At 37.8% G+C, this 123,446-nt stretch overlaps 2 protein-coding genes across 7 annotated transcripts; both read right to left on the reverse strand.

The window, feature by feature from the left end:
- Positions 1-4,392: 4,392 nt before the first annotated feature.
- On the reverse strand, positions 4,393-46,754 carry Cd46 (CD46 molecule). The gene is made up of 12 exons (XM_052738105.1): positions 44,244-46,754; positions 39,509-39,697; positions 38,721-38,823; positions 36,833-36,918; positions 35,844-36,041; positions 31,307-31,489; positions 28,159-28,206; positions 18,490-18,531; positions 15,907-15,942; positions 15,404-15,464; positions 6,221-6,337; positions 4,393-4,508 (listed from the first exon to the last, which is right to left on the reverse strand). Exons 1-12 carry the CDS (start codon positions 44,368-44,370, stop codon positions 4,487-4,489), a joined length of 1,212 nt encoding a protein of 403 aa, XP_052594065.1. The 5' UTR covers positions 44,371-46,754; the 3' UTR covers positions 4,393-4,486.
- Cr1l (complement C3b/C4b receptor 1 like) lies at positions 39,580-107,018 on the reverse strand. Of its 6 annotated transcripts, none has more exons than XM_052738101.1 (12): positions 106,601-107,018; positions 97,602-97,781; positions 96,480-96,579; positions 84,485-84,570; positions 78,925-79,320; positions 76,136-76,238; positions 74,810-74,895; positions 69,487-69,669; positions 66,821-66,844; positions 65,469-65,541; positions 55,609-55,713; positions 39,580-39,697 (listed from the first exon to the last, which is right to left on the reverse strand). In XM_052738101.1, exons 1-12 carry the CDS (start codon positions 106,713-106,715, stop codon positions 39,688-39,690), a joined length of 1,461 nt encoding a protein of 486 aa, XP_052594061.1. In that variant the 5' UTR covers positions 106,716-107,018; the 3' UTR covers positions 39,580-39,687. The 6 variants fall into 6 exon arrangements, with proteins under 6 accessions (XP_052594061.1, XP_052594064.1, XP_052594059.1 ...); XM_052738099.1 differs by lacking the exon at positions 39,580-39,697 and adding an exon at positions 50,726-53,097; XM_052738100.1 differs by lacking the exon at positions 39,580-39,697 and adding an exon at positions 50,726-54,701 and having other exon boundaries at positions 106,601-107,017.
- Between the last annotated feature and the right edge of the window lie 16,428 nt (positions 107,019-123,446).

The following is a 123,446-nucleotide window of genomic DNA, read 5'->3' on the forward strand; positions in this document are numbered from 1 at the left end:
TGCAGGGAACTTACTTAACCAAACTGTCATGTGGCCCTTAAAGGGGAACAGGCTAATTTCAGTTCCATTTGTAGCAGATGGAGTTCTACTTTCAGCTGGTAGTTTATTTCAACCCTTGAATAGGCAGTGAGACAATTTTGTAAAACTGTTCAGAGATTTGACAGCATTGGGGTGGTGGGCAGGGTTCATACTTGGAGAACCTTCAGGAAGAAAGCAGGTGGCCCCTTCCATAGAAGTTGCATAGCTAACTATGAACTATCTGCAGTATAATCATTTCAAGCCAGTGGGTTTCAATAACTGATGGCAAATCAGCTGCCCAGGAAGCTTTTTCTGAGCCCACATCCCAGTAGTCTTACCCCAGATGGCTGCCTTGCCTATTGTGCTGGAAGTGGGAGGTGAATGGAGCATTTGCTGGAAAGACTTCTCAGTGACTATGATACATCCTGCAGCTGCAGAGCTATTTCAAGCTTTTGATTGAAGAATACATGTTCTAAGTCTCAGGATATGGTGGTGGGAATGGCAAAGTCCCTCAGCTGTATTGTTTAATTTGCCCCACTAAAGTAGGAGACTGCAGCTCCTCTAAGTATGACAGTTGAGTCTGTGGTATTAACTATACATTAAGCCTTTTTTTTCTTTTAAACTTAGCTACCCTGTCCAATGCTCCCAGTTAATTTATATTGGAAAATATAATTAAAATACCCCAGGTCGTGATTCTAGTTTTTAAACGAGTTAAGTGCTAGAAGTTTAATATCAAAGCACAAAAACAATGATATAAGATTTCTTTCCATAACAGAAAATTATAACATCCTTATTGAATGCTTAAACAGTTCCATATCCTGAAGTTCTGAGAAGCAAAATGGAACCAGAACACCTCTCAAACAGTTATTTTTTTTAATCTGGATGCTTAGAGCACTTTACATAAAATTGCCACATAAAATTACCAGTCATAATTGACTGGTAATGTAGAATTTTTTTTTTTTTTGGCAATACCCTCCTGAGTCAGGCTTATGAAACCATGCTGTCAACCCATGGTAGAAAGTCTTTTGTTGAAGCATTATTAACTTAAGCCTTATCAGACTTTTTAGAAGTGAATATAATGCACTTTTGTTAACTGGAGGAAGAAAGATCTACAGTCAGTTTAGTAGATCAAATGAATTAAGTCTGGACCCCAGCATCTCTAAGAAGTTGGTCCAGACCTTCTATTTGGAAGCTGGCATATAGTCTCAGGAATAGCTAGCACACTGATATGTCCATATGTTTTAGGGAAGCCTAAGGTAGTCCCTTTAATATGTTATATCTGGGGCACATTCTAACCCAGTAGTACCTTGCCACAGCTTTGGTCATCAATAAGGAAGTACTATTTTAACTGGTCTCAGAATGGGGCTCAGATGAGTCTAGTGTACGGTCAGGGCTGAGAGCCATTTCCCTATTTCTGAAAAGCCCATACTATTTTGGTCATAGTTCTTTGCTTCCTTCTAGTTATTATGTTGGTGCATAAATTTCCTATAACTGCTGTAACAAATTAGCACAAATGTGATGCCTTAACACACACATTCTTAACAGTTCTGGATAGCAGGAATCTGACTGCTGTGGGATGTTCTGTATGGCAAATGTGTTGCTCTGATTGGTCAATAAATAAAACACTGATTGGCCATTGGCTAGGCAGGAAGTATAGGCGGGACAAGGAGGAGAATAAAGCTGGGAAGTGGAAAGCTGAGTCAAAGAGACACTGCCAGCCGCCATGATGACAAACAGCATGTGAAGATGCCAGTAAGCCATGAGCCACGTGGCAAGGTATAGATTAATGGAAATGGATTAATTTAAGCTGTAAGAACAGTTAGCAAGAAGCCTGCCACGGCCATACAGTTTGTAACCAATATAAGTCTCTGTGTTTACTTGGTTGGGTCTGACAGCTGTGGGACTGGGAGGTGAGAGAGATTTGTCCTGACTGTGGGCCAGGCAGGAAAACTCTAGCTACATCTGACATTTTTATTGGACTGAAATCAAGGTGCTGTCAGACACAAACCCTTCAGAAATATGAAGGAAAAAGAGGTTTATGCCTTTCTTTGTCTATAAACAGGCTGTATTCTTTGGCTTGTCTTCCTCAAGCTTCACTGGTCACACTGTCTTCTCTGATTAGTGTTCACCTTTTAATAAGATCACGATTAACCTGTACATCAGAATTTGAGAAGCATATTGCTGTGGGAACCTACAGAAGGAACTCTTCATGTTTGAAGCTCACCTCAAGTATAGATTTAATATTTTTTGAGGAGATGTTGCAAGTGGAGGTAGGTAATCAGATGACTTGATTTTTCCAAGCACCATACTTATTGTGTTCACCTAAGCATTCGATGTTCCTTGAATTCCCAGTGAAGCCACAAACGCCAAACACCAGGACACCAGAGCTCCTGTTTCTAGTGGTTCAACACAGGGTTTAGCATTGCATTGTACAACAGTATTCATAGCTAAAATTTTGTCTGCTTATTCCTCACATCACTCTTACTACCTGTGTCAAGTTTTACTGGATTTTGTCCAGTCATGTCAGGAATACAGGTGGGTAGTTTTCCAGCATTGTGTGGCAGTGTATTCACTTGCTGTATGTAAGCAAGCAAGAAGGGAAATTGTGCACTCACCTGTTCCCCCAGTATTATATTTTCTCCATATTAAGAAGTAAGGAACAAAGAAATTGTTACTTTCCCAAAAGCAGAAGAGAGCTAGTGTTCTACCTGACCTAAAGTAAAATTAATGGCTCTGGAGTTCCAGCAAGGACAACCTCACAGTGAAGGGGCAGAGGACTGTCAAATACTCAAACAGTCTATAGGATGGCGGCAGTGCTATGTCTCAAAGGTTGGCAGCTCATCTAGGGTAACCCCTGGATGAGCCTAGAGATCCAAAACATAGGGGAAAACACTCGTGTATCAGATTCACTCAATTCTGAATCAGTTCTAAAAGTTAATAGGCTGTTAAATTCTGCTCTTAAGTAGGCAAATTGTTAAAATATGCCAAATCTAGTCTTGGTTAAAATGTTAGCTATCTGGTATCACAAGCTTTAGAACACTGTAGAACTGCTCATTTCCCTAAAACCTTAAAATTACTTTAAAGTGCAAATTCAATTTTGCCCCCAAGTCTTTCTAGCATAATTTAGACAATTTATTGTTGGTTACTGTAAAAGTTCTCTGTATTTTATGCCAATTAAAAATATGCTAGTCTCATACTAATTGTCTAAAATGCTTTAGTCAATGTAATTTTCATTCTGTGTTGATATTCATTAATATTACTATTATATTTTAAAACTTTATCATTGCTTATTTTGACAGACATTAAGACTTCTAGGCAAACAAGGTTATGTTAATAATCTGTTAATGACTTTTTTTTCCCCCAGTGCCAGGAATTGAATCTAGGGTCTTGTGCATGCTGAGCAACCTTTCTGCTAAGCTACATCCCCAACCCATGAACAACATTAAATTCAAGTCTTTGAAAATTTTTTTAATGAGCAGAATTAAACTGATTTTCTTTAAGTTTTTACCCTCTTTATAAGTTTATATGGAGAGTTGACTGTCAGGCCTAAGAATCACTAATGCAGGTTCTCAGCCTCAGCTGGCAGATTAAAATCACTGGAGAAATCAAAACCTCCTGTGTTCAGGTCACACCTCAAATTAATAATATGAGTGCCCACTAGGGTGGTTCTTGGTGTCAATAAAAACTTCCTGGGGAAGGCTAATTGACAGCCTCAGGTAAGAAACATTGGCTTGGCTTTACTTAGTCTGGCTTACTTCACATCTGCAAAGGCAGCAAGAACTCTTTTTGCATAAAGAAAACCAAATCCTATTAGTTACACAGGTCAAGTTTTTACTTTAATTGGTAGACTTTATTTTTTGAGTTCTATGAATGCATTAAAGTGATATGAAAGTTACATCTCCTATTAGACACATATATAGAGTCTTAAATGCGGCTAACCTAAGGCTAGGCAATAAAAGATTAAGAGCCTGAGGAGTCAGAGCTTCACAGGACAGGTAGGACATGCATTGGCCTTGGAGATACATGGATCTGGAGAGGATGTTCAGCATTTTAGGTAACAAGAGATTGAGAGTGTGGAAGACACAGATGTGTGCTTACTGCACAACCATTAAGTGCAGTGAAAATGTGAGGTATAGGGAGAAGAGTTGGAATTGTAGAAGGTCTGATGTCATGCTTGGAAATATGGCCTTCTTCCTGCAGGTAACATGTCACTGAACATTTTGCTCAGGACACAGGCACTCAGGGCTCAGAGTTGAAACCTTGGTAAGCTGGAGGGTCTGAGATATGAGGAGATGGCAAAAAGGTTAGACACAGATCGCAGTTAGAAACAATATTTACACTAGAAACACACACACACACATATATTACCACAAATGAAGCTCCTGCAAATATATAATTTTACTTTTGCCAGACTTGAAGAGCCAGTTTTCAAAAATGGAACAGTAATGACTTCCACACATGGGACTTCTCAGTTTGCTTCAGATACAGCTCTGTAGTTAAAAGAACATTTTAAGTTCAAATATGCCTCTTTCTCTATCATTTAGACAATCTTAAAAACAAAAAACACTTTTCCTCATACATTTATATAACTGACAAATTATTTGGTAAAAATAAAAATATAGATTTATACATCTCAAATATAAGTACTAATTTGAAGGTTAAATTTGAAGCAGAACATGCTATTAAAAATATTTTAAATTAAGTTTAAAAACAGTAAAGCCATTTCTTGTTTTTAAACAATTAGTAAATTATTTTTTTAACCTATCTTTTTGTCTGTTTTTTAAATGCTGAGATTATAAGTATACCATGAGGCCTAGGTACAATTGCTACATTTTTTAAAAGTTTGTGAAAATGAGTACAGACTTCAATTTTTCTTAATTCAGAGTTTCTGGGCGGTTTGTTTTTCTGTTCAAACATTATCTTTCCAAAGTATCCACTGGGGGCACAAAGGGAGAGGGGTCACTCAGAGTGACTGCAGGTGTTTATACTCAAAACAGGATTCACCTTCACCCAGTCTTCCCAACGCGATGCTTCTTTGACCATTCTATGCTACTGAATGTAAAAGTTTAAAACACACCTTAGAAAGGACAGCTAATCAGGAGTGGCAGTTTCCTCTTTCAGCACTAGTTCCTCAGCCAATGGGTTGGGACCTGGTGGAGGCTAAGCTCTGTTCTACTACTTGAGTATGACCTGCTAACAGAGCTCCTTCAGTACAGCTGACAGCAGGAGTGCCTTCAGGAGAGTGGTTAAGAAAAAGGCTTCCCCTGGCAAAGGCGATGTGCAGTGCCTGTTTTCCGCACTCTTGAAGTTATCTGATGAATGTATTCTTTACAAACAGCTTAGGTGGCTTGTTTAAAGACGTGTTTAATGAAAGAAAGTCGTAAATAGCCAGAACTTCAGAGTGAGTGACTCAACAAAAAGGCTACAGTGTTCACTTTGTAGATTCTTGTTATGGGTATCACAGCCATATAGCCTTTTACAGAAGCATGCAACTAGCTGTGAAATCTTAGTAGTGTTTCTTTGGCTGGTTTATTGATGTTCAAAAAAGTTAAATGCCAGACATCAAACTTCTAATTTATTTAAATCATTGAAGTTGTCAGAAAAGTAGGATTTTACTCTACTAACATTTACATAGTTTTGCTATTAATATTCTTAGTTAAGGATTTCTAAATTGTTTATATTCCCAATTTTTAGTGTTCTGGTTTTAATGGATCAGAGCTGAAGGGGTATGTGCATTTATGAAGGCTTTTTATAATGAACCATATAGAAAATATATTTTTAGAATTGTCAAAAAGAGAAATCTTAAGAATTAACATTAAAAAGACTTCAAAATCACCCTCTTTTTAAAACAAATAAAATGTAATTTTTAAAGACAAGATTTTGCTTTAAAATGTAGCCAGGCTAACTTCAAACTCTCCTACCTCTGGACTATAGGCGTGTACCACCATGTTAGCTGAAATGTAATTTCATTATAAATTATATTTCTCTGAGTTACACATTATTATGAAATTAATAATTTCCCAGTCTCAAGTGGGTCAGGATATGGTATTGGCATGCTTTTAAATACAAATGATAGTTAAAGGAAACCAAACACATTTTCTATACAAAATTCATACACATTTTAAAGTGTATGAATTACACATTAAATTGTGAGAACTGTGACCCAATAATTGCATGCATGACAGTGGAAATAGTGACTTACAGATTAGAGGCAACAGATACGTTGCTTTTTGAGATTTGTGGCAATGATGCAGTTTTCTCTGTTTGTGAGGTTGACCTTTTCAGGGAAGTGGTAGACTTAGCTTTAACCCCGGTTTTCCTACAAGACAAGGTATAAGGGCAGCATCAAAACAAATATAACTACATGCAGAAATTAAGTTCCAGAAACCTACTTTGAAAATAAGCATTTTTTTTCTTGTGGTGATGGGAATGGAATCCAGTTCCTAATACATACTAGGTAAGTACTCTACAACTGAGCTATATTTTCCCAACCCCAAGGTAGACAATTAAAAAAAATACTTTTTATTGTATTGAGTCTGTTCATGTCTCACCCTAAAAACAAAACAAACAAACAAAAACTCTTCTATCCTTGTGTTTTTGATCCCCTCTAAAACAAGAAGTAAAGCTGCTATGTACATAGTACTTAGTAAACGTTTCCTTTGTTTTGATTTAGGACCAAATTTAGATGAGGGAGGCATGCAGGCTTGTCTAGTCTCAGAGTTTTGCACCTGATGAAGTCTGGGAGAAACAGTGATTCTAAAAGTCCATATTGTGGCCATTCACTTTTGAGTAGAGAAAGCTGCACTCTAGGCCCTGCCTTAGGAAACTGACTGCAAAATTTAACCCAAAACTTAGAGCAACCAGTTATTTACCAGTGTGCATGCATTCTTTAGGGATGACCACACAGTGCAAAAGCCAGCAATGATTACCTGTTCCTGTCTGTGAGCTAGGCTGTCATTATGATCCTGTCACTATACTCATAACAGCAGTTTCTTAAGACTGCTATAGTAAGTGACTTAGTTTAGCTTATCACTAAATTTTCTTAAGAGTGCTATATTTTATTTAGTGGAATCTTTTTCCTTAATATTTAAAAAGAAATCCAACACTCAGAAAAGGTTAAAAAAAAAAAGCAATGATCTTGCATAAGTCTAGAGTTTGGGTCCTAGCCCCTATATCGGGTAGCTCATAACCACCTGTAACTTCAGCTCCAGGGAATCCAAGGCCTCTGGCTTCCATAGGCACCAGTATTCACATGCACATAATCCTCAGACACATAAAAATAAATCTTTCTTTAAAAGCAATGATAAAATAGAAAAAAAAAAAACCAAATAAATAAATAAATAAATGGATAAATTAAGAAAGCAATGATAAGTTTGGAATTGCATTTTAAAAGCTATTTTAATGAGGAAAAATTGAAACTGAATTTCTAATTGGTTTTTGAAATTAACTTTAGCAGTCACTGAATTATCTCTAAATGTTTGCCCACACTCCCAAGCTCAGTTCTAAACACTGCTTTCCGAGTTAGCTTTCCTCAGCTGTCCCAGGAGACTAGAAAGTATAACTGTCATGACTGGACAGACCAGAGGCCTCTCCTAGTTGGCCCATTTTGTCTTTCCTCTACCCTGTTATCAGAGACACCAACTTTGTTCATGAAACAAGCCTTCCCATGAGCCTCTGTGGGTCTTGTTCCCAAGATTTCATGGACTAGGGAAAGGTCTCATAGGCTCTGCCCTAACTCCTAGCCATGTAGATATACATTGTAGCACAAATAGAGGAACACTTTTTTTTTCTTTAGTTTTTAGGCAGCCTTACTAGGTGGTTCTGGCTGCCCTCCATCTCTGGATTCTCCTGCCTCAGCTTCCTGTATCCTGGTATTATGGGTGTGTACCACCATAACACTTAATTTACTTTAATCCAAAGATAAACTGGTGGATGGAGTCAGAAAGCTTAAGGTAAAACAACTAATTTTTGGGGGGGAGGGGTTCGAGATATTTCGAGATGGTTTCTCCATGTGTCCCTGGCTGTTCTGGAACTTGCTCTATAGACCAGGCTGGCCTCGAATTCAGAGATCCACTGTCTCTGCCTCCCCAGTGCTAGAATTAAAGGTGTGCACCACCACTGCCTGACACAAGTATATTTTTCAAAAGCTGAGGCTATATTGTTTTTCTATAATATGCCAAATATATTTTGGTTCAGAGAAACAGGTAAATACCTTTATGGAATTAGTTTTAAGTTGGAGTTGTGTACATTTGTAAAATGTAAACTGTACATTGGTTTCTATAAAGGACATTTTCTTCCCCTGCTTGCCCTTGAAATGAACTGGTTCTGTTGACTGTTTCCCTTCAGGCTCAAAAAACACTTTTATGTCTAGGTTTATAGCTGTTTCAGAAGTAGAGACAATTGGACTACTAGGAGGGTACTGGGTCATAACTGTTTAAGACAACTTCACAACAGAGTCCTGTCTGTGTTAAACTTGGAAAAAGAATATAAGAAAACATCAATAATTTGGTGAAGAGAACAGGAATCTAAGCTTCCTCTTTTATCTTTCCTGCCAATATAGTTGAACTCATGAGACTGGTGTCTTAATATCCACCAGCTGCTTTTCAAAACAACATTTTACATTGAAGATAAAACTAAAACTCTCAGAGAGTTGTAAATTTTACTTCTCTGTAGCTCTCATCAGTTAGGTATGTGTTAAACAAAGGAAGGGAAAGGGGCTAAATAAAGTCACTACAAAGGAAGAGTTGCCTAGTATGGGGTTACTGAATGAAGATGATCTCCAGGCTTATGAACTGAGATTTTAGGATTCTCACTCAAGTACATAACATTAACTCTGAAATCACATACCGCTCATCAGATGAGCACATATGACAGTGCTGTTCTGTGTTTACCTTTGAACCACTCTGTAATACTGTAAAAGCTCAAGTTCAGGTTTATATAATTTTAATCTTGGAGGAAAACAATATATATTAAATCTCTTATGAATCATCTTTATGACAAGTCAAGTGTTTTCTGATGCATCTTGATTTTGCATTGGGTATAATTTCTTTCTATGGTATGAATTTTTTCTTTTCCATGCAATTTTTTTCTTTATTTCTTTCCTTTTTCCTTCTTTCTTTTTTTAGGCAGGGTCTCACTATGTAGCCTCGGCTAGAATTCACTTAGGCTAGCCTCAAACTCAGAGAGATCTGTCTGCCTCTTCCTCTTGAGTGCTGGAGTTTAAGACATGTACAGGATGATCCTCAAGTAATTTACAACATGACCTCTAAATTTAGGGGTTGTGATTTTGTTATACACTTTCTAAACAATTACACAATATTTTCCTATGTATTCTTTTGTACATAAAATTGTAGAGGCCAGGAAGTGGTAATGCATACCTTTAATCCCAGTACCCAGGAGGCAGAGACAGGTGGATCTCTGAGTTTGAGGCCAGCCTGGTCTACATAGTGAGTTCCAGGACAGCCAGGGGTATACAGAGAAACCCTGTCTCAAAAAAAAAAAAAAATGTAGAAAAGTCTGTTGAATGCTCAGAAGTTTGAGAGTCAAGTAGAAAAAAATGCTGAAATTAATTGGATCCTTGACTCTCTGCACCTTATTGTACTCCTCAGCTGTCTGTACTGGTCACAGCTTTTAAGCTGTTTCATTTAAGCCCAATTTACAGATGATAACATGACTGAACCAGTAAATATTAATTTAAGTTATTCCAGGTAGTAAATATCACTAATGGAAAACAATGAAAATTACTGTCATGTATAATAAAACATGAATTATGCAAATAATTTTCATTAATGGGATAACTCTTACCTCTCTAGGGATGTAAGTAAGGAAAATCATGCATATATGCGGGGGGGGGGGGAGTCACAAGTGAAAACATTTAAACAAAAAGCATTTGTGGTTCAGAAGCACACAGACTTGTAAGATGTGAGTCAAACAGTATGTTGCTTCCAAGAGGAAAGAATTAATGAGGAAAGGAGGCTAGGGAGGAAAATGGAGAGAAGCCTGTGGGCTAGACTTGAGACCCCTATCAATGATCCTAACCCATTTTGTATATGTATGTATGACAGGCTAGGCTAACCCCGAATTTGTCTATGTCTGCATCCCCAGTGCTGGGATTGCAAGTATGTGCCACCACACCTAGCTTTTTATGTAGGTCCTGGGAATTAAATTCAGGTCTTTATGTTTGTATGGCAAATAGTTTACTGGCAAGCTACCACCCTAGTCCAAATTCTATCCTTTTCTTATACCTGAGAGTCAGTAAGCAAAACTATAGAATAATTTTAACCTTTTGGCTATTTTCCGCAAACTTAAATGATGCTAATGCTCTTTGTATTATTTGTACAATGTTTACACTCTGTGATGAGGGCTAGAGAAGGATCACTATGCTCTCAAGTCATCACAAATATTTATTTACATCAAAGCCGATTTTTAAAACATACTTTAACAAAAATTTGAGAACATCTATGCCTTTTTCCAATTATCCCCTAAAAATAGAAAAGTAAGTACACATTACACATTTTATAGTCTTATATAAGAAGTTACAATGGCAATGTGATACTGTGAAACACACATTTAGTCTTTACCATCGTTCTGTAGCCAACAACTTTTTGTTTGTTTGGTTGGTTGGTTTTTGTTTTGTGAGACAGGGTTTCTCTTGTGTAGTTTTGGTGCCTGTTCGGGATCTCACTCTGTAGACCAGGCTGGCCTCCAACTCAGAGATCTGCCTGGCTCTGCCTCTCAAGTGCTGGAGCTAAAGGCTTGCGCCACCACTGCCCGGCGTGCCAGCAACTCTTAATATTCTTGGACTCTTCAAAATGATGACTTTTTGTGTGCTAATGAACTAACTCATGGCTAGAACCTCTCAGAAGCTTCAGAAAAGAGCTAGACAATACTAGAGGGTTGAAACTCAGCCCTACTGCCCAGCCTCCCAAGAAGGGATGTAGCACGAATCTTAAAAGGTCATATTAAAGCCGGGCATTGGTGGTGCACGCCTTTAATCCCAGCACTAGGGAGGCAGAGGCAGGCGGATCTCTGTGAGTTCGAGGCCAGCCTGGACTACAGAGTGAGTTCCAGGAAAGGCGCAAAGCTACACAGAGAAACCCTGTCTCGAAAAAAAAAAAAAAAAAAGAAGTCATATTAATAAAAACAAACCTGAAGTCGGGTATTGGGGTGAATGCTGGAAGATCAGAGAAGCAGAACAAGTCACAGCCACCTCACCTTGCCAGTTCCTCATCTGATCCTGTTTCCTCAGACTGGAAGCTTCTAAGTCCTCATCCAGATGGATCTCAGCTGAACTGCTGCTCAAAAGCCTAAAAGCCTAACCAGGCTCTAGTTCCTCATCCTCATGCCTTAAATACCTTTCTGCTTCCTGCCATCATTTCCTGGGATTAAAGGCATGTGTCACCATGCCTGGTGGTTTCCAGCGTGGCTTTGAACTCACAGAGATCCAGACGGATCTCTGCCTCTCTAATGCTAGGATTAAAGGTGTGTGTGCCACCATTTTCTGGCCTCTATATCTAGTGGCTGTTCTGTTCTCTGACCCCAAATAAATTTATTAGGGTGCACAATATTTTGGGGAACACAATATCACCACAAAAGGATGAAGGCTAAATGATCTAATTAATCATGATTTAAAAAAAGAGGAAGAAAGAATTGGGTTTGGAGATTCCAAACAGGGGAACAAAAAAGTTTCTAGGGGTAGTTACCCTAGAAGTCATGGAGCCTTCTTGCCCTTCTCTGACACATCTTTTCCTCTGCAATTCAAATTCATGATTTATAGTTGGTGGGTCAAAAGCACAGGTAAAATAGCTGAGCTTAGGACTGACATCTAAAAGGGAAAGTTGTGGAGATCTACCTAGCTGTGGAGATTTGAATTGAACTAAATAGCAGACACCAACTGGTGTCTGCTGCAGATCTGACAGATTTCTGTGTGGGGGAAATTGACATTTTTCTCACAGAAGTCTTCTGTGTTGATTGTCAAGTGAGATTAGAGGATAACAGGAGTTTATTTATTCCTGTTAACTCAGGGACAATGAAAGCCACTTTGAGGGGAAAGGTTATGGACATTAAGCACTATTAAGAAAATAGCACAAAAGATTTAAATAAAACAAAGACCCACTCTTGTGAACCAGGCACATACATTTATATACATGTAGACAAAATACTCCTACACATAAAATAAAAATAAATCTTTAAAAATATATAGTGGCTGGGCACAATTGTGCATACACCTTTAATCCCAGCACTTGGGAGGCAGATGCAGGTGAATCTCTGTAAGTTCGAGGCCAGTCTGTTCTACATAGTTTCATGAGAGAAACTCACTATGAGAGAGAGACAGAGACAGAGACAGAGAGACAGAGACTTTAATGACCTTAAATATCAGAAAAGAAAATAAACTAAAAGACAATGAGTTTGACAGTGTGTTTTTTTTTTTTAGATTTCAACAACATTGGCCCATGGATAATTGTATACAGTGGACCATACAGCACCTTTGGGACTGCATTAGACAGTAGGTCTCAGACTTATCTCATACCAAAGGATCAGAAGATCTCCAAGTGATTCATGGGCCTACAAAGATGTATTGCTTGCTATGTTAAAGAAGAAATGCATCTGACCCCTTAGGAGAGTAAATTTAGGGATAAAATATTACCACTAGGGAGGCAAGGCAGGAGGATCATCACAAGCTTGAGACTAGCCAGGGATACATAGTGAGATATTCCCTGAAAAAAAGAAAGAAAGAAAACCCCACATGCATCTGTATATGAACTTCAGTGTTCTGAAGTCAAGCATTCTGAAAATTAAATTACTTTTTTGTTTGCTGGAGATTAACTCAATGCCTTTGCATGATAAGCATGGGAAGAACCTAATTTTTAATTTAACCATCATATGTTATATTGGCTTCTTGTCATTAAAAAGGCAAAGTGTATCCTGAAAAGGGCAAAGTATATCCTGAAAGACTATCAATGCAATTTATGTTTTAGCTCAGAGACAATTAAGAGTTATTCTTCCAATACCATTGGAAACTTTTTCTAAAAGTGTACTACTCTATACATTGCACTGTTAGAAGACAAATAATTTTCCCAAAGTATTTTTAAATTGAATATTCTGATAGACCACTGTAGTGTTACATATGAACAAGAAAAATGACAAAACAAATTATTTTTAGATTTTCAAGTCACTATTGAATATTTGTGAGGACAATGACCAGGTAATTGCTTAGCTTTAAAAGACCCATTAACCGATAGCTATACAGTCTGTATAGTATATTAATATTTCTAGAAATCCATTATGAATTTTTATGGAGTGATGTTATAAACAATAACAAAAAAGGCAATGAAAATCTACTTTGTTTTACTTTCTTTGGAAGTTATTTCTACACAAACCTTTTACAGTAATAAAACCACTGATAGTATTCCTTAGTAATATTGTTTATCAATGTAATTTAAAGAAATACAATCAATAGATAAATCAAGTGTTATTACTAGATGTCCTATAAATACAAGATTTGAGATTCAAATAAAGGAATTACAGGCACTTAAAACAGATAATAAGGTAATATTTAAAAGTTTCAAAATTTATTTGCTTTTTCTACTTTTAACTCTGACATAGTCCCCTCCCCCCTTTTTTTGCTGATGGGTAAGTAAATAAAAATATGATTGACAGAGAGAATGTAAAACCCTAAGCAACGCTCTATTACTTCAGAATGGCTATACTAATGATATAGAAGATCATCAAAATGTATAGGATTTGGGACTGGGCAAGTATTTGAGTGACTTCCTCAATCTAGCTGTGTGATTTTTTATTTGAGTTAATTAGAATAAAATGATTTTATTTAAAAAATATAAATAAAAAGACTGAGCTTTTTACAAGTGAAGAATATATTTCTACTTAAGAGCCCAAACCTGATGATTAATTTAAAATTAAACATGAAATACGGGTCTTGCATTTATTAGGGATGATGTCAGAGCTCTTTTATTTTTTATTAAACTTTTTTTATTTGTTCTTTGTGGCTTTCGCATCATGCATATCGATCCCATTCATTTCCCATCCCTTTGCAACCTCCCCCCTCCACAAATAAAATAAAATAAAATTTAAGAGAAAGAAAAAGGAAAAAAATCTCATTGTGGAAACTGTAGTGTGACATAATGAATCATGCAGCAAACACTTTTATCCATATATCTTTTTTTTTTTTTTTTTTTAAATCTTCTTTTTTTTTTTTTTTTTTTTTTTTTTTTTTTTTTTTTTTTTTTTTTTTTGGTTTTTCGAGACAGGGTTTCTCTGTGTAGCTTTGCGCCTTTCCTGGAACTCGCTTTGGAGACCAGGCTGGCCTCGAACTCACAGAGATCCGCCTGGCTCTGCCTCCCGAGTGCTGGGATTAAAGGCGTGCGCCACCACCGCCCGGCTATCCATATATCTTTATGTATATAAAAGACCATGGTCCTGGGTGGCAATGAAGCCACCCACCTCAGCCTGCTTCTCACCACATTTGCCTATTCAGATATACCTTGGAACTGTTTTAAAGTGACAAGAAAAAAAATGAAATTGCCTAATTCCTATCAGAAATGTCAAAGAACTAATCTGATCCATGTCCTAAATTTTTTTCCAAATCTTACATTATATGTAAATTTGCTACATTTAATTTTGATACTTTGAATCCCTATTTTCACCTATGGACATACCATCCTGAATACCTTTGTCTCTTCTAAACCTTATTTCTTTTTAAATATATGTACTTGTAATTTTTCCTGTTCTAATCCCCCTTTGTTTTCATTTTTATAGAGGTAGACAGATAAAAGATAATAGAGTGCCCTGCGAATTTTAGCCCTTCAGCTACTTTTAATTCATTCATTAGTCTGTAGGAAAAAAGAAACATTTAGGAGAACAGAAGAGAGAAATCAAATGGTGATGGTCTCAATCACCCTGGTTAACATTAATAAATAACTCTATAAAGAAATCAGGCCCCTACATAGCTTCTTACCACTAGCCAAGTTATACAAATGTAAGCTTTTAATCATAAAATTTTAGTGACTTTAAAGTGAAAATATCACACCGAAATATTTCAAATATAATTTTGGCCACTTTCAAACTTAGGAAATAGGATTTACCTAGAGCAGGAAAAACTTCATAATGACCTTGCTTCACTAAGCAACTAAAGCTTCAAATTCCATAGAAAACTTTCCTGTAGCCATAATAGCTGCTAGAAAAGCAACTTCACACAGATCCTTATGCTGCACTGATGTTAAAAGCAGCTGACCATGTTTTAGCAAAGAAATGCAATTTGTAGGGCACATGACTGCAGGCATACTTTAAAAAGGACAGTGCTCAAGGCAGAGGACAAACCAGTTGCACAAAGGCATGCTGAAGATCATGGCTAACTCAGAATACTTACCCTTTCTTCCTGTACTCAAGATATCTGAGTATGATGAGACAAATTACAATAATGCCAACAACTGCAAGAAAAGGAAAATGAATAGCATGTAACTCTTAGAATGATTGCCAAGATTCAAAATTTAAGCAGAAGAAATAAATCAGTCATATTTCAGTGGTAACCAGTTATGCATTTAGATTCCATCTGCACTCTTTATTCTCTAAATACAATTCCCTGGAATCACAGTCTATAGTAAGACAGAGGAGAGGCTTGGCTGAATTTAAAGAAATTATCAAAAGCATACTTGGGATGAACATTCATAGTACATCATCTTAAGAAGATGCATTGCTTACAGGCTACTTCTAAGTAGACATACAGAATATGAAATAATATAAATTAACAGAGGGTAATACATAAAAGACCAGGTTTTCTAAGTTTGTTCATCTCAAGTTTAAAAACTTTTAAAAATTTACTGTTTTACAGTAACAATTGGATTTAAGCAGTGGAAAGTTTGGGATACTTACTTGAAGTAATAGCAATCAGAGCAATAATCCATGCATCTAAGGGGAAAAAAGAGAAGCCAAGCATTTAGAAGTCTCTAGGATAGTTCAGCTAGTCCACACTTAGGAGAATAAATAATAAAAGTTTATTTATCTACTTTGAACATAATCATTAACATAACTAAGTCATTTTGATCATAGAATACTTGTAAATCTGTTTCTAGGTTTGGGGTTCAACTTGTGAACTTCAATTTTCAGTGTTTTTTTTCTTACCCCATCAGGTTATTTAGTAAAGGTTATTACAGAATTAGAATTCATCAAATAGAGGAAAACCATTACACAATATACTATCTTCTTATATTTGGTTTAGTTCAGTATGCATTCTATAATGTGTTATAATTAAAAAAAAATCAATTTCCCCAAAAAGTATATCTGTAGAATGTCATAAGTTTCAATAAATTAAACAAATCTATTTGTAGTTCTTACAAATAATATTCTACCTTATCAGGGCCCTGCCTGTCTTCCTAATGCACTCACAACCACCCCCCAAATGAAGACATAATCCTAAATACCAAAGACCTTCTCTCTGCAAAGTGTAACCTAAGAGGTGGAATTCAGTAGCAGAGCACTTATGTGACATGCTCAAGAAATACCAGCATCTATTGATGAGCAGTATAGAGGAATTTAAACAAGCATAGTTGATTAACTGGGTGTTCTGGTTTACTCTGGCCAAAAGCAACATAGGGGAGGAAAGAATTTGTCTGGCTTATACTTCACTGAGGGAAGTCAGGGCAGGAACTCAAGGCAGAACTTGAAAGCAGGCCTGCCAGCTATTCCATGCAGCATTACCTTTAACCAGGGAAATCACTCACCACTAAGGAATTACAGCAGAAACCATGAAGGAATACTACTGCTAGATTGATAGCAGGTTCATGATTAGTTAGCTTAAGAAAGCTATATATACAGTGCAGAACTACCTGCCCAGGGAATGGTGCTGTCCACAGTGGGCTGAGCTCTCCTACACAAGTCAACAATTAAGACAATCCTCTTTCCCCATGCCTACAGGCCAATCTCATCTGGGAAATCCCTAAATTGATACTGCCGTCTCAGGTGACTCTAGGCTGTATCAAATTAACAGTTAATGCTAACCAGGTCACCAGAGAACATTACATTCTACAAACTCCTAAATTTTGAAAGTATTTATGTCTAATAATGTATTTGTTTCTAAAGTTACATACTTTTAATTAAGTTGCTGTCAGTCAAAGCATAAAGTGTTAGTCTCAATTCTGTGTGGGGGACTTGCCCCTACCTTTTCCCCCAGGGTATGCATGAGGAGTGAGGGATAAGAGATTTAGACAAAAATATAGAGGGGAGAGAGAGACAGAAACATAGGATAGTCTCGGGAGGGCCTGGATCCTAATCCACCAGCCCCCTTCTGTCTCTTCTAAAGGGCTTTTTAAAGGAATGCCAAGGGGTGGTACAAAAGACCTCCCCCAGAACAGCCAAGTGCAGGCCCTTCCAAACACCTGGTAACCATGCACATGGTCAATTTATCCCCTTATGCAACCCTGCTGGGTAAAGCAAGCTCAGATCACACTAGGAAACCTCTGTGGGCTCCCACAATTCTGCTCTTCTCATTTCACACACACTTATCACATGTTTAACAATTTAAGAAAGCACTGGATTTACTGGCATAGTGACATAAAATGACCACAGAATCTGAAGCTAAAGCATGTATAGACAGTTCACAAACTGTGATGGTTTGACTGAGTGATTTTCATTTTACATTGGTAAGACACTGATGCATATTCAGCAGAAACCAGTGTTGAGCTTTGAATTTTGACCTTTGCCTGGGTTAGCAATATGACATGGGACTTTATCTTAGATCTTGGGCAGCAGTGGAAAGCCACAGTTCCTATAGAACTAGGATCACACAAGTGAAACCCAAACTTTGACTATCTGTGATAATCTTTAGGTAAATTTGCTAAGTTCATTTTCAATTTACCATGGGTTTATCATACCCAATCTCCTATGCATTCAGAGACACAAATGTATAAAAACATAAGCCAAATGTGATTTTTTAAAGAATCATTACTAATCTATAAGTAAAACATAACAGATTTTTGTCCTACTCATTATGTCTTTAAATTTCACTGAATTTTAACTGTTGTAACTACACTTGTCTTTGTTTAATGTACATTGTATAAACTGAGGCCTACATAAATTGTGCTAAACCAATCTTTCACAGAAAAACAAGTTTGTCCACCTTATAGCACTTTAAGGTCTGTGTACGTCAGACACGAAGAGGAAAAGAATCACATGGAAGGCAAGTTGTATTTTATGGACTGTAACCTCAGCTTACTAACTTCCCTATATTGAGGCCCTTCTATGAAACTGTACTTACCTATGTATCACTCTATAGAGTAGTACTTACATTTGTCATGGTGTCAGTCCAAAGTAAGTAATCCTAAATTACTTAATCCTAAATGTCAACTATTTCTACTGACAAGATATGCTTCTTAACTGCCAGTAACTGAAATGTATGATATTTCCATGTTAACTGTTAAGGTCTCATACTTCAGGGGTATAAATAACTGAAACAGTAACCTAATTCTTGGGCAAATATTCCTTCACGGGGATTAGGATATCCTAGAAAAAAAAAGAAAGAAAACTGGGTTAAGTAAAATAGAACAAAAAGAGAAATAAAGAATAAATAAAAATCAAAATCCTTTAAATTCTCAAATTTATTTTTCACCCATGTATAAAAACTCCTAAACTTTAATTTTCCTTATAAACTCCATTAATATATCTTATTTTGAGTAGTGTCATAGAATCCCACACTTTCATGTTTTCATTATTAGCTTTCTTCCTGTCTAGTATTCACTATAGTAATATTATATAGTAGCATAGAAAGTTGCTTATTAGTATATTCTCAAAATGAGTCTGTAAATTTCATGAGATTCTAATTAAAATAAAAGATACTGAATTGGCTCAATAAATACTTCAGTTATCAACCTGAAATGGAAAGAAACTTTCTCAACAAAATAAATCCCATATAAAAATAACCCACAGTTAATATTATCAATAATGAAAATTAAAAACTTTCCCTCTAAAATCAGGAACAAGATTTGGTACCCATGCTTGCCACTTATAGTCAACATGGTATTGGAATCTAACCAAAGCAATTAGGTAAGAAAAACAAAGAAAATGAATACAAGTTAGAAAGGAAGACATACGAATATATGTTTGAAAATGGAGTGATCTTTGTTTTCTTGTGCTGTTGGGGGTTGAACTCAGGCCTAAACATGCTAGGCTAACTTTGGAAATCAGTATGGAGGTTTCTCAGAAAAACTGGGAATCAATCTACCTCAAGACCCAGCTATACTACTCTTGGGAACATATCCAAGGAATGCTCAAACATATCACAAGGATACATGCTCTACTATGTTCATAGCAGCATTATTCATAATAACCACAACCTGGAAACAACCTAGATGCCCCTCAACCAAAGAACGGATAAAGAAAATGTGGTACATATACACAATGGAGTACACTCAGCAGTAAAAAACAATATCATGAAATTTGCAGGCAAACAGATGGAACTAGAAAATATCCTGAGTGAGGCAACCCAGACTCAGAAAGACAAACATGGTATGTACTCACTCATAAGTGGATACTAGATGTAAAGCAAAGGATAACCAGACTACAATCCATAGCTCCAGAGAAGCTAGGTAACAGGAAGACCCTAAGAGGGAGGCAAGGATTGCCCTGGGAAGGGGAAATAGATGAGATCTCCTGAGTAAACTGGGGGTAAGGGGGGGCAATGGAAGGTAGGGGAAGAGGGATGGGAGCATGGGGGAATGGGATGGTTGAGCTGGAACAAGGGCAGACTGGGAGAGCAATGAGGAAGATATCTTGATAGAAGAAGACATGCTGTGTGATGTCTTTCTGTATGCTGTGAATATGTGTTGCTCTGATTGGTTGATGAATAAAGCTGCATTGGCCTATGGCAAGGCAGCTTAGAGGCAGGTGGAAATTCAAGCAGATAGACAGGAAGAAGAAAAGCAGAGGCAGGGGAGACGCCATCTCGCCATCTAGGGAGCAGCATGTAATGGCACACAGGTAAATCCACAGAACATGTGACAACGGCAACATATAGATTAATAGAAATGGGCTGAGTTTAGTTATAAGAACTAGGTAGCAAGAAAATTGAGCCATAGGCCATGACCATAAGTTTGTAAATAATAAGCCTCTGAGTGATTATTTTATAAGCAGCTGTGGGACGTGGGTGGGAGAGATTTATCCTGACTACAGTACTGGGCAGGACCAGAGAAAACTTCCAGCTACATTTGGCTGCCCAATGTGTTGGCTTGACTTTCCACCTAAAACTTGAGAGAACTTAAAAAAAGATTCTAAAATGGAGGTAAAAACAGTTTGCTAAATGTGTCGCTCAGGCAAGCTGTAAGCTACAGTATGGTGGGTTTGCGGCATGTGGGCTTGACTTGCAGCATGGTGGATTCCTTCTGTGGTACACAGAGGCATCTCCAAGCTGTGCAGTATGCTGCATATTAGCTTTTGCTAGTACAGACCAAAAAAAAGTTTCTGAACTACACACTACTGGGTGGAGGCATGGACCCACTGCCTCCCAGAGTCAGTGGAATGACTCCCAGAGCTGGAGGTGAATTACCTCTGCCATGTTGAAAAGCTGAAATGGGCGGAGAAGGATCATAGATTCACAATAAGGCAAATTCAGATCGAATAAACCTCTAAATGGTTTACATTATGTGTAAAAGTGCATGTAGGCTTGGAAGAGAGAGGAAAAGGAAGATAGACAGTTATATAAAAAAGTAGTTTTTTTAAAAAATAAAGTCTTTAAAGAGACAGTAAAAGTAATATAAAAAATAAGCCAGGTAAAGATGGAAATTACATAGAGAATCTGGATTATATTGTCTTTGGGAATTTTAACTGTAAAAAGACATTTGATTGTAAAGGCTGCTGAGTTAAACCAATACACACACACACACACACACACACACACACACACACACACACACATATATATATATATATATATATATATATATATATATATATATATGGTATCTTGACTTCAAAATTTGTGTCTAAGGATACATTGCTTTGGAAAAGAGGTTCTGCTTTTGTTTCCACAGAAGATGAGAGCCTATGTATTGCTTCCAAGCTAATATGGTTTGATCAACCAAGACCCCTGGAAGGTCTCCAATGGCACCATGGGCTAGATGATCCAACATCCAAAAACAGCTTCAATGCAACTGGCTCAGACAATGCCGCCTCACAGACCATTACAGTCAGGACTTGACCATAATTCTTATTTTTCTCAGGATCCCCATAAGATTGCCGGCACCCTCAACCAGCAGGAAGTAGTATGAGAACTATGCCCAAATTCCCAAAATATTGTTTATGAATGTTTATTTTTATTTAAAGGAGGTTGATTATAAATGCAATCTCTTTCTAAAGAAGAAAAGGGGATATAGATATGACAGGACAAAGAGTAACAACTTGTTTAAAATATTTTACATTGCTATGGATTTTAGTTTATTGATACAAATTTAAAGTTAATTTTGTTATACTGTACATATATTTCTACTCTCATTTAAGGTATTATGTTTATGTAACTCATTTAGATTGTAATGGGTAATTAAGAAACACAGATTAATAATTAGTCTTTTATGATAGTCAAACTTATGGTTATGTTAGTTAAGTTTTCTAGGTATATATAGATATAATTCAATTAGGTAGGTAATCTTCAAACACTTCAAAGACCTACAGAATATGGCATTTAAAATGTTTTAAAAACTTAGACTTTCTGGACAGTGAGACATGTCTGCTCCTGGCAGCACCAATTTACTTCAAAGAGGAAGATAGGCATCAAAGACACTCCATATGGAGTTTATCTTCTTCTTGGCAAAAATAGCTATTTGGGCAAGAAACTGCTCTTGCCTGGACTGCTGATAATATGTTATATAAACTGGACATGCAGGAAGGTGACCACTGAACTTTACAAGGTGAAATGGTTCTTCAGGTTCCTGCTTCAAAAGGAGACTACCAAATATTCTACAGCACACAGGGAGAAGCAATTTAAAAACTCTAGCCATATTGGCTGAAGATGGATGCCGCAACATTACAGAGGAACTTTGGATGACTGTCCAGGCAGGCAGCTCTCTCTGTCATTTCCAGAATTTTGGAAGGTGCTTACAGTGCATTTCCTATTTACTGTGGTAATATTATATCCTTCTGAGGTCTTTGATGTAGTTGAAGACTAAATAGTTATAATTTTCTTTGGTTATGATAAAAGATAAATTAGATATGAAACTTTAAACTCACAAATATAGGATAGATAGAATATTTTCTTTAATTTTGCCAAATACAAATAGACTAGATGTTGTAACTGTAACTCTTGCTTGATAACTGTTTTGTTATATGTAATTCTACTAGGTTAAAATTAAAACCTTCCTTTTTGATTAGAAAGAAAAGGAGAATTGCTGTGGGATGTCTTTTGGTATGCTGTGAATATGTGTTGCTTGCTCTGATTGGTTGATAAATAAAGCTGCACTGGCCTATGGCAAGGCAGCTTAGAGGCAAGTGGAAATCCAAGCAGATAGACAGGAAGAAGAAAGGCAGAGGCAGGGGAGATGCCATCCCGTTGTCTAGGGAGCAGCATGTAATGGCACACAGAACACATAGCAACATACAGATTAATAGAAATGGGCTAAGTTTAGTTATAAGAGCTAGCTAGCAAGAAGCTTGAGCAATAGGTCATGGCTATAGAGTTCGTAATTAATATCAGCCTGTGTGTGTTTATTTGGGTCTGAGTGGCTGTGGGACAAGGGGACACAGGAAAACTTTCAGTTACAGAGATATCATGGGAAACTAGGTGTGAGGAAAGTTCCCAGGAATCCACAGGGATGACTCCAGCTTAGACTACTAGTAGTGGTGGAGGGGGTGCCTGAGCTGGCCTACCCCAGTGATAAGATTGGTGAATGCCCTAACTGTCATCATAGAGACTTCATCCAATAACTGATGGAAACAGATGAAGAGAGCCATGGCCAAGCACCAGGCCGAGCTCTGGAAGTCCAGTTGAAGAGAGGGAAGAGGGATGCTATGAGCAAGGGGCATCAAGACCATGATGGGGGAACTGACAGACACAACTGAACCAAGCCAGTGGGAACTCATCAAATATGGACTGACAGCTGTGGAGCCTGTATGGGACTGGACTGGGCCCTCTTCATGGGCGAGATAGTTGTGTAGCTTGGTCTGTTTGAGGGGCCCCTCACAGTGGGAATAGGATCTATTCCTGGTGCATGAACTGGCTTTTTGGAGCCCATTGCCTATGGTAGGACACCTTGCACAGCCTTGAGGCAGGGGGAGGGGCTTGGACCTGTCTCAGCTGAATGTGCTGGGCTTTGCTGATTCCCCTTTGGAGGCCATACCTTTTTGGTGGAGAGGATGGGGGATGACCCTGGGGGGAAGGCTAGTGGGGAGAGGGAGGAGGGATGAAGGGGGACCTGTGGTTGGTATGTGGAATGAATAAAAAATTTCTTAATTAAAAAAAAAAAACACACTAGGCTATCATTCTACTATCACTTTGCTACAGCCTCAGCCACAAGGTGACATGAACTTTTATGTAGACAGTCTCCCACAAAAGCCTACTAAAACTAATGAGTTCATCAAAGTTGAAGGATACAAAAAACAAAGAACAATGAATACTTTAAAAAGGAAATTATAACAACTCTAGTTGCAATACCATAAAAAAGGTAAAATACTAAGAATAACCCCAAGGTAGTAAAAGACTTACACAGAGAAATCTATAAAACTTGGCCGTAAATGATTCAAGGGATAAATACATGGAAATATATGGTTGTGGTTTGCATACAATGCATCCCCCAAAGGCTCATGTGTTGAAGACTTGGAACTCAACTGATGGACCCAGTCATTGAAAAATGGTGGCATTTTTGAGGACTTTGATTAAATTAATAGAATACATTAATAGATATGTAACTTGGTGGCAGCATTAGTAAGTGGTAGCAACTAGGAAGTGGGCCCTGCTAGAGGATATAGGCATGCCTTTGAAGGTTATACATGGTCTGTTTTTCTCTGATCTCTAGCTGTTAGAAGATGAGTAGATTCTTCTGCTACACACTCCCACTTCCATGATGTTCTGCCTCACCCTAGGTCAACAGCAGTGGTGTTAGCAGAATATAGAACAAAACCTCTGAAACAGTGAAAATATGTCTTTTTTTATTTTAAATTGTTTCTCATAATGTTTTGTCATAACAACAAATCCTAATACAGAATCCTGTGTTTGTTAGACAAAAGATTATTTTAAGCTGTTTATATTACTCAAAGCACTTTACAGACTCAGTGTAACCCCTATTAAAATCATGATGACACTGTCTTTCTGCAGAAGTAGAAAAATCTATCCTATGGTCCATATGATCATAGAAAAATTGATCCTATGGTCCATAGATCATCCATCAGTATGAAATCTGAAGAACACAAAGTTGAGAGAACTCACACTTCTTGGTTTCAAAATATACTAAGATATATTAATTAAAACAGGGTATTATTGATATAAAGGCATACAGACCTATGGAATGGAATAGAACTCAGAAATAGACATACACATTTTAAGGTGATTTTTTTTTTAAAACAATGACACACAGAAACAATCGTTGGGAAAGGGTGGTCTCTTCAGCAGTTGGTTTGGGGAAATTAGATATTTTCAGTCAAAAGAATGAGGTTAGAGCCTTAAAATATATAAAAAAAATTAGGTGGATCAAATTATTGAAGGTGATTCTAAAACTATAAAACTTATAGAAGAAAACGTGGGGAAACACTTCATGATTTTAGATCTGACAATGATTTCTTGAACGTGACACAAAGTATAGGCCACAATAACAGCAAAGTAGATTAATTATATTTCATTAAAATGACAAGTTTTGTACACTAAAGGACACTAGCATAAAAGCAATGTAGAGAATGAGAGGGAAAAATTCTAAATTTCATATTTGATAAGCTATTATAGAATACCCAAATTACTCTTAAACTCAGTAGCAACATACCCAATTTGAAAAGTACAAGGACTTGAATAGATATTTCTCCAAATAAGATATATAGATGACCAACAAGCTCATGAAAAGATGCTCAACACTTCACTAATATTAGGGAAATGGAAATAAAACCAATATGATATATAATCATATTTACTAACTTGGTACTATGACTTGAGTGCTTTCTTTCTCTAAAACTCAGGCAGAAATTCTTGCTGACATAAGGATATTCAGATGATCAGGGCACAAATGTGTCATGCCATTATCTAGGGACTGGGTTTATTATTGCAGGAGTGAGTCTGCCCATGTTGCATACACTTTTTCTCCTACCTCTTTTCCCTTCTGGCATGCTATGATGTAGCAAGAAGGCATTTGCTAAATAGCAGCACTTTGACATTACATATCTCCCTGAACCCAGAACCATGAGAGTTAAGTTTCTGTCTATTATAAATCAGCTCATCTGTGGTGTTCTGTTATAGCAACACAAAAAAAGACAGATTGCTCTTGTTATAAAAGCAAAACAAAATGAAATGAAGCAAAAGACCAGTACAACGGAGAGTGAAGATATAAGAAAATAGTGTAAAATCATGTAGCTGCTGTGGAAGACTAGGACAACACTTCCTCAAAAAATGAAATTGAATCACCTTATGATCTAGAAGTTCTACTCTTAGATATACATCAGAAGAATTAAAAGTGGAAACTTTGAACAGGTATCTAACTCCATGTTCAAAACAGCACTGTAGAGAATAGCTAGGAGGTATACACAAAGCAACCTTAGTTTACCAAAATAAACAAATAAGCAAAATGTGGCAATAATGGAGTATTATTCAGACATAAAAGAGCCTAGCACAAGATGAAAGTTACATGGATCTTAAAAAGATTTAGTTTGAAAGGATTTAGTTATAAGAAGTAAGCAAGGCTTGTGTCAGGACAAATGCTGTATGACCTAGGTATAGGAAGTACTAAGAACTGACAAAGTTATAAGGGGAAGCAAGGAGAACAGTGTTCAGCAGGTGCTGGGAGAGGGAAGAAAGTGAAGTCATTTAACAGTGAAAGTTTCAGTTAGGGATGATGAAAGGGAATTGGTTGCACAAGAATGTCTGTGTGTGTGTGTAATGCCAAAGAATTGTCTGGTTAAATTGTAAAATTAATGTGAGAGCGGTCTAGAAGTTAAAAAATATGTCAAATGCTAAAAAAATAAGAGTACTGTAGTTTAAAAAAGACAAATCTGGTGCAGGAATGAATAGTGTTCAAAGGAGAGAGAGGGCTGGAATACCCGTGACTTTATGTACAATGAAAAGTTTGGCAAGCTGTCTTCTTCCAAGCTGAAGAAGCTCTGCTTATACTTCCACTTAACTATCAGCCCTTCTTAGCCCCTAAGTGGGGATGAAGGAGGGAGCAACCTGTTACTCCTCCCCACAAATACCATCATGTGTTTCAAGCATACCAACAATTTGATACAAGAACTCAGATATATGAATGAAAATGTAATTCCCACCAGGGGAACACCCAAAGCCTCTTTTTATTTAAAAATTTTATTTTATTTTTTTAATGTGTGTGTGTGTGTGTGTGTGTGTGTGTGTGTGTGTGTGTGTGTGTGTGCGCGCGCGCGCGCGCCCGCGCGCGCCATGTGTATGCAGTACTTGAGGAGGCCAGAAAAGAGTATCAGATCTTCTGAAGTTGGAGTCACAGTTGGTTGTGAGCCACTCCACATGGGTGCTGAGAATCAAGGCGGGGGGACTGAACAAGAACAGGGTTTGCTCTTAGCTACTGAATTATCTTTCCATCCCCATCCTCACCTAAAGCTTTTTATATGACATACAACTCAGAGCTATTGGAGGAATAATTAATATATCTAATCACCCATTTATGTAAAACTTCTGGACACACATGACCACTAGGAGATTAGTAAAGTATGATATATACTATGCAACTACTATGGGAATAAATCTAAATAAATCCCAATCTAAGACATTAAGTGAAAGAACAAATCAATGGGAAATATGTAGTTTGTTATAATTTTTGCTTTAAAGAAAAGGTGGGTGAGGGAGATAGCTCAGAGATTAAGCACTTGCTACATAAGAGTGGTGATCTAAGTTTGGATCCCCAGAAATCTGCATAAATATTGACAGTCTACCTGTATTCCTAGCCTTGGAAAGAGGGGATGGGATTCCCAGAGACCAGAGAGATTAACTGTATCTGTGAGCTCTGGATTGATGGAGACATCCTGCCACAGTGAATAAGGAGGAAGAGGGAGTGAGACTGAGTCCCAACTTTAACCTTAGATTTCCACAAGCACATGCATATATCCTACATGTGTATCCACATACATGCAAAAACACACATGAACACACACACACACATTACACATAAAATTGTAGTGGGTAGTCATTTCAGCTTTGATCTGGAAGTTCCAACCCCCATTGAGACTTCGGCAACTGTCACGCCTACAAGGCGGGGCGAAAGGAGGCGCCTGGGGACCCGAGATCTGGATTGGCGGGCGCTCTCTATGTTGCGGGACCCTGGACTGGAGAGGTGTACCAAGCAGAGCTCCAGAGAACACCGCTGGACTGCGATACACCTTCCCCAGACCCCGCGACCTACCTATCCCTTAATTTGTAAGTTACGCCATTAAATAAATCTCCTTTTAACTACGTGGAGTGGCCTTAATAATTTCACCAATATAAAATAATGAGGAAAAAGGGAAAGGAAAAGTAAGATAATGTTGATGTACAAAAATAAATAAAAACAACCCTAAAATATTAGTATCAATTAACCTTGGCAACATTATATAATTTAAATCTATAAAAATAAATCTATATCCAGCAGTACAGAAAATTTAAAACTTATTAGTGTTAATAAAAATACTAGAAAAACATTCATTTCACATTAAAAGTGTTTTAATTTATAAAGAACAATTAAATTCAAATCAATAAAATTTTTTAAGAAAAAATGGTAAGAGGATATGAATAAATGACCATTGGACTCAGTGGCAAGAATCTAAAGGCAAAGATCACTTGAGATAAGAAAGCCTGAGCATCTTTATCCCCATCTCAAAAGATGCTTTAAAATGTATTTTTAAAAAGTTCAGCCTTATTAAAGAAATGACAATTAAAACAAGACACCATTTTTTATCTATATCTCATGGAATTCTTAATTACATCAGTAGGATAAAGAACTATCAAACCTGGGTAATTGTAAACCGGAGGCTTGGTGGGATGAGTAGGCTTAGGACCTAGAAAAATAAATTGAGTCTGTTAATTCATTAAACTTATTAATATAAAATTATGGATTTAATTCTAATATTGAAATTTTTAAAATATTACCTATCAAAATAAAAATACATATATATTCTGTACTTTATAGTTCTACTGGGGATTTAGTCTATGAATATATTTGATCTGCATATATAATTGCATAGACCTGTGTACAAGACTGTTCATTACAGTTTTATACTTTAAAAATACAAATGCTAGAAGATAAAGATAACTAAAAGTAAATCATAAAGAGAATGTGTTCAAGGTAAACATGTGCACCCTAATAATAATAAAAAGTGACTGACAATTCTACCAAGATTTTTTTTTAACAGAAGAATTCCTCTTAGTTTCACTTCTTTATGAACCTTTTCTCATATACCTTGTCTTCCAAATAGGAAACTAAATTAGTGTTTTATAAATATTTTATCAAGTGCTTACTGTCAATGCTTTCAAAAATTCCTTTCAACAGAGACTCAACTATGATATAGAAGGAAGCTACTGGGAGGTGTCAGGTTGTTGTAGGAATTATCAAAATGTATTCCAGAGTTTGGCCATGGTGGTACATGTCTCTAATCCCAGCACTTTGGAGGCAGAAGATCTCTGTAAGTTCCAGGCCAACCTGATCTACACAGCTTGTTCTAGTACATAGTGAAAATCTTGTCTAAAAAAAAACAATAAAAAAGAAAGAGAAAGAAAGAAAGAAAGAAAGAAAGAAAGAAAGAAAGAAAGAAAGAAAGAAAGAAAGAAAGAAAGAAAGAAAGAAAGAAAGAAAGAAAACGCATTCTAATTACTGGGTAAGCAACTGAGCATGTACAATTCTCTCCATCCTTTATAATGTTAAGGAGATAGGAAATACTTTAAACAAGTTAGAACCAATAATTGAGATTTACTTGAGTTCAATATCCTTATTAAAGCAACAGGAATCCAAAGTTCACAGAAATGAAGTCAGTTTGGTTAGGCAGAGTCAAGCTAGGATCCTGTGGACAGCCAGTCCTGTCTGATGCTCTTCCTACCACCCTGTGTGAGAATGAAGGTTCCTCCCATCATAGCAACTTCTCCATGCTTAACAACAGTTGATTAGGAGTCTCCAAAAAACCTTCTATTTCACTTCAGTAGCAGAGGCTTCCTAGCTCTCAGTTGTTAAGTAATCTGGTTTCTATTGTCAACGCTGCCTGGTAAAAACAAAAATAACAAACAACCAAACAAACAAAAATTTTAAGTAGGTTAGGGGAGTGGGGAGGAAATGCAAAATACCAATCTCATTCTGGAGGCAGCATAAATTTCTATTTACATGCACTACTTAAAAAAAAAAAAACTGAAAAGCTGGGCATAGTGCATGCCTGTAATTCCAGCACTGAAGAGACTGAAGCAGGAGTATTGTGACTTTGAGGCCAACTTGAGTATATACAAGACCCTAAACAAAATGACTAACAAGACTCTCACCCCTAAGCTGACCACAGTTCAGGAAATGAAACATTACCTGAATCTAACATGATAAGGAGCAAAAGTGTAAGCAAATCACTTAGGGGAAAAAAAGAACAAAGTAGCAAAGCTGACCATGGAAAACACATCAACAAACAGAAGCCAAGGATCTTCCTTTTCATTAAGATTGATTCAAGTAGAGAAGACGTAGTTAACTTTAAGAGTATCCTACACACCAGGTATTGTGTTAAGTCCTTTAAGGGCATCCCACTTAAGTATTGAACACTATAAGAACAGTACTAGATCATTTTACACATGGAAATACACATTTAAAATTGACATAACTTTTCTAAGTTCACATTCCTATTTATGTGTGGAGCTTTAGCAAATAAAATAGAGTTACCACAGCTGACAAATGATATGGCTGCAAATATATTCTTTCTTTCTGTATTACTAAATGACTAAAAATGATGAGTAAAGAGACACTGCAGGAATTTTAAAGGGTATCTGAAAAAAATCACCAGGAATTTAGTTTTTTTAAAAAATATAAGCAGGAAATTGTTAAATATGAGAATGAAGATTTTTTTTTTTTTTGGTTTTTCGAGACAGGGTTTCTCTGTGTAGCTTTGCGCCTTTTCCTGGAACTCACTTGGTAGCCCAGGCTGGCCTCGAACTCACAGAGATCCGCCTGGCTCTGCCTCCCGAGTGCTGGGATTAAAGGCGTGCGCCACCACCGCCCGGCTGAGAATGAAGATTTTTGAACTGGGAGTTGAAACTAGAAAACAAAATAACAATGTCAATTTGGTAAAACACAAGAGTTATCCCTGGCCAGGTGGTGGCATATGCCTTTAATCACAGCACTCAAGACAGAGGCAGGCAAAGATCTCTGTGAGTTTGAGGCCAGCCTGGTCTACAGAGTGAGTTCTAGGACAGGCTTCAAAGCTACACAGAGAAACCTTGTCTCAAAAAAAAAAAAAAAGTTATCAGTGGCCCTTCCACTAGAAATTTAAAGATTTTTAGAAAAATGGAAGCGGAATTTTACTAAACACGAGTAACTCAAATGTTGGTTCTATACTCGGGTAGACCACATTGGAAATCAACCTTTCATTATCATGAGCCATGCCTTTCATTCTTGACTTAATTATAGAGCAATAGTCAGGTTTCAATTTACTCTGAAAAAAATGTTGCAATCTACTTCTTAATATTTTTTTTTAAAGATTTATTTATTTATTATGTATACATTGCTCTGCCTGCATGTATGTCTGCACACCAGAAGAGGGCACCAGATCTCATTACAGATGGTTGTGAGCCACCATGTGGTTGCTGGGAATTGAACTCAGGATCTCTGAAAGAGCAGCCAGTGCTCTTAACCTCTGAGTCATCTCTCCAGCCCCTACTTTTTAATATTCTTAAGAGAACTTACATACTGCTATACTCTATCTAACAAACTAAAATTTCCAGAAAAACAACAAAAATCACAACAGCAGAATTTTATGTCATATATATGCACAGGATGATTATAAGCCTGTGCTATATACCAAAATGATTGCTTTCCAGGTATCACAATATTTAACATCAAAGGAATAAATTTCAAAACAAGCAAGTAAACAAAAACTACCTGAAAAACAAAGAATGGACATAAGACATATTTTGTACCTCTAAGGCACCTTGGGATTGGAGGCTCCCAAGTGCTGTTAGCATCGCAGACCACTGTATCACTGCCGTTCATGTAAAAACCCTCCATGCACTCAAACGTCACTGTTTCTCGGTAAGAAAATTTTTTTTCAATTCCTGGTGTCATTCTTCCATTTTGTAGTACTGGAAATGGACATATTACCACTGAAAAGAGGAAAATCACCCAGAATTTAATAAAAATATTGTTTATTTTTCATATATATGTTTTCTGAAACTTTTAAAACTACAACCCAGAGTTAAAGAAGAAATATATTTTGTGTTCCAAATATGAGCACGCAGATCCCTCAAAAGTTTACAATAATACTCAACCTATGCTAGTACACAGGGTATTTTCCGTTCTTCCCTATTCCTTAAGTAAAATGAGTCACAATCTATTATCATAGTCTACTAGGAGAATTGTGGGAGAGGGACAAAATTGCTAGGCTAGGCACTATGGATATGTCAAACTATACTATGAGGTGAAATCTGAGTAGCAGCGGAGACCAGATCACATTCAGCTTGGTAAGCTTAAGTGCTCTTCCTTTTCCTTGTGGACCTGAACTTACGTCTGATACCATTTCCTTTCAGCCTAGAGCTTACAGGCAAGTTATGAACTGCCATGTGGGTGCTGGGAATTGAACCCGGGTCCTTTGAAAGAGTGGCCAGTGCTCTTAATTGCTGAGCCATCATTCTAGCCCCCTTTAGCAATTCTTGTAGGTTGACTAGTAAAGTTCTCAGCTTTTGTGTATATGGCAGTGGTTCACTTATTTTTAAACCTTCTGTCTTGAAGGATTTCTTCTTGATAAAAAAACTATAGGTTAATTATTTCATTTCTCTTTTAGTACCTAATAGATACCATTGTTTACCAGCACCAATTAAGAGAAGCCAACTGTGACCTCTTTTGAATGTTAACTGCTTTTGTGGTTGTTTCTTTGACTACTTTTAATTTTTTCAGTAGGTGTAGCAAACTACTAAAACCTACAAAATTGCTTGCTCTGTGTGTGTGTGTGTGTGTGTTATACATGTTAATTTTCTTATAACTGTAACAAAGTATCTGATAAGAAACAAATTAAGAGAGGAAAGGTATATTTTGGCTCACAGTTTAAGAGGACATAGCCCATCATGGAGGGAAGGGCATAGTTACAAGCATCTCCTTGGTGGCAGGATTGTATAACTAGGATTTCTCGAATCTTAGTGGAACCGGAAGCACAGAACAGACAGGATGTGGGACTGGGTTATAAAACTTCAAAGCCCACTCCCAGGGACCCACTTCCTCCAATAAGTTTCCACATTCTAAATATTCCACAATTTCCCAGCCAGTGTTCAAACACTGAGGCTACCTGGTCCATTGACATTCAAATCACTGCATGTACCACACAACCCAACAACACACATTAAGTGAAAACATGTAAATAAAAACATGTTTAAGGATGTTCTTGCTACCTTATTTACAATCACTCCAAACTAGAAACACATTCACCTTGTGAAATGAGAAACAAATATCTATGGCTAATTGAAGTAATGAATTAATCCTTAACAACAAAAATAGTGAATTCCTGGTTTATGCAAAGCCACAAATGGTTTCCATATGCTATGTACTTAGTGAAATAGCCACTCTGAAAGGTTCAATTCCATGCTCGGAATAGAAAACAGTCTAGTGGTTGGCTGGTTGTGGAACTAGGAGAGGAAGGGTAGATTACAAGCAGACCTGGAGACATTTTAGAGTGCTGGAACTTCTCTGTTTGGACTGTGGTAGTTAAGTGTGCTTCTTAATAAGTTTGTCAGATCTCCATAGTACTTGAAAGGATTACTACATTCAAATTATAGCCAATATCCCTAACTTTAAATAGATACTTCATATAACTAAATATAATAAAAGAAAAGATTAGTTAATCTGAAGACAGGTCAATGGAAATCCAATCTTATTTTAAGAAGAAATTCTTAAAAGAAAATAGGCTTATAAGCTTATGAGGAACATTAACAGTCAAATATAAATGTATATACTAGTGTATATATTTATTTAAGTGTATGTGTATAAGAAATTCCCAAACGTATTCCACAAAATGCTTGCTCTGTTTTGTGTTGTTCTTACCAGCAATTTGTCAGTTCCAACTACTCCACATCCTTGCCAGTACCTGGTACTGCTGTGTGTGTGTGTGTGTGTGTGTGTGTGTGTGTGTGTGTGTGTGTGTGTGTGTGTAGTATCTCAAGTTGTATTCAGAAACAGTTTTACTCTTTGTTTTTCCTTCTCATAGTTTATTGTTCTGGTCAGGAGCTCCAGCACAGCACTGAACAAAGTGATAAGAGTAGATTTTATTTTATCTAGATCCTTAATTAGAAAGAAATGAGTCGCCGGGTGGTGGTGGCGGCGGCGCACGCCTTTAATCCCAGCACTCGGGAGGCAGAGCCAGGCGGATCTCTGTGAGTTCGAGGCCAGCCTGGTCTCCAAAGCGAGTTCCAGGAAAGGCGCAAAGCTACACAGAGAAACCCTGTCTCGAAAAACCAAAAAAAAAAAAAAAGAAAGAAAGAAATGAGTCTTTTACCACAGTGTTGACTATAAAACTTTTGTAGGATATTGTTATCAGGTGAAAGGATAATTATGTTCTCCTAGCTTGCTGAGTCTTATCACAAAAAGATAAGTTCTATCAAATACTCTTAGTTACTTTTTGCAGTTGTTACTTTTTTTTCATCTAATAAGATGACTATATATAGGGTTAGGGTATATATATAATTCTTGATAGTGAATTACATTAATTTTTGCAAAGAAGCAGACTTGTAACCATGAGTTACAAAGGTGAGTCCTGTCGTCATGAAAAAACTTTTCTTTTTAATGTACCACAGGATTTGCTCTCATATTTTGTTGGGCATTTTTATTTTTATATTCTTTAAGGATATTGTTGCTAATTTTATCATTTTATTTATAACTTTTGGTCTCAGGACAATGCTGTTAACTACAAATTATATTTCTCTAAAAGATAAGGACTGTTGAGGTGAAGTCAGTATCTTGTGTCTTTGAGAAATGTTAGTTTCATTTAAGTTGTCAAACTGATGGCCATGAAACTGTGTGTATCCTTTATCATCCTTTAAATGTCTGAAAGATCTTTAGTGATGTCCTCCTTCTCATTCTTTATTTACAGTTTTTTTATTTGTTTTTGTTTTGTTTTATTTTCTAGACATGGTTTCTCTGTGTATCCTTGGCTGTCCTGCAATTCACTCGGTTGACCAGGCTGGCTTTGAACTCACAGATATCTGCCTGCCTCTGCCAGTGCTGGGATGAAAGGTGTGTGCCACCACTGCCTGTTCCTTCTCATTCTTAATGTTGGTTCCTCCCCACCTCCCCCTGCCCCACACATCTGGCTATAGTTTTATCAATTTTATCCATTTTCTCCAAAACACAGCTGTTGGTTTCGATTATTTTTCTCGTTCCCCCCTCTCTTTTCAGTTTCATTGATGTCTGCTGTATTTCATTGATGTCTGCTGTACTTTCTTGCAACTTGTTATTCAGGTTTAATTTGCTCTTTATATTACTACAGTGGAAGGCTAAGGCTAGGTCCCTCAGTCCCTGATTTAAAATTTTTATTTTTCTAAAGCAAACATTATGTGCTAGGAAATAATACTTCAGATGAACCCTGGCAAATCCTGACCTTTTGAGAAGTTGTTTTCATTTTTATGCATTTCACATACTTTCCAATTTTCTTGCTGACTTCTTTACCAATAGATTATTTAGATGTATTTGCATAATTTTCAAATTTTGTGGATTTCTACTTTCTTGAGATTAGGTAATGTACTTTAAAGTACTATTTTTTTTATATTTGTTTAAAAATTGTATTAGTCACCAGTCATGGTGACATACACCTTTAATTCCAGCACTGATGAAGCAGAACCTAGAAGATTTCTATAAGTTCTGGGCTAGCCAGTTTTACATAGTGAGACCTTATGTCAAAATAACAAAAAGCAAAAGACAGCAAAACAAAACAAAAATGTCTGTATTGTTTTCTATCTTGCAGATGTTCCATGTACACTTGGAAAGATAAACATTTGCTATGATTCAGTGGTATTTCTCTTTCAGGAGAAAAACCCTTTCAGTGTCTCCATGTTTTTGGTAACTCTTTAGTGTCTTAAACATTTTAAGTTTAAAAAAAATACAAAAACCAAACATTTTTGCCAGATTTTATTATTCTTTCAATGAGAGGGCTGCTAATCATAATCTATTCTGACATTACCTGTAGCTAGATTGTTCTGTCTTCTTGTAACACAAGATAACACTTCCTTATTTTCCAGCCAGTATATGTTAAGTGTTTTGGTTCTTTCAAACAAAAATATCCTACTTCATAGCTATAGGTAGTAGCTCACACTCTAGAAAATGAGAAGAAAACTCCATAACTAGAATTATTTTTTTTATTTAACTTAACATCTATGAAATTAAATTAGAAAACTGTTTTATAAGAGGATGAAGGACATACACTCACTATGTTTATTTTTAGGTAAAACTATTTACAAATGAAGGAAAGATGATTACCTTTACATTCTGGAGGCTTGCTACTCCAGGTGTTATGACCAGAACAGAAGAGCATACTCATTCCAATAAGGGAAAACTTATCTGGTCCCGGCTTAGGATCACAACTGTAAATTACTGCTTCACGGTATTTGAATACTTCTATATCAGTAAAGGTGTGTGTTCCATTTTTTATTTTTGGAGGTGGTAAACAATAAACTTCTTTATAAAACGGGGAAAAAGGGAAATAAGTTAAAAGCAAGGTAGTGTATCTACTCAAGACAGTGTTAGGAAGCTCTCTAAATCATTGTCAACAAATTCATCAACACAGGATTTCTATAAGTTATTTATGACCCCAATTTTCATCTAGAAAAGGTTTTCTATGAGAAAATTCATCACCTCATATTTAAACCACTAACACAGAAATGACCTTTCAGGATAACACTCATTTTTCTAAGGGAAAGAATGACTGTTTATTCATGAGGTCATGCTAAGTTTTGTCCTAGTCAATAGAAAAGTTGCTGACCATCTGGTGAAAAACTGTTTGTCATGAACAAAATCAAGCTGAATACTGATTGAGAAATGTGCTTTAAGGTACAGGTACATTCATTCAATAGGATGGTGACTTAGACTCATATTAACATGCTGTCATTTATCATTTTCATCCCACAGTACAATGCTTTTGCAGAAGTGACAAATTTTGATAATTGAACAAACTAACACCCAATATCTTCCTCCAAGCCAAATATTAAAGAGATTTGCAAAAACATAAAGCAATGTCCCTATTCTTACTTTCAAAATTTCAATAAAAACATGTGAGATATATTAATATGTATTGAGTTTATTGCCCTTAAAATATCTCCATTATAATTCCAACATGATCAATATCAATAGATATAACTGTAAAGAAAAAATTTGGGGGGGTACTTATTAATCTAAAATCATAATAGGGTCCTGAGGCCAAAATAGTTGAGAACTAATAGTCTAAATTTTGAAAAATAGAATTTACTTACTTTCACAATGTGGGGGAGGACCATTCCAATATGCATCATCACCTTTAAGCACACAGTGTAGAACTGACATGCCAACTACGTAATAACTAAATGAGCAAAGAAAAAGTTACCGTTTTCTTTGTCAGCTTATGGTAAGATATACACAATAACGAAGGATGGTTTCTTAGATAGCTTTTTTCTGTACTATAGTAGTTTGAAGGATAGGTTTCTTAAATAAGTTAAAAAACTGCTAAACAAATCTAACTAAACTTTAGTCAGATGAAGAATTTCTGTCTGTGAACACACACTGTCCAAGAGCTGTGATGTCTAGACACATCTGATGTGACCTGGCATCTTTGCTATCTCCTACAATCATATTACTCCTCTTCTGTGTCTTTAATCATCCATTCTGCTCTGGAAGAAAGGACTGCCTGGGCTCTAGTCCCATTTCCATGACTGACTCAAACTTGGGCAAACCATTTAAAGTTTCTCTTGTTCCTCAATTAAAAACATACAAATAGCCAGGAGTGGAGGCACACATTAATCCCAGAACCCAGGAGGCAGAGGAATGCATATTTCTGTGAGTTAAAGGCAAGTTTGGTCTACACAGCAAGCTCCAGGCCAGCCAGGGTTACATAGTGAGATCCTGTCACAAACAAACAAATCAAATATAAATCAAACATCTCGTAGGATTGTTCAAGAGAATTAGATAAATTTGAGTCTGGAGCACAGCAAGTAGAAATAATATGTTATATTGTACTAATATATCTTGTACTGTCATATTATGATCATAATATCTTTCTAAGAACTTGTCAGAATTAATCCTGTCAAGTCTCCTGATTATTTACATTCATAGATTATTATTCTGGACTCTCATGTGATCACATGATGTATTCTTATCTGGAATTCTTTGTTATTTTGTTCTGATAACTTCTGTATGTACTGGGTTTCTCAACAGACTTAGTCTTTGAAAAAGATTTATGACCTAAACTTTGGTTCCTTCAAAGTATCTAGAAAATTTCCTCCACATAGCTTTACCTGAATGTGCTTTTACTTGACAAAATTAAAAAATTATTGCCAGGCATGGTGGTGCACACCTTTAATCCCAGCAGGCGGATCTCTGTGAGTTTGAGGCCAGCCTCGTCTACAAAGCATGTTCCAGGACAGCCAGGGCTGTTACACAGAGAAATCTTGCCTCAAAATACAAAAACTAAAACAAAAAAATCATCAAACAAACTCTGACGGTAGTTGCATCCAACTTTCCCCAAGAGTCACAGTTACTTCTAAGAGAGCTCTAGAGAATAAAGACTTACTCAGTGGCTAATGCCCCCTTTGGAGACACTTTAGGTTACATAGCAGTCTGAAAAATAAGGTTTTCCAACTGAAATATCCTGTGGTAAAGATGAGTTATATTACATTTTGACTTGTTAACACCTTCCAGAATTCTCCTTTGGTTAGTTGTTCTACCTCGATTTCATGAGAGCACCAATTTAACCTTGAGTTGGCAGTAGGTCCACTTGACTGTCAATGATAAAGTCACCATGACTATCTATCCCTTTTGGATATGTAGCCCAGACTGCCCTCAAACTCATGGAGATCTACCTGCCACATCTTCCTGAGTACTGGAATTACAAGATGAACCACCACCCTTGGCAGATTACTCCATTCTTAATGTTTAATCATAGACATTATAGATACAGCAAGTATGATACAGATTTGTTTTCCTTCCATTTCTTTATTTATTAAGCATCTCTCCTACCTCCATAAAGTACCCAAATGTTGTTTGGCTAGGAGCACACCTTGTCACATAGTGAGCAAAATTAAAGCCAATTTACTTGAATGCTTAAAAAGAGAAGTGGAACAATGGAATCAGGAACATTTACCTTATTTCCCATAAGGAGCAACTTACCCATCCATACATGTAAATTGAGCTCGACCACCCCATGAAATTCTGCCATCTAGGAGGTGTACTTTGCCAAATTCAGGTTCTGCTAATGTAGGACATTCTATTTCTAGAAGAATATAATAACAAAAAATTTAATTCAACTCCAAAGCCAGTTGCACTTGAACTAAAGTAAAAAAAAAAAAAGTCATACTTGGTTCTTTTGAGTTTATGGATTATTTTTCTCTAATAGTTATAGTTAAATAAGTTGTTAAATAGTTAAATAAGATGTCCTCCATAAGGGCATTTGAATAATGGGTCCCCAGTTGATGGTTATTTGAGGAAGATTAGGAAGTATAGCCTTGCTGGAGAAAGGATGTCACTAGGGCATGCTTTGAGGTTTCAAAAGACTTGTGCCATTCCCAGTATACTCTCTGGTCCTACTCGCCATTCTGAGTCATAAGCTCTCAGCTGTTCCTGACACCATGCTTTTGATCCACCATCATGGACTCTGACCCCTGAGACCACAAGCCCAAATGAACCCTTTCTTTTATAAGTTGTCCTGGTCATATGCTTTACCACAACATCAGAAAAGTAACTAAAACAAAAGACAAGCACAGATTAACAATTACAAAATCAACTAAATTTCCAAGAAAAAAAATTCCCCATAAATTTCTCAAAGCCTGAAAAAAAACCCTCACATTTAAATAAAAGCTTTGTTTCACATAGGAAAAGCATCGCTGCAATAAGGGCATATGCACCCCATCCTAAAATATCTGAAAATTAAGCAAAAAAAAAAAATTGAGTTTACTTACTAGCACAACCATGATCTGAAATAGGGAACCATGTATGATTTGGTTCACAGGTAGCAACCATGATGAATGGATACAGAAATATGTATCCTCTTTTACACTTATATTCTATTGTCTCTCCAACCTCATAATATGGTTTAGTTTCTTCCTTGGGTTCCATAGCTTCAAATGGTGGTGGTAGTTCACAGGCATCTAGGGATAAGAGGGCAAGAACATGAAGATGAAGTGTGAATATCACTTTTATCAACTAAGAAATGTTATTTTGTGACAGGAAGTACAGAAAAAAGAAACGTTTTTATCAAGATTCTAAACTATTAGTACATGCCTTTCTTTACTCAAGCAGTGGCAGTAGTGCAATAGTATCCCTAAGGAGTTTAAAATAACATCAGCTTTTGGGTCATTTCAGAATGAACTGAACTTTTATTCAAAAGTAAAACAAGGAGACATGGTTAATGGTTTTGGTTTTTTTACAAAGAAAGATACGAGACCATCCTGTTCTTAAGGACTATGTCTCATTCATTATCACTTCTCTAGTACGCAGTACCAAAGTTGAATGAGTCCTATGATTGATTCTTTACCCTCTTTAAATTCAAATTCAAATTCTTTATTAGAGAATTTGCTTTGATGATATATGAAAATCACGTTTTCTTTGCTGTTTTTCAGCCAATCTTAAAAACATTTTTTTTATTGGTTTAGCTATAAATATTTCCCTGTGTTAGTGTTTCTTTCATGTCAAAATATTTACACTTTACTGGTTTATTATGAACTCATTCTTGCATTACTGCTATAATTAGAAAGTGAATTTCAAATACTGTGGGTTGTATTTTCCTGAAAGTACAGTAATAACAGATATCAGAACCTATAACAATAGTGATGAGGATTTTAAAAAATTAGAAATCGAACACTCAGCACTCTTCATACTCATTATTTAAAAGTTTCTCCCTCTGTAAGATGAGAAAACTGAAGTATCACAAGGTGGAATAACCTGTTCAGGAATGCATTCCAAGTATGTAGCAGACTAGGTGTCCAGTTAGGCAGCCTGTATCTTGGGCACCACTGCCAGTGCTGTGACCCTTGTCCTCATCTGGAACTCCCCAAAGCAGATTCCATCCTATCCTGTGTTTAGTCCTCAAAAAATTGCCTTTTATGGTGCTTGGAGGCATTACAGCAGCTCTAGTTTAGACTCAAGTTGTACTAAGTACATCAGGTAAAAACATCACAGTCTGAACTGTTCCAAACTAGGCCCTCACTTCTCATGATTCTTTCGCACTCTATTTTTCTCTTGTCGTTTTTGTGTCAAACTAAGTAGTTGCTGGTCAGCTGTGTCCTACTTGGGCTGTCTTTGCTTACATTGCTCCACAGCCCAGTTCCTAGCTATGCACACGGAGCAACTCTCTCCTCTTTCTAGACACCTGGAGGGAACATCTTGTGTCTCAACTATGGAAGCAGCACTCGTTCTCTTCCTTTGGGCTGTCCCCTACCAGGATATCTCAGATAGGTCACATGTTGGCTGTGTTCAATAGTTAAGATGAAATCTGCTCATCAATGTGGCCGCAATATCCAGCACCAGCTCCTCACAGTAGCATAACAGTACAACAAAACACTTTCAAGGATTATATTGTCATTTTTTTTATAGTGAAAATAGTCATTTTAAAGATTTATTCATTGGAGAAAGGAGAGCCACTTTTTTGGGGGGGTCTGTCTGCTAGTATTTTATAACAGCAGCTGATCACATAAAGACTATTCCCCTACACTGTAGCATACAGAGTAAGGACTGACATACTAGAGTGTAAGCATTTACTGATCTTAGAAAGACCTAAAACAGGTATATAAGAGCAGACACAACAGGAAGCAGCAGCCTTGTTCAAAGAAGCAGCCGCTCTTCTGAAGGAAGGAGACCAACCTAAAAATCTGACAGATTCTCTTCTGCAGTCCTGATGACAGGCTTTCTATGCTGGACACTGTCCACTCATAAACCCCTTTCCTCACAAGTTGAGTTGTTCCAAAAATGAGACCCTATTCTATCCTTCAATTCTCCCTGCCTACCACAATGAGTTTTCCTTTTATGTTGTCCAGGTCTCATATCTATCTTTAGTTTTCAGATTTTATATTGTTTTACCTCCTCTTCATTTCCACCTCCATTTATGTTATATCCTATTTATTTATCTGTTTTTGTCTATTTCAAATAGCTTCAGAGTCTTCTTAAACATTTGGCTTGAAGTCTGTTCCAAACATTATTCTTCTAAAAAACCATTGGCTTCTTATTATTGCTAGTACCTGCCCCTTCTCTTCCTTGTGAAGTGAATTTTTATAGAGATCAGTGAAAAGTAAAGCTCTTTAAACAACTTTCCTCCTGCAGGAAGGAAGAAACTTCTCTGTGCTCTGTGCCTTGGCCAAATATGATATTTAACATTCTGGTACTTGAGTTATGTAAGAGTGCCAACACTAAGGCAAAAAAAAAAAAAAAAAAAAAAAAAAAAGAGCAGCCATTTGAAGTATTAAGTGTGAAAAAAAAATAAGATCTATGCTTTCCAATGGGGAGTGGTAGAGAATAGAAAAGACAGTTTTAAAAGTGTAATTGCAAGTTGAGAGGAGGGTAAGCTGGGCTGTGTCTACCAAGGGTAGTCAGAGGAGGTCTCCCTAAGAGGTAACACTCCAATGAAGTTTGAAGAGAAGACAGTCAAATATGTAATGTCAGGGGATGGTTCCATATACGGGAAAAACAGTAACAAGTCAGTGGTTTAAAGTGGCAAAGTTTGGATTGTTGTTTGTCCTTCCCCCAGTGATTTTTTTTTAAATCTAGTCAGAGAACCATGCTCCTTTACTCCAGAGCTTGGTTCTATTTTTTTTTTTTTTCGGTTTTTTCGAGACAGGGTTTCTCTGCGTAGCTTTGCGCCTTTCCTGGATCTCACTCTGTAGACCAGGCTGGCCTTGAACTCACAAAGATCTGCCTCCTGAGTGCTGGGGTTAAAGGCATGCGCCACCACCACCTGGCAGTTCTATTCTTTAGTGTTACGCTTTGGTTAATATTTGCCACTCCTAATAAATATAAGCAAATATTTATAGATCATCTACTATGTATTTGTCACTGGGGATCTATCAGCATAATGAAGTGCCTGCTTATATTCATACACATATATGTGTATGAACAACCAGTGGAAGAGGATCACAAAAACAACACTGGTTCATGACTGCCTCCCAGAATATCCATCCTTAGACCAGCACAGAGTCTGGAACATTGAAGGCAAATGTTGCTGAATGGATGCTACTAATGAGAGATACAGAAATACATACAGACTATATGTAAAGGATTGTGTGTGTGTACCAGGATTTTTCTTTTGGGCCACTAACTAGCTCTCAAATCATGACATGGAAACTTATTTAATGTTTTGAATTCTCATCCTAGCTTAGGCTCCTTTCTGGCTAGCTCTTTTAACTTAAATTAACCTGTTTCTCTTCATCTACCTTTTTCCTTGGGGCTTTTTCCTTTTTTTTTTCCTTCTTTCTGTATCTCCTACTTTCACTGCCTGTGTCTGCTGGCTAGCAGCTGCCTGGCCTCTTGCTCTAGGCATGTCTCTCGTTGACTCCTCTCCTCTTCTCCTCCTCATTCTCTTATTTATTCTCTTTCCTTGCCAGTCCTGCCTATCCCTTCCCTGCCTAGCTATTGACCATTCAGCTCTTTAGTAGACTAATCAGGTGCCTTAGGCAGGCAAAGTGAAACAAATGCAACATATCTTTGCATTATTAAACACACATTCTTACATTGTTAAACAAATGCAGCATAAACAAATGTAATAATACACCTTTACACAGTTAAAGTAATATTCCACAACATAAACAAATGCAACATGTCTTTACATAGTTAAAATAATATTCCACAACAGTATGTATCAGGGACAGACACAAAGGATTGAAAAACAGGACACAGAAATATTGTTCTTTGTGTAAATTTTATACAGTAAGCAAGTATAGTATTTATTCCATGTAATGAAACACCACCAAAATGTCATGGGAGAAACCTTGAGTTTTTGTTCATGAGTTGAGGTGAAAACCAGAGTGTTACTTATACTTATCTTAGGAGTGATGTTTAGATTTTTTTCTACTATGACTTTGTCTTTAAAGGACGCTAAGCAAGGTCTCAAAGCCATTTGGTAATACCACCAGTCACTGTCTATATTGGCTATGATAACTCCAAGTCAGGAGGAGGGGTGTGAGGAATATGATCAAATATGTTTTATGTGAAAAAAATCTAATAAAAAATGTAAAGCCAAACAAAACAGCCACTTGTAAACCAAGCCCATTCTGCCTCAGGCAACAAGGAAACTTGACTCAAGATAAAACAAGCCAGGTGTGACTTTCCCTCCCCTCTAAACCTAGAGGGTTGCTCACCCACAGCACAAGCAGTGCACTCTGCCTTCCCCAGAGTTAAACACCAGGGCTACCCTAATTCCTGAAAACAATGCAAACTGCTACTGACACAGCCAGGCTCTGGATGAACATCTACTCCTCTCTCCACTCAGGCAGCTTACCCCTTAAGTGCTGCCCACTAAGAAAGTCTGCACTTTGGGAATGGAGACTGCATGGTCTCCACATTACACATTTGCACAACTCTAGAACTCTACCAGGTCCTCCATCCCAGCCTTGCCCATCGCAACCTCAGATGAGCCCCTCGCTATCCACCTGACCTACAGGCTAGGTACCAGCATCCCCGAGACACAGACTCTCTCCTGGATCCTACCAGATAAAGTAGACAGCAGGAACAGAAGGGCCTCTGCGCAAATGCCCAGGAAGCACCACCAGAAAGTGTAGGTCTTCCTCCTGCGGCGGGGAGGCTTTGCGTCCGGCGCGAAAGGCGGCGCCGTCATGTTACAAGAATGAAGGGAAAACTGAGCGCCAGGTAGTCAGAGAGCAGCTTTTGAGCTAAGTGAACAGACGCAACAATCCTGACACTAAAGTGTGCTGGGCGACACAACAGGTGGGCGTGGCCAGGCCGCTCCAGGGAGGTTAGTGACTCAAGGTGGTGCTGGCTAGGCCAATCGGCCGGCAGTAAGGCGGGGCCTCAGTTCAAGGGGCTGTAACAATGGGGTTGAGCTCCTGCCTAGGAATATCTGGCTTGTCAACTGTGTTGTGCTGCTTCTGTAAAACATTTAACTCCTCCCTTATGTAGCTGCACTCCTCCCAAGTCCTCTAGGGCTTTGCTGCACCCCTCAGCATGGGTGGCAGTCTTCCACAGTCAGGGTTGTGCTCCTCTATGGGCTGTCTCCTAACTGACATTGCTGTGTTCCTCTCGCAGCTGCTCTACAGCGGCTCTAGGGTGTGCTTACCAGCTGGAGCTGACCCTGGCTCACATAAAAGAGACCACTCAGCTCAGGAAGGGTGAAAGACCAGTTGGCCCTGTGATCGTTGCTCGAAACTTGAGCTTGAAGAATAAAAGAACGGGGACCTAAAAACGGAGGCCTGGGAGCACAGCTGTGGGTCATGGCACAGCCAGCATCCCTGGTTCTCATTTTATCCATGCTGCTTCATACTTGCCTTTCTGTTCGTTATTGTATTTGGCATTACTCATATCGCATTAGGGAAAGTACCTATATTTTCGTCGTTTGGATTATCTGTGGTCTCATCTCACAATCAGATCTCAAAGGTTTGCCCACTGGGTTCCCAGCCTCTAAAGTCATTTTCCCCCCGACCCACAGTTGCTGTAAATTATTGTACAGAACACTTCCCTGGGGCAGCGAGCATTGCAAGCCCACTCTTGAAGTGGAGCTACCCTCTGCCTCAGCCCTGATTTGGAATGCTTTCAGTGACTGTCTTGACAGTGAACCGCCAGGGATCCTGACAGTGCCTGAAGTCTAGAGTCAAACCTTTGGATGAAGGAGGTTTCAAAACAGAAGTGGTTTCTCCAATTCATGGGAAATATTTGGCTTAACTGTCAAAGAGAAGCAAACAGGGAGGAACACGAGGCATGTGCACCAGAATAGGACTCAACTTCTTGTAAGCTTTTTGATGTGTGGCAGGACAGTGGAGTGGAGGGGTATTTATTAAGTGGTGGAGAAATCAGCTGTTAGGTGCTTTTTATGTATGTGCCTCAGGAATGATCATGCTTACATTATGTTTTTCAGAGAGTGGGGTAATACCTACAGGCCAGCTGACCTTTCTGCACAGTGGAGCAGGATCTAATTTACTCTCTGAAACTTCAGAAAAAACCAAGTAGAGAAACAAGGACTGTTCTTAGAAGGACACTTATTTTGTCCATTTTTGGCTTTGCATCTGTTTCTGTGCCTCTGTGTGTGGTGTGTTGTGTATGTACTTGTTAGTATGAGTGCACCTGTGCATATGTGTATGTGTATGTGCATGAGTGTGCATGTGGTTGTGGGAGGCCAGGGATCAACATCTGGTGTCTTCCTCAGTCACTCTCTGTCTTAGCTAGGGTATCATTGCTAAGAGACACCATGACCACGGTAACTCTTATAAAGGAAAACATTTAATTGGGGCTGGCTTACAGTTCAGAGGTTCAGTTTATTATTGTCATGGTACAACATGGTGGCACATAGGTGCTAGAGAAGGAGCTGAGAGTTCTATATCTGGATCCACAGGCAGCAGGAAGAGACTGTGAGCCAGTAGGCCTGGCTTGAGCTTCTGAGACCTCAAAGTCTAATGACTCACTTCCTCCAACAAAGCCATTCCTCCTAATAGTGCCACTCCCTATTGATCTGTGGGGGCCATTTTTATTCAAAACACCACATTCCCCATCTTATTTTGCGAGGCAGAGTCACTGAATCTAAAGCTCATGGAGCCAGCAAGCCCTAGGAATCTTCCTGTCTCTGTCTCTCCAGCTCTTGGCCTTACAGCACTCTGGGGTGTAGCAGGAATCTTAGAAGGTCTTATTAATAAAATCAAACCTGGAGGCCAGTTATTGGGGTGAACACTGGAAGGTCAGAGAGACAGAACAAGCCACAGCTAACCTCACCTGGCCAACTTCTCAGCTGATCTTGTTTCCTCAGACTGGAAGCCTCTGTGTCCTCATATCCGAATGGCTCTCAGCTGAACTGTGCTGCTCAAAACCTAAAAGCTTAACCAGCCAAATGCTTCTAGTTTCTGGTCCTCACGCCTTATATACCTTTCTGCTTTCTATCATCACTCCCTGGGATTAAAGGCTCGCTTTCTGGGATTAAAGGCATGAGTCACCATGCTTGGCTGTATCCTTGAACAGATGGATTTCTGCCTCTGGAATGCTAGGATTAAAGGCGTGTGCTACCACTGCCTAACTTCTATGTTTAATATTGTGGCTGTTATATTCTCTGACCCCAGATAAGTTTATTAGGGTGCACAATATTTCAGGGAATACAATACCACCACATTTCCCCTTTTTTGTCTAAAATTTAAAAAAGCTTATAAATACAAGAAAAATTATCCAATAAATATATACAATATATACAGTCAAAAATTACATTAACAATGTCTAGTCCACTAACATTTGACAGATTTAGAGAAAATAATTCCATTATCTATCCTATTTTGGTAAGTCAAAAATGTAACCAATTCACTTTATATCCTAACTAACCTTCAACTCTAACTAACTAATCTTCAACTCTAACTAACTTACCTTCAACTATAACTAACTAATCTTCAACTCAACTAACTAATCTTCAACTCCCTCAGAGACCCAAGAAGGAAATAGTATTACCTAATAAATGTAGCTGGAGAGTTTTTCTCGCCAAGCCCCAGGAGTCCGACAGCCCACTTATATAATAAACATACAGACACTTACATTATTTAAACTGTTTGGCCTAATGGCTCAGGCTTCTAGCTATTTAGTTCTTACATCTTAAATTAATCCATTTCTATAAATCTATACCTTGCCACATGGCTCGTGGCTTACCGGCATCTTCACATGCTGCTTGTCATGGTGGCGGCTAGCAGTGTCTCCCTCCGCCTTCCTATTCTCTCAGTTCTCCTCTCTGTTAGTCCCACCTATACTTCCTGCCTGGCCACTGGCCAATCAGTGATTTATTTATTGACCAATCAGAGCAACACATTTGACATACAGACCATCCCACAGCACTGGGGCTTTTTATGTGGATTCTAGGGATCTGAACTCAAGTCCTCATGCTTACACAGTGGCACTTAAAAAGTAAATATATTTTATTACAAACATCCGAGAGTTCTCTAATATATAATATCCTTTTGTCTACAAGTTGTCTTTTTGTGTGGTGGTGGTGGTGAGGGTGGGTAGGTGGGAGGGGGTCAGTGGCCTTTGCATAGGCCACTTTTCCTTCCCTTATCTTTCATATCTAGCTCTTCCTATGAGGATTGTCTTAGACAAAATACCATGACAAAAAAATAAGTTGGGAAGAGGTTTATTTGGCTTACACTTTCACATCACAGTTCACCATCAAAAGAAGTCAGAACAGGAGCTCAAGCAGAGCAGGAACCTAGAGGCAGGAACTGATGCAGAGGCCACAGAGGAAAACATCTTACTGGCTTGCTCAGCCTGCTTTTCTTTTTTTTTCTTTTAGAGACAGGGTTTCTTTGTGCCTTTCCTGGAACTCACTCTGTAGCCCAGGCTGGCCTTGAACTCACAGAGATCCGCCTGGCTCTGCCTCCCGAGTGCTGGGATTAAAGACATGCGCCACCACCTCCCGGCTCAGCCTGCTTTCTTACAGAACTCAGGACCACCTGTTGGAGGTAGTCCCAAACACAATGGGCTGCATTCCCACGTCAATCACTTATTAAGAAAATAACCTACAGGCCTGCATACAGCCTAATCTTATTGAGGCATTTTCTCAATCGAGGCTTCCTCCTCTCCAGTGACTCTATCTTGTGTTAAATTGACATAAACTAGCCAGCACAGTGTCAAACCAATTATTGTATAATACATCCTCAAAGCAGCTATTAAAACACAGAAACTAGCAATAATTATATGCAAACCTTTTGTTCACTATCCAGGAGTCTGACATTTTCTTGAGATCATGAGCATAGCTCAAAGTATCACACATACACACAAAGAATAACGATATGGGGCCACTTCTTGTTTTTTCTTCACATGTATATATGTGTAGTATGCACACATACATGTATGTGTCCATGAACACATGTGCACACATCCTTGTATGTATGTGTGTGTGTCACCTTTGAGGCCTGAGTTTGAAATTGGGAATTTTTTTTAAAAGATGTATTTATTTTTATTCTATGTTTATGAGTATTTTGCCAGAATATATGTCTGTACACCATGTGTATGTAGATGAGACCAGATGAGGGTGTTGGAACCTCTGGAATTACATCTGGAGTTACAGATAGTTGTGAGCCGAGCCACCACATGGGTTCCAAGAACTGAATCCTATGTTCTAGGCAAGAGTAACAAGTGCTCTTAACCATCTCTTCAGCCCCAGAAATCTTGTTCAGTTGCTCCCCAACTTTATCTTCCAAGGCAGGGAAGGTCTCGCAATCAAATTCAGAGCTCACTGTTACAGAGTTTTATGGTCTTATTAATAAAATCAAACCTGAAGCCAGGTATTGGGGTGAATGCTGGAAGATCAGAGAAGCAGAACAAGCCACAGCTACCTCACCTTGCCAATTCCTCAGCTGATCCTGTTTCCTCAGACTGGATGCCTCTCAGCTGAACTGTGCTGCTCAAAAGCCTAAAAGCTTAACCAGCTACTAGTTCCTGGTTTTCACACCTTATATACCTTTTGCTTTCTGCCATCACTTCCTGGGATTAAAGGCTCACTTTTTGGGATTAAAGGCATGAGTCACCATGCCTGGCTGTTTCCAGTGTGGCTTTAAACTCACAGAGATCCAGGCAGATCTCTGCCTCTGGAATGCTAGAATTAAAAGTGTGAGTGCCACCATTTTCTGGCCTCTATATCTAGTGGCTGTTCTGTTCTCTGACCCCAGATAAGTTTATTAGGGTGCACAATATATTGGGGAACACAATACCACCACAGAGTTTAGATAGCCAGTTTGCTCAGGGGATGATATTCTCAGCCTTCTGAGGCTAGAATTACAGGAGGGATCCTGGGAATCTGAACTCTGGTCCTCTTACTTGTGTGTAAGGGCTTTAACTGCTAAGCCCTCTCCCTAGCCAGGGTCAATTATTTTAAAAGTGTGAACGTATGATTATTAACTAGGTAAGTTCTTTAAAAAAGTAACATACTTTATTAATTTCTCTGAGGTACCATGTGATGTTTATAAAGTATATGTCCATATACATTGTATAATTGTGATGGTTAAGGAAACTCCATTCCATACCAGGTGCCCTCCTAGTACCTGTTGGCCTCTGGCCTAAATTCCTGAAAGATGAGCCCCTAGCATTCTGAACCCTCTCCAGAATGGTGAAATAGCTGTGAGATAATCAACTGCTTGCTTGCTCTGGCTTCTGTAAACATGCTTATTGCTGTGCACAGGGGAGTGAGACAGCTCCTTTATTGCTATTTACATGGGGAAAGAGACAGATCCTCATGTAGCCAAGGGGAGTGAAAGTTTCTCATACAGCTACAAATTCCACAGAAACAAGATAATTGTGGTCTCCACCTTTAAAAACCTTCCCTTAAACCCTTCTGGATAGCACATCTTCAATTTAGCTTTAAGAAGGCTGCTCTGCAAGCAGCTTCAATAAAAATTTTAATTATATTCTGGATTGAACTGAACTCTGTTGTGGTGGTATTGTGTTCTCCAAAATTGTGCTCCCTAATAAACTTATCTGGGGTCAGAGAATATAACAGCCACAATATTAAACATAGAAGTTAGGCAGTGGTAGCACACGCCTTTAATTCTAGCATTCCAGAGGCAGAAATCCATCTGTTCAAGGATACAGCCAAGCATGGTGACTCATGCCTTTAATCCCAGAAAGCGAGCCTTTAATCCCAGGGAGTGATGATAGAAAGCAGAAAGGTATATAAGGCGTGAGGACCAGAAACTAGAAGCATTTGGCTGGTTAAGCTTTTAGGTTTTGAGCAGCACAGTTCAGCTGAGAGCCATTGGGATGAGGACACAGAAGTTTCCAGTCTGAGGAAACAAGACCAGCTGAGAAGTTGGCCAGGTGAGGTTAGCTGTGGTTTGTTCTGTCTCTCAGATCTTCCAGCATTTCATTCCAATAACTGGCCTCTGGTTTTGATTTTATTAATAAGACTCTTTAAGATTCCTGCTACACTCTGTAACATAATATTTGTAGACGAATTTCTAAATGGTCTTATGAAATAAAAAAAAACTAGGAGCCAAATATAGGAGTGAAAACCTGAGAGAGATCAGAGGAACAGGAACAGCCACATGCTAACCTCACCTCACCAACTCTACAGCTTTCAAAAGCAAGACTTCCTGTCTACCCATGCCTATATGCCTTGATATTCTGCCATCTGATTTGTTCTCTCTGTCTAGCTACATCACTTCCTCTTCCTGCCCAACTCTGTCACTTCCCATCTGTCTGTACAGACCTCCAAACCTAAAATGGTTAACTAGTGTTGGAATTTAAGACATGTGCCACCACACTTGGCTCTGTTCCCAGTGTGACCTTGAACTCACAAAGATCCAGACAGATCCCTGCCTCCCAAGTGATAGGATTAAAGGTGTGTGCTAACATTGCATGACTTTTGTTTACTATAGTGGCTGGCTTTTTCCTCTGATCCTCAGGTAAATTTTATTGGGAGACACAGTATATTGGGGAACACAATACATCACCACAAATATTCAAATCAGTTAAACATATCAATCTCAATTATTTATCATTTCTTTACAGGAAAAAGTTTTCATAATACAGAGCATGGTACAAAAGAACTTTCAAAGTAGAAGAAATGCAGTTTTTAGTTTTTTCAGACAGTCTGTTGAGTAATCTTGGTCACTTTGCCCCATCACCATTTAAAATATTTTTAAATAAGCAAAAGTTACTTCTATTCCATAGAGAAGGTGATAACTGATATTATATAAGCTTTTCTCTGATATGTTTAGAGTGTGTTCTGTTTTAAAAATGTATTAGTAATGGCTGTTGTTACACAGAATAATTATTATTTGTTTTCATATATTTTTGCATTTTCCTAATGTTCTTTAATGAACCCATTCCATTTTATGAACATTTTAAAATAAGAAAGGAAAACGATGGACTTATAAAGCAGAACTCTTGGACTACATCTTCTTTCTTCAAGTCATTCAATTTTCTGTCCACTCAGTCTTGTCCTCTAACTTTATGGTGTGTGATTTCAACATAAGGTAAGGGTGCAAGGGAGTGACAACCAAGCAGGCAGGCTAAAAGTGAATTTTACTGGATGCTGTCGAAGCATTATTATCCCTATACAAAATTCTCTGAATGTCTGTGAAGTAATGTCAAAAACTTGAATCTTAGATCTTACTCTGTTGAAATGAATTGGCTTCTTAACTAACATGGAATCCCAGGTATCCTCTAACTTTGCCGTTTTTGCTGATTTTTGTTTTTGTCCATTTTGTCAAGAAGGGACATTAAAAATCACAGGATGTTTTCATTTAGATAACAGCATGATGGATAACTGAACTATCAAGAATTCATATGCCAATAATCAGGATGCTGGTATTACATATAAATGCAGATTCATCAAAAGTGTTTTTTACCCTCTTTTCTGTTTTTCATGTAGGGCACAAGAAAGTATGATGTAAAAGAGGAAGTGGAATGGAAAGAAGAAATTAATGAGTACATTTCATGTTTTTCCTTCTGTCAGTTAATAAGCAGAGACTTGATCTGGAAAATACATAGGTCATCCACAGTGCACAAAGCATTTCCTTCAGTCTCTTTAGAAGTGTGCTTGTGGCAGAGGTATAAATGATAGCTAATCCTCTCAGAGGAAAGTTAGCTTTAGAAATTGTGTCCATTTCCTGTTACTACCACGAAAAATAAGCAAGGATGGTATATTCAGTATAGGGTACCCGAGTTCTCCCCTAACAAGACTGCTGCCTTTCCTTTATGGCCTGAATGCTATCCCTCAACCAGTAGACAAATCCCTAAGAGGTCCACCATTGGTTACTGCCCACTTGATTGCTCCTCATTGTTTTCTTTCTATCAAGACTGGTCAGCATCACCCACCTACACTCCTACAAACATTCTCTCCTTTACCACATAGCTATATCTTTGACATATGCCTCCACCTTTTCATTTCACTTTGACATTTGGCCTGGGCACACAGGTCTTGTGCCTAGTATAAATTCTCACTCGTTGTCTACAAAATGTTGCCAAAAATAATTAACCTTAATGCTTTGGTAGACTGCAGTCAAGAATGACCTTTGATCCTCTTGCCTCAGGGTTCTCCAGAGTGATTACAGGAGTCAGTCATCACATCTGGCTCAATATATACAAAATATTCTGTGTATTTACCATTTTAAAAAATGAATTTATACCACTTATTTATTTATTTTTATTTATTTTTGAGAAAGGTTAAATGTCCTGAGAGGCCTTGAACTTGTAGCAATCCTTCTGTGTCAATCTCTCAAGTGAAGGAATTACATGTATAAATTTTATACATGTATAAAACATTACAGGCAGGATATGCTTGGTGTTCTAGACAGAATCATCACTTTGCAATGTGGCTATTTAGGAGGCCTCTTGGGTGAGTGAATTCCGAGGTGGGCTAGTAGAACTTGGGCATAAAGAAAGATGGGAAAGAATTTTAGGTGGGTAATCTTGCATATACAAATCTAAATAAATGATATTTTGAGCACTTTCATGGAATGTTTTAAAAACAATTTCCTGTAAAAACAACCCTAGCTCCAGTTGTTATTTTCTTCCTACAGTGGGACTACATGGTTAGCCTGGAATTGATTCTGCACAACTTTCCCATCATAGATCCCAACAGTAAAGGAAACAACTCAACACCTAAGAACCTTGGATGCAGATCTTAAGAGAATTCCCCCAAAGCATAGTATTCTATGTCATTCTGTCTCAAAAAATTTTACATTATTAGTTTTTTCCTCTTTTATTCATTTATATGTGCTATTACAGAAGCAGTATGATTTTCCCTTCAAACTTCTGGACTAACATAAAAGGGCATTGTAGGATGGCATACTGCTGTCACCTCAACTTTCCTATTCCCTGGTGGATTAGCTATGATGACGATAGTCATTTGAGGAAGATGATCATTAAAACTTAGGGGATAACATAAATTCTGAGTTTAAAAAATGAATATTTCATTTTCCTTTATATATAATATGGAAAAACAAGCTTCAAGACAAAAGGGAAGAAGTGACTAGGAAACCAGAAAATAAACAGAAGGCTTTGTAAATTCACCTCCATTGCAGAAGAAAATAGTAACTGCAGTTTTTTTGTCTAAAAAAATTTAAGTTGCCTGTATTTACAATTCTACTGATTATAAAATGCCTTCCCTGTACCTCCTATTTTTTTTTCCTGAAGGCCTCTTCTACTGTCCGTTGCTGAATTACAGATTTTAGCCATATGTATCGGGAGAAAAGGCCAAGTTTCAATTAATGCACATTGTAGTCAGAAAGAAGGACATAGAAGAATTTTATTAAACAATGTGATGTTTTTGCTTCTGCTTATTAGGAGAGCAGCCCAATTCCTTTCCAGAGCATAAGCTGCTATTATTTCTGGTGTGTGTGTGTGTGTGTGTGTGTGTGTGTGTGTGTGTGTGTGTGTGTGGCTTGTTTGTTTAGACAGGATGTCAGGTAGCCCAGGCTGATCTCAATCAAACTCCTTATATAACTGAAAATGACTTTGAACTGATCCTTTTGCTTCCACCTTCCAAGTATCAGGATTACAGACCTGCACAGGTTGTGCTATGATAAACAGCTCTGTGTGATACAGAATTATGGAGCTGTGAATGTGAGGGGCCCAAGGACAGGGATGAGGTAACTGAGTAAGAAGTAGAGATCTGAGCAATCTGTAAGACATTACTGAATAAGGCAAGGGAAGAGGATAGAAATCCAGGGTTTAAGGGGACTAGCCAATAAAACATTTGTTGTCACTGCTGGATCTCTGATAGAAAGTAGAATTTCCCAGTGTCACTTGTGACCACAGAGAACAATGCCACGTCAGTTTACAGTGAAAAGCTGTTGGTATGTGAAATTGTCAAAATTGGAGTGATCTTATTTACTATTCAAAACTGCTTTAAAAATAGGACAAATTGCTTTTTGAAGGATCGTTTTCGCGTCTGTGGATGATGCCCCGGGAGTGATAGTTAATGTTTTCCTTCGCAGTTTATTGTTGAAACAATAAAGTCAGTGAACGCTAAAAAAAAAAAAAAAAAAGGACAAATTTGTAAGTATCAAGGGCTTGGTGGGCCATGTGGCTTCTGGGCCTGATTCACCGCTCACCTGCTACTAGGGTTGGAAAGCAGCCACTGACAACATGACTGTGTGAGGACGCGCAATTAGAATGGCTTATGCAACGCGAGGGGCCAGCTGAATTTGGCCCAGATTGCAGTTGGAGCCTTGGAATCATTATTTGGTTTTTACTTCAGTTATGTCATCATGCTGCATTCGGTTGTAGTATTACTTCTCTTTCAACCCCAAACCTCTGTCCGATACTTGACATATAAGGGATTGTGGTGAGGATGCATGGAAGAGGTGAATGATGAGTTAGGGATGGAAAGAGCTACAGTAGAGAACAGAAAAGAGAGAGAAGCCCGACAGTGGTGGAACATCCCTTTAAGTCCAGTACTTGGGAGGCAGAGATGGGCAGATCTTTGAGTCTGAGGCCAGCCTGGTCTAGAGAGTAAGTAAGTAAGCCAGCATAGCCAGAGCTACACAGAGAAACCCTGCCTCTGTGTAGGACACAGATTAAAAAGGGGGGGTGGGGTGGTGGCAATGGGGGGAGTCTCAGGAAGCCAAGTGAGGAACAAAAATCAGTGAAAATCAGAAATCAGGAAAGAGGTGAAGAGCCTTAAGAGATCCAAATGAGTATGTGGGTGTCCCCCTAGAGATGAGGTACTTGGCTTCCATGGGAAAAAGCAAAGCCCACTGCTCCCCAAAGGCTCATAGTACACACCTTGACAGTTCCCAAACAAAATCATAAAAATGGCAATAATCCAGCTCAAGAAGTTTCCAACTTCTGTGTGTAATACCCTGTTTGAATTGTTTCTATTTTTGAATCTTAGTTGCTGCAAACATTTTGAACTCAGGATGTACATAGATACCTGCTGTTCTCCTGACTTGCGAGCAGAGCTTGAGGGTGACTACAGCTGTCTTCTTGAGAATTGAAATGAATACTCACTTCTTTACACTTTTCATCTGTGGTATTGCTAATTGGTAGGGGGAATAAAAGGAAAACTATATGAATCATGTTAGTTTTGAAAGTAATTAATAACTTTCATTTTGAGATTTAAGTTATAGATTTACTAAGTAAAATCTTGGATTAGGAAATACTAAACCCATTACGTCAGAAGACTTTAGCTTCTCTATATATGTATATCCACACCTTAAACAACACATCTTACTATTTTTAAAATAATTTTGGTTAGTAAATAGGTTTACCACAGATTTTGACAACTTCATATACTAATAGCTTTTCATTGCAACCTGATACAGCATCATTGTGCTCTGTGATCATTAGGGATGTTAGGAAGTTCTACCTTGTATCAAAGTAATCCCCACCATTAGCACAGTAACAGCAGGTGTGATAAGGAACCCATCTTCCTTTCTACCTTTAGGCTCCACATCTACATATTCAACAAACTGCAAGTCAAAGCCATTCAAAATAGCTGCAACTCTGATGAAGTTGAGTTCATATAAAGTTCTGAACATATAAAGGCTTTTCTCTTGGCATTTTCTTTAAGCCACATAATATAACTATATAGTTTAAAAATATTTACACAGAATTTTCATTGTATTATATTGTCACAAATAATCTAGAGACAACTAAGATATGTAGGAGGTTACAGAAAAGTACTACCCTTTTTTTATGTAAGGTATTTGAACATCCAAAGATTTTGGTATCAGTGAGATTTCTAGAACCAAGGGCCTTCAGATTATGAGCGATGACTAGATACAGTAACAGAAGAAGAAAATACTTAATTACTTTTAAGATAAGTAACAATTTAAATAATATCTAACATTTTTCTGGCATTCATTATAAGCACAGTACTGTGTTCAGTAAGATAGGAGCTATTACCTCATAGGCAAGGAAGATGAAGCCTGAAGGTCAGTGTTTTGGCCAGAGATTCATAGCTGGTGACTGACAATACACTCAGGTCTGACTATAGGCACCATGCTTTCACCAGAAATGCTACACTGTATTTTCTACGGTTACTTAGCAAGTACTTTATATAACATAAACAACAAGTATGTATACTGCTGGATTTTTTGTGAGTTGGTATTAGAGTTAAGAATAAAAAACACAGTTAACTCACTTACCACTACTCCTCACCACTCAACTCCTCTTTACCCTCTTAGATTGACAGAAGCACGTAAGACACAGAGGAAGACCATGAATCACAGGTCAGTTTCTCTAGCACATGGAAGGCCAGTGTGAGACTGAAGATAAAGAAGAGTGAAGGCTGATGATGTAGTAGTGAGACAAGCCATGTTGGAAAGTGTGCATAAGTGATGAGAGGCACATGTGGGTGAGGTAGGACCTGCTGAAAGAATGCCCTTCTGGTTGCTTGCTAGTGGTAATACAAACATAGGAAAGTGCTTTTATAGATAATAGCTCTAAGAGTTTTGTTACTTCAAATATCATATGCAGGTAGGTGTCAATATTTTTCTCTGACTGGACAGGAAGGCTGCTTTGTATAGACCCAGGCATGGTTAGAAACAGCAACAGGAGAACAAGGTCAACAGTTCTGAATGGAGGAGTGTAAACAGTATTATTCCTCTGTGATCAGTACATGCCTTATTAGACATCACAAACTGTCACAAAAAATACACAGGGAAATATAAGGATGTACAGAAGGAAATTTTTAGTTTATTGTCCCTGCACTCCATTTTCTTTTCATTGTAGTAATAGACTAGAGCATGTAAAAGGAAAGACCATGGTTAGATACACAGGAGTATGAGACAAATCCAGTGAAGTGTGGGGGCAGGAGAATATTCTAAAGAGGAAATACTGTAAAAAGGTAATAATTTAGATTTGGTAATATCTAAACTATTTGGTACTGCTGAACTATAAAAAATTAGTTCTGGATGCTGAATGATTTTACAAGATGGTAATTTTAGTGATTCTGAACTGGATTTTAGAAAAAGTAGCATAAAGACGTCAAGATCTTTAGAATGATGATTTAAAATGTTGCTCAGAGGACAAGAGATAATAAATGCTAAAGCTTTTTATAAAACCATGACAATTATGGTTATTCTTATAAAAATCTGGAATACTATATAAGAAATAAGAATCCATTAAGATGGCTTAGTAATGACAGTAATTATTTTGATATCCTGGCCCATGGCCCACAACTCAGGTGAAAGCCTCCTGCTCCACCAGAGGTCATGCAGGCCACCACAACTCAAGGTAGGCTGCATGCCGAGGGACCCACCTCACTCTCAGTTTCCCCCAACTCAGGTAAAGTCCTCTGCTCAACCACAGGCCACTCTAGCCAGAAAGACCAGAAAGGAAACAGAAACCAAGGAACAAAACTCCCATCCAATACAAACAAACTCAGAAATCAGCACCTAGACCTATAATTACCCCAAACCCAGATGCCTAGATACCAGTGCAAGAGCACAACCAACAACAGCCAAGGAAATATGCCACCAGAGCCTGGCTACCCTACTACAGCAAGCCTTGAATATTCCCACACAGATGAAGCACAAGAAAATGACCTTAAAAACAACTACAATAGGGGTCCTTAAAGAAGAAATGAATAAATCCCTTAAAGAATACACAAAAAGACAAACAAAAAACTGGAGGAAATGAATAAAACCATTAAAGAAAGCCAAGAAAAAAACAGATGAAGGAAATGAATCTAAATGTTCAAGACCTGAAAATGGAAACAGAAACAATGAAAAAGATACAAACTCAGGGAATTCTGGAAATGAAAAATCTAGATAAGTGAACAGGATGTACAGATATAAACATCACCAACAGAATACAAGAGATGGAAGAGAGACTCCCAGGCACTGAAGATATGATAGAAGAAATAGACATATCTGTCAAAAAAAATGTTAAATCTAAAAAATTTCTGACATAAAACATCCAGGAAATTTGGGATACTATAAAAAGGCCAAACCTAAGAATAATAGGAATAGAAGAAGAATCCCAGCTCAAAGATGCAGAAAATATTTTCAATAAAAATCATAGAAGAAGGGCTGGAGAGATGGCTCAGTGGTTAAGAGCACTGGCTGCTCTTCCAAAGGTCCTGAGTTCGATTCCCAGCAACCACATGGTGGCTCACAACCATCTGTAATGAGATCTGGCGCCCTCTTCTGGCATGCAGGAATATGTGCAGGCAGTAAATAAATCTTTTAAAAAAAAAATCATAGAAGAAAAATATCCTAACCTAAAGAAGAACATGCCTATAAAAGCACAAGAAGTTTAGAGAACACCAAACAGATTGGAGAAAAGAAAATCCTCTTGCCATGTAATAGTCAAAACACTAAACATACAGAACAAAGAAGAATATTAAAAGCTGTAAAGAAAAAAGGCCACATAACATATAAAGGCAAACCTATTAGAATTATACCTGACTTCTCAATGGAGACTCTAAAAGCCAGGAGGGCTTAGATAGATATCCTGAAGACTCAAAGACCAGAGATGCCAGCCCAGACCACTATACAAACAAAACTTTCAATCACCATAGATGGAAAAAACGAGACATTCCACGATAAAGTCAAATTTAAACAATAGCTACCCACAAATTCTAGTCCTACAGAAGGTACTAGAAGGAAAACTCCAACCCAAGGAGATTAACTACACTCACAAAAATACAGGAAATAATCTCACAACAGCAAAACAAAAAAGGAAGCAAACACACACACACACACACTACTGTTACCACCACCATCACCAAAATAACAGGAATTAACAATCATTGGCCACTGAGATTTCTCAGTATCAATGGACTCAATTCCCTGATAAAAAGACATAGACTAACAGAATGGATGTGAAAACAGGACCCAACCTTCTGTTGCATACAAGAAACACATCTCAGCATCAAAGATAGCTTTTACTTCAGAGTGAAGGGTTGGAAAAAGATTTTCCAAGGAAATGGACCTTAATGGATACAAGAAAATGGAAATAACCTGCATCCTTTCACACCATCATGGATTAAAGCTGATTTCAACAACAATAGAAATAACAGAAAGCCTACAAACTCATGGAAACTGAACAACTCACTACTGAATGACTACTGGGTCAAGACAGAAAGAAAGAAATTAGACTTCCTAGAATCCAATGAAAATGAATGTACAACATACCCAAACTGATGGGACACAATGAAAGCAGTGCTAAGATAAAAGTTCATAGCACTAAATGCCTACATAAAAAAAAAATTGGAGAAATCTCACACTAGCAATTTAACAGCACACCTGAAAGCTCTAGAACAAAAAGAAGCAAGCACACCCAAGAGGAGTAGTGGGCAAGAAATAAACTGAGGGCTGAAATCAATAAAACAGAAACAAAGAGAGCAATACAAAGAATCAATGAAATAAAGAGTTGGTTCTTTGAGAAAATCAACAAGATAGATAAACCCTTATCCAAACTAACTAAAAGGCAGAGAGAATATCCAAATTAGCAAAATCAGAAAGAAAAAGTAGGACACAACAACAGACAGAAAAAATCCAAAGAATCATCAAGTCATACTTTAAAAGCCTATATTCGACAAAATTGGAAAATCTAAAAGAAATGGATAATGTTCTTGATAGACACAACTTACCAAAGTTAAACCAAGATCAGATAAACAACTTGAATAGATTTATAACCCCTAAGGAAATAGAAGCAGTCATTAAAAGTCTCCCAATCAAAAAAAGCCCAGGGCCAAACAGTTTTAGCACACAATCCTACCAGCTTTTCAAAGATGAATTAATGTCACTACTCCTCAAGTTATTCTACAAAATAGAAACAGAAGGAACATTGCCAAATTCATTTTATGAGGCCACCCAAACCACACAAAGATTCAACAAAGAATTACAGACCAATTTCCCTTATGAGCATAAATGCAAAAATATTCAATAAAATACTTGCAAACTGAATAAAAGAACTTATCATGACCAAGTTGGCTTCACCCCAGAGATGCAGGAATGGTTCACCGTATGAAAAGCAATCAATGTAATCCACCATATAAACAAACTAGAAGAAAAAAAAAATCATGACTATCTCACTAGATGCTGAAAAAAACCTTTGACAAATTCCAACACCCCTTCATAATAAAAGTCTTGGAGAGATTAGGGATACAAGGGGCATAACTAAACAAAAAGACAATTTATAGCAAGCCTGTAGCCAACATCAAATTAAATGGAGAGAAACTCAAAGCAACTCCACTAAAATCAGGAATAAGGCACTCTTTTCATACCTATTCAATACAGTACTTGAAGTTTTAGCTAGAGTGATAAGACAGCAGAAAGAGATCAAGGGGATACAAATTGGAAAGGAAGAAATCAAAGTATCATTATTTGCAGACAATATGATATTATACATAAGTGATCCCCAAAAATTCTAATGGGAACACCTATAGCTGATAAACACCTTAAGCAATGTGGCAGGATACAAGAATAAGTAAACACATACACACACACAACAACAGCAACAAAAAACCCAGTAGCCCTCCTACATACAAATGATAAACTGCCTGAGAAAGAAATCAGGGAAACACCCTTCACAACGGCCACAAACAATACAAAGTATCTTGGGGTAATTCTAACCAAGCACGTGAAAGACTTGTATGACAAAAACTTTAAGTCTATGAAGAAAGAAACTGAAGAAGATATCAGAAGATGGAAAGATCTCCCATGTTCATTGATCAGTAGAATTAACAATATAAAAATGGCCATCCTGCCAAAAACAATCTACAGATTTAAGACAATCCCCATCAAAATTCCAACACAATTCTTTACAGATCTTAAAAGAACAATACTCAATTTCATACGGAAAAACAAAAACAAAAACAAAACAAAACAAAATCAAACAAAAAAACAGATAGCTAAAACAATCCTGTGCAATAAAAGAACTTCTGGAGGTATCACTGTTTCTGATTTCAAGCTGTAATACAGAGCTATACTAATAAAAACCACATAGTAATTGGCATAAAACCAGAGAAGTTGATCAATGGGGTTGAATCAAAGATCCAGACATAAATCCACATACCTATGGACACCTGATTTTTGATGAAGAAGCCAGAAATATACAATGGAAAAAAGAAAGCATCTTCAAAAAATGGTGCAGGTCTAACTGGATGTCTATAGGCAGAAGAATGCAAATAGATCCATATTTATCACCCTGCACAAAACTGAAGTCCAAGTGAATCAAAAGACCTCAACATTAAACCAGACACACTGAACCTGACAGAACAGAAAGTAGGGAATAGCTTTAAATCCATTGGCACAAGAGACAAATTCCTAAACAGAACAACTATAGCACAGGCATTAAGATTGACAATTAATAAATGGGACCTCATGAAAGTGAAAAGCTTCTGTAAGGCAAAGGACATTGTCAATAGGATAAAACAGCAGCCTACAGAATGTGAAAAGCTTTTTCACCAACTCCACTTCTGATAGAGGGCTAATATCCAAAATACAGAAAGAACTCAAGAAACTAGACATCAAAACAACAACAAAAAAAACCCAAACAATCCAATTAAGAAGTGGGGTACAGCCGGGTGGTGGTGGCGCATGCCTTTAATCCCAGCACTCGGGAGGCAGAGCCAGGCGGATCTCTGTGAGTTCGAGGCCAGCCTGGGCTACCAAGTGAAGTTCCAGGAAAGGTGCAAAGCTACACAGAGAAACCCTGTCTCGAAAAACCAAAAAAAAAAAAAAAAAAAAGAAGTGGGGTACAAACCTAAACAGAGAATTGCTGTGGGATGTCTTTCTGTATGCTGTGAATATGTGTTGCTCTGATTGCTTGATAAATAAAGCTACATTGGCCTATGGCAAGGCAGCTTAGAGGTAGGTGGGAAATCCAAGAAGATATACAGAGAGAAGAAAGGAGAGCAGGGAGAGAAGCCAGCCACCACTGAAGGAGCAACAAGATGCCAGCAGATGGGTAACGCCATGGCCACATGGCAACATACAGATTAATAGGAATGGATTAATTTAAGTTATAAGAGCTAGCTAGCAAGAAGCTGAAGCCATAGGCCATACAGTTTGTAATTAATATAAGCCTCTGAGTATTTTATAAGTGGCTGCGGGACTGCGGGTGGGAGATTTGTCCAGACCTCGGGGCCAGGGTGGGGCCAGAGAAACTTCTGTCTACAGAGAATTCTCAATAGAAGAATCTCCAACGGCCAAGAAATGCAAAGAAATGTTCAACATCCTTAGCCATCAGGAAAATATAAATCAAAATGACTTTGAGATTCCATCTTAAACCTGTCAGAACAGCTAAAATATAAAATATAAGTGATAGATAATGTTGGTGAGGATGTAGAGCAAAAGGAACACTCCTCTATTACTAGTGGGAGTGCATACTTGTACAGCCACTATGGAAATCAATATGGTGGTTCCCCAGAAAACTGAGAACTGACATATGTCAAGACCCAGCTATATCACTCTTGGGCATATGCCAAAAAGTTGTTCAACTACATTCTACATTAATAGCAGCTTTATTCATAATAGCCAGAAACTGGAAACAACCTAGATATCCCTCAACCGAAGACTGGATAAAGAAAATGTGATATATTCACACAATGGCACTTCTAGCAGTGGGAGGGGATGTCTTTGACTCTTTTGCCTGCTCTTGAGACCCTTTTACTCCTACTGGGTTGCCTCAGCCATGGTACAAACCATCATATCAGCCATGATATTCAGGTTTATACCTAGTCTTATTGCATCTTGTTATGCTGTGTTTGATTGATAGCATTAGGAAGCCTGCTCTTTTCTGAAAGGTAAGAGAGGGGTAGTGGATCTGGGGGAGGAGGAATTGAGGGAGGTGGGAACTGGGAGAAGTGGGGGGAGGAGAGGCTGCAGTTGGTATGTACTGTATGAGAGAAGAATAAATAAATAAAATAATAATTTTGTGTGAATATAAGTATTTCTTGCTCACAAGAAGCTGATGATCTGGGAAGGAGTGAGTAGAATCGCATGGAACAGGAGGTGATATTAATAAATAATAGAGTGGGAGGATAGGAGTTTTTCAAAATCCCTCAAGTATCACTACAATTTGTAAGGCAATGTTTTTGTTTGTTTGTTTTTACTTTTTTTAACTAAGCTGGAATAAAGCAAGCAATTCCTTAATTGGGGGCAGGAATGGAATTACACAAGGAGATATTCTAAATCTGGGGAAGCTGGGGATTAAGGTGACATGTGAAATCATCAGTGTGACAAATGTTGCCAGATTTGATATATTATGATAAACTGTTTGTCCACTCCCAAAATGACAGATTGAAATCCAAAACCGCAATGTGATAGTATGAGGCAAGACTTTGAGAAATAATTGATTCCTGAGGGTGAAACCCCACCCTTGTGAGAGCTTATACCTTTTTTTCTGCCACGTGGGGACAAGAAAAAGGACTGTAATTTATTAATTGTGAAGTTGATTCTCACTAGTTAGCAAGTAGGCTCTCCAGCCTTCAGAACTGTGAAAAATCAATGCTTATTTTCTAAGCTACCCAATTTTGTATTTTGCTATAGTTAGCCACATAGACTGAGATGGCTGATTCATTAGAACAATGAACATGAACTATGAACTAGGTTTAGGACTAGTTAAAATGCATTCTGATCTTTTGCAATACTCTTAGTAATGGCTGACATGTTTATTTATTTATTCACAGTAAATATTTCAAGCACTTCTGTGTGTCAGGGGAAGCCAAATTTCAATGCTTCTACATTGGTAGCCTAAGATGTATGTGCCATAGGATACCCCATTCAACTTCTGGTGCTGTGATCAGCCTATGTTTACAGGTCAGCATCTGCTGTATCTCAGCCACAATAAGATGTCAGCAGCTTCATACCTTTAAGATCTTTAATACTGTTAAGGAACTCCTTCTGCCTGTTTTCTCTTTCTTTAATTTCTTCTGAAAAGGTTGTTTCTTTTTACCTATTATTTTTTTAAGTGCTGGTGGGCTGGCATTATGGCTCAGTGAGTAAAGGTGCTTGATGCCAAGCCTGATGATCTGAATTTGATCTTGGGTCCTACACAGTGGACTGACTTCCACAAGTTATCCTCTGACTACCACATTGGTGTTGTGGTGTGAGTTCGTGTGTGTGCGCAACACACACACACACACACACACACACATACACACACACACAAATTTACAGTGATTGTTATTATATATACTTCTTTTGGTGTAAATATATTATTTTGGGTAACCAAAGCCACCTTCCTGAGAATTACCACATCTGTCTTTATGGAAGTATGTTCTATTGCTTTCTTTTAATTTGCTTTGCCTTCAAGGAACATAAAAGGATTCAATTTTTTCCTTTATATTCTCTCTCTCTCTCTCTCTCTCTCTCTCTCTCTCTGTGCATATACATATTTGCATGTGTGAGAGTACGTGTATGTGATGTATGTGTTAGGAGTCTTCCTCTATTGCTTTCTACATTATTCCACTGAGACAAGATCATTAAAACCCAGAGCAAACTTATAGGACAAGTCTGTCCAGTCAACTTGTTCCAGAAAAGCCACTGTCTCCACCTTCTGAGCACTGGAGCTATGGGAGGGCCACCATGTCTACTGGCATTTACCTGGGTACTGGGGATCCAAACTGTGGTCACCACACTTACCATGCAAGTGCTGTCACTACTAAGCCACCTTCCCAAGCTATTTTTGTTTTGTTTTGTTTGAGCCAGTATTATTCTGTGATGCACACAGGCCTCAAACTCATGGTTATCCTGTCTAAGCCACCAGAATGTTAGGGCACAGGTGCAGACCACAGCTCCCTGCTACAGTTTTTTTTGAGAATGTGGCTATACTCACCGTTTTTTATATTTCCGAATCAGCCAATAGCAAACAATGACAAGTAAAATAAAGATCACCCCAAAGACAATGCCTGAATAAGAAAACAAAATAATTAAGTAAAAAACACAATATAGAAGTTCTAAATTCTGTCTTAATAGCTAATCACACTGTTGGTTACTAATGACTCTTTTACATGTACCTTTACTCCAGGTCTGCTCTACCCTGGTTTTAATCCAGAACATCAGACCTACAACCACAGTACTATAGTTATGGGTGACCAGAGCATTCCATAAGCTTCTTCCCAATAACACAGCCCATCATAGCAATGGTGCTTCTTGGCTCAGCATATACAGCTTACCTAAGTCTTTAATGTAAGGCATGACACAGGCCACCCTATGCGATAGAAATCCCCTTGATATCAAATTCTGTATTAATCCATTTGTGCTGGTTAAATAGTCAACTTGACACAGTTAAGAGTCACTTGAGAGTCTTAGTCAGGAATTATCTAGCTCTGGTTGGCCTATGGGCATGTCTGAGGGAGGTGTCTTAATTGCATGTATTAAGGTGGCACCACAGCCCTATAGACACACACTGCAGGTGGCATCATTCTCAGGCAAGGTATCATGAACTGTGAATGTGAGCAGCTGCTTCAAGTTCCTGCTGCCCTGACTTCCCCATAATGATGGATGATATCCTGGAATTATTAGCTAAAAATAAAAGCTCCTTTCTCTTCTAAGTTGCTTTTGTCACAGTATCTTATCACAGCAACAGAAACTTCAAAGGTGAAGACAATACAATATGCTTCTATCTCCAGACACAAGATTAACTCATATGGTGGTCTTATGACTTTAATGGTACAAATTATCAGGATGACTACCCAGAAACGTATTTCCAGGTACAAAGCAAAGAGGAAGTTGTCTCTCCTGCAATGTTAAAATAAAGAATTGTCGACAGTGAAGAATGTTTATTCATTCAAATGATTCAAAGATGAAGTCCCTCAATGTGCACAAGGATGCCAATCTTATGACACCCTAAACCAGTAGTTCTCAACCTTCCTAATGCTGTGACCCTTTAATACAGTTCCTCATGTTGTGGTGACCCCAAAAACAAAATTATTTTCATTGCTACTTCATAGCTGTAATTTTGTTGTTATGAATCATGATGTAAATATCTGTGTTTTCTGATGATCTTAGGTGACCCCTGTGAAATGGGGTCGTGACCCACAGGTTGAGAACTGCTGCTCTAAAATTACATTAATTTTAACTGAAATTAAAAGATATTTTGACTTCTTTTTACATATCATTTATTATAAGTGGGTACTTACTGTTTATGATATTGGAATTGCTCAGCAAACTCATCATAAGACTTACCAGCTATGAGACTGATGTTTGTGCCTGAAAGAGAAACAAAGCCACATAAATGTTACTGGCACATAATGTGCCCGCAAGGCTGCTTTGGCTAGTATGGTTCATTCTGATTTTAATCTAGGAGTCAGTTATTGTTTTTCTAATATAAAAAGCCTTTGGTGTCACTCCTACAATCTCATTTTATCATTTTCACTCACTGAAAACTTGTTTAATTAATATTTTTATTATAAAATACTATCATTACAGAAGAAAATTTATAAAGCTTCTTTTACCTCAGAAATGGCACAGGACTTGTGAACTAGGAAGATCTATAAAGTGAGAAGACAGCAGGGCACTTGTGCTTTTGAGAGATAATTGGGACCAAAAAGAAATAAACTGGGTTCTAATAACAGTTGCACCAATGAAAGGGATCCTGGAGCATAATGAAAATGGACTTCAGGACATGCTTTACATATCATACTGGGAGCCTGAGAATTACAACGAAGACTTCTCTGAGTTTTCACATCTTCTCTGAAGATGAACTTACTAGTCTTGAAAGCAACACCATGCTTACATGTGTTATAACAAGATTAGTCCTTGCCTAAGTGGCTGTGATCTTACTAACAGGTCACTGAGCTGGTAATGTAGTAGGCCGGAGAATGCCAGGACATTCATCTTCTGGTACTGGTACTCAAAGGTAATTGTTCTTATTTTAATTGCTCTCAAAAGTTTCCATAGTGAGCCACTCCAAGGCTACAGCAACTCTAAAACTTACTCCCCAATTTCCTTTTTTAGGAAGACTAATGGCTGGTATCTTGGGTAATTTATTCTCAGTCATAGGGTCAAATACTGGTTTTTTTTTTTTTCTTTTCTTTCATTTTTTTCTCTTCTACGCTCTCACTTGCCTCTTCTCCCCATAAAGATTTCAAGGTTTGTTACCAAATGGTATTGAAAGGATTAAGAATCCAAAGGAGGTTGCTTTAGTCTAGATCTCAATCCAGAGAAAAAAGTTCACAAGTGGTGCAGCACAATCCACGGGTTTTACCCTAAAATCTGATTCCAAGAACCTTCTAGTTGGTACATATTTGGCCCCTTTTGTCTCTAACTCTGTGCTGGATAGTTTTGTGTCAACTTGACATCCGCTAAAGCTATCTGAGGAAAGGGAATCTCAATTAAGAAAATGTCTACATAATATCAAGTTGTAGGCAAGCCTATAGGGCATTTTCTTAATTGGTGACAGATGGGGGAAGAGCCCAACCCACTGTGCATGGTGCCATGCCTGGGCTGGTGGTCCTGGGTTCTATAAGAAAACAGGCTGAGAGAGCCAGTAAGAAGCATTCCTCCATGGGCTCTGCATCAGCTCCTGCCTCCAGGTTCTGGATCTGTTTGGAGCTCTTGTCCTGGCTTCCTTTGATGATGGACTACAATGTGGAAGTGTAAGCCAAATAAACCCTTTCCTCCTCCAGTTGATGTTTGGTACCTTTACCTAATAGCTGTCCTCCCTTTAACTACAGTACTGGAAATTATTCCTCTTGACAATTATTTATGTAGGACTTTTGTTCGTTTATTTGTTATAGCACACTGTCTCTAATGGTATGTGGTGTGACTGATTGTACCTAGGCTACACTTTTTTTGTGGTTTGGGGCAAGTTATCTAAGCCCTTCATGTTTTAGTTTCTTTATCTGTAAAAACACTAACATTTATTAGAATATCTCTCTCTCTATCTATCTATCTATCTATCTATCTATCTATCTATCTATCTATCTATCTACATACCTATCATCTACCACCTATCTATCTTATGTCTATCACTAGCCTTTGAACATCAGTACTAAATGTTCAATATACTTTAACTTTTACAATTATTACCATTACCACAACCACCACTATAGTACTTATGATAACACTATTAACCTTTTATTCTATTTTATATGCATTTCCTATCTCTTTAGTACTTTTTTATTTACATTTCAAATAGGTCAACAGGTCTAAAATGTGAACAGTTTTTATAAAACGTTGGCTTCTTTATTTGTTGGTAGTGCTAAAGATCAAATTTAGGGTTGTTTGCAGAAGACAAGGTGGAAAGACTGTAAGAGCCAGCAGGGATGGAAGAGGAAACAATGCCTTTTGGACATAACAGGACTGATGCACATATGAATGCACAGAGACTGTGGTAGAATGCACAGGGTCTGCATAGTTCTAAGCCAGATGGGGTCCCAGCACTGAGAACGGGAAGTAGACATGATCTCCAACTGACAACAGCTTTCAAATGAAAAGTTATTTTTCTCCAATGGAGTCTCACTGGGTATACAAGCTACACTCAAAGACAGGCCCCATGCCCAGCAGTAGATGACCAACTCAATATGAACACAGCGGTATTGGAGATTTTTTTTTTTTTAGCCTTACTGGTCTTTTGTTTATATATATTATGGTTTCTGATTTTGTGGTTTTCTGTGTGGGTATGTGTCTCTCATGTGTATGTGCTTCTTGTGCATTTTCTACTCCTGAAGTCATACTTGAAGTGATTTTATTAACATCCTAACTTGTTGTATTTTGAGACAGCACATTCTCAGCTCCCTTATCCCTACACATTGTAACACCTCATCACAGTAGGCACCAGAATAGATAGATGACTGGGCAGTCAGTGACTTTGATGGGCAGGGGCTCCAATCCCTACATTTCATACTTACGAGAAACACATTTGGCCAGAGGAGGATCCCAGCTGGCATCTGACTGGCACTGGCTCTGAGAACTGCCTTCTAGAGTATACCCATCCTCACATTCCAAAGTTACATTATTTCCATAGTAATATTCTTTTATTTTCAACTCTTTCCGAACTCCACTCATATACTGTGGGAGGCTACATATCACTTCTGCAATTAGAAAAATCACAAGAAAATTAGTATTTTGTTGTTAATTGAAACTGCTATTATAGAAACATTTGAAACCCCAAACTTTGCCTTCTACAAAAATGGGCCTATTTTCAATAAAGAATTATTGTCACCCCTCCAAACTTTTTATGCTTTAAATATTTTTCTGACTTTCATTTTTTGTGTACATTAAGGAAATGTGGGACACTTGTGATTATCAAATCTGTAGCTGGAAATTTTTAGAAAGATCAGAAGTTAGGACAACCATGGTTTAGCCCTGGATCCATGTGAGCCACACCTAAAGAAAATACCAATTTCATGTTAAATCTCTAGGTATAGAACATATTCTGATATTTTAGCTCTGGAATAAGTGAATACTTCTGGCCTGCTTTTGTACATAGAAGAAAGAAGTTAGTAACTTGTGATTCTAATTTTAAATACTACCTTTATATTTAATTCCTTTATTTGATTTAATTCATCCTTGAAATTTCTTTCTTTTTCTTTCCAGCCATCAATATCTTCCTCAACTTCAAGTAAAACCTCCTTTTCTGTTGTAATTGTCTAAGATTTGCCTAAAATATGTTTCTCTCTAAAGGTATCAACAAGGTAAAGTGACATTTCTGCAAGTGTGGTTTTCCTATATTAGAGTATTTTGACTGATTTGTTCAAAGTAGCCTTTTGACCCTTCTTAGAACAGAGTCCGAGTTCTGGAATGGAGCTAAGTAACATTCTAGGTGATTTTGCTACTATGATGGATGGAACTACAGATGAAAAGGCACTGGTGTAAAGTGTGCTTTACTGGTTAAGAAAAAATGAATTATGCTAATAGTGGAGAGGATGGGGGGGAGGGGCAGAGAACAAGCTTCCAGAACAGTAACTGTATGCTTCCCATTGATGACAGCTGGAGAATATGGACAAAAATAAAAGTCCTAGAAAGAGACAAAACGTTAAGTTCTATTAATTTCAATCAAAATAACTAATATGATGATGGTGCCTGTGAATGCAACATTAGTACTTTTGGGTCTGTAAGGTTTTTGCTAAGACAGAACTGAGCTATGCTGTGGGATGGTCTGTATGTCAAATGTGTTGCTGATTGGTCAATGAATAAATCACTGATTGGCAGTGGCCAGGCAGGAAGTATAGGCGGGACTAACAGAGAGGAGAACTGAGAGAACAGGAAGCTGGGAGGAGAGACACTGCCAGCCGCCATCAGGACAAGGAAGATGTAAAGTACCGGTAAGCCACAAGCCACGTGGCAAGGTATAGATTAATAGAAATGGATTAATTTAAGCTGTAAGAACAGTTAGCAAGAAGCCTGCCACGGCCATACAGTTTGTAACCAATATAAGTCTCTGTGTTTACTTGATCGGGTTTGAGCGGCTTGGGACTGGCGGGTGAGAGAGATTTGCCCTGACTGTGGGCCAGGCAGAAAAACTCTAGCTACAAATGGTGTCCAACGTGGTGGCAAGAGTTTCCACCTAAAAACTGAAAAAAAAGATTCTAAAACGGAGCTAAAAATAGCTTCCTAATTGTCTCTCTCAAATGAGCGGCAGCTGCCGGTTTGAGCTACTGGCGGGTTCCTAGCGTGCGCGCTTGACCTGCCGCCATATGGCGGGAATGAGGCCTCTGCAAGTGGCACATTAAGCTGCATTGTGGATTTAGCCTTTGCTAGTACAAAACAAAAAAAGAGGTTTCTGGGCTACACGCTGCTTGGATAAAAGCATAGACCCACAAAAGCTCCCAGAGCTGGCGGTAAGCATACTGCCGCCATGTTGGGAAGCTGAGGTGGGCGGAGCCAGCAGCCACAGCTGCTGCAGCTTAAAGCAACAGATTCATAATAAGACAGATTCAGATGTAATAGTTTAAAATGTGTGTAAAATATACGTAGGCTTGAAAGAGAAAAAAAAGGTGATATATACAGTATAGAAACAAATACATGGTTTTAAAAAATAAAGTCTTTAAAGAGACAGTAAAATTAATATAAAAAATAAGCCACGTAGAGATGACTATTACACAGAGAGTCTGGATTGTGTTGTCTTTGGGATTCTTAACTACAGAGAGATATTTGATTGTAAAGGAAGCTGAGTTAAACCAGTATGTATATTTTAAAGATACTTTAACTTCAAAATTTGGATGTAAGGATATGTTGCTTTGGAAAAGAGTCTCTTTTGTTTCCACAGAAAGCAAGAGGCTATGGATTTGTTCCAGAGTAAGATACATCAGGTTTGACCAGCCAAGACCACCTGAAAGGTCTCCGATGACACCATGGCCCAGATGATCCAACATCCAGAACCGTTTCAAGGCAACTGGCTCAGATGATACAGCCTCACGGACTACTCCATGATCCTAAAATTTTCTTTGTTTCCCCAGAAGATACAGCGCCCCCCTCCAGCAGGAAGTAGTAAGAGAAGCTACGCCCAAATTCCCAAATATACCAAGCTGACTTTGGAGATGTGTAAAGGTTAAAACCTTCCTTTTTAAGAAAAGAAAAGGGGAGGTGCTGTGGGATGGTCTGTATGTCAAATGTGTTGCTGATTGGTCAATGAATAAATCACTGATTGGCAGTGGCCAGGCAGGAAGTATAGGCGGGACTAACAGAGAGGAGAACTGAGAGAACAGGAAGCTGAGAGGAGAGACACTGCCAGCCGCCATCAGGACAAGGAAGATGTAAAGTACCGGTAAGCCACAAGCCACGTGGCAAGGTATAGATTAATAGAAATGGATTAATTTAAGCTGTAAGAACAGTTAGCAAGAAGCCTGCCACGGCCATACAGTTTGTAACCAATATAAGTCTCTGTGTTTACTTGGTCGGGTCTGAGTGGCTGTGGGACTGGCGGGTTGACAGAGATTTGTCCTGACTGTGGGCCAGGCAGGAAAACTCCAACTACAGAGCTATGCTAAACTAGAGTTTATTCTAAAAGTCCAGAAGATAGTAGTCCTAGATCACCTAGAAAGCTAATTTCTTAATGGATTTGGAAATAGGCTTCTGTTTTTTGTTTTGCTTTGTTTTTTAAAGCAATCATTCAATTGCCTACTTTATACTAGGGATAGTAAGAGTCCTGTTTACAATAAGTTTGAAGACAGGTGAAGCTTTGGTCACATAGACACTAAGTTCTAGGGAATCCTGTCTGAAGCATGCACTATCATCTTTAGCAAACTAAACGTCTCTTGGTGATTCAAGGCCATTGTCAGTACCAATCAATACACAATGGTATCATCAGATAACTACAGAGATTATTTTTGCCAGATATGATGGTTCTAAAGCATGAGACCTTGTTTCAAAAACAAAAACAAACAAATTTTATCTTACTATAGTAATTTACAGTTGACACATATTTACTGTCAGTCTTATGTGTCTGTGCTTTGGTTCAACACCTCAGTTTCTTGTGGATTGACTATTTCTATAAACTTTCACCATAAAGCATACAGATATCCAGCATTGTATTTTAACAAATCTTACTTGAAATGAACATTTTATAATGAAAAGGAAAATGGAATTTTATAAACTGGCTTGCTTTGCTTTAGGAAATACAAGTAAGATAAACTAGTAATGTTTCATATAAAAAACATATACTTAACCTATTTGCAAATTTCTGAATCCTTGGTGTTTTTTGTAAGGAAATGGTTTGCAAATGAAGGGTCCTCCATCATGTTGAAGACTTGATGTTGACTTACTACCCCCACTTCCTGTACCATAATAAATTCTTATATAAATTTGTTTTATTTTATCACATATCACTATCATGCTATTTATGTACTGTAATTTTTTTTTTTAAAAATTATATTCCTGTTATTTTTTTCCCAACTGGAAAACCAACTCATGAAAACATGGATGACTCTGACCTATTCATTGCTCTTTTCCCACAAAGTCCTGGCACAGGAGAAACCTTTGTCAGTAAACACCACAGAGTAGAAATAGGTCTAATCAACAGATCAGTGAGGGGATAAAAGAGCATGACAGCTTAAGAAAGGTCAATCTCGCCGGGCGGTGGTGGCGCACGCCTTTAATCCCAGCACTCGGGAGGCAGAGCCAGGCGGATCTCTGTGAGTTCGAGGCCAGCCTGGGCTACCAAGTGAGTCCCAGGAAAGGCGCAAAGCTACACAGAGAAACCCTGTCTCGAAAAACCAAAAAAAAAAAAAAAAAAAAAAAAAAAAAAAAAAAAGGTCAATCTCTGATGACTAAACTAATAAATTCAATAGGTAGGTATAATTTCATGTACCTTTATATCATCTAGTTTCTTCCTATATATACCACACAATATTCAATATTAACATATCACATGTTGACAAACCAATAACACCCTCTTCTGATCTCTATGGCAACAGGCATGCACATGATGCACAGACATACATGTGGGAAAAACATCTATACACATTAAATAAATAAATAAATATTTAAAAAGTGCTGTCAAATCTTTGGAAAATTTTAACAGAACAAGTAGGAGAAATAAGTAATAATTTTGCACAGGTTTTCTTTTTAATCTTATTATTTCTTAATATTTCAGCATATTTTATATGCTTATGTTGAGACTTTAAGAACCTTACCTTGCCTACTCAGTCTGATGTGGTTTACCTAATTTTCTCTCATTCTCATATTCCTCTGATTTATTACCTATTACCTGATCTATTATCTCCATAATACTTAATTGATTTGTTTCTTGTTCTTCTCCCTACTTAAGTATAAATAATATCATGATCACTGTTATAATTCCAGTGCAGATGAAAATATGGCACATAATTTTTGCTCAATAATAAATAAGTGAACATTGTTTTACATATGCATATTACCAAATAAATATGAGTAAGTGATTGTATATTGATGGCAGAACATAAAAGAAAATTACAAGGAAGCGAGAAAGGGAGGAAAGAGAAGAAAAACTTGTCAAAGTCCTTCCTGTCCTAGGGGCAAACTACACAGGAAATATCACACATAACACAGAATTCTGAATGATGGAAGCTGATCAAATAGGTTACAAAGCAAGGAGATACTCACTTTGATTCAAAACAAACTTTTATGAAACTAATCAACTTCTGTCAATAAGTCAAACTAGAATATAGAAGAAATACTAAAAGGGAGGGAGTGGGTTAAAATATAAGAAGGTAGGGAGAGCAACTAGATTAAAGTATCACTATATATACTCACTTTCACACACAGGAACACGGCTATCCCAAACACTGTCCCTTCCAGACAGAACACAATGACTAGCAGAATTGCCTTTTAATTGAAACCTAAGGAAGAAAATGGTAGTGGACTGTAAAATGTTTTGGCCAGAGTAATACTCAGTTCTCAGGTCTAGCCAAAAAAGCATCGAGGATTTTGAGGAAATGGAACCACGAGGTGGAAGGGGTGTGCAGATGCTAAGCTACTCAACTACCACAGCTTCCAGCAAGTGGGTAAAACAGAACTGCAATATAAAGTCCCAGCTTAAACTAAAGAAAGTAGTGAGGGCACAGCCAGATCCTGGACCTTTACTCAAAAGCACTGATCATGCTAAAAGGAACCTGGCGCTGCTCACTGTCACAACTGCAAACCCAGACTGCTAATGAACACCTTGCCAACGCTGTCACTGGGAAAGCTGAGTTAACTGGTAGGAAATAGAGATTGTTCTTATGTCTCAGTTTCTGTGATTGTTATCTAGGAAGCTCACAACAGCATGTTAAGCTACTGAAGAATAAGTTATACTTTTCTGAGTAATTCAGAGAAGCAGATGACTTATGAAGTACATGTCTATGGCCTGTAACAGACTCAAAATTTATTAGTGTTTTGTTGTTTGTGGTGGTGGGCGTTCTGTTGTTGTTGTTTGTTTTTCCTTTTAAAGCACTGGGACTGGAGAGAAAAATGGGAAGAGGAGAGGAGCCAACTTTTGAATGAAGTCATTTAAAATTCTCAAAGGATGTTTAGACCCTTATGCCCTCCTAAATCTTATTTGGTCCTGGTATTTGGTGCCTGCCAAAGATTCTGTGAAGCACTGGAGGGCAGGTTCTTTGTTGTCCATGACTGGGAGTTTCACAGAAGCGTGTCTGCTGTGAAGGTTTATGACCTCACCTAAAATATTAACATCAGACACCATGATCCCAACTCAGAGCCCAAAGCCCATTACTGATTCAATGATACACCAGTGGGCTTTAAAAAGTTGCCCCTTATTTTTTGTTTCTCTTTTAAATTCTATTAATGAGGTATTATTTTTTTTCCTAAAACATTGCTAAATGTATTGTTATTTGTATAAGCTTTTGTAACATATAATTTTTCTCAAAATCACTAGTGTTATTTTCTATTTAGAAAATGATTTTTTCACTTAGTGCATTACCTGTATATTTAAAACCAGTAGGTTTCCTTCATATCTCCTTTTATCAATTCTACAAGTCACCAATCTTTCCTATAAACAGCATCAGAAGTTGTTTCTTTCCTGTTTTGGACAAGCTCAGACTTAGTTTTAATGTCCAGCAGATCAAGCCTGCTCACACTCACCCTTCATTACAAACAAAGGACACTTTGGCTCCAAGTTGAAGATTTAGTGGAAATAGCACACGTCCATTAGGAAGATGTTCCAGGAAAACACCACAGGATTTCACTGAAGAAAAAGAGCCAAACAGAAATAATAGCAGTGTGTGGAGAGTAAAAACACAAGTCATATATGTCAAGCCAGATGAAAGCCTAGAGATCTGCATATGCAGGAGCCACAGGACTCTGAAGTGCAGAGAAACAACTCCATGGAGAGTGTAGCCTGGCTCACAGCGGTAAAGCAGTTTCTGCTTGGGAGGAAAAAAAATCATCTTTGTTTGGGGGTATACTCCTAGTGTTGGATTTCTGGGGGCAGCTAACATATTAAGGGGGAAAAAGTCTCATGGTGTGGAAAACATTTCTCTCAATGGTAAACTGGATCACAGATGCCAAGAGGATCACAACTATATGGAAAAAGAAAGAAGAAAAACAAAATAGCTTTATTTATATAGGACAAAATAAACAACCTTTCTGCCAAATGTGACAATACAATTCAGACACTGTGACTACACCTGATGAATCTTGAGTTTATTGTTTTCTCTCTAAGATGTACACTAACGTGTACACTCCCAATTTCTTTTTTGTTTTGTTTTTCGAGACAGGGTTTCTTTGTGTAGCCTTGCCTGTCCTGAACTAGCTCTGCTGACCAGGCTAGGCTCAAACTCAGAGATCCACTGGGATTAAAGGTGTGCACCACCACTGCTCAGCTACACTTCCAATTTCTACTGACCCTACACAAAATTAAAGATTAATTGTTTATTTTAGATTCCCATACTACCTTTCTAGAATGGCATCACCAACTTTTTTTTTTTTTTGGTTTTTCGAGACAGGGTTTTTCTGTAGTTTTGCGCCTTTCCTGGAACTCACTTTGTAGACCAGGCTGGCCTCGAACTCACAGAGATCCGCCTGCCTCTGCGTCCCGAGTACTGGGATTAAAGGCGTGAGCCACCACCGCCCGACTGGCATCACCAACTTTTAAGCTTCACATTTTAGGCAATAAGGAGAACCTAAATGTTCTAACATATTTCCCAGTGGGCAACCACAATGGTGCTAACAGATTCTGTTCTGATCTTTGAATCCTGCTTCATTAGAGAGCTACCTCTCTTTGTTCACTACACAGCTGGTGCTGTTCAGTCAATCATTTCATTCCATTGAGAAGACAGCTGGATAGTCATTGAGCAAATTCTTTTAAAAAACCTCCAGTTATCATAATGGAGAAGTATGCACTGTACATTAAGTATTCTAACAGTCCTAGGTCCAGCTTCTCTTTAAGTCAATTGTTTTGAACTCAGGGAGTGAGGATGCATGTGAGTCTTAACACAATTATTTAAAGTTGCAAAATGGGGGAAAAAAATCACATACACACACACACAAAACCAAATTCAAAACCTCGTATCAACTCAGTTCTCCTCTCTGAACTTTAGACTTCTCTAGTAAAACATGGGGTATTGGTTTAGAATGAATGACTTCCATGAGAATTTCCAAATATTTTTGATATTATGATACTTGTTTTGAGGGCTCATCTTTCAAGAGCTTCCCTTGACTAATACATTGAGCTGTGATATTTAAAGACTAGGCTGATTAAATTTCTAATGATTCCCACTCTCACGCTTTTTATTGCCTTTTGATTGTTATGGGTAGAAACATGAAAACTACAACTTCTTTGCTCAAGACAGTAGTTCCCAACCTTCCCAATGCTGTGATCCTTTAATACAGTTCCTATATTGTGGTGATCCCCAGCCATAAAATTATCTTCACTGCTACTTCATAACTGCAATTTTGCTACTGTTACTGAATCATAATGTAAATATTTCTGGAGATAGAGGTTTGCCAAAGGGGTCCCAACACATAGGTTGAAAACTACTGCTCTAGGGGTTTTAATTAAGTTCTGCCACCTGGAAGATATATATCACTATAAAAGGCAAGATGTGATAGACACCTTTATGCATCCAGGGACAGCATCAGTTGAGGCAATCTTGGTGACTCTCAAGTGAGCAACAGCCACTCAAATTCTAGCAACACTAATGACCAGCAAGGACTGACTCTATCCTGGAAGCAGTGGCAGGGTCTGGCTGTGTCAGCCATGACAGAGTGTGACTGTGTCAACCAGCTAGGAGGACCAGCTGTGTCCCCTCTATTCCTGTAGTAACAGTAGCTCCTTAATCTTTGGCAACATTGTTTTCCTTCTTTTTTTCTTCCTGTCCTTCTAACATCTTTATATCCCATTATCAATAGGAAAGACTTCCTTCCTTGAAGAATCTGCCATATGGGCAACCTTGGATTCTAATCTTTACTCTGAAAGTTACTATGTATATAGTCTTAGAACATTATCTATTCCCTAAGCCTCAATATGGAAGGAATGGTAACTACCCCATAGCTTCATTTTAGGAGTTAAATATACATACATTTACTATGACTAGCCATGGACCACTCATTACATATTAGTAAATATTATACACATGAATAACTGATAAGGGCTGGAGTTGGCAATACATGTAAAGAACTTCTGTGTATGAGAATTCCCAGGATGTATCACATGCCTTGTTCATATTTAGCTCCTCCTCAATTTGAATGGATGTGCTTGTAAAGGTGCACAAACACTCACACAAACACATGTCCCTTCCTGATTTCACATTCCCTAAGAAAATTTATTCATCCAACCTGTTTATCATATGCCCTCTTCCAGAACCAACCCTTAACTCTGGTCCTCCAACACCCCATAGCATTGCAGGCCCCCAAGCCCTGGTCAGACTTACCCTTGAAGCAGGTTGGTAACTCTGGCTCCCATTTGTTTAGGTCATGACACTGCACACTACTGGCTCCTTCCATGCTAAAGCCAGGCTGACATTTAAACTCCACAATATCCCTTAAGGAATACAAGCTTCTGTTTTCAGACACTATGAATGCATTTTCAACATGAGGAGGTGTACATTTCCTGAATTCAATGCACTGAGGAGGAGGGCCACTCCAGACTCCAACTTTCCCATCATTGCTGGTACAGTGTAAGGATGCCTCACCCACCAGGTTAAAGAGCTTCTTTCCTCTCGCATCAGATCTGCAGCGATAGGTAACCACCATTCCATAATGAAAATCTTCTGTGGTAGTAAGTAAATCTCCATTGTCAATGGAAGGGGGTGTCTTACAAACAATTACTGGGTGAAGAAAGCAGATTAAATTTTATTTAAATAATGATAGGGCAAATCTAATGAATCACTGAATTGAAAATATTTATACTCATTATAAATGAATATAAATGTTCATTAAAAGCATTTAAGATTTATTGACTTGTAGATGAGTTTTAAAATACTGCTATTTAGGTGCACACAGTAACATTTGCTCTGTTTTTCCTACCTATTTCTTATAAACACATGCAGTTATAAGTATAATCAACTTTTTCATTTGAAATAGTTCTTTGATTATATTAGAGAGTTTATACTTGTTTCCAGATTTTTCTTCTTGCCTATTAATTTGCAAATTTGTTGTTAACTGAAAGGAAGATTTAAAAAAAAAAAAAACATTCACTAAGAAAAAAATAAGGGGTGAATGAAACACAAGTGGATAGTACGAAACAAATTTTGAATTCCTGCAAGTATGTAAGAAAATTGGTGAAAGTATAGATTATTATATACTAAGCATTTGAAAATGTAATGGATAATGAAATTATAGACCATTAATATTCATTCAAAAATATGTAAGATGCTGAATTTGACCAAGAACTTTTAATACAAAAAAAAATCACAAATAAGTTCTTTCAAATTTTCAAGTAATACATACTTCCAAATATAATTTCAAGTACTTTGAGACGTGTAAAAGACAAAACCCTCAAGTTTATTATAAGATGGGTTTTTATGACCTAATTCACTAAAAACCCTAAATATACTTAAAATGAAGAAAGTGTTTGGCACTGGGCTGCTGTTCCATGGGAAAAAGGGAGCCGAACCAATAGTAGGGAACCAAGAGTCTACTGAAATTGTGATGGGTTTACCAAATCAAGGGACAAAAATTAGAGTCCAGAGATTCCTAAACAAGGAAGTCCTGGTAATACCTTGTAAAGAACTATACTCTTAGAATCAGGGTTGACTGATAACTGCTATTTCCAAGGCTGGAAATCTTAAGTACTGTAGATGGCCAAGAAAACTTAAAATTTATGATACTGAATCAAAATAGTGCCATTTGGGCAGTGTCCTAGAGCCTTGCAGAAAAAAGAAAAGTATTCTCTGAAGAGTGTGGGTTATTGCTGTGTTTTAAATATGAGTAAATTTTCCACAGCAACCAAGTACTAAAGGCTTGGTGTTCTGGGTGGCATGAATGCAGTGGAACTTTTAAGAAGTTTGGCCTCCTGGGAAATGCTTAGTTCACTGAGGATGTGACCTTGAGAAAATGTAGGACCTTGACTCTTCCTCCCTCTGCTTTGGCTCATCACTTCCACAAGCTCCTGCCCTGAGGTTTTGCCTCAGTAGAGGCCCAGAGCAATAGAACTACAAAATCAGGGAATGGACCCTTCAAAATTGTCAGCTGAAATAAATACTTTATCATAGAAGGTAGTTGTCGCAATTATTTCATTACAGTGATAAGCAACTGACTTCATTAATTTTGTGTTTGTCTCCTTTATATTGAGTCACCTGCAAGCATGTTAATCATTCAAAGAGAGTCTCTCTAACCTAGCTCATCCCCCAAAACTTCAATCACGGTTTCTCTGTAATTCAGTCTGCTTTGTTGTTATAACAGGGCTCTAGTAGGCCTAATAGTCTAGTTTTGGCCACTCGTTCCCAGGAAGCCAATTAAAGAGATGGCAAAAAGCAGAGAAGGGAGAGTTATTCAAAGAGAACACACAGGAAAAAGGAGGAGAAAAAGAGGCTCATTGACCCCAAAGCCTGTCTTCTGGGTATTGACAGGAGCTTATAGAGGAAGAATTGGGACAAAGGACAAGAGTTATTTATGATTAGGCAGTTGTGGTCCTCCCTGCTCTATGTTTTATAGTCTCCTTTCATTGATCATTGTCTCAGCCCTGGTCCTACAAGGTGATCTGAAGAAGTCCTTACTGCTTGAGAAAGCAAGGTGGTCCTCTGGAGATTACTTCTGCACCAAGTATCGTCTCACTCTCTTGGCTAATTATATATCAGGGGAAGGGGTTGGGGTGGAAGGAGGCTGTTCCTCATGATTTTGCAGATTCAGAGCCTAATTAACAATTCATCTTGGGCTACCTTTAGTACTCTAAATAGCCACTCCTTGTCTACTTCTGTGTCAAACCTAATATTCTGTGACTAACAGGAAAAGACCTATTTTGGATATATTAACATAACCCTGGTTTCTACTAATCAAAAGTCTAGGAATACCATCAGGCAGCATCTGAGGTCTAGCAGAGGTTTCTCTGTTTTACCTCAGCCCACCTACTTAATGTTTCCACCAATGTATTTTATAAGCACATTGATTATGACTTCTTTTGTTTTGCTAATCTAGAAACTTTGTGAGGAGAGATTTCTGAAAAGAAGCTGTGTATGCAGAGACTGGTTGGGCTGATTAAAACTTCAGTACTAGTGAGATCAGGATGTTGTAGGTCCAGAGGCTAATTACCTATCTTGGGCTAGTTCTAGCCCTGCAGAACAGCCATTCCTTCCCCACCTATGTGTCTTAATTAACATTCTGTTACTAATAGATAGAAACCTTTTGGGATCTATTAACTTAGCAAATCACTAGCTTCCACCAGCCAAAAAGCTAAAAATGTCATCAGCTATGATCTTAGGTCTATAGAAAAGTTTTCCCCATCTTGTTGTAATTGCCTCTCTGATGTACCCATAATTAATTAAATAATTAAATTAAACTTGCTTTGACATAACTTTCTTTGTTCTATAAAACTATGAAACTGCTTCCACACTAGAACAAAGAATTGGGGGAATCTAAATCTGTTTTCCTGGGCCATAGTCAATTAAAATAGCACCAGAATAAACGATCTCTTATTCCTTTTAAGATAAGAGCTGTAGTTTTTGCATTGACATCAAATGTTGCCATCTTGGATCATGGAATTTGAGGTAACCTAAATCTGTGTTCTCTGGTCTTGGTCATTCATGTTTGGCTCCAGAATAAACTATCTCTTTTCTCCTTTGAGGTGAGAGTTGTGTTTACTGTGTTGACAGGAACACAACTGCTACCCATTTTTCCCCAACCCAGACTTGAAAAAATGATCTCCAGTAATCTGTCTCCTGGGTGGTTTTTAAAGAAGCAGTGGTGGTAGCAGTGCCTTTGGTATAGAAGAATGACATGTACTTTGGCAGCATTACACAGAGAATAGAGGGATGAAACCATGCACTAAAGAAAGCTGATGAAAGATATGGGATTCAGGAAGCCATACAAATTCAACAACAAAATTCAACTAATTCTTCATCTAGATATACCAAAGTTATAAAATCAAATTCCACCAGCCTAATTGCAGTCATAAAAAAGACAATAACTAAAAGGAACCAAAAAAAGGAAAGTGTTTCAATAATAAAGTTCCAGATCTACAAAATTAAAAAAAAAAAAGTTTTTCAGGCTCAAGGATGATAGTTTTATATAAAATTGATAGAGCCACAGTAAGGAGGGATCTAATCTAAAAGAGCTGTGTGTGGGTATATATATTATTTCTAAACTTTTGTTTTGTTTTGTTTTTTCGAGACAGGGTTTCTCTGTGTAGCTTTGCGCCTTTCCTGGAACTCACTCTGTAGCACAGGCTGGCCTCGAACTCACAGAGATCCTAGCCTGGCTCTGCCTCCTGAGTGCTGGGATTAAAGGCCTGTGCCACCACTGCCCAGCAGGGTATATTTTAATTTACAGTATTCCATGATTACAGTATTCAATTGATTACAGAAACAAGACAAAAATGATTTTATTTTCTGTATGCTCTGAGGGTACATGAAACACATGAAGTAAAACAGAGGCCAGTCAGTGTGAGGAGAAGGCCCCAGAGTGACCTAAGGGACAAATCTCTATTGGAATCCCAGTGTTGGTCAGGCAAGTTTCCATTAACCAGCGAGCTCAGTCAAAGTAGGCACGAATTGTAAGAGGATATGCACGTGAGTGAAACTACTGTAAGATGTGGGCGTTAGAAGAGCCATTCAGTATCTTTTATCTAGCTATTCCATAGAAGAGTGGTCACCAGGGTGTGGTTGTATGAGTCAGATATCTGGAACAATCACAACAAAGAGGCTGGAGGAAAGCAGAACAAGAATTTCCTTCTAGGATGACTAATTTCTATTCCTGGTATGAGAAAGCTATCAAGTAGGTTCCACTTATCCATGGGAGACACACTGCAAAACCACCACTAGAAGTCTGAAATTTCGGCTAGTACCAGGCCCTATGATATTATTTAATTTATGCTATTACTCTCTCTAGTGCTCCCCCTAGCCTTGGTCCTCTTACTATTTTCATGCTTTCTGCACTTTCTTCAGGTTATACATTCACATTTGAGTTTTATTCACTCATAGGGAATATAGTTTCATTTTCAAGAAGACAGATGGAACTGGGCATCATCTTGTTAAAAGAAATAAGCCAGACTCAAGAAGGTAAATATCACAAAGAAAGAAAGAAAGAAAGAAAGAAAGAAAGAAAGAAAGAAAGAAAGAAAGAAAGAAAGAAAGAAAGAAAGAAAGAAAGAAAGAAAGAGAAAAGAAAAGAAAAAAGGGAACATCCCAGGACAAAGGAGAACTTAAAGGAAGTTGCAGTTGTCTTCTGTCTTAGGGTTCCTATTTCTGTGATGCAAAACCATGACCAAAAGCAACTTGGGGAGGAAAGAGTTTATTTGGCTTACATATCCAGAAACACAGTCTAGTGAGAGAAACCAAGGCAGTAACTCAGTTTGGGAAGGAACCAGAAGGCAGGAGCTGATGCAGAGGCCATGGAGGGGTGCTGGTTATGTTCCTCATGGCTTCCTCAGCTGGCTTTTTTATAGAACCCAGGACCATCAGCCCAGGACTGACACTTCCCACAATGGGCTAAGCCCACCCACATAATTAAGAAAATGCCATACAGGCTTACCTATAGCCAGATCTGATGGAAGCATTTTCTCAATTGAAAGTCCTTATTCTCAAATGACTCTGGCTCATGTCAAGTTGACACTAGCCAGAACATCTTCAGTTACTTAAAGAACAGATTATACAAAAGCAATTTTAATAAAGATTTAAAAATCCCTTACAGGGTTTTAGGTTTACAGCTGTGATAGAGCTCTTCCTAAAAGGCATGAGGCCCTGGGTTCAATCTCAGCCCTCCAAAAATATACATATAATTCCAGAGAAAATTTAAAGTACATGAGTCAAGGTAATAAAAATAAAAATTTCAACTTACTCTGACAAATAGGTGCCTCATTATCCCAAGCAACAGTTTGATCTGAGATTACACATACAGCAGAGGAGGAACCAATGAGGTGGTATCTACACACAGAATAAAGAATGTTAATTAATCCATAAGTAATTGCCTATTACATTGCTGCTTCCCAGAGATTACTACCTTGGAAGCTTTAGGACATTTTTTTTTCTTGTCAAAGACCATGAGTTCTCAAATCTTACATCCCTCTTTGGACTTTTTGATTTTCATTTTCATGCTTCCCAACTAAATGAGATTTTTCTTTTTATTATCTTATCATACAATCTGTAGTAAATTATAGTTGTTTCCTATAAGTCTTATTTTTCAAGATATTACAAGCTTCTTGAGGGCAAAGTAAATGTCATGTGTATGTGTGTATTATACTAATATGAATGAATTAAGTTATACCGTGAAAGCATTAATGTGAATGCCTAGATAAGGGAACACCTTATCAGCAAGATTCATTAACCGAGAATCAAGAGACTCCAATCTGACCAAAGTTGAACAAATTTTTCATACTCGATTAAAGTCAGCAATACTCAATTAATATGATTAATATGCTTCAAATTGTCTAGTATGTCATAAAATTAAAACAATTCATGACAATTATTTCACAGTAACTTAACTCTTATACCTACTTTGTTTTATACATAAACATGTCATTTTGGGAAGTACAACTGTAAAGGGTTGTGTTTTACGTTTACATTTAAATTCCACTTGCTCATTTTCCTATGGGAAAGAGACCTTTTTTAAACCCCCCCCCCCCCACATACCTTTTTTTGTTGTTGTTTTGTTTTCTTTCTTTTTTGTCCTTTTGGTTTTTCAAGACAGGGTTTTTCTGTGTTTGTTTTTTTTTTCTGGCATTCCTGGAACTCACTCTGTAGTCCAGGCTGGCCTTGACACCCAAATGCTGGGACAAAAGTCATGTGCCACCACCAACCAGTGGGAAAGAGACTTTGACACAATTTTACATGTAGGCTTATGTATTTTCTACCACAGCAAGAACTAAAATAGACACAAGATCTCTTGTTCTGTCTATTTACTGTGACGTTCCCTTTGTGTCTTCCCATTCCTGATTTTTCTTGTACATTCTTATTGCTGGTGATCATTTCTATAATTACATAATTTTTAAAAAATTATATAAAGATTGATATAGAATGTAACCATATATGATTAGCTTTCTACTCAGCACAATCCTGGATTTATCAAGCAGTCCTTTTTGTTATAAATTAGAGCCCATAACATGGATGCACCATTGTTCATCTAACCATTTACCTATTGATGGACATTTAGTATGTCCAAAATCAGGGAGATCCACAGAGAAGTAGGTAGTTGTACAGAGACAGGACAGGGCACATTTTCATTTGAGAATGGTGAAAATGCCTTTGTGCTCCTAATCTTATAGAAAAGACTGCCTTTCTCCACTGAATACAGTGTTAGTTGTAGGCTTGTCATATGTGGAAAACATATTACATGAAACTATATTCCTTCTATGATTAATTTTTAGAGAACTTTTCTAGTGATGGAAAATTTGAATTGTTTTTCAAGTCTTTTCTTCTTCTAGCAATGACTATGCTTTTACACCTCATGCTGTCAGTGTGATATATCACATTTTGTTTGTACACTGTCAAGTGAAGCTTGCATTTTAGGGATAAATCCCACTTAATCATGATGTATGACTGCTGTGGGATGGTCTGTATGTCAAATGTGTTGCTGATTGGTCAATAAATAAATGACTGATTGGCCAGTGGCCAGGCAGGAAGTATAGGTGGGACTAACAGAGAGGAGAATTGAGAGAACAGGAAGGCGGAAGAGAGACACTGCCAGCCTCCGCCATGACAAGCGGCATGTGAAGATGCCGGTAAGCCAAGAGCCATGTGGCAAGGTATAGATTTATAGAAATGGATTAGTTTAAGATATAAGAACAGTCAGTAAGAAGCCTGCCACGGCCATACAGTTTGTAAGCAATATAAGTCTCTGTGTTTACTTGGTTGGGTCTGAGCGGCTGTGGGACTGGCAGGTGAGAGAGATTTGTCCTGACTGTGGGCCAGGCAGGAAAACTCTAGCTACATATGACAGTGTGTATGTTGTATGAGCATACATGGGGTCTGTGTGATAATGTGCTCATATGTGTGTACAAGAGGAGCTCAGAGCAGGATACCAGGCATCTTCCTCTATCACTCTCAGTCCATTGTCTTGAGACAAAAATCTCTCATTGAGCTGAACACTCACGCTCTTGGCTAGGCTAGCTGGCCAGCAAGCCCTTAGGATCTGTCTGTCTCTCATTCTCCTAGTGCTGGGATTACAGGCATCCATTTTACATGGATGCTGGAGATTCATCCCACTCACCCCAGTGTATGCACTTGTGAATTCTGTCTGCTAGTAATTTGTAAAGAATGAATGTTTATAACATGTTTATTAAGGATACTGGCCAGCAATTTTCTTCTGTTGTCAAGGCTGTTTTGGTATTAGCATTATATTGGCCTTATAACACAAATTAGAATCCAGCGGTGAAGCCCACAGGTCCTAAGGCTTCCTTTGTTGGAAGGTTGTGGTAAGTAATTGGAATTTATCTAAGTATTTATCTTTTGCCTCTTCAGCTACATTCAACTATATAGCTTTGCTCTCAAACATGTATCTGAAATGCCAACTCAGAGTCATCACAGCTTCTTCAGCTTCTTTCTCACAGTTTGATTCAGGATTCAATGACTGTGCCATCTGGTTTCCTAGCTTTGGTTTCTCTGAAAATCCTCTCTAACTCTTTGTTCTCTCTCTCTCTCTCTCTCTCTCTCTCTCTCTCTCTCTCTCTCTCTCTCTCTCTCTCTCTCACACACACACACACACACACACACACACACACACTGTGGTTGTTTGAAAAAGAATGGACCCAAAGGTTCATATATTTGAATGCTTAGCCATCAGGGACTGGCACGACTTGAGAAGGATTAAAAGGATTAGGAGATGTGGTCTAATTGGAGGAAGCATGTTACTCGGGGTGGGCTTTGAGGTTTCAAAAGCCCACACCAGGCCCAGCCTATCTGTCTGTCTGTCTGTCTAGAGATCAGGATGCAGCTCCCACTTACTGCTCCAAGCCATGCTCCCACCATGATGATAAAGGACTAACCTCTGAAACTGTAACGAAGCCATAAGCAGCACTCTTCCATGGCCTCTGAATCAGCTCCTACCTTCAGGTTCCTGCCTCTTCTGAGTTCCTGTCCTGACTTCCTTCAACATGAACAGTGATTTGGAAGCATAAATCAAATAAACCCTTTCCTCCCCAAGTTGGTTTGGTCAGGGTATTTCATCACAGCAATAGTATCCCTAACACATACACAGAGAGTGGTGTGTGTGTAATGCATAACCTGAAAGTTAATATTAGTAATTAAGAATGTTTTAACAAAAAACTTTATATTTGCCTCAGCCAGAGTCACCAAAAAAAGAAGTATTATCTGGTAAGCTATTGCCATTGAAACCATGATAAATACCTAGTGAATTTATTGTTACTCAATAAGTTCTGATATTATGAAGAGACAGAAACACATTAATCTTTTTCTAACACAGTGTACTTATGGCAGTGGTCTAATATTTTTACATGTTTTATAAAATGTTCTATGTACACTTGAGAAGAATATAGATTCTTCTGTTATTTGATGGGCTGTTTCATTTATAACTGCTCCTTTTTTTATTGAGTTTGATGAATGATCTGTAGTGGGTAGCTATTTCAGCTTTGATCTGGAAGGGCCACCCCCACTATTTCCATAACTGTCACGCCTACAAGGTGGAGCCGAGAGAGGACCCTTGAAGACCCGGGATCTGGATGGGCTGGCTCTCTTGGTTCCTGGACCCTGGATGCTGAAGGTAGACCGAGCAGAGTTTTCCAGAGAACACCTCCTGACTGCACTACACCTTTCCCAGACCCTGTAACCTATCTCTTCACTTGTAAGTTACCCCACAAAATAAACCTCCCTTTTAAATATGTGGAGTTGCCTTAATATTTTAACCAATATCTGAATCTATTGGTACCAATCTACACAGGGTAAAATCTCACTGCCTAACATCTATATCTCTTTCAATCTAGAAAAGTTGTGGTTCTAATTCAATTATAAACCAAGCTGGCTTTGGAAATGGAATTGGCTCACTCCTTCTCTAAACCCAAGCATATTGCTAAAAAAAAAAAAAAAAAAGGTTGAGAGATTCTTCAGTCCCATATCAGAAGAGCCCTCTGGTGTGGGACAGAAGGAAACCAATAAAAGGGACCATTGTCTTCAAGATTCTAATTCTCTCCATGCTTACTCTTGATGTCTCAGAATCCTTTCTTACATGTCATGTCATCTTTAAATCCAAACTTTCCATTTTGATATATTAATAATGTTCAAGTTTTTCATGGTAAAAAATAAGTTTTTCCAATAGCAATCTCTGAAGTCTCCAGAAGGAAGATGGGGCCCCAACAACAACAACAACTCTACCCAGTCCAGAATGATGCCATGGTACTCATCATCATACTACACTTCTAGCCAGAATTTCAGACAGTCTTACCCATTACTCTGAGACTTGCTGCAAAATCTACAATTAGTCTAACTGAGACCTAACTATCTGAGCTTTCTTACAGTACCCAACAGAGATACCATCACCCCCTAAACAGCAGGAAGCAATTCTAAGAAAACAACGCCCTTTCTCTCAAAGGTTTCATATTTATCAGGGTTATGGATGATGGTTATAGGGTTGGGGGTGGAAGAAAATATTAGACTCAGCATTCTCCTTAAGAAAAGAAAAAGTGTTCCCCCCCCAAAAAAAAGGAAAGAAAAGAAAAAGTGGAATGGATAGGTATAAGATATTATGGTAGATTATTGTATATACTAGTAAACAAATTTAGTAAAGTAGCAGCCTTAGATAATCTGCACTGTTATGGATTCTTATATGTTGATACAAATGTAAACTATTTTTATATTCCTGTTTAAGATAATTTGTATATTGATACAAATACAGAACTGTATTTGTTATAATGTACATATATTTCTACTCTTATTTGAAATATTTGTATATTGATACAAATGTAAATTTATATCTGTCATACTGTACGTATGTTCTACCTCTGTTTAGGATATTTTGTATATTGATATATATTTAGGATTATTGTCATATTGCATATAGCACTATACATTCCTACCTCTGTTAAAGATATTTTGTGTGTCACAATTTTGTCCTTTTACCATACATTTGCTTACAGACTGTTTACCTTGTTTACATGAAACCTTAGTCCTTAGGTTATTTAGATAGATAAGACTTATAGATTTATAGTCACCTATACTTGTCATCTCTATAGTTATGTTAGTTATGTTATCCAGATTTACAGATACATAGTTCAGATGGACAGGTAATTTTCAGACACTTCATGAACCTAGAGAATATGGCATTTAAATAACTTAGAATTCCGTTGATGTGAGACACAATTGCTCCTGGCAGCACCAATTTGATCCTGAAAGAATGTTGGGCTTCTAAGACATTTCCATTTGGAAGTTTGTCTTCTTGGCACAAAATGGTCTATTGGGCAAAGAACTGCCCTTGCCGCGACTGCTGACAGTACAAGTGCTGTCCTTCTGGACAAGCGGGACACAAGGAAAAGTGACTTCTGAAATCTGCCAAGACAGGGTAAGATGGTCTTTCAGAATTCCTGCTTCTAAAAATGATCTGTCAGATGCTCTAGACCTGTAGCCAATTTGAATGCACCAACAATGCTGAGAAACATTAGGTGACTGTCCAGGCTGCCAGCTGTCTCTGTCTACTCTTGCAAGATTCCCGAAAGTTGCTTGCATCCATCTTCCATTTCTCAGGTACCATTATGTTCTTTCTCAGGTCTTTAATGGGATTGAAGACTAGCAGTTATAGTTACAAGTTAGTATATATATATAATATCTTAGATAGAACATATTAAGTATTAGATTCAGGTTCTTTAGGATAGGACACCTTTTGGAATGCTCTTTGTAACATGCAATTTACCTATGCTCTAGACTTCTCTGGATTTTAGTATGTGTCTCTTGTTTGATATTGTTCGTGTTGGTTGTAGTTCCATCTTATCTAGGTCATTATCCCTTATTATTCCTGGACAATATTTGGTAATCATTCCTATTGTATATAGTCTTGTATTAGGTTAGAACCTTCTTATTTAGACAAAAGGGGGAGATGTAGTGGGTAGCCGTTCCAGCTTTGATCTGGAAGGGCCACCCCCACTGAGGCTTCCATAACTGTCACGCCTACAAGGCGGAGCCGAGAGAGGACCCTTGAAGACGCGGGATCCAGATGTGCTGGCTCTCTTGGTTCCTGGACCCTGGATGCTGGAGGTAGACCAAGCAGAGTTTTCCAGACAACATCTCCTGACTGCACTACACCTTTCTAAGACCCTGTAACCTATCTCTTCACTTGTAAGTTACCCCACAAAATAAACCTCCCTTTTAAATACGTGGAGTTGCCTTAATATTTTAACCAATAATGATCTATCTGTTGTTGAAAGTGGAGTATTGAAGTCCTGTACTAATATGGTATTGCTTTCAATTTCATCCTTCAATTCTGTTAATATTTGCTTTACAAATTCATGTGCTCTGATGTGAATATGTATTTATAATTGTTCCATCCTTTTACTCAATTGACCATTTTACCATTCTATGGATAGAGTACATCTAGTTCCTCTGAGCTTAACATGACCATCACCAACAATTAATTGTTGTAATCTATAGGAGAACTTGGCCTGCAGAAATAAACAGAAAATATAGCTCATAGCTAGGTCAGCATGCATTTACAGAAGGAAAAGGAAGGGTCACAAGACCCTCAATTGAAATTACAGGTGCCATTCCCTCCTGCCCCAACTACATATAGTCATGAGGGTTACTAGGATTTAGAGGAGGCAGAATATAGACTGGAAGGTGGAATACTTCAGTAGTGTAGCTTTTCCTAAGTTATCCATGCCGAGGGTGGGACTTTTTGGCAATGAAGTTGCCTTTGTGACAATCATTCTCCTGCAAGTAATACTGATAAATACATTGATTCATCAAGCTGTACTTGAATAGAATCTTTTCTTTGATCTGTCATTGCCCTCTTTACCTGTGTGAATAGCTAGCTGTTTCTTTACTTCATCCAAGAAAAAGTTATACCTCCATGATATTGCCTATTGTGATAGTTTTTCACTTAGTTTGTCTAATAATTAATGATCACCCAGATTTATTCCACTTGACATTTTCACGGAGTATCATTTCCCTTCATTTGCTTTCATATTATGTGTCTTTAAAGCTATATCTTAAGTTTTTGTAGGAAGTTGCTTATTGTTGTATTTATTCAGCCACTGGGTTTTTTTTTAATAGAGCATATAACTAATTTTCTTTTCAAGCAAATTATTGATAGGTAAGGAATGGCATGTATTAATTTTGTTTTCTGATTGATTTCCAGTTTGTTTCCATTGTTTCTCACTTGTTTTCTTCCTTTGTAATTTGATGATCCACTGGTACTGGTTATGTTTGGTAACTTTATCTTTGTATATTTACTACAAGTAATCCTTGTGATTACTTCAAAGCTGACAAAAAGACCTTATAGTAATAATAATTTGAAGCTGATGGCATCTTAACTAAGGTGGTGTAAAGGAAGAAGGGGGAATAATGAAAGAGGAAGGGTTAAATAGGGTGGAGAATGAGAAGGTAGGGTAGAGGAAAGACTGTAGGGAGGGATAATTATCCTAGTCTGTGTCTCCACTGCTGTGATAGAACGCTGATCAAAAGCAACTAAGGTGAAAGAAAGGGTTTAATTGGCTTACACTTTCATGTCACAGCCCAGCACTGAGAGAAGCCAGGGTAGGGACCCAACCAGGACTGCTGTGGGATGGTCTGTATGACAAACAGCATGTGAAGATGCCAGTAAGCCACGAGCCACGTGGCAAGGTATAGATTTATAGAAATGGATTAATTTAAGCTGTAAGAACAGTTAGCAAGAAGCCTGCCACGGCCATACAGTTTGTAACCAATATAAGTCTCTGTGCTTACTTGGTCAGGTCTGAGTAGCTGTGGGACTGGGAGGTGAGAGAGATTTGTCCTGACTGTGGGCCAGGCAGGAAAACTCTAGCTACACAGGACCTGCAGTCAGGAAAGCAGAGACCACAGAGGAGTGCTGTGTACTGGCTCACTCTCTTGTTCATACTCAGTCAACTTTCCTATAAAATTAAGGACTACCTGCCCAGGGATGGCACCATCCATAGTGGGCTGGACCCTCCACATCAACCATCAAGCAAGACAATACCCTACACACATGTCCACAGGTAGGTCTAATGGAGGCAATTCCTCAACTGAGATTCCTTCTTCCCAGGTGTCTCTAGTTTGTGTAAGGCTGACAAAAACTAACCAACATAATTACACTAAAGACCTTTGAAAAAGTCATATAGAAACCTACTACTATAGAAGTTTCTTAAAATACATATGTATATAAAAGAAGCTTAAATGGCATTACCATATTACCTGGTGACAAGCCTCTTACAGATACCACAGTATATTAAATAAAAAGCCCACAATATCAGGTATAGGCTGCCTCTTCTTGAGTTGTCAATCAGTGGAGTCCCATAGATGCCCCCTCAAACATAACAGGCTATTACCATTGCTCTTGGTGACTTTTCAGGACTTGTTGGTAAGACCCTATTGCTGAAGTAACCACACACTTGAGTCACAGAACATGAAGAAACCTGGAAGCTTCATCCCTATTGGCTGGCTTTCACAGTACTTGAATGTTCTAGGTACCCTACTATGTGTAAAAAGTCATCAACTGTCTTACCCAACTATAAACTCTGCAAGCAACAATAATCACTGGAATGGCAAGATATGCCTGGTCATGCAATACTGACACAAATATTAAAAATAATACCACTGATTGGATCTAAGGCCTGCTACACATAGGAATTCATACCTGGTACTGTTACCTGTACCAAACATCAGAGGTTGGCTAGTTCATGCCCTAGAGGAGACTCTAATAGTATTCTTTTGCCAAATAATCACAGTAATAAACTGCATTCTAAGGTCTTATCTTTACACCCATAGATTCCACTGGACAATGTCCAGAGAATAAGGAAGTATAGGGTGGTCAGCTTTAAAAAGGACACCTAGAACATATATTCTACACCCGAGGCTCAGGGATCAGCATAGAAAGAAGGGCAAAAGGATTCTAAGAGCCAGAGATAGTAGTTGACTGCTAAAGAACAGTGTTTTCTGGCCATGACAGGGACACTGCACACATGAACTCACAGCAGCTGTGACTGTGTGCATAAGACCTGCACAAGATCAAGCCTGCCAAAATCCCAGCATGGATGGGGAAGGAGCTCATGAAGTCCCAAACCTAGCTGAGGAGCTGTTGGCAATTGATGGCTGCTGTGGGAAGGAGAGTAAATTTTCTTCAAGGAGGTAGTCCCCGATAAATTACCTATGCTTCAGTAGATGGTCTTATACCCTGTGAATAGGCAGCACTAAGTGGTTTCAGTGGGTCACAATACTCTAATGGGATCTATAAATTGGTTTGTTGTTAGAGTCTTCAGACATATTGGTCTGTTGTCTACTTCAGAAATGTATGGGAACTTCCATTTCTTTGCAATTTTGTCAACTCTTCCTACTGTCTTCCCTTTAGAAATATTTTCATAGGTGAGACAGTATCGCAACATGGTTATAAGTTACATTCTGATGACCATATGGAGTAAATATATTTTTCGTATAGTCCATTTGTGCATTTTCTTTCGAGAAATGTTTAATCCTTTGCTTGTTTTATGCTTTGTTTTGTTTTGAGAGAGGGTCTCATTATGTACACCTAGCTGGCTTGGAACTCACTATTCAAACCAGACTGGCCTTGAATCCACAGATTTATTTGTTTTTTATAATTATGTGTACATGTGGTTTTGTGTGTGTACATGCAGTTCCAGTGAAGGCCTGAGCGTGTATCAGTCAGTTCAATGGAGAACAGCCAGATGAGATGCTAGGAACTGACTATACACTAAACAATTGGGTCATCTCTTCAGGCCCTCCTTTGCCTATTTTAAAATTATTTGTCCTTTCACTGGAGTTATAAGAACTCAGCCGGGCGGTAGTGGCACATGCCTTTAATCCCAGCACTCCAGAAGCAGAGGCAGGCGGATCTCTGTGAGTTCGAGGCCAGCCTGGGCTACAGAGCGAGTTTCAGGAAAGGCACAAAGCTACACAGAGAAACCCTGTCTCAAAAACCAAAAAAAAAAAAAAAAAAAAAAAACCCTCATATATTATGGAAAAATCTTTATAAATTCTATGCTTTAGAAATATTTTTTTCTATTTGTGTTGTCTCAAAAGTGTTCTTTGAAAAGCATGTTTTAAAATTTTTGAATCCCTAAATAGCATTTTTATTTGACGCTTATTAAGAACACAGATTTGGAACAAAGATTTATCACAGATAAATCTTTATAAATTCTATGCTTTAGAAATATTTTTTCTATTTGTGTTGTCTCAAAAGTGTTCTTTGAAAAGCATATGTTTTAAAATTTTTGAATCCCTAAATATCACTTTTATTTGACTCTTATTAAGAACACAGATTTAACATTCGGAATAAGGTTAAGGCAATACTCTTACTCTGTGTTGAATAATGAGGAGTGCTAACATCAGCAACACCATACTTGGTAGGACTTCATGCCAGACATGTTCAAAGAGTAATTTCTGTGGTTAAATTGTGTTCCCTAAGTGATATTCTGATCCTATAAACTCCTATTCCTGTCAATGTGACAGTATTTTGAAACAGTGCCTTTGCAAATATAATCAAGTTAAATTTAGGGTCTTTAGAATGGTTCTTAATCCAAATAAATGGTATCACTATAAAAAAGAGAGAACATTGAATATAAATACACACAGAACAACAAATAGAAACAGACACAGAGAATAAGCAGTGATATAGATAGACAGAAATTAGAGTTGTGTTCTACAAACCTAGGAAGGCCTAGAGCTTCCAGAAGCTGGAAGAGATAAGGAAGTTCCCTCACCTAAAGACATCAGAGGGAGCAGCATCCTGCCAACACCTTATTTTGGACTTCCAGACTCAGAACAGAACTCTAACAATTTCTCTCATTTAAAAACACACTGGTAGTCATTTAGCAACCTTAGCAAACTAATAAAAGCTGTGAATTTAAGACCTGTTCTTACTCAGAGCTCCCTAGGCTTCTCTTCTAGAAACATTCATGCAGGATTTCAGAAGTCTGTGTGATTAGACTGCACCATCTCACCCAGTGAGTGCCTCACTTTCTATTTATGTTGCCATAGTTAGGAACACCCCCATAAGGCTCCTAGATAAAAGGCTTAGTCTCCCAGGCTATAATCTTATTGGGATGTGGTGAAATCTTTAAGAGGTGAGCCTTAAGGGACAAAGTTAGCTCACCAGCTGTATGCCTTTGGAGAGGATACTGAGACCTTATCCTCTTTTTGCCTTTCTTTTCTTTGTGTCAACCATAAGGTGAATGGTTTACCATGTTTACCATGTTACTGCTGTAATGGACCATGCCACCATAGACCAAATCAAGAGAGTCAAGTGAACATGAACTGAGATTTCTTTAACTATGAATTAAAACATACCTTCCTCCTTTTAATTAGCTCAATTATTTTGTTATAATAATGGAAAGCTGAAAACATGTGCTGTCTTGATTATTCGGCAGGGATAACATATCTTTCCAACCTAATCATGTAAAATTTTTGTACATTTCAATCAAGAATTAAGCACTTACACTCAAACCTTGTAAGGCTAGGCAACATTCTGATGGTGTGGATTCACTGTAGAGCACTTACCTAGCATGTTTAAAGACTTGAGTACAACCTCTAGCACAAAACAAATCAAAACACAACCAAAAACCAAATCAGGAGGTAACAGATTAGATGTCTTTCCTGAGACCTGCTGAGAAGGTAGTACTACTGTTCCAGAAGTCTTGAATGAAGAGATGTTGTTGCCAACTCACCCTGGATTACAAGTATAATTAATACTGGATCCAAACCGAATGTCTGTGTGTACATGTACTATGCCATTCTGAGGATCTTTAGGAGTTTCACATGATTTACCTGTGAGAAAGAAACAGAATTTTGGAACCAAGTAAAGTAAACTAAACTTTCCTTAGTTTATGAAGTTCTAACCTGATTGTAACTTACTCTAGAGAGCATACATAATTGTAATATTTCACAGATTTTTGCCACTTTGAGGAAACTTAATCAGACCCTATTTTCCAAAAGAACTCCCATCCAAGTTCCTTCTTATTTTCACATGATGACTCCCCAAAACATGTTTACTTCATTTATTACCAAAGCATTCTTCTGAATGTTCCAATTCACAGACCTCAGAGTCTAGGATTTTTTCATCTCTTAGTTTTAAATACACTTTTCTTTGCTTCAGAATCACTAATTACTTAGTGACACTTGTTCAAAGTTGGACACACTAAGTGAAATATCCTGAGGATATTTTCCCTCAATCATGCCTGGTGATGGTCATTATTATTAAATTTATTAACAATTGAGAAGACAGAAGCACAAAGTAAAAAGATATGACCTACAAGAATGATTCAATGTACCATACACCTTAGATAATATTATTAATGGCATGTGTCATAATTTTAAAATCCAGACAAACTGAAGCAGACTCTACTATTTGTCACAAAGTATCTACGGTTTGTCAGCTTCCTCTGCTGTGGGATGGTCTGTATGTCAAATTGCTCTGATTGGTCAATAAATAAAACACTGATTGGCCATTGGCCAGGCAGGAAGTATAGGCGGGACTAACAGAGAGGAGAAAGAAGAGAACAGGAAGGCGAGGGGAAAGACTGCCAGCCACCGCCATGACAAGCAGCATGTGAAGATGCTGGTAAGCCATGAGCAACGTGGCAAGGTATAGATTTATGGAAATGGATTAATTTAAGCTGTAAGAACAGTTAGCAAGAAGCCTGCCACGGCCATACAGTTTGTAAGCAATATAAGCCTCTGTGTTTACTTGGTTGGGTCTGAGCGGCTGTGGGACTGGCGGGTGTGAGAGATTTGTCTTGACTATGGGCCAGGCAGGAAAACTCTAGCTACATTCCTCTGCAGTTACTCACGAATACACATATCTTCAGCACTTGTCCAGTCTGAGTTTTGTTGGCAGATGATGGAGAACTGCCTCTTGAAATATCCTGGGCGGCATTCATACATCAAAGATGTTTCAATGGGAAAACTGGATTCATCAGTTTTATTTATACGGCTGGCAAATGAAAACCATGGTGGGTCTGTGCACTGGCCTGGAGAATGAGACCACAGCAACATTACTTTTAACAGAAGAACTTCTAGTCCACCTTTTCTTTCTCTCCAATATATTTCATAGATGTGATCAAAGAAGGAAAATAATAATAGTAGTAAAAGGAATGATTTCTTTAATGGTTATTTTTATAATAAGCTTTTAAAATAACTTTACTTAGCATCTATGATTAAAGTCTCTGCTTTAAGAACATTTTTTTTCAGATTTATTCAGTATTCATTCAAAAACTGAAACTGTATTTCATTTTCTGAATGTATTTTCTGATACATGTTTTTATTTCACTTCTAGACACTGTTATCTTCCCTTAAGGCTTAGCAGAATTAACTTAATTACCAGTTAGTGTCAAAGTAATCAATAATTATCTGTTGGGAAAAAAATCACCTTAATTTAACTTCAGAAATATTACATTTTTGTTATGATTTCTTTTCCTTCTCATACTCTCAATTAATTAACTCAAGTACAAGGGGTGGATTAAGGCATACAAAAAATTTGAGCAACGTACTTCTAGCTATTTTTTAAAATGATTGCATCTTATTTTGCATATGGTCAGCTTTAGTATGTATGCTAGTTTAAAATTATTTTATATATTTCCTCATTTTCGTGGGTCTGCTTGTTCTATTAGTTGCTAAAAAGTCATGTTCAAATATTCTATTTGATTATATACTTGTTGATTTCTTTTCATTCTCCCTACCTTTTTATACTGTATGATTAGAACATGCAAATTTAAACATATATTTCATGAAAGATTAACCTTTATGATAATAAAATATCTCTAATTTGATTGTGTGTGTGTGTGTGTGTGTGTGTATGTGTGTGTGTGTGTGTATGTGTGTGTGTGTAATGTGTTTCTGTACTTGGTGTGAATACAAATATTCATGATTTTGCATTGTGTGGTTGCATGATCATATACGTGTGTGTGTGTGTGTGTGTGTGTGCACATGGAAGCCTGAGATGCTGCTGAAAATCATCCTCTATCAACTCTTCCAATTTTCTCATTGAAGCAGGGTCTTTCAATGAAACTCAGACCTTGTTGATGTGCCTAGTCTTGCTGGCCAATTACTCTGGTGATCCCCTTTGTATACCTTCAGAGACTGCCACACTCACCCAGCATCAACATGAGTTTTTGGGGATCATGAGTTCTCAACCTTGTACAAGTACTTTAACTGCTATCTCCCCTACCCTGTATCAATGATTTTAAATATAAACACATAATATTTATTAAAAGACACTACTATCATAATGCCATTTAACAAGCTTTACATTGGTTTGTTTTGACATGGTGTTTTCCATCCTTTTATATTCACCTGCCCTGTCTTGAAATATGTGTCTTATTCCTTTTGTTTGTATTACTGTTTTACTGTTGAGTCATTATGACAGACTTTTCAAACTTAGGCTACAATGTCTTTAGAGTCTCAGCAATTTTTAATGACAGTCTAAAAGAATATATAACAGTTCCATTTATTAAATAAGTATGTTTAAACAATACAGGTCCATATCACAATTATGCAAAGAGTTTTGAGGCCTTATGTAAAGTCTCAAAACTTGGATTCAAACTGAAACCTCCCATTTCATTTTTTGCTCCACATTAATTTTCATGTGGTACTCTTTTCATAGCAACTGCTAAAATCCAAGTTTACAAAACTCTGGCCTACTATAATCCATCTCTGGAGCCAGAAGCTACTCTGGATTAGTTCTTGTAGTGCATACAGTAACTGAAAGAAATCAAGAATTGTTGTTTTCATTGCAATTTTAAAATCTTCCCATGCTAGTGAGTCTTTCTCAACTTGACACAAACTAGAATTACCTGGGAAAAGGGAACCTCAATTTAGAAACTGCCTCTATAAGACTGGCCTGTTTACATGCCTGTGGGGACATTTTCTTAATTAATGATTGACTTAGGAGGGCCCAGCTCACTGTGTGTGATGCCGTTCCTGGGCAGGTGAACCTGTGTTGTAGGGGAACAAGCTAGTAAGTAGCATTCCTTTGTGATGTCTGCTTCCAGTCCCTTGAGATCCCTGAGTTTTGGCCTGGGCATCCTTCCCTCAGTGATGAACTATAATCTGTGAACCAAATAAACCTATTTTTCTCCCATAGTGTGTTTGGTTACTGTGTTTATCATAGCAACAGAAAAGCAAACATTTTCAAAGTACTCCTGTGAGTCTGCCATGGCTCCCATGCTCCCTTAACACATAGTTTCAGATATTTGGTCACATGACAACTTCTTTAAATAGGAACTGATTATTAATATTTAATAAAATTAAGGTTAAATCTACCATCTTACTGTTTTTGTCTTTAGTGGTTTTATTCTTTAGTTTTGATTAGTGATTACATTTGTTATTGTTACTTACTTTTATTACACTTTTGTTTTTCTTTCAAAAATAACATGATCTCAATATATAAACATCTACTAACAACAATATAATTTCCCCAACGAGAATCACAGAAATGCTGACTCCATCTACTTCCAACCTTTGTTCTATTACTATCAAACATCTAAATAGGATGTGTATTTTAAACCACTGCTAACCATCTTCAGTACTGATAATGTATGCTGTTTGCTGAATGTCAGTTACTTGCTACTAGGCTGGATGCTAAAGGCAATTGACTCCCTTGTGTGGCTGAACTGCTATCTATGGTTTGGATGTAAATGTCCATCACTGTCACTCTTGGATTGCAGTGGTTTGGGCTGTATTGGGAGGTGGTGGAATCTTTGGGATATGGGGCCAACCTGGAAGTGTGGGACAGTAAGGGCATGACTTTCAATGATATATCTACTTTGGGGTCAGGCCAGTGCTCTGTTTCCTGTTCTGCTACCAAGCAAGAAGCCACCTGCTATAGTCTCCCACTGCTGCAGATGGAGGGGTTCCATTTGCCATGCCTTCACAACCAGCATGGACTGAACACTCTGAAAACATAATAAGTTTATTCTCCTTTAAATTGTTTATGTTAGTTATTTTGTCATAGTGGCTAGAAAAGTAATACACTAAGTAACTACTTCCCAAAGATACCCATGTTCTAATCCCTAGAGTATGTGAGCATGATATTTCATGATAAAGTGGCTGTGTAGGTATTACTAAACCTTTTAAGATCTGCCAATTACCCTGGATTTTCTGGATTAACACTAAATGTATTCACAGTAGTCCTTTGGTAAGAGGTTTGCAAAGATGGAAGGATATTTGAATATGCAAAGTTGCTAGCTTTGAAGTAGAGGAAATAGCCATGAGCCATGAGATATAGGCAGCATCTGGAAGCTGGAAAGAGTGAGGAAACTCATTTTCCTCTGTGGCCTACAGAGCAACATAGTGATCCAGACTTGGGAATCCAGAATTAACTATAAAAGAACACATTTCTTTTGTTTAAGACCATAAAGTTCAGGGAATTTGTTTAGGTATCAGATGAAACTGGAAAGACATAGTATTGAAAATAATAGATTCAGAGAGACCTGGACTTTGGAACCTAATATCCTTCCATTTCCTGCTTTGATGTCGTGGGCAAACTGCTTAATATGTCAGAGTCTCTGCTTCATCTTCTTGAAGAAGATGACATTATTTACTTAGTAGGCTTCCTAAGAGTATCAAAGGAAATGTATGTAAAACGTTTACTAGTATCACTCACACAGAGGGGTGCTGGTAAGTTGTAATTGTTATTCATATAAAAGAGAAAATAGTATCAGATTACAGTATGCAGCTAAATTGGGCATATGTAACTATTTCCAAGAGTTTATTTTCTGTCAAAATTTGTAGGAAATGAGCCTATTTTGTCAGGAAAGCCCTGGAACACCTCTGCAACTGATGATTTCAGAGATATTCTGAATGACACATCCCACATTCAGCCTGGGATTTATTGTTTATATCTCATAAATTCTTATCATGGTTCCTAAGCATAAATCAACAGACGTAAGAATTCCTAAGGCTGATTTTTTTATCCTATTGACAATAGTTATTAGAATGGGGACCAACTCTGGATTTTATATTAAAGTAGAAGATTTACTTCAAAAAAGCTGATGTTCCTAATTTTTCTCCAATATTAGAATGGTTTTGGCTGTCCCACACACTCCACTGAACCATAGGTGTTCCGTTCTGTGTTTTCACATGTATGTTTCATCACCTTCAACTTGACTTCCTACAAGGCTCCAGCTTCCTACATCTCTGTTTCCTCCAGACATGCATTCACTCTCTATCTCTAAACACATCCTAGGTGGGGTCTTTTTATTTCTCTCTAGTTTTCATTCTTCCTCCACATCTCAGCTTACATATCACTTGCCTGACCTCCTGAGAAATATGAAAATTAAACCACCTGTTCTTACTTTACCCATTATCCTTTTTACTATTATATCAATAATATTATTATAATTTCTGATTTTTAAATATGCATGCTTTTGATAGGATTTCTTTCAATGGCTATCAGAGATAATGTGAAGGTAAGAGACCAAATATCCTTTGTTCCTCTAAATAAATACCTGGCCCAGAGCTTAGCACCCAATTACAAACAGTAGATGTATTTTGCTGCCATGAGCAAATAAATGATATACTGCAAAATAAGTACCATCAAGGGTCCAGACAGACTATATCCCAAAGAGCCCTCATTTGCAGAGTCTTGGTTAGAGTTCATATATTTTTAAATTTCAAAGTTATATCACTTTGAGAACTACTATATCACAGGAAAAACAAATCAAAAAATGTACTAAGTGAAAAAAAAAAATAATTCCCACAAAAACCTCTGTGATATCCCAGGCAAGGGAATCAATCCCAAGTGCAGCGTACAGTTAAAAGTAAAACAAACAAATAAAAAGGCAAGAGAAGCTGATCATCATAGCAAAGCTTCCAGGGAGAGGCTGGAAAGAGTTCTAAAGCAATACAGAAATTTGCTGGAACTATTCTTAGAGAGTTGTTTCTTTCTTTTAATTATCTACACTTATTGGAGTTGTATTTCAAATACTATACGTAATAATAACAATATTTATTTGTATAAAAGACCAAGTGAAAAGGTACATATGAACCTTCAACAGAGAAAGGTCATCTAGTTTCCTTTGCCTCCTGTTACCAATCCCTCAAATTATGGTTTTTTCTATGATAGGTACGTTAACAGGCACATCATAAAGTCAAAACTTTCATCATTCAAGTTATTTTTATGCCTCCATTAAGACATAATGCATAGAGTTGATGAGCATTTAAAGCACGTGAATTTATGACTTGATATATATGTATGTATGCATGATGAAACTCTTACTGAAATAAAGACAAGCATTTTCCTCATGCTCCAAGTTCCTTTGTCCTTATAATCCATCGGTTTGCTTCCTCTGGGTATTTCCAACCTGTGTTTTCTAAGTACAAAGACTTAACTTTTTAGAATGACTTGTAATTATCATACAAATGTCAGTCTTTGCTTTCTCATGGTCTAGCTTTACAAAGTGTAATTACTTTGAGATTCACCTTGGTTACATGTATTTCATGGCTGATAAATATTCAGTTAGATAAATAAATATGTCAAAATTTAACTGAAGGACATTTTAGTTGTTTCCACTTATTGCCTATAACCAATAATGCAGTGATGAAGGAGCTGGAGAGATGGTTCAGCAGTTAAGAGCTCTTTCTGGTTTTCCAGAAGACCCAGGTTCAATTTCCAGCACCCACATGGCAGCTAACATTCTTCTGTGACTCCAGTCTCAGGAAATCCAATGCTTTCTTCTGGCCTCTGTAGGCACTGAATGCATATGGTACACAGACATACATGTAGGCAAACACTAATACACACTAATATAGGTAAATAAAAATAAAGAAAATCTAAAAACAACAAAACAAACTCAGCTATAAAAATTAAGGTAGATGTCTGTTGGGCACAGATTTTTATTTCTCTTAAGGAAAAACCTGGGAGTAAAATGCCAAGTCACATGAGAGGAATTTTTTTGCTACAATGCTGAGCCACTTTCCAAGAGTAGTGTCTTATCTGCCAGTAAACAGCACATAACAAATTTAACTACTTTACTTATTGCTAACAATTGATATGGTGAGCCTTCTTACTTTTAACTGTTCTCATGTATGAATATTGTTATCTTACTGTATTTTTTTTGTCCTGAATGACATAACCTCCTTTCAAATGGTCCATTTAAGGCATTGACTGACTCATCCTGAGTCATCAAGACTATGAATTCATGACCACTTCCATGACTTTGCTGGAGAGTATGAGTTGTCAACCTGAGCTACATTCTGGTCTACATACTTTACTCTTCAGTGAAGAGATTCTGTGAAGATTTTGCTTAACCAATTTTATCAGTAAAAATAAAGATCTCAAAATTTAAAAAAAATAAACTTATAAATGTGGTATGCATAGACATTTAAAAGGATACCATACAAATGGAATAAGATTTTATTTTATTTATTATTATTATTTTTACTATTATTGTATTACTAATATTATCTTGTTTTTTTCAAGAGGTTTCTCGGTGTAGCCCTGGCTGTCCTGAAACTCACTCTGCAGACCAGGCAGGCTCGAAACTCATAGAGATCCCCCTATCTCAGCCTTTGAGGACTGAGATGAAAGGTGTGCGTCACCATCACCTCTCTTAGAATAAGAATTTTAAATACTTAAATAGACATAATGATTTAATATCATTAGTTAACACTGAGTGACAAAATATTATCACAGATTCTGTTAATAGGAGTGTATATAAAGCTGTATTTCAACTAGTATTCTTGATATTTTCTAGATTGTTGTCGATAATGGTTTTTATCTGACAGCATTTCTTCCTCTGAGTGCCTTTCACATACAACTTAGGTATGTGTGTATCCTTAGGCAAGATAAAGGGGTAGTCCGTGCAGGAATCTTGTTTCCTGGAATTACTCTTACCATAATCATCTTCAGTGAGTATTTCTGATGTGCGAGACATTTTGGAAGTTGCTTTTCTAAGTGAGGTTATTTTGGCTAACATTAGATAATATAAACCATAAATCACACATCTGAGAATATAGAAACTGAGATGCATTACGAAGTACAGGAAACAGACTCTAACTCCCTTTCTTTGTCTTCTCCATGCAGCAGAGTTAACAGAAATGATCCTACAGGAGTATCTTAGGGCATGCCAGAGTCCACCAACTCCAACAGTATACTAGTAAGACTTAACTACTGTGCCATTTATGTGTATATTTATTATATGTATATTTACTGCCTTGAATGTGGTTTATTTCAACGAATGGTCTGTATGAGCCTGAGATAAAGGTATATTCTACTGTTGTGAGAGGATTCCACACTTGCGAGTAATACTGGTGTTGCTGAGTTCTGCTGTGTCCTTACTGTTTTTCTGCCTGATACATCTGTCTATTTCTGGTGGAGGGTTATTGAAGCTTCCAGCTCTAAGATGGGTTTATTTATTGCTGCCCACAAGTCTGCCCATTTTTGCTTTATACATTTTGATAATGCTGTCAGAGGCACACATGTGGATACTTGTTAATTGACTTGCTGGGTTCGAGGTCCTCAGCTGTAAGTAGCAGAGACTGGAAATCCAGAACCAATTTCTCTATGAGTATACATACCTTTGAGGTGAAGCTCTCCACCATACTTTGTTTAAATTACAAAGTGCTGTGGCCAATGGAAACATTCTAGTGGTATTCTCTTCATTTCAACTCTGTTAACTAAAGCACCCATGGCTTGAGTCACAGTTGAAGGTTACTGTGATAACCTTGGTTTCCTTTGCACATGATAATGCCTGTTTATAACTGGCAAAACTGCCCCAACATTTCAGCCAGAAGATGACAAAGTCACAAAATCCCTAAGCACTATAGGAGATTCCCAACGTTCTTGGTATACTTCTTTTCTAAAAATAGAATTTTATCATATATCTTCATCTGACCAGTTACTATGTGTGCCTAGGAAGATAAAAATTTAAGCACAACTTTTTGCAGAAATTTTGTTTTTTCTCTACTCTCAGAAAATTAGGTTCTGTTAATATAAATAATCTGTCTAGCGCAAAAGCTTAAACCTCCAGTTGAGCAAAAACACAAGACTGTCATTTCAAATGTCAATGAGTCTAAACAATGCAGAAAGGGAAGTCTTTCTGTAAGAAAGTTCTTACTGAAGAGGAAGGAAGGGAACTTAGAACTTCCATAGGGGGTAAAATGGACACTCTATTTTGTGCTTAACCATCACTAAAGTGTAATATGTAAGTTCTACAATCTTTTACTTGCAAATATTTCGTTGCACCCTGGGACTTCTTTGCCCTTCAAATCCTAACCTAGGGTGGGAATGTGAGTATCTTCCTTAAAGTGGGAACTCAAGTGAGTAGATGAGGTTTGGGGGCAGAAAATAAAGTATACAGTCCCTCGGTTTGTTTGTCTAGGCCTTCAGAGCAAATGCATGAATAACGGCTCCAGGATAGAAATAAATTAAGCAGCAGGACTTGGGTTAGACACTTGACACTAATTAAATAGCAACATCACGAAAGACCTCAGTATTTCCATTCACAGATGAGGAAACACGCAGGCATATTTACTTTTCTCACAACCAAATTCTAGGATTAGAAATTGCGTCTCGCAGGTTTACACAAAGTCCCCCCTCCCCTGGGACCCCCTACACCTCTTTCTTTCACTACAATTTGCTCTACACTCAGTACAGACAGCAGGTGGGAGACCAAGCGTTCCTAACCGCTGAGTACAATCTGGGTTGAGAGTTCCGCACTTAACCACGGGAAAGGAGCGCTGAGCACCCCCAAGGGAACCCAGACCAGCGCTGGGGTCTGCACTGCGCCCATTTACCATGGGTTTTGGTGCACTGCACATCCCTGCCTCCCCGCGCCTCCCTATGGCTCACCTAAAGTAGATGGCGCCAAGGACAGCAGCAGGACCGCCAGCTGGACTCTGCCTCGGCAGAAAGCTACAAGGCGTCCCACAGTGCCCAGAAGCTCTGAGATCCGAGAAACCTTCATTTTCTTCACACGGGTTTCAAGCGCTGTAGAACCGCAGAGCAGAGAAGGCAACCCCGCCCAGGGTGCGGGAAATGGCGCCGAGTTCCGGAATAAAGGTTTTGACCACAGCTTCCCCTTGTTGGGCGGGGTCTTGTTTACGACTTGTTCCTGGGATTTCTGTGGAATTTCTCCTGGGAGATCGCTTCAGGGATGCAGGCACAGAACTAAAAACCTAGCAAGTCAGTTCCAGGATGTTCTCTTCGTATGAACTTTGGTTCCAAAGAAAACAAAGCATTATGGGAACGCGGGTTGAATATAACCCGGCCTTGCCGCAACCCCCCTCCCCGCCTTTTTTTTCTTTCAGAAATCGAAAGGGTGGAGCCTAATCAAGGGTGAGCCAGCAGTTGCAGGCCCTGTGTAGTATACAGTAAGAACTTACCTCCTTGTGATGAATTCAGATGTAACTTGCCACAGAAACAAAAATTAAAGCAATGAGCTAACCAGATATAAAATTTATACATATATGGACGCAAAACCCACAATTCTCATCTTAAAGGGAATAAGAGTTTATTCTGGAGTCATTTTGATTGAGCATGTCCCTGGAACAATCATTTAGGTTACCCCCAATTCCATGTCCCAACGTGGAAGCAGTTCCACAAAGTTTTTATGGTTTTACAGAGCAGAGAAAGTCTTAAATCAAGTTTAAAATACATTGGTGAGTACATCAGAGAAGGGAGTATATTAATGTGCTTTCCCGTAGGCTCAAGATGCTATCTGATGGCACCCTTATTATCTTTTGGGTTGGTAGAAGCTAGTTGCCTGCTAAGTTAATAGATTCTAAAAGATTAGTTATTGTTTGCTTGCTTGCTTTGGGTTTTTTGTTTGTTTGTTTTGTTTAATCTATTGTTGCAAATGTTAGTTCTGACACAGGGGGCAAAGAATGGCTATTTCAGAAGTACAAAACAAGATAAGGTAATTAACCTCTGGACTTCAACATTGCAATCCCTCTACAATATTGAAATTATAATTAGCCAATCAGTCTCTGCAAACACAGATACCTTTCAGGAGTTTTCTTTCACAGTCAGATGCAGTTTCTTTTCAGAAGATTTTGTTCACAAATATAATGTCAATGCTCTTCAGCTTACATTAAGTAATGCAGTAATGAATGGGGAAGATCAGGCCTTGCCATCATCCAAGTGAGATTTCATGACAGGTGAACAATTAATAAGATCCCAGAAATGGATTTAACAGGCTTTGCACTGGATTTCAGTTCCTTTCTTAATAATGATGATGAGGAAAGGAAAGGAAGAAAAAGAAGGAAGGGAGGGAGGGAGGAAGGAAGGAAGGAGAAATCAAGAAATAGCCCCCTAATTAGAGAGGATGGTGGTACTTATTGAAATAACAAATATAGAAGGCCAAGTTTAGGAAACAGGATTAAGAATTCAAAGATTACAAGATAGAGCATGTGAACAAAAATGTCCACATTCTGTTTCCAGAACCTGTGGTACTTTGTATGGCAGAAAGACTTTGCTGATTAAATTAAACCAAGAATGTTGAAATGGGGAGGTAATCCTGACTATCAAGATGGGTTTGACAAGCCCAAGGATCCTTATAAGAAGGAGGTACTAGATCAGAGATGGAGAATATTTAGAACAGAGATCAGAGTTACTGCCTCCAGAGAGCAAATGCCAGCAGTCTCTATAAGGTAGAAGAAATAAACAGATTCTCCTCTGGAGCTTTCAGATGGAACCAGTCCTGGCAGTGCTTTGGATTGAGTACTGTAAGACTTACTTAGAATTTAAGTTATTCTCAAAAGAGAATGGAAGAAGAAGATATAGTGCAGTTAAGTGGATTCAGTTCCTCAACTTCCTTACACCGAATGCTATCAGAGCAGGCTCCTCACTCCCACATGGTTTGGGGCTTCCCTCTTAGCACCTGCTTTCTTCCCTCAGTCCTTGATGGGTTTAGCTCCTGGCTGACATTCACTTCCACCAATGCTCCTCTTATGTTAGTCCTCACCGACTTCAAAGGTCATAGAAATGTTTTTGTTTTGTTTTGTTTCTTCACATACTTGGCCTCATAGTTTCTTATCTTTGCCCACTCTACTATGCCACCAATGCCCATAGAATATCCCGGAGCTGTCACTGTAACTGTATCCTCTCCATAAGCTCAACTATTCCACTTAACTACAAGTCCTACCTTTCTAGTTCACCCCCAGTGTCTTGTCTCTCACAATCTGTATCTCACAGTACCTATAAATCCATAGGCCTGCCACAACTGGTCTCTTGCTAAGTTAGATTTGTGCTCCATTGTAAGAGTCACCATTTTGCATACACCTTCACTTACAGTATTTATTGGACAAAACCAACATAAAATTCAATTCTCTATTATTTTGCCTACATTACTATAAAACTGAATGTGACTAGAAGAAAATAATTGATGATGACTAGTCTTACTTTAATGACAACTCATTTCATTTAAATGTTTGTGTTAGGGTGACAACAAAGGCCCATTAAGGGACAACTCTTTCTGGTCAAGAAAATATAATACCTGGCCTGGATGGACACCTCATATTCCAGTTGGGCAAAGTCAACCACCTTGCCAAGAGACCAACTCTAGGAACATGGGCTCACCTTAAGCCATGCTAAAGAGATAGGTAGAATAATCACCTTAATGAGATACTTTGCCTTTTCTTCCCCAAATTCCCACCCCCTACTGTAGTCTTTTGCAGCTATGCTGCTTTCTAAGTCACCGACATTTCTGAAACACACAGAAAAGGGTAGCTTCATCTTTCTTTCTTCTTCTCCTTTTTCTTTTCTTTCTTTTTTCTTTTGTTTCTACATCTTTCCCTTTTTATTCATTTGCTTTTATGTGTATGGGTGTTTTTTGCCTGTATGCCTGTATGCGTGTCTGTGTGTGCACTACTTGTGTGCAGTGCCCACAGGGCCAGAGGAGGGATTCAGATCTTCAATTGGAGTTACAGAAAGTTGTTAGCGTCATGTGAGTGCTGGAAATTGAAGTCCTCTGGTGCCAAAAGATCCGGCTTTTGGCAGGTTAAAGAAATTGGAAAAGAGATGTGGAGTCATAGAGGGCACACACACACACACACACACACACACACACACACACACACACAGACCTTTTCTGAGGGGCAAAGCTTAATTTTTCCTTTTATTCTGCTACTTGTTATATACTTTATTTTTCTCTTATTCCCTTTATACCATCCAAGACAAAAGCTTTTATGTAAGAAGGAAATCACCTTACAACCACAAGTTACATATTTTCCAAAAACAATTAAAATCTTTATATGAGCCAGGCGGTGGTGGCGCATGTCTTTAATCCCAGCACTTGGGAGGCAGAGGCAGGCGGATCTCTGTGAGTTCGAGGCCAGCCTGGGCTACAAAGTGAGTTCCAGGAAAGGCGCAAAGCTACACAGAGAAACTGTCTTGAAAAACCAAAACAAACAAGCAAAAAAATCTTTATGCAAGGAGAAATCCCATTATGATCACAAGTTACATGTTTTCCTTAGAAGCCCATAAGTACTTAAATATTTTCCTGTGTATTAATTTCCCCACCATAACATCTTCACCCCAAAGCAGTGATTTCTTTCTTACTGATTAATAAATTTTTTTTCCTGTGTTTTCAAGACAGGATTTCTCTGTGTAACAGCCCTGGCTGTCCTAGAACTGGCTGTGTAGACCAGGCTGGCCTCGAACTTGCAGAGATCCTCTGGCTTCTGCTTGCCAAATGCTGGGATTAAATGCTGGTACCATCACAATTAATAAAAGTTTAAGCAAGGCAAGTATATTTCAGTAAGCTCCTTTTGAGCTGCAGGCAGCTGTTTGCGGTTTCAATGTAGCAGATTTTCATCTTATTTCTACTCTACAAAAAGTTTAGACAAGTGGTCAGCTAACCACGTATTTTTCTTCACACATAATAGGGTAATTTAATTTACTTTCACAAATTTGGTTTTTCAAGGTGCATACCAAAATCTGTGGTTAATTCTGTAAGCTACTTGACCAAGGAACTCAGGCCTAACCTTGAGTATAGGGACATAATTGCTTTTTTTGATCATCAGCCTGTTTTTCACAGACAGAATCCATGGGACTATAATGCATGAAATTTCCATGTTCTTATTTTCCATCCTCTGCAAATCTCATATCTAACAGAGGGGAAGATGACTTCTAGCCTATTTTATCCTTTCTTTTTTTTTTTTTTTTTTTGTATCTCTTATTGGAGCAACTGGAAAGCAACCTAAATCATTTCCCTAATCATCTTTACTGTCTTAACCACTTATATCTCTTAGACTAACTCAGAAAGTTCAGTTAAATCATTGATTCAAGTAAGCATCATTGCTCTTATAAAAGTCATCTTCATTGTGATCTGCAAGTAAATTGCATGTTGAAGAGTGGGATTTTTCCATGAAATAATCACACTATACTAGATACAGTGGGATCCTTTCACATAGAAATCACACCATGCCTAAAAAAAACCAGGAACACAGCAGTAGCAAGCAGGTGAAGGCACAGCAGAAGAAGGGGCATTCTGGGAACAATGCTCCTGGAACCTTGCCTTTCCAGGATTTACTCATCATAGCTTTGTTATCTGGTGGGTTGTATTCCATAAGTTCCATTGCTGACTGCAGTTCTTCTGACATGGACACCAGTACTCTGGAAGGAGCAGCCAGTACTTCCCCCAGTAAGCCATCTTGAAGCATCTAGCCCACTGGCACATGGCACTGGCAGGCCTTGCCCTTCTCTCCCATTCCCTCTGCTTTGCTAAAAACTGCTAGGTTACATTCCTAAAGCTACTCACCTAGGACTATTCTCTTATTTGGCCACTTCCTCCTCCTGAGGCTGACTACCAAAGTCCAGCAATCAACAGCACCCTGTAGTTCACCTAAAGAACATGCCCAGTTAAAATTAAACACCTCATCCTAACACAGAGTATCCCATTTTATCTTTATAAGCCAACATTTGCCCATGTGCCACATCTGTCTCCCCTGTATTCAGAGGCAGTCCTCTGTCCCTACAGGACAAATATCCCTGTCACCTTTCCCTTGTTCCTTTCCCTTCTTCCCTTGTCCCCTATCTCCTTTACCACCTCATCCTAGCCCATTCTAACACAGACCTCCCCATTTTCTCCTCTTAAAAATTATACCTGCAAAGTCATTTGCTGCTGTTTTTCTGCCTGAGTCAGCAAGCATCCACTTTAACTTTTCTTTCCTGCTTAATAAAGAATCTCTCTGTGACAACAAGTGTTTGGGTGTGGTTTGTGCCTAATCTGGGATCTGGGAGGGAGCCCCTGCTGTTCAGGAGTCCCCATCACATCTCTCCAGCCCTCTTTCCACCTCTTTTTTAAGCATACTTCTCCTAACCCTTCAGGCTTCCCAAACACTGTGATTTACTCTTTTCCTAGAGTCTTCCTTCCCACCATGTGACTGCCTGCCACCACATGGCTGACCTCCATGCTGCTTTAACTCCAGTGGCATGGACTTTTTTCTTCTCTTCTCCAATTTCCTTCCCTGAGCAACTGCTGAGGTTTACAGCTCACAGGCCCTGGTGTTTTGCTGTGGGATGTTCTGTATGTCAAATGTGTTGCTCTGACTGGTTAATAAATAAAACACTGATTGGCCAGTAGCCAGGCAGGAAGTATAGGTGGGACATGCAGAGAAGAGAATTCGGGAAAGTAGAAGGCTGAGTCAAGAGACACTGCCAGCCATTGCCATGACAAGGAAGATGTAAAGTACCGGTAAGCCACAAGCCATGTGGCAAAGTATAGATTAATAGAAATGGGTTAATTTAAGATATAAGAACAGTTAACAAGAAGCCTTAGCCATTAGGCCAAACAGTTTAAATAATATAAGTGTCTGTGTGTTTATTTTATAAGTGGGCTGTCGAACTGCTGGGGCTTGGCAGGACCCGGGGAGGAAACTCCAGCTACAGTGTTTTTTTGTGAAAGTCTAGTAAAATTGTCATTGTGCTTCTGTTTTATTCCATTCTTAAATTATTTTTAAATGTGGGGGACCATCCCCAACTTTTACAACCAGGGTATTTTTTAGCAGGGGGAAGTGAGGAATGTTTAGATAGAAAGAGATACCTAGACAGAAACACAGGATAGCTTCGGGAGGCCTGGGTCAAAACCCACTAGCTCAGAACTTTATTTAAAGGGCTTTTTATAAAAATGCCAAGGGGAGGGGAAAAAGACCTCCCCCTTGCTAGATACAGCCAAATGTAGACTCTTCCAAATATCTGATATCCAGGCCTGTGGCCCATCATCCTCTTGTGCAGTCCTGGTGGGTAAAGTCACTAGGAAACCTAGGTGGGATCCAATAATTAATGAAACTAAGAACTCAAAGAGGAAACCTCAATTTCCCCAGTATTATTTGGTGATCACTGTTATGTTTATCTAAGCTGTTCTATTACCAATAAAGACTCAGGAGTCAGATATTAGGGTGAAAACCTGATAGATCAAAAAAGTGGCGGAGCAGTGATCATTTGACCATCTCTCCACACTTCCCAGATCAAAGAGACAGTGAAATCACTAAATCCCTCTCTATTCCTTCCTGTACATCTTCTCTATCCATATTCCTGGCTTCTCTATGGCTAATTCTGGTCAACTAGTCACTGACTCTGTTTCCTGATTCAAATTTAACTCTATTAACACAGTCTTGGGGTGTCACAGAGTGACAAATATCCCACGATATTTTCCCCTTTTTGTCTAAATAAAAAGGAAAGGTTATAACTCTAACATAGTAAAACTATATACAGTAAGAACAATTATCAGGTAAGAATTACATTCACAATGTCCAGTCCATTTATATTTGTCAAGTTTGGAGAAAATACTCTATATCTATCTTATCTCGGTGAGGCCAAAGTTTTATTCCTAAACCTCTTTCTATCAGAACTTGTATTACCAACTTAAAATTATCTTTTTAGATGTTAAAAGATTTTCTTTGATAAACAACTTAAGCTTTTATGTCTCTCAGCCTTTATAAACTTTACATCACTCTTGTAAGTTTCTTTTCTGAATTTGGTAACAAAGAAAATGATATAACTATCTAGTCTTCAGTCCACATCAGAGGCCCAAGAAAGATAAACTATTACCTGAGTAAACAGGAAGTGCAGAGCAAACAACTTCCAAAACTATATAAATGACAGAGCCATCTGACTGCCTGGACAGTCACCTAAAGTTCCTCTGCAACAATGGGGCATCCATCTTAAAACTATGGGCATAGAATATCTGACAGACTTTTCTGTGAAGTAGCAATTTTGTTCTAACTTTTCTTGGTAAAGTTCGGCAATCACCTTTTGTGTCCTGCTTATCCAATTTGGACAGCATACAGTCAACAGTCAAGGCAAGGGCAGTTTCTTGCCCAGTGGCTAACCTTGTCACAGTGAAATTGAATTCCATATGAAGGTTCTTCCATTCCCATCATCTTCTCTGGAGTAGAGTGGTGCTGCCAGGAGCAGATATGTCTCAATGTCATGAAAAGCCTTATGTTATTAATACATCTTAAATGTCATATTCTGTGGTTCTCTGAACTGTTTGAAAACCACCTATTTATCTACAATATATGTTTGACCTTGAAAGCATACCTTACTACAAGTTTGATTGTTATAGATGACTATTAACCTGCATTTAATTATTCTAAATATTTTGTAATAATAGCATTCAAGGACTAGAACTTCACATTTTTAAAGGAGCTGCATAGGTACAATATCTTATATTTGTACCAATATACAAAAATATCTTAAACAAGAGTAGAAACATATGTATAGTATGTTATAACAAAATAACCTTAAATTTGTGTCAAAATACAAAAATGTATACCAATGTCAGATATTTGAGATTAGTAGCTGCTTTTTAGTTTAGATTTAATAATGTACCTTTTATCCTATCATTCCTATATCTCCCCTTTTTCTTTTCAGAAAGAGATCCATGAATCTAACTTCTTTTGCTTAGTTTTTCCCATGACCATGTCCAATAATAATTTGCAACCAACCCCCCTAAATGATGACAAACACCTATAACCCACTGAATGAACAAAATCCACACACCCCACCCACCTTTTGGGAATGTGGATGTCATCTTCTTAAAATTACTTCCTGTTTTCTGAGAGTGATGACATCTTTAAGGGACCCTAAGAAAATTGAGCTAATGGTTTATTCCTGGGAAAGGTAGCTGTTGTCTGGTCTCATTGTGATAGGAAAATGCAGAGCTTATCTGAAGTCCTGGCTGGAGTAGTCTATGAGGCTGGACTATCTTAGCTAACTGCTTTTATGTTGTCCTGAGCAGTTTGCAGCCCAAAGTGTTTGTCAATTTAATGGTGTTATCACAGTCCAGTTGGATTGGTCATTGCAGGGCCCCATCATCTTCTTGAAGACCTCAAATGTTACTGGCAGATATTGTCATAGTTCACTGGAGAAAGCTTAAACATTTCCAATGTCATATGCAGCAGGTATCTAAGAAGTTAAAGGACCACAATCTGTTGAATACATCTCGGGCACACAAACTTAATTCCTAGTTACCTGCTTCAGACTCAAACCCAAAAACATGTACAGGAAGCTAGATGAAGCTTACTTCTGGAATCAATTAGTACTCTATATGATCACCAATATCATAACAGAAAGTTTATGTATAGAGTGAAGTTATGAATTTTTGAGATAATACTTATACCTTAAGAAAAGTTTTTGTTTTTGTTTTAAAATTTTTTTCAAGTCAGGGTTTCTCTGTGTTGTTTTGGTGCCTGTCTTGGATCTTGCTCTGTAGGCCAGGCTGGCATCAAAGTCACAGAGAATCACCCAGCTCTGTTTCCCGAGTGCTGGGATTGAAGTCGTGTACCACCACCACCTGGGTCTTAAAAAAAGTTTTAAAGAATCAAATGGAAAGCAAAGGATTATGAAATTAGTGGCAACAGACTATTCCCTTAATTTTGGTTTTTCTTCTGTCCCATACCAAGTAGCTCTTCTGAACTGAGACATAGATTTTAGATTTTTTTTTTTATGACGCATGGATTTAGAGAAAGAGAGAGCCATGATCAAAGCCAGATTTAATTTTTAATTGAGTTGGGACCATAAAAAGACCACTTGCCTTATATGTCTGTAGAGAATAGTAGAAACAAACATTTGGGAAGATTTATGAAGATCTACCCTGTTGGAGAGGTATTATACAATTAGGCCAATTTACTCTTTTCCTTGGGATATTTTCTTTTGATGATTTGTCCTCTTCTTCTGATGTCTCATTTTTCAGTGGTCTTCAGATTCCTTAGTTGGATGCTTTTATTCACCTGGAAAGACAAAACAAAACTCTGCCCCAACCCTAACTTTGGGGAGTTCCTTTTTTGGCAGATTATATATTTCTTAAGGCAAAATTTTTTTTGGCAACATAAAAAGTATTATCATATATATATATATATATATACACATACATACATATATATACATATATATATATTTCATACCTGTCAACTGAAAGGCATTTTTTAGTCTTATAAGTTAGTTTGGATAGTATGACCACACTGTTTGATAACTATCCCCCCTCCTAATCAAGAGATCTCTCCTGTTCAAATCTAATCTTTATCAATCTTGATGACATCCATAGCTTTTCTTCTCTTGTGGAAATAAAAGCAAAATCTCTTCCCCAATGTAACACATATCCTGATTTCCATTCTGAGGTCAACACATCTTTAAATTATACAGGCTGATTTAATTCAACAGTTTTTTTTTTCTACTGTCTAATGTCTTTACGCAGCTGTCGTTCCTTTCTCATTAGCATTTAAAAATTTAAAGTTAATAAAGCACTGTGTAACCTATCTCTGGGGGGTCTTTATTACCTCTTTCTGTTTATTAAGCCCATCTTTTAAAGTGCTCTTTGGTCTTTCTAAAGCTACTTGTTCTAGAAGATTGTATGGTATACCTCTGATATGCTTTATGTTGTAATATGTAAAAAACTGTTCCATTTTACTAGAGACATATGTTGGAGCATTTTCAGTCTTAATTTGTACGGGTATAACCATGATGGCCATAACTTCTAATACATGTGTAATTACAGAATCAGTCTTTTCAGAACTTAAATCAGTTGCCCATTGAAATTCTGAATATGTATCTATGGTATGGTGCACATATTTTAATTTTCCAAAATCTGCAAAATGAAACACATCCATTGCAAAATTTCGTTACTTTCAGTATACTTTGGGCTACTTACTGCTGGTAATGGAATTTGATTATACAGAGAACAAGTAGGATATTTCCTTATAACTTCTTTGGCTTGTTGCCAAGTGATAGAAAAATCTTTCTTAAAACCTTTGCTATTAATATGGTGTTTCTTAGAAATTTTGAGACTTCTAGCACGTTTCCTAGCAACAGCTGATTAATTTCATCATTGCCTTGTTCTAGAGGGCCTGTAGATATGTATTGGATCTGATATGTGTTATATACAATGGATGATTTTATTTCTGACTACTTGTTGTAGCTGAATAAATAACAAAGTTAATTCTGAATCATCTAGAATAATTTCAGTGGTGTCAGTATGTAAAACAACTGTTTCTGCATATTGAGAGTCAGTAACTATATTAAGAGGCTCTGAAATATCTCATAGTTATTCTGATTTTTGAAGTGAATCATAAGGACTTTGAGCCACTTTATTATTTTTCCTGACTTATGACCCTGAATTTTTTTTATTTATTTGCATCAGTATAGAATGTAGGGGCTCCAGAAATTGACATTCCCTTCTTTATATGAAGGAGAATCCAATAAGTTCTTTTATAAACAGAAGTCTCTTCCTTTGGACATATTTATTGCTAATCTCTTCTAAAAAAATTACTGCAAACTCTTTGCCAGTGTTCATTCTCTGCCCACAATGATGCAATTTCAGCATTAGTAAAAGTCACCACAATTTCTACAATTTCTGTTTGATCTATTCCTGCCAATTGCTGAAATCTCAGTTTTTCTTTCAGAATCAATCCAGAAATCTTTTCCACATAGGTCTTTAATTTTTAACTCTGTTTGTGTGGTAAAAATATTCATTCTAAGAATCTCTTTTCTTTGCATAGGAATTCCTATAGGGGAATGAGTGGTTTGACTAGGATACAATCAAGCTATGGATCCAAGTGATCCACATGTGCATCCTGTAATTTCTTTTCTACGAAAGTCAATTCTCTCTCAGCCTCAGATGATAATTTTCTTGTACTATTTAAGTCCTTATCACCTTGTAAGATTTGAAATAATATTGCCCAGAAAATTTTGAAAATCACTAAGCGTTGGTAATTGATCTCTCCTGTTTTGTACTTTATGTGGTTGAATTTTCTGTAAACTTATCTTGTAGCCTAGGTAATTAATAGCATCTCTTCTTTATATTTTTTCAGGAGCAATTTATAGTCCCAAACAAGGGAAAATTCTCTTTACTTCATCAAACATTTTTCTAAGGTATCTGTATCTGAATCAGCTAGTAACTGCAATCCATATTACTGTAAATTATAGATTGTGTTAACTGTTTACAAATGATTTCTAATGACTGTTGTACAAAATATTGACACAAGGTGGGGCTGTTTAATATGCCTTATGGCAAGACCCTCCACTTCTATTTTCTAACAGGTTGAGAACTATTGTAAGTGGGCACCTCTTTTCATAAGAAGGCAATTTTTTTTTATCCTGTTCTTGTAAAGGTATAGTAAAAAATCAGTATTTGAAGTTAATCACTATAATAGACCATCCATCTGGTAATAAGGAAGGCAAGGGAATTCCAGGCTCTAATGAGCCCATTGGCTGGATCACCTTTTTTTATAGCTTTCAGGTATGTTACCATTCTCCACTTTTCAGGGTTTTTTTTTTTAATGACAAATATAGGAGAATTCTTATATTGAAGAATGACCTATAGGTCAATTATTAAATATGTTGAACATTTAGCTTCTCCTGTACCAGCTATTCTAAGGCCTATGATTTTTCTGATGTCAAAGGCCACTTTCCACCCACACAGGTTTGTCAGTTAACCATTTTAAAAGTAGGGCTGTTGGTACCTTTGAAAGACCAACAACTGTTTTGTCATACTTATGTACAACTTGAACGGTTGGTTATTGTTCTTGATAATACCTTTTAATATTTCTCTAAGAAGCATTCTTTATTTTATGGTTTGTTCCTGAGATTGTAGAAATGTTAATCTGTATTTTCCATTCCTGCAACAAATCACATCCCCATAAATTCATTGCTATGTTAGCCACATATGACTTTAATTTTCCTATCTGTCCTTCTGATCCTATACACTGGATCCACCTTGCACTTTGCTTTACATGAGATAAATTTCCAATCCCTAGAAGCTGAATAATTAATTCTGGAAGAGGCCAATCTGTATGCCAAGATTTTGGGGAAATTGTTGTTTCATCTGTGCTCATGTCTAACAATCTTCAATTACAATGCCATTTATTTGTATCTTTAGCTTTGGTATTTAATCATTTATAGAAGTCTGCCAAAATACTTGTGTTATGGTCTCTCCTGAATTTTTTTTTGTTTTATCTACTGGAGCTGTTCTGTCTTTGATCACTTCCAAAGCAGTATGGTTTTTAACAACAGGCATTAAGTTTTTTAATTGTTCTATGAATGAATTTCTCTAATGCTGATGAAATTATTGAACCAAATTTGATATTGGGGCCTGGGGAAGGCCCCCTAAGGCATTTCTTGATGGCAAAGGGTTACCTTGCCTGTCCCTTGTTGACCGGTACTCATTAGTCCAGTTCTGGGCTTTGCCATACCTTTGGCATACTCCAGAAATCTGGGGGCTTCTATTTAGATTATCCCTAGAAAAAACATTGTTTCTAGGACAGCTTTGCCTTCAGATGATCTTGTTTATCACAATTAGAATATCTGACATTTTGATTTTTCTTAAAATTTTCAGAAATCACTTCTCCTATCAAAGTAGCATCATAGGTATAAGATCCAATATCAGCTGTATTTCTAGTCCAGACATGTATTGGTGCTGATCTTCCCTTTAAAGGCCTAATCCTCCATTTGCTAAGTTAGCATTTTCAAAAGCTAAAGATTCAACTAATATTTGTCTGACTTCTGGATCTAATACTATTCTATTTACAGCTGAAGTCAATCTTTGCAAAAAAAAAAATCAGTGAAGGTTCCTTTTTGGCCTTGTATAATTTTAGTAAATGACTCAGACCTCTTTCCTGATTCTTCAACCTTGTCATAAGCATTCAAAGCTACTAGATGACATAGGGCCAAGGTGTGATCATCAAATCCAAACTGTCTTTGCAAATCAGCATATTGGTATTCAACAAGACACTGTTCTTGGGAAATATCAATACATCTAGCCCTATTTTGTTGTTCTATAGCCCTAGCCTCCTCTTTCCACCATGTTTACCATTGTAACTGAGGACCAGCTTCCAATATTGCTGAAACTAAGTCTTTCCAGTTTGGGGGATAAATCTGTTCTGAGTTGCCCATGAATTTAACATCTGCTTCACAAAGGATGAATGCATATCATATGAAAAGACTACTTCCTTAAATCTCCCCCAAATCTAACATTTCTATAGGATTCCATTTAACTTCTGCATAACCTTGATGTTGCTTATTGTCTGCTTGTCATTCTTGTATAGTATCTTGATAAATTAAGGTTGGTTTTCTAATCACCTTGGTTTGCTCCTCTTCTATTTCATCATGTAGTGGTACAGTAGTTTGTGGTCTAAATTCCTCTGACTGTGTCTGAATTTTTTTTTAATTTTCATTAGTAGGTCTTTCTAAGGCTTGTATCTTACCAGTCAATTTTTCATATTTGACACCGATATCAAACCCCCTTTAAGGATAAAATATGATATACCAAATTGACAGTAATTATAATTGACATTATGTCAATCCCAGCTAAGTCAGTTATCCCTTCATTTATTTATTTTTTTTATTTTCCAGCCATCTATTGTGGCACTATACAGAGTCCTAATTCCAAGCATGGTAATATCACCCATTCTTAATATGGGAAAGATTTTTCTTTGGACTTCCCAGGTGTCTTACCAAATCTGTTGACTTTTCAGGTTGTTCATAGCAGCAGTGGCTGCCAGGCAGCCTGGACACTGCGAAGTATGGGCAGCAGGGGCATGACAGGAGGCAAGGGTATGGTGGATGCTGACATGAGGGTACTTGGATGACAGAACAGACAATGGCTGGCTAAGTTGTGGTATCTCATGTGCATATGTGGAGGATTAGCAGCAGCAGAAGCCTGAGTGGGCATTGTAGCAGGAATGGGTGTCATGTGGTGTTGGCTCTAGGAGGAGACACAGGAGAGCTGTGAAGTACAAAACCCCTAATCTGTGGTGAAGGTTTGGGGGTAGGTGGTGGGAGAAGTAAGCAGAGGATTGGCTGCGGTTGTGGGAAGAACTAGCAACTTTAGAAGCTACCATGTGACCTTGTGCCACACACTGGACATTGGTTATTGTGGTTAGCTAAGTTGCTCTATTATCAATACAGACTCAGGAGTCAGATAATGGGGTGAAAACCAGATAGACCAAAGAAACAGAGGAATGATCAGCTGGCCTTCTTTTCACACGTCCCAGATAGAAAAGACTGCAAAATCTCTAAGTCCCTCCCTACTCCTTCCTGTGCATCTTCTCTATCCATATTTCTGGCTTCTCTATGGCTAATTCTGGTCAGCTAGTCACTGGCTCTGCCCCCTGATTCAAGGTTAACTTTCACAGTCTCAGGGTGTCAGAGTGCAGTCAAATATCCTGCAACAGATCACAAAGGGAGTTCCCTCATTTTTGGTAACATTTGTAATTTTCTTGATGTCCCCTTTGTTCTTTAATCAATTTACTATTTCATTATAAATGACTTAAATGTGAATTGTAGTACATTTAGCTGCAGCTTTAGCCCCTACCCACTAGTTAGCAGGAGTATTTCCCTCCTCCCCTCCTCCAGTTTTAACCACCATAATGACTCTAGAAACCCCACTCTATCAACAACTGAGGTAGATCATTCCTATTCCAAACCCCAAAGCTGGGAAGACAATGAAGGTTTTACCATCCACTCATTTCTCTGCTCTGTTGCCTCTGGTTTGTTTGCATGCATGTTATACTATGGTGATAAACCAGAACTATTAAATGGACTTTTTAAAGGAGTTATTGACCACAGCAGCAATATGTACTGAAATGCTGAGGTTGTAGGTTTGGCCTTGTCAGAAAATATTTTGTCAATGTTTAGAGAGTATTTTCCAGAGAGTGAAGCCAGCAAGGGAAAAGAGAATAGGAGTTAGGACAGATTACTCAGGAAATAATCTTAGTCTTCAGGTCCTGTAAGTTTTTTTCTTTTTAATTAATTTATTTCTTGTGCCTGGCTATTTTGCATTCACGAATGTCTGTGTACGTTGTGTGTGCCTAGTGCCCATAGTCTCCAGAAGAGGCTGTCTAATTCCCTGGAACTGGAGTTATAAACAATGTGAGCTTCCATGTTGGTGCTAGGAATCATAGCCAGGTCCTCTGGAAGACCCGCAAGTGTTCTTAATTGCCGAGCCATCTTTCTAGCCCTACATGTGATTTTTAAAGCCACAGTCATAACTGCCCCCTACATACACACACACACACACACACACACACACACACACACACACACACACACACACGATGGTAAATATCACATTTTTAGGTGAAGGTGAAATAGAAATCTGGTTATTGATAGGAAGCTTTTTTTCTCAATAGTCTAGAGGGTAGATCTAATGTATAATGGGAGAACTGAGGGAACTTGTTTCCTGAATAATGTGTACATATTGGGGATGAGGAAGCCAAATTTATGGATTGAGACATTGGCTAAAACAACCAAATTGTGTGTTCTGTAATTAATTACTTTTAAATTATAAACTCTTAAGACCCTAGAGTTGTGTATATTATTTAGGAAATCATTGACTTCAGAAAGACAAAGTCATGTAAGATTTTTTTAATACAGTTTATTTGATTGGTGAATATATTACACTAAATGGCATTTTATAAAAAAGCTGAAGCTTATGAGAAAAATGCTAAAGAAATGACCCAAGCTTGAATTAAAAATCAGCTTATATAGTTCCCAAATCTCTTACAAATTAGAATTACAGATTGATTGTGGATAGGCTAAGAATACACAGTATTATGAGAAAAATATTAACCCAAATGAGTATGCTTAGCCAAATCAGAGAAAGTAATTTCTATTAAAGTCAGTGTTTCCAGGTAGGTGTGCTCATCACAACTGCAGGAAATATTTCAGATACAGGAACGTTGAACTTTTTGATTTTTCAAACATGCATTGTCATCTAAAACATTTACACTTGAGAACTATACAGCCAAATTACAGAATAAAAGTAACAAAAGGAAATCTCATGATATTTTAAGTAAGATTTGATTTTGTGTTGGACTATATTCATAGCTTTCCTGGGCTTCATGTGGCCCACAGGCAGTTTGGACACCCCTGGTAGATGTTAAAAGCTCCATTGTAATCCAAAGCATATGGTAACAGTGTGTAGGCCACTTTCAAAAAGATGGGGCTACATATAAGAATGAGTTTTCTTTATGAAGTTTATACTTGCAGCATCATCTACATTTCCATACCCACAGCCTGTCTTCAGTCAGTTCACAAATAAAGCTTCATAGAGGAGGCCTCACTAAACGATGTCTGTGACACCATCTTTAATATCAAACAAACCTCTGTTCTGCTTGAGAGTAAATTGCATATAAAAATTACAGTTTATGAAATTAGTTCACTGATACTACAACCTCTCAGAGATGTACTGATATTCAAG

Source organism: Peromyscus californicus, unplaced genomic scaffold, assembly GCF_007827085.1.
Source record: "Peromyscus californicus insignis strain IS unplaced genomic scaffold, ASM782708v3 Scaffold_14__1_contigs__length_90479793_seg_2, whole genome shotgun sequence".
Taxonomy (NCBI): Eukaryota; Metazoa; Chordata; class Mammalia; order Rodentia; family Cricetidae; genus Peromyscus; species Peromyscus californicus.

Bases quoted from the DNA above. Each gene is read 5' to 3' on its own strand.
- Cr1l (XM_052738099.1), bottom strand. From the start codon at position 106,715: ATGAAGGTTTCTCGGATCTCAGAGCTTCTGGGCACTGTGGGACGCCTT. The intron at 97,782-106,600 runs GTGAGCCATAGG...CTCATTCTCCAG, and splicing joins CTTGGCGCCATCTACTTTAG to GCCAGTGCACAGACCCACCA. The intron at 96,580-97,601 runs GTGAGTAACTGC...TCTTTCTCACAG, and splicing joins TGCTGAAGATATGTGTATTC to GTAAATCATGTGAAACTCCT.
- Cd46 (XM_052738105.1), bottom strand. From the start codon at position 44,370: ATGACGGCGCCGCCTTTCGCGCCGGACGCAAAGCCTCCCCGCCGCAGG. The intron at 28,207-31,306 runs GTACAAAATATG...TTATTTTTCTAG, and splicing joins AATCCCAAGGTGCCTTAGAG to GTCCTAAGCCTACTCATCCC. The intron at 15,465-15,906 runs GTAAGTATCCCA...CTTTTCTTGCAG, and splicing joins TCTGATTGCTATTACTTCAA to TTGTTGGCATTATTGTAATT.